Source organism: Sinohyriopsis cumingii, chromosome 8 (genome assembly GCF_028554795.1).
Source record: "Sinohyriopsis cumingii isolate HCF-2022 chromosome 8, ASM2855479v2, whole genome shotgun sequence".
NCBI lineage: Eukaryota > Metazoa > Mollusca > Bivalvia > Unionida > Unionidae > Sinohyriopsis > Sinohyriopsis cumingii.
Window position 1 is genome coordinate 12,334,735 of NC_142968.1, and position 144,179 is coordinate 12,478,913.

The 144,179-nt window shown below is 36.5% G+C and overlaps 2 protein-coding genes and 1 non-coding gene across 3 annotated transcripts; all 3 read left to right on the forward strand.

Moving 5' to 3' along the window:
* Window positions 1–9,710: 9,710 nt before the first annotated feature.
* LOC149792988 (protein-L-histidine N-pros-methyltransferase CARNMT1-like) lies at window positions 9,711–57,275 on the forward strand. The gene is made up of 8 exons (XM_089966854.1): window positions 9,711–9,808; window positions 16,195–16,396; window positions 18,066–18,232; window positions 26,494–26,634; window positions 28,825–29,003; window positions 34,351–34,464; window positions 36,661–36,764; window positions 52,507–57,275. The coding sequence occupies exons 1-8, from the start codon at window positions 9,738–9,740 to the stop codon at window positions 52,606–52,608; spliced, it is 1,080 nt and encodes a 359-aa protein (XP_089822980.1). The 5' UTR covers window positions 9,711–9,737; the 3' UTR covers window positions 52,609–57,275.
* Window positions 57,276–83,538: 26,263 nt separating this feature from the next.
* LOC149792989 (uncharacterized) lies at window positions 83,539–84,528 on the forward strand. The gene has a single exon (XM_089968933.1). It carries the CDS (start codon window positions 83,539–83,541, stop codon window positions 84,526–84,528), a length of 990 nt encoding a protein of 329 aa, XP_089825059.1.
* A 36,933-nt stretch (window positions 84,529–121,461) lies between these two features.
* LOC149792990 (U6 spliceosomal RNA) lies at window positions 121,462–121,565 on the forward strand. The gene has a single exon (XR_016423071.1). It is a non-coding gene; the product is annotated as a U6 spliceosomal RNA (small nuclear RNA).
* The last annotated feature ends 22,614 nt before the right edge of the window (window positions 121,566–144,179 follow it).

Consider the following 144,179-nt stretch of genomic DNA (forward strand, 5'->3'; position numbering starts at 1 on the left):
TGGATACCCCCTCATTCAACTGGTAGAAGTCGCTGCTTACATTGCCGCCCATCATGGCTACGCATTTCCTGATATCAAGAATCATGAGACTAGGAGTGCGGGAAAGATCATGAGGGCGAAAGAGAGACCTGGTACCTTCTAGCAGAAAAAAAAACAGCCTTTTCTAGGGCTCCAAAAGATTGCCTTTTATTAAATAGGGAACCATATTTGGCTTGGTATCCCTCCTTGACTAAACTATTCTCGAAACAAACTTGACCCATTGGAACACCGCGACAAACTTAACTTGTTTAACCTAACAGTGACCAAATTGGTATATGTCGCTTAGACATATTACTTTAAATAAGATCAGTATGGCTATTTTTATGTACACTAAGTACCAATATTAGATAGATATGTTAGAAAGTAGGAAATTTAACAAACTCGTTAGATTTTAACTAATTGCACAGGTGGCTAACACATTATTGGTACTTTTGATTGTCCATTAGCAAAAACTGGACTTGATTTGAAATAAGTACGGGCTGGCGTTTTGGGGAGTACTTAACATCCATGGCTGTCTTGCTGAGCACCTTTTTTCCTCCTTTACCACGCTCGGACAGACAAATGAGTGTGTGGTGAGACTATTCCCACTCATGTTTAAAGCCTTTCCGTCAGGTAGTTAAAGACTAGTTAGTCCTTCACCTGAGTGGCTAAATTGAAAAGTAGTTTGTGAGTACATAAAAGCTTGGGGGATGAGGCTCTCTTTCCTTCCCCCAGGAGTAATTAAAAATCACGCGGTGCGTGATTAAACCAGTGATACATGCTCCATTGGAGCGAAAATCACTTTAATTCAAGTAAACAAGCAAGCAACTTCGGTTACCGTCTCTAGCACTCTTGATGACACCAACTGTCTGGGTTATTTTCTTTCTTGCAAGCCCCTATGTTCCACTTCTGTTTGTGATAATAACTTGTGATACTTCACATTTTCTAAAGTGGAAATCTTTACAAGCCGTACAAAATACAAAACTTATATGACTTTGGCTTTTGACACTTGCACAGACTCTTCACTTTATAAGTGTCACGAGAAAATTGTATATCCAATTTTTACCCTTTTCCAAAACACGCACACACTTGCAGCTTGACCAGAAATATGTACATCTTGTTTTGTGGATAAGTCACAGACAAGTCCAAGCATATATAGGTGATTATGAACTTTAGGAATATCCCCTCAATTTTTCAGAAATATCAAAGCTTTTATGCGCATTTTCCCTTTTACACTCTATATTAGTGCTTAGATTTGTTCCAAAAAAGAAAAAAGAAACCAAACAATTTAAAACAAAAAAATTTAATTTTGATTTCAGATTTCTCTCTGTTTATAATTTTTTCAAGTTGATGGTGCATGACAGATTACATTCGCCTACCTTTCCAAAGTGAGAGACATTTCTTCACATGTCATTGCCTTTGTTAAATTCGGTTTCATTGGTTAGTTATCGTTAATCTTTAATTTTTTGATGCATTTCTTTTCGATAGAAGATTTAAGGCTTTCTGGTGTTGTAACGGTATTTATGTTGTTTAGTCTGTTGATGAAATTATCTATAGCAAAGTGCTTAAGATTTTTCAGTTGTTTTTTATATTTCAAGCCCTACAAAAGGAGACCAAGTTTGTCTTGAAAGAGGATTGAAACTCTAAATTACACGGGCGTGAAGGAAAACATCGTTGTGTTCATTCTAATCATGCTTGCCGTATCTCTTTGTGTTTTAGAGGTCATATTTCTTCCTAAGTAAATACACGCATCAATAGACAGACAGATTGGGTCATCATCCTTGAGGTTCACTGTACTTTCGGTTCTTTACTTCATACAAACCCCAAATTTATTAGTTTGAAGAAAGAAAAAAAGATAACATGCCCCTCAATACTGTAACACGTCTGTTCTGACTCTACCGATGTGAGTGTGAGTGTTTATCTTAAAATGTTTAAGTAAGATATAAAAAAATGGTCAGCTTGAAAACGCGAACCAATACTGTGACGCTCAGTATTTTGATGTGGTAAGAAGAAATGGTACAATACACAAAGAGGGCTTGTAAGTTCACATTCCAGTCTGTCTGCACTGTAATGGTAACAACGCAAGAGCGTAGGGATTATTATGCCACACAGTCCTAGAACAAAACAATGCATCACCCGTTGTAAGCCATTTCATTGGCTATACTTATTTTCTTACCGCGTTCACTTCGAATTGACTTGAGTAGCTATTCACACAGTGACGAGAATGGCCATGCTTTACTGCGTCTATCCTATAGGTGATTTATATAAAATAATATTTAAAAAAATTAAACTAATGCACGAACAATGGTACCATGGGCGATCCCATGGAAATTGTGTCCGTCTTCTTGAAAAATACATCAACATTTAATTTAACCGTGCAGATCGCTAGAACAAACCTCTAATAATACACATTTTGAAAAGTGTTGTGTGACACGTATCGCCATTGTCGCTTGGTGTCTGCTTTCTTCTTCGAAAAGAGATCGTTTCGTCTTGACTATAAAAAATTTAATTTGACTAAGTTTTACGCACTACTTGAACTCATACATTTCACGTTGTAGGTGTAAGCCGTCGTTCTCAGTTTTCTGGAAGTTCGTTTTTGCGTTTCTCAGATGTGATACTATTTTTTATAGACCGAACGAAATTTCTTTTGGCGTGAATCAGGACTCGTGGTTTTGTGGCATAATTGGAGAGCATTGATTAAAGCTCAGTTATGTCGTCTTCGAAATCGCTGACACGGATTTGAGCTAACACTTCAGGTCTTGTGTGAGGCGACGCGGCACGTCATTGCCTTTTACTTTCTCAATGAAATCGTTTCATCTTATTGCAAAATTACATTTGACTAGGTTTCATACGCAGCAGGTCCCTGTATATATGGAGAGTGTCTTAGCGTCAGAGTATTCATTCCACTCTCAAACGATCAAGAAGATGGAAGAGTCAGCACAGATCGACCTGCTGGTCAAATATATGCTAAAAGCCATACGAAAGCATAATTCACAGGCGAAAGTGGCAACAAAACTTACTCTTTTGGTCGTTGATTTGATGAAAGTCATACGAAAGTGTGTAAGTGCTGATGAAGTTTGCTATATCTGCAAAGGTAAATGGGTATTTGTCTCCAGAATACCTGATTCGTCTAAGAAAGAGAGACAAAAGTCAAGATACCTAATATCGTTGTCAGGAGAAAGGACACTGGGATTCAGAGTGCCCTAAGAGAAAAGAGAAGAAACAGAAACAAGACGAAAAAGAGAAGAGGGATTCAGAAGAAGAAGAAATTGAAGATGAGGAAGAACTTGAAGACATGGAAATGGAAAAATTGACAATGTGAGCCGATGCGTTGGCCCTGATGTGAAACTTCATACTACCTTCTAAAAGAGAATAGACCAGAAAGAAAACGTAAGTGTCTCTTGGTCTTAACATTGTATAATAAGGATGGCGTGTTTTGTTTTTACTCACACTTATGAAATTGTGCTCTTTCACCTCTCTCTATCCCTCTGGATCATGTTTTAGTTAGAATTGAAATGGAAGGATGGTTTCCTTCACGCACGCTCTTTAGGCATGCAAGTCGGTAAACAATAGTCAGTCTATTCATCCATCATTTTGTGTCTTGATGTTTCCTAAATCAGACACTGATGCCGTAAAATAACGGGTTAAATGGGTTTTGTAGTGTTGGGGTGGGGGTGGGGTGTAGGTGTTTGGCAGAGTTGGTCATTGCAGGTGAGGGCTTAGGTGCTTTCAAAAAACGTTTTCTTCTTCACTCTGTGTTGATGGAATATAATGGGTTATTTTCTTCACTCTCTGTTGATAGTATATATAAAGGGTTATTTCTTCACTCCGTGTGGATAGTGTATAATGGTTTTCTTCTTCCCTCTGTGTGGTTAGTATATTATGGCTTTTTCCTCTTCCCTCTTCGAGGATAGTGTATATTGGGTTATTTATTTCTTCTTCCCTCTGCGTGGATTGTAGATATGGGGTTTATTTTTTTACATCTCACCTCCGTGTGGATAGTAGGTATGGGATTTGTATTCTTCCTCTTCCATGTGTAGATAGTATATTTGGGGTTTGTATTATCTCCCTTCTATGTTGATAGTATATTTGGGGTTTGTTTTTTCCTCTTCCCTGTGTGTGTGTGTGTGTTCGCGTACGTTGTGTAGATCGTATATTTGGTTGTTTTTTTCTTCTTCCTCCCGAGTGTGGATAGTATATTTGGGGTTTGTATGATTTAACCACGTCGTGTGTATAGTATATTTGGGGTTTGTATGCGTTAGCGACGTTGTGTGGATAGTATATTTGGGGTTTTTATGCGTTAGCGACATTGTGTGGATAGTATATTTGGGGTTTGTACGCGTTCGCGTACGTTTGTATGGATAGTATATTTTGGAGTTTGTATGCGTTTGCGTACGTTTGTATGGATAGTATATTTGGGGTTTGTATGCGTTCGCCTACGTTTGTATATTTTGGGGTTTGTATGCGTTTGCGTACGTTTGTATGGATATTATATTTGGGGTTGGTATGCGTTCGCCTACGTTTGTATGGATAGTATATTTGGGGTTTGTATGCGTTCGCGTCCGTTTGTGTGGATAGTATATTTGGGGTTTGTATGCGTTCGCGTACGTTTGTATGGATAGTATATTTTGGGGTTTGTATGCGTTTGCGTCCGTTTGTGTCGATAATATATTTGGGGTTTGTATGCGTTCGCGTACGTTTGTGTGGATAGTTTATTTGGGGTTTGTATTATCTCACTTCTGTGTTGATAGTATATTTGGGGTTTGTTTTTTCCTCTTCCCTCTGTGTATGTGTGTGTGTGTGCGTATGTCTGCGCGCGTACGTTGTGTGTGTGTGTGTGTGTATTGGTCTCTGTTTGTCCCTATAAAACTCACTTTATCCCTATCAGATACACTCTACCTACCTACCTGCAGTAGCGTGTATTCAGGTCAGCCACTTGCAACACTGTTGACATTTATCCCCTAGTGTTCAGTACAGTGACGTCACTAACGCTGGAAATTTGGAGACTATAAATATGGACTTGGGGATTTCCACAGGTTGTAGCTATACATATTTACTAGAGTTCATAAACAGGAACATCACTCAAGCTGAGGCTATAAAAAGATAGTGGGGTTTTCCAAAGGAATAACCCACAAGTTGTAGTATAAATAGATAGTGGGATTTCATAGGAATTTTAGCTGATTATAGCTATAAATAGATATATGGGTGTTTATCCACGATCGTCACACAAGTTGATATTGTAAGTAGTTACTAATTTTATCCATTTTAGTCTAAACCATTGTAACTTAATTTTCGGGGATATGTTTATTTTCCTTTAAATTCTGGGACAATTTCGTCATTTTAGCGTTACTTTTAGTCAGATCCATTTTGTCGTTGAGTATTTCCTTGATTATAGCCATTTATAGCATCATTACAATTATGCAAATTTTTGAACACCCCAGCAAGATTTCAGGTCTTGGTAATGCTTTATATATAAATCTCACGCTTGTACTAGTGTATGTATGTCTCTGTCTCTGTTGTGTTTGACCCTCTACCATCATTGTCCCTAGACAGTCCCACCATGTTCAATTCCCCTTGACGCTATACAGACCCACCATGTTCAATTTCCATATGTTAAATTCCCCTTGACGCTAGACAGTCCCACGATTTATTCCCATGTTAAATTCCCCTTGTCCCTAGACAGACCCAAACTCTATTCCCCATGTTCAATTCCCCTTGTCCCTAGACAGACCCAAACTCTATTCCCCATGTTCAATTCACCTTGTCCCTAAACAGTCCCACGAACTATTCCCTAATGTTAATTCCCCTTGTCCCTATACAGTCCCAGGGGTTTTCTCCATGTTAAATTTACATAGTCCCTATATCGTCCCAGGGGTGTCTGTAATGCTAATTCCCATTGTCCCTGAATCGTCCCACTTTTCTCCCATGTTAAATTTCCCTTGTCCCTAGACTGACTCAAAATAGATTCCCATGTTAATTCCCCTTGTCCCTAGAGTGTCCCAGCAATTTCTCCCATGTTAAATTTCCATTGTCCCCAGAGTGTCCCAAGGTGTTTTTTTAATGGTAAGTCCCATTGTTCCTAGGGTGTCCCCATATACTACTCACGTGGCCTCATTTTTTTCGTGACTTATTAAGGTCAGTCTAATATATGTCTTGATTGTAATTTAATTAAATTACCATTCTTCATACAAACGATATTAACGTATTTTAAAATTGCACATGCTTATTGGAACACTTCTCTTATCAAATCTGAGATTTGTCCGTTGTTAAGTTCATCGATTTCGAAGGTAAGTAAATCTTGCATGTGGTCCTTGATCCCATAACGCCCAAATAGATGTGATCAGTTTTGAAAAACATATGAACTATGAAGTTTGTATAAATGGCACAGTGACCCAAGCGGATTTATCGACATTACATTTCAGCTGGATAGACGCTTTGGTTCAGCTTTGTACCTGCAAAATTGTAAAGACATTTTTCGCATCTCAAAACTTTAAAAAAATAAATATTCTGCAACCATTCACGACACAATTACATTGTAGGCTTAAAATGATAAAGTGTAAGACATCATAATTTCATTTAACGTCGGATATTATGACCAGTAACATTGATCATTAGCAGATATCGATCCGACAAACAATCAATTAAAAGCATGTACGTTAAGAGCAACTGGGCTATCTCATACTTTAAGATGATGCATATAACACGCATACATCATAGAGACAAACGTGCAAATCACGCACAAAGAGTCCAAACTTGCGTGTATAAAACACAAATAAGCATAGAAGCATGCGTGCATATTACACACATAGCATAGACACATGTGTGCATATCACTCTTAGCGTAGAAACACGCATGAATATCACAAAAAACATGCATGCATATCACACACGCAAAACACAGAGACATTGACATAAACTGATGAATAACATGCACATTTAAAGCACCAATTAATTAGAGACTACTGCGTAATTTTAAAACTCATACAATGTTAACATACATACAGAATGAATACATACATACATACATACATACATACGAACGCCAGCAACATACATATTTAAATACATACTTGTTCTTTTTATAGGGATGAAAATTATGGTAAAAATAATTAAAGAAACATGTAAAAGTATGCCATGGAGAAAGGATGGCCAGTGAACAGCTAAGAACCTAATAAGACAAAATAATCCTCAAAGCAAAGACTATATGATGGACTAGAATCTAGTTTAAGCACAAACAAAATCTAATAAAACTGAAACCTTAGTTAAGCACTAGCACGCAGGCATAGTTTACAATTAATTCAAATCACTGCAAAACGCTCCCAGAACCCGACAAAACCTAAAACATTCAAACTAAACTGTTTTTCGTTTTCTAAGCACAAATTAAAAGCTGTCCGAAAAAGTAATCGCATTGCAGAGTTCCATCTCTGCAACAACATGTGAAAAGTACCATACTAGTTCTGTCACCGAATCTTCATTGTCCAGCTATTCCAGATATGAGGAGTATCAAACCTGCATGAAACCTAGACACGCCTTTTTGTTCTCACCCTAATTAACTCCAAAATAGTATCGTACCTGAAATACTATCTTTGAGTAAGGATTGAGAGATATCTAGGTACCATTGCATATGCTTTTTCCTAAACATGTAATGCCATCTTTCCAAGTCGTTTTAAATGAAGCGTTGGTACTTCTGCCTTCGTAAGCAACTCATCGTAGAAGCTAATATCATCATGATAGATAAAACGTATGACTCGAAGTCTTGCTTTTTCTAACTTACGAATATTCTCTTTGTTGCAAACAAGTCTTGCTAAAGGACAAAAGGTTAATTACAAGTCTTGCTAAAGGACAAAAGGTTAATTACAAGTCTTGCTAAAGAACAAAAGGTTAATTACAAGTCTTGCTAAAGGACAAAAGGTTAATTTCTAAACAATTAAAGAGTGATATGCAGCAGATATTCCATTTAAAATCTGATGCTGATCAGTTTGCTTATTTATATCAACACCAAACAGTCATGATGTGTATCTTGAAGTCTTTCTAACACCCCCACCCCTCCCATGGAGAGAAATGAGCAGCCCTCATGCATTGTTTAGCCAATGAAAATGACCTGGAACTTGTCCAGGTCGGTCTTTTTTCATTCTGGGCTAATCGGTCGACCCAGCCTTCACCCTCTAGCTGCTGCACATCCTTAACATCTGCAATTTCTGCATTATATAAGACAAAATGTTATTATATGCATAACTGTACAGATATGCCTGTTTGACAAAGTAAAACATATGATTTATGAAGATATTAAATAGTGATGACCAAAAGAACGTGTCTTTGAAGAACTATTAAATAGTGATGACCAAAAGAACGTGTCCTTGAAGAACTATTAAATAGTGATGACCATAAAAAACGTGTCCATGAAGAACTATTAAATAGTGATGACCATAAAAAACGTGTCCTTGAAGAGCTATTAAATAGTGATGACCAAAAGAACGTGTCCTTGAAGAACTATTAAATAGTGATGACCATAAAGAACGTGTCCTTAAAGAGCTATTAAATAGTGATGACCATAAAGAACGTGTCCTTGAAGAGCTATTAAATAACGATGACCATAAAAACGTGTATTTGAAGAACTCCCTTTAAAATGTCTAGCCAGTAAATCTTTAACGTACCGAACTTTCTTTGTTGTTTTCTGTGTGAAAGGTAAGCTTAAAATTAAATCAAAGGCTTTATCAACTATACTATAAATGTTCATTTTTTGAATTGAAAGCTCATGGGTCAGGCATTTTACAGACCCAAAAGAAATGAACCTTCATTTTGTTTTTACTAAGAGCACGATGACAATCTTCAAGAAGTCGAAGTAAAGTAGCAGTATACCAGGTTTCTGTATTCTCATCCAATTTAGTTCTTTACACTGGTCTATATACTGGTCAAAAAACCACATAAATATGGATGGAAGATTTTTTTCTTCTTCAAAACGCACGCTCAGCTGAGACGCATTTTTCTATGATATGTCAGGTAGAATAAATACAGGTTTATATATTCCGGTGGTCCAGGAGTATATATGACTCGGCAGTCGGATCCGATCCTAGGTGGCAATAATATATAAACGCAATCTGGACAAGGGATCAAATTACTTGAATGAATCAAATCCTGTTAAATTATCTGATTCTTTAACAGATTAATTTAACACGTCAAGATTCTTATTTGCTAGAACGAAGAAAAAAAGAATGTTTCTTTTTAAAATTATTGAGCATTATTAATCACTGCCCTTCATAGATCCCATTTTTATTGCTATCCACTGTGGTAACGCACGAACATTACTCGAGATATTCATATAAAGATAATAAACCAACACGTATATCTCATCCTTTTTCTTCAGGCGTTACTGATAAAGGCGGAGATCTACTTGTTGGTCAAATAAAGCTACGATGACACGCAGTCCTATAATTTTATTTTGTCAAAAGTTCTATACCTATTACTTAGCATCTGTTCTAAATGTACATTTTGTTTGACAGGATATATTCTCTGCCCACTCCCTATGTATTATTGGTTTACTCCCCCCCCCCCAAAAAAAACCCCCCACGAGTAGGCCATAAATGTAATTCCAGATCATCACCCGCCATGTCAAATCAACAGAACACGGAACAGTGGTTCTCGAAAAATGTGGAGATCCATTATGGAATAAAACAAAATTATACAGTTGCCTCCCTTTCAGCTTCGTGCTAATCGGCTGACATGGAGAAAGACGAAGAAACTTTGGAAAAAGAACACTTTTTCAGGATATTAAATGCATTTAAATATTATCGGTATAACTATTAGGGATTTAAATTTTACTTTTTAAAATCTGCGAATGTATTATAACCACTCTGATGTTATATACGACCCTACATCTCGTTTCGAGTGGTATTGGTACATTTGAAGCCTGTTTTCGATATACCATATACATCGATATATTTTATTTAGAGGTCGTTTGTATTGATATAACAGGAAGCATTAACTCATTAGAGCTATCATACCGATTATAAACGAAAAATAAATACTAACTTAAACATACATGCGTATGACAGGCATCGTCCCGCCCCGTGTTGACGCTACCCTTTTTTGACAATGGTAAACTCCCAGTTCTTTTTTTTTTTAATCTCCCAATGAACTTATAAGCACAGAATTTGTATATACTGATCTACACCGAGTTATACAGATAAAAAAATTCGTCCAAAATCAAATAATTATCAATTGTGATGTAAACTAGAAGTAATACCACGAAGACCCCCCCCCACTACATTTCACTAATTCTCTTTGTTTTGATCGCTCCGGTGGTCTAGTGGTTGGAGCGTCCGCTTCGGAGGCGGAGGTCGTGGGTTCGAACCCTGGCCGAGTCATGCCATAGACTTACAAAAATGGCACTAACAGCTGCCTCACATGGTACTCAGCATTAAGAGGTTAGTGATAGGACTGGTCTGCCTGGTGTCAGGATAATGTGACTGGGTGGGACATCATGCCTCTTGTCTGCGGCATGATGCCCCAGTGCTAGACATTACTATAAACTGCCACACTGCAGACATTGTAGCGATATGACTGAAAAATTGTTAAAAGCTACGTTAAAAATCCTAATTACACACACACACACACACACACACACACACACACACATACTCTTTGTTTTCAGTCAGTAAATCCATATAAAATCTTTTCTGAATATTTTGATGGAGAAGATAAATTTTAATATAACAGACAGCCAGTCATCTACTGAACATATGATGGCAACATGACTCACAGTGGATAACTGCATCAGTAACACTGTTTAGAATATAGTACTAATATTAGTACCCTAATGAATGGACCGGGTACTAGAATGAGCTTGAATGTACAGTACAGCTCACATGATTTTTCAGAACCCCACAGCTTAGCTTCCTCCATTTTTTACTCCAGGACAGCAGTAAAAACCTACAAAACATTACTTGGCAGGCACTCCAACAGCAACTCCACCACTGGGGTGGTCAATATTACTGATTCACATTTGAATAGTCAGTGAGTGAAGACCACTCATGGAAAGGCTGAGATGTCAAGAGTGATTTATAATCAGATACCATTTCAAGAATCAGTGATATATATTTTGAGTTATATATTTGGAGAATAGAAAAATAATTTCAGTAGTTTTGTATATTTAGTACATTTAGAAATGGTTGATCGACTTATTTTACAATAAGTTTATGCATTTACTTTATTCAAAGATATTGGAACAAGCTTACTGACTTGATGAGAGTCACGATTGTTTGAGCTTCTCTTGAACAATTTATATTTATGCTATTGTTTAAACATGAACAGTAATTCTCTGAGGTATGGACAGTTAGATCCCAGATGACAACCACATCTGTGTGACGTGAATGCAAACCTCATAATGGTTCAGTTATGAGGCTGAATATACATGTACCCAGCTATGAACTAGTTAAATTCTTAGTACATATTAAGTACTGTAAGGGCCAGTTAATTCATGGTGCTAGATTGTTCTTTCTGACCAGAATATTTTTCTTTCTTTCATCAAGATAAATTTATTTTAAGTTTTAAAAAAAACAATGGCATAGTGTCCTTTTTATACCACAAATTAGGTCAAGACAATTGTTTTCAAGCATCCCCCCCCTTTTAGAAAATTAAATGGTCTCGCTCAGATAAAGACTTTACTTAGCAGGTGTCAAAGCAGTGACCATTATCAACACTGTCACAATATATTTGCATCAGCATGTGTTCTGCAGATGTCAAAGCAGTGACCATTGTCAACACTGGCACAAAATATTAGATCAGAAGATATAAATTTCTGCTTGAAAAATGTGTTTCTATAACACGAATCCATCTGACTTGGCATTTTATATTGGACAGCTGCAATTATAGTCCTGTCAATAACAATGGAAGTTTGATAATTGTTCCTAATTAATATGACCCCAATGTTGAAATGATTAATAATATATAAAGTTTTCAAATATTTAATGTTGAGACTTTAATTTCCAGCAAATTTAGAATATTCTGCATGGAGATCTCCATGAGTATCTTATTATTTGCTCATTTTTAAAAGATGAAAATCAAAAAACAAAAGTTTTATAATAAAAAAAGAAATATGGATATGATGTGTCAATACCCTAACCATAACATGGATCTAATTATATTTTGATACAGATATTAAAGCATACATTGCCCTGTTTCTGACTGTTGGAGTGTTTCACTATTTCTTTAGGTGGTATACTGCTTTGCTGCTAGTTACTGTGGTTGAGTGGCTAAAGTATGTCTCACACACAAATATTTGAACAGATATCTTGCAAGTTTGCACCCACTGGCAGGAATATTCATTCTTTCTTTTTCCCCCATGTCAAGTACAGTATTAATTTTCTTACCCATTTCAGTTTTTGAACATATAGGTTTATAATTGGTCAAATTGTAACATTTTCATTCTGAAGATTGCCAAAAAGCTTACAAAAAAGTAAAATTAGGTTAGCATTAATCAGCATTTTATATTTGAAATTGATATTGGTGAAAAAGTTTCAAAACAGAATCATGAAAAACTTTCACAGCAAAAACATCTTTTTGGTTTGATATGAATAATGAAAGCTTGGCAAAACATGTAAAAAATAGTTTCTGATGTTAATTACAATTGATCACAAATTAACCTGTTCAGTAGAGATTTGGATTCCATACCTTTTGTGATCGATCGAGCAATTGGTCGAGAGAGTTGTCATCTGCAGTAAAAATTGAGCAAACTGGATGAAGTGGAAGACAAAGGATTGCTTCATCATCTGTCTTTCTCACTCTTTTCTGTTTACAAAAACATATGGCTGCCATTTATTCCTCCTTTCTTCCCTCTCTCTGTGGATAAAATGATGAACGTTAAATTTGCATGTCTCTAACATGATGTAATGACTTTATGCAAATAAAAGTACTCTCAACAGCAGTAATACCATTATCTTGATAATTTCCTTTAACCATGAAGCAGTAAAGTTCTATATTTTGCAAGTGTTTTAATCGCTGTCATATACTGTACAGTACAGTAATGAATCATTCAGATGAGGAACAATTTTATGGATATCATTTACCATGCTTTGTGGTTAGCATTATAAACTACTTGATAAAAAGAAGTTTGATCTCTGCATTTATCTCAGATTGGTTCATTGGTTTCTGCTGCATAGTCCTCTACTTAAAGGGAAATAAAAACTAGAGAAACTGCTAGTAGGTCTATTTTGAGTGGAGAGGAAAAATATAACACTAGTTTTTAAGAAAGAAAACATGACACAATCAAAGATTAATCATCAAGCTAAACAGGGTATTGTTATATTTTATAGACAAAATCTAACTGCTAGCAGAATTTATCAAATTCTTGACCAATGAATTCTTGAGGCAATGGATTTTTGGTATCACATGGACATTTGTCAAATACCACATCAAGCAGCACCAGATAGAAAATTTCGATATTGACACACTGTTACCACCTTATAAACATGTATGATTCAATATACTGCTTAGGACAATCAAGTCATTAAGATACATTGAGTAGTGATGATAACAGTTTTAGTACAGATGTCAGAAGGGTTCTGATTGTATTTGGCATTTATCTATACAGTGCCACTGTGAAAGAAGTCATATGTGATGTGGGATTGTCAATGCACAACCAAGATACTGCCAACTAATTAGAGATGTAATTAAGTTGACACATATTACTGGTAACTTCTTGCAATAAATGAAGAACTAGATGATATTTTGATACCAGCTGTTTTGATTAGTTCACGTGTTATTGTTTCTATCACTGATTTTAATTTTACAAGAATCAATCAGTGGAGCTGCGTTTGGGTAAATTTCAAGCAATGAGCATGATTCAGCAAAATGCAGTAAAAAATCCATGCTGTTAACCTAATCCCAAGTGTATTGTTTTTAGGTTATCAGTTCACACATGAAATTAACCTGTCAGAGGGCAAAGGAACAAACCATGTAGGTGGCTTCTGTGGTGCTAGGTCCTTAGTTTGCAAATGATCATCTATCTTCAAAAGGTACATGTGAACCTACATGTATCTAGGATGACTTGTGACCATTTTTGAAAGAAAACTGATAATAAATACAAAATTACACAGTTTAAATTAAAGTAAGGATGCAAAATCTTAGTAATTCTCTTTTTCTCTCTCACACACATGTGCACACACATTGATTCACACATGTACACTGTATTCAGAAGGTTGGTATCATGGATGCACATCACTGGTTTCAATGAATAACGGGGGAAAAAATGAAAGAGGTCAGTCAGTTTTAACCTGTGAAACAATTAAATTCTTTTCCATTGTTTTTCTTGGTTCTTTGAGGGAGATTGTACCTCTTGGAATGGAAATGGTATGTTTTCCAGGTTAATTTTGAGAGAGAGATTGAACCTCTTGGAATGGAAATGGTCTGTTTTCCAGGTTAATTTTGAGAGAGGGATTGTACTTCTTGGAATGGAAATGGTCTGGTTTCCAGGTTAATTTTGAGAGAGAGATTGTACCTCTTGGAATGGAAATGGTCTGTTTTCCAGGTTAATTTTGAGAGAGAGATTGTGCCTCGGGCTGCTTTTTTTCAGGTTCATCATGTCTAGCCACATATTCATCTGTATTCTCAAAAATAAATAAATGCACAAGACAAAATTTACAAATATTTAAAAAGACATTATTGACAGACTCAGGTTTGTGATTGGGACATGCAAATATGGCAGTGTACTCCAGAGAAATGAGAATGAAGAGTGCTTGTCTTGAAATTGTCTTAATAGTCATGTAATATAATAATATTGAACAGAATTGACCAATAGTTGATGTTAAGAGTCATGAAGTTGATTTTTACGAACAGTAAAGAAATCATTCGAGTGCATAATTTTTTTAATTTTTTTACTTTTCTTATTCTGCTGTCTTGCAATAATAGGAAGCTTTAAAACAGAAGTAAAATTAAACCCTAAAAGTATGTATTTAAGATACTTTACTGAAGGGAATAATACAAATGAGTTTTTGGAGTAGGGTTTAGGTACATTGCTGGATTTGGATAGGATAATTTTTATCGACATCATTTCATGAAACCATCAGACTTTGTAATTATTCATCAATATGACCAGTGGTCAAGGATGGATCAATGCATGATAGATGTTTTGTGGACTGCCACATACCAGCTGCAGGATCCAAATCCGAATGACATGAGACATATCATGCGTTTGCAAGCTTGATTACACATTTTGAAATTGTACAGTAATTTCAACTATATTCCAAGTGCAATTACATCCTCCTTACTGCGCTCAAAATAAAATAAACATATTCCATAGAGCCTTTTAGATAATTGCAATTGAAAGACTTCATATTTTTCCCACATTATGATTTCAAACATTCAATGACACAACAGAAAAACACTTGCAGATGTCAACACGCTGCTCCCTCACAGCTGAAATCTGATGTACTCCATGTAGAATTGGCACAGATAAATCCAGTCCATAATCACGAAATTTCATAGAATTGACAAAAATACCAAAATCTATTCATTCCAGATCAAATGGAAAAGTTGTTGCAATGAGCATTCATTCACAATATGACTCCAAATTTCAATTTTAAGTAGACCAAAACACCATTTTCTTTAGAAAGTTATGTCTAGCACATGACTAAGTTTAAATTTATCTGGGCAGAGTTATGTACGCATTAATAATTTGGTGTAATGAGGAATTTGTTGTTTACAACAACTGATTATACCTTAGAAAAAGAGACCCAGATCTGCCATCACAGATCTGGGTCTGTGCAGGTTACAGTTGTTTCAGACTGTAAGAGAGTACATGCAGTAAGTATAAAGGAGTACAGAACAGAATTACAAGTTATATAAAAAAGCAGACTTTAAATAGTTTTAATCAGTTGCTTTTCTTCCATACATAATTAGCTAAACTAATCTTTAACCATAGTCATATCAAGTACAGGTCACTTAGTTGACAGCTTAAAAATTTCATAAGGATAACTTTGCAACATGGAGGAGGGCTAATCATGATTGTAAAAGACGAGGACTCGCTGTAGCAAAATACCAGAGAGTTGGTTGTACATTTTTATTCAGCTATTGTTTCTGAAAGTGTGAAATATTCTTTTGTCATTTGTACTCGACATTCAGCCTTTCGCTCTAAATAATAGTAGCAGCACTGATTACATGTATTGTCTCTCTTTCTTGGCAGGACGTATTCCCTACGCCGAGTAGAAAATGCAGAGAAGAACTATAGACAGCTACCTCAGGAACATCAGAAGATGATATCCCATTTTGTGAACCACCTCAACACCATTCGAGCTTGTATCGACCATAATTATGAGATCATCAAACTCATCATCAAGGATACCGAGAATATTTTTGAAAACAAGAATCATACAGAAATGCAGAATGTGAGGCCATTTGATTTACTGTCAATACTTGGAATATATTTTATACAGTTTGTATCAGTAGGTAATAACTTTTCTGTTTCACTAAGTGTCTGCATATGGAGATTTTTTGATCTCCTGATTGGCAACAATTAATTTGTTTTACTGAAAAGTCTGCTGGAATCAAAGATTAAAAGACAGTTAACAATATGTTGGATTCTCTTGTAGGAGAGCTTTGTTTCTTCTCTGATGAAGTCAGGAGGATTTCATCAAATTTGAAAAATGTATGCTCTCTTTTGGAAGGTTGAAGAGAACCAGTACTGTACAGTTTTAAAACTATAAAGACATTTTTCATTCTGTACACATGTACTGTCTCTGCCTCTGCAAACTTACCAATATTGTTGGAAACAGCAGAAGCAAAATAATTTTGTTGTCCAGTTTTTTAAGCAAAATGTTTGAGAAGTTTAGTGGAACAGGAGCCAGGTGCTAGATAAGTTAAACATAAATCCACAAGTACATACTACTGTCAGTTGCGGCATCACTGGCCCTTGTTTAGTCAGAATAATCCTTTTAAATGGCTGATTGATTGGGTTTTTTTTAATTAATTGGTTGGTTTTTTGATTGATTGGTTACAAGCTTTTGAAGCAGTGGTAGTTCAATACAAGAATATCAATGTTGATATTTGTGTACGGAAATTTTGAAGCTCGGAACATCATTCATCCATGTGGACATGAAATCCCGTCATACCGTTGTTCAGAAGTTTGCAGCGTACTTTTTCTACCTATAACTTCCTCTGCCAAGTGGTCTAAAGCGCTCACCATTATGGATCACTGCCATCTCACCTCTGTCTGTGTGGGTTCGAGTCTTGGGCTAGGCCAGTGTGGGTACACAAGAAAGCTTGCAAGTTATTTCTTGTGGGTCAGTGGTTCTTTCTGGGCTTTTAACAGGTTCTTCCTCCGCTGTTTATACTGGCTGCCATGTATAGCCTATCTAATGCTGAAAAATGATGTTAAATCCTATAACAACAACAACTAACACTCAATCGATAGTTGAACAATCTGTGGTTTAATAATAGAGGTAGAGTTGAACAACTCAGTAGAGGTAACAAAAGATGTAGAGTGGAATACTTCAGCCAGTAGAGCTAATACAAGAGGTAGAGTGGAATAACTCAGTAGAGGTAACAAAAGATGTAGAGTGGAATACTTCAGTCACTTGAACTAATAAAAAAGGTAGAGTGGAATAACTCAGTCACTAGGGCTAATAAAGGAGGTAGAGTGGAATAATTCAGTCAGTAGAGCTAATAAAAAAGGTAGAGTGGAATAACTTAGTCACTAGGGGTAATAAAAGACGTAGAGTGGAATAATTCAGTCAGTAGAGGTAATAAAAGAGGTAGAGTGGAATAATTCAGCCAGTAGAGCTAATACAAGAGGTAGAGTGGAATAACTCCGTAGAGCATGTCACTCACAGCTGTTCAGTGCTAGCCTCAGTTCTGGTTGCTGCTTCTGCTACTCTTTAAAAATCATCATTGCATCACCTCGTCTTACTGGATCTGTATTCTTTTTGTGGTCAAAATATCTTATAGCAGCTAATGTTACTTGTTGAATATGAAAATCTGCATTTAATACAGATTTTAAGAAAATGTAAGCAAATGTTTCTACACATGATGTGATACTGTTAACAATTTTATTTGAAGGGAGAACCCATTAAACCAATACCTCCTACTGGCTTTGACATGGATAAGGTCAAAACTACACTGAAACAGTTTGTACGGGACTGGAGCGATTTGGGGAAAGAGGAACGCAAGTGTTGCTACGAACCAGTTATTAATGAAATCTTAAAAAGGTTTCCACCTCACTTGTGGTGAGTTAATTGCTGGTATCTAAGGATGCATAATTCTTTATCATTATTTACCATGTTTTTCTTTCTGTAATGTGCACTGTTGGCATGTAGTGAAGTTAATCGGGTGAGAGCACGTTATTTCTTGACAATTATTGTAGTTTTATTTTTCTTCTGTATTAATTCAATATTATTGGAACTGCTACAGTTGATAACACATGCAGGCATTGGAAATTGGGCATCTATTGTGAAAGATAAATACAGAGTAACCCCACAATAATACTATGATTGGGTTCTACAGTGCTATTGTGGTATGAACCTTATCCAGTATTAAACAAAGTCACTTAACTGAGGAAAATAAATCCTCTTTAATAGCTTTTCAAGTGGGAAGCAAAGCTGTTAACTTCATTGTTGCTTATTAATTGAGAAATACCTAAAATAGTTGTTACTTACTTTGTATTTATTTTTTGGGCAGAGAACCATTAATTGGTACATATACATGTATGACAAAATTGGTGACTGAAGTGTAAATATTTGAGGTGTACTCACCAACTATCTCATATTAATAGTTATTCCATTGAAAATGTCAGCTCCAGTGGCCCAAGCGGTTATAGTGAACCCCTTGGATGTAGGAGGTTGTCGATTCGATGCATACTGATTCATACCAAAGACTTGCTAAAAGGCTACTAGCAGTTGCCTCCCTTGGCACTCAGCAAGAAGTTGGTGTTGGGACTGGTCAGCCTGGTGTCAGGATAATGTGTGTGGCATGATGCCTCAGTGCTAGACATTACTATAAGCTGAAACAATGCAGACATTGTAGTGATATGATTCAAATTGTTAAAGCTATGTTAAAAATCCAAAAATGCATACACACCATTGAAAATGTGCACAAAGAAGCATACATTTTTGCACTAAGTACAGTTTGAATCCATATAGCACTGCAGGTTCCAAAACATTTATATTTGTTGGACATGCCTAAACTGTCTGTCAGACATTGAGAGTTTTTAAAAGAAAATTGTATTTAAGCTTGAAAGATACTTCAACTGAAATTCATGCAGGAGGTTAAGGTATTGACTTCATAAAGTACTTGAGATCAACAATTTATTAGGTATGCCGAAACCCAGTTTAGGGGTAAACCATTCAGTTTCATGGGTGAATAGTGATCACTGTAAAAACATTTAAGTCGTTCTGTAAAAGACCGGATAAAATTCAAAAAAATAAAACTATGTTAATTGAAACCTTTGTTATAACAGTGACTTTGCACCACTGCAGAACAGAAACAGGGAGTAGTATGATTTTGATTCTACAGAAAAACCTGTCTTGAAAAGCCACTGCTATAAGAGACAGCTTCTATTGAGAGATCAGATTCATAAAACCTCTGTTTGTTGGTTGTATTGAGTTATGACATGTTACGAGAGACCAGCTGTCATGAGGGACCATAATTATTTGGCAGAAGTTGTGGTCTTTCAAGATAGGTTCTAATGTAAAATTAAATCTCTCCACCCCTACCACTTCAGTGGTTATGTTCCAGTTCAATGTTATCATTTCAGTGGCAAGAGGCCTATATAGTAAATTGATGACGCTGTCTGCATTACGGACTAGAAAATAAAAAGATTCAAATGAAGGAAGGGTGATACATTTATGTAGCATGAACCAAAATTGCTCTTGAAAATTCAGGCAATACACCAGTGTCAGCTGGTATGTATGAGGGTTGATTCAGGAGGCATTGTTGTATCTTATTTTCCATTTAAAAGGTTGATAAGTTGATTTATAAAATCAAGTGAGAAACTTCTTTAGACAACCCCATTGTTTAGTGCTTGGTTGAGTATGCCAGATGATTGAGCAATGGGGTTGGCAATTGGGTACTCAGGATTTGGCATCTGCATTGAAGGCAAAAGCAAAGAAGACTTAATGACTTTATTGTTGACGGTTCAGTTATAATTAGATTAATGGTTATCAGTTTTAATTAAATTAATGATTATCAGTTTCAGGGATGGTGCTGGCATTAATAAAGTTGTCGCCAAAAAATCACCAACCTCAATATTTTGTCACCAATTTTCAAAAAATGTCGCCGTTTTCGTAGTGCAGTACTACCATTTATCTCGATATCCCTGTTACCAAAGTAATATTGTTGACTTAAGTTAATGTTGAGATAAGTAGGGGAGTGCTACAATAATCAAATTTTGTACACAAGTGAAATTTGTAAGAGGTCACTTGACGTCAGTGAGTAGGATTTACACTGAGAGAAAATAAACAATTGGAATTTTCTTAATTGGAGACAAAACTAATCTGAACTAATGTGTGTATTGATGACTCACACTTGTGTATTGCAATCCATAATGCATGAAGTATTGTACATGTAAATGAAAAATCCATAAATTTGAGTATTGATCACATGTTACAAAATTTATGTATACAGTTGTATCATTCACATGATGTTAGAAAGTACAAATGACTCATGTGTAAAAAAGAATGTTAGTCCTCATTTAATCTATCACACTGTCAACAAACACATGTCACTAAACAACTGAATGAAATATTCATGGATGCCAATAGCACATAGCTTTATAGTTGTTTACATGCCACATATACATGGCCTAGATTTTGGTCAGCTGGAGATGGCCAACATGTTACTGAGGTTACCAAGTGGATGAGGCTGTTAATAGTGAAAAGAAAACGCGTGAACAAAATAAATAAAAAGTTTAACAAATATTTTTGCAACCAAAATATATATGGGTGCAAAATATTCAAAATTTAATTTGCATTTTATGCTGCCAGTTGTAGCAAGTGTAAGGCTAGACGTTTTTCCTGCAAAGTAGAAACTTTCACGGCACAATAAAAAGTGTTCAAATCACTTTGGAAAGTGCAACTATCAATCAGCTTCCATTGCTTTTATTTAAGTTTGGTGCTGACTTCCTTTGATGAAAGGTGCTTTGTTTTTATTGAAGATTGTAGTCTGCTTGCTTTGACGAAGGTTATTATTGAAGTCACCACTACATGCAAACTTTAGAGGACCAAACAAATGCCGCTTTGCAGCGGTCACATCAAATAATTGTAGTAGAGCATTGATTGAGACCAATCTTTTTTTTGTTTCATTTGCTTATTATTTATATGGAACAATCAGCACTTCAAAGGTAATCAGTTTTCTTTGAAGTTTCAGCAAAAATATTCTTTGGGTACATTACCCCCCAGCCCTGTCACTTGGTCGATTGCAGTCATCCCTGTTCTTGTCTTCGGAGGTTAATCGATTGTAGCTAATTCAGTTGCATGACTGAGTGTATCAGAGCTTACAGTACCCATGCCAGGTGTCTGCATAATTGGATTGTGATGTAAAAATGCTCTATTAAGACGTGTTTGTCAGTATGAACAAATGATTTGTTTATGTAATAATAGATATTCTCAGTGCATTTTATATCCAAGTTTGCAGTTTCCTTTCATGGTGCCTTTCAATTTCTCCACCCCAAACCCAAGATTGTATAATATATACAAGTTTAAACAACCTAAAAATGTCACACAAAAAATCATCAGATGGTATATTTTGTCGCCGATAAGTAAAACAAATCGCAATTTGCAACATTGGCGAAGCCCACTGCTATCCCTCAGTTTTAATTAGATTAATAATTATCAGTTAAAATTAGATTAATGATTATCAGTTACAAGTAGAATTATGATTATCAATCATTATTAGATTAATGATTATCAGTTATAATGAGATTAGTGATTATCAGTTATAATTAAATTAATGATTATCAGTCATTATTAGATTAATGATTATCAGTTACAATTAAATTAATGGTTATCAGTTATAATTAGATTAATGATTATCAGTTATAACTAGAATTATGATTATCAATCATTATTAGAATAATGGTTATCATTTACAATTAAATTAATGGTTACTAGTTATAATTAGATTAATAATTATCAGTTATAATTAGAATTATGATTATCAATCATTATTAGAATAATGATTATCAGTTACAATTAAATTAATGGTTATTAGTTATAATTAGATTAATGATTATCAGTTATAACTAGAATTATGATTATCAATCATTATTAGAATAATGATTATCAGTTATAATTAGATTAATGATTATCAGTTATAATTAGATTAATGATTATCAATCTTTATTTGATTAATGATTATTAGTTACAATTAGAATTATGATTATCAATCATTATTAGATTAATGATTATCAGTTTAAGGAGCTAACCTTTTTATTAAAGAGAAAAAAAGTAGTAACAATATCTTTTCATTAAAAGCACATCTTGCCAAATTAATAAATCAAAATTAAAAACAACACAACTGGTCATATTATTAAATTAATCTCATGTTTACTTTGTCACAAATGTTTTATAGTACTCGTGGCTCTGAATAAAAGCCTGTAAACTGCCCAATAAATCATCCTTTATGGAATATTTTTTGACAAAGCATGGTCCTGACTAAGACCCTTTAGGTGCCCCATTAAAAACCCAATACAAAGTCTGCTTTGCCAAGGCATGGTTTGGCTGTTGTCATCGTATAAATGAAGTCATGCAATGCTTGAATTTTGCAAGTACATGTACATTAAATCAGGATGTATATATTGTTACATGATGATATTAAATGAAATTGTCATTGAAAGGTCCTTTTTCTTTTTACCTTATTATAGGTCTGTTCAGTAGTCATGATCCTTGTCTGGTTGTATTAGACCCTTGACATTACCTTGGGGAAAGTCTCTGCAACAAGGCATTGACCAAGATAACTGTCTTATACCTATAACAAGGCCATTAGGAAAACATACAAGATAATAGTATAATATATTTGTCCAGATTAAGTGTAATGGCTGTCTCAAGCCTTTCATTGTATTAAATGGCTTCTTTAACATCAAGTAACTGAGTCTACAGGCTGAAGTTAGTAGCCATGCATAGCTAGGTTAGTTGGAGTGATATGCTGGAAGCAAGTTCAGCTGGTGTGATTCATCTGGAGTAGCCATGTATAGATAGATCAAATGGAGTATCAATTTACTAGTAGCCACACATAACTAGGTCAGCTGGAATATCAGTGTACTAGTAGCCACAAATAACTAGGTCAGCTCCAGAATTAATGTACTAGTAGCCACAAATAACTAGGTTTGCTGGAGTATCAGTATAATAGTAGCCACACATAACTAGATCTGCTGGAGTATCAGTATGCTAGTAGCCACACATAACTAGGTCAGCTGGAGAATCAGTGTACTAGTAGTCATACACAGCTAGGTCAGCTGGAATATCAATGTACTAGTAGCCACACATAACTAGGTCAGCTGGAGAATCAGTGTACTAGTAGTCATACACAGCTAGGTCAGCTGGAATATCAATGTACTAGTAGCCACACATAACTAGGTCAGCTGGAGTATCAATATACTAGTAGCCACACATAACTAGGTCAGCTGGAGTATCAATATACTAGTAGCCACACATAACTAGGTCAGCTGGAGTATCAATATGCTAGTAGCCACACATAACTAGGTCAGCTAGAGTAGTCAGTATATTAGTAGCTATGCATAGATAGGTTAACTAAGTAATCATTACTAGGGCTGTCAACGGATACTCGGGTGCCCAGGTACCCGACCGTATTGAAAAACCCGGGTATTGAAACGTAAACGCGGGTACCCGTAAAAAAAAATCGCCACACTCGCCAACCACTTCAAACAGGTGTGACAGCTATGGCTTTAATTAGAAACCAGATCCCTGCTTAATATAAATAAACAATACATCAGAGAGTCTGTTTGGATTAATAAAATTCATTGGCATTGTGCAACAGGACAAACCGTTATCCCCGAGGCATTATATACCAAGGTTAAAACATAGCATTGTTCTACAGGTAATAAACCTCTTTGTAGACGATAACTATTGATTGTGGGACAGAAACTGGAAAATGTCGCAGAAAATAATATATTTGATGATCTCGCTTCTCTGTGTACCGCAGATGACAACGCTTCATCAGTAGACAAATTGTCAACATATCTGTCGGAGACGCCACTTAATGTTAATGGTGACATTCTTCAGTATTGGAGAGACAATACACCACGTTATCCCAGGCTGGCTGCCCTTGCACGAAAGTATCTCTGTATTCCTGCGACGTCGGTTCCATCAGAAACTGCATTTTCGACAGCTGGACACGTTATAAACAAGAAATGTGCATCGCTGTCACCATGTACGGTCGATATGTTAGTTTTTTTGAACAGAAACTGGAAAATGTGTTGTGAACAATGATCATGTACTTGTTGACTATGACAGACTGGCATTATTGAGATTTGCTAAATTCTTTCTGAGTTTTTTTCATAAAAATAAAAACATTTACAAACATTATATTATCTAGTTTGAATTATTATTATTGTGTAGTGAATACAGTTTGTGATCTTCTCTCTCTCTCTCACTCACACACACACACACACACACACAAAGATGGTTTTAACGCATTACTCTTGACATGTGGTAAAGCTGCTTTACACGCATGCGTGGGTAATTCAAATCTGCGGTCAAAAGCCGATGAATAAACGTGGTCTGTTCTAACAAGGACTTATACTTTAAAAAAAGGTAAGTGTTCTAAAGGATTTAACGCGGCTGATCACAGTGATCATTAAAAGTTGGATTATACCTACCATCTGTGTACAAAGGTCATTCTAAATAAATTTATTAATTAATAACATGAGGTCAGATCATTCGCAGCTGCATCGGTGCGGACGCATCAGACCGAGTAGTGCATTACACGGTTAGCCTCTATTGCCTCGCCATACAAAATATTAAAGAAATGGGGATAACAATTAGTTGGTCTACATGTCATTCATGTGCTAATGGGTACCCGTTAAATTTTGCAATGGGTACCCGGGTTGGTTTTTCATGATTTTTGACAGCCCTAATCATTACACAACTTGCCACACAGCTAGGTCAGCTGGAGTATCAGCATACTAGTAGTCACTCATAGGTTAACAGGAGTAATCAATATACTAGCCACACAGCTAGGTAAACTGGAGTATTGATATACTAGTAACCATGCATAGGTATGTCAGCTGGAGCAATCAATATAAAGTGTCCTACATAATTGGTTCACCTGAATGATTCAAGTTCTGACTTAAACAAAATGGTATCATTCAGCATAATACTGATTGTGTTTCTGGATTTAATTTTTAGTCAAAATGGGATTACAGTTTTATTATATGTACACACTTGAGTTTTTATAATTTGTTACATACTTATTATTTGTTATTTTTCAGGTCTGCTGATAATTATTGATAAAATGGGGGGATAATATTTTACTTTCAGCTTATTCCTAAGTACAGATAAACTGCATATCTTAATAAAACAAAATAGATGCATGTAAATGTAAAGAACAAAATAGCTATGATTTAATTTTTGGACTGATTGGTTATGAAAATGTAAAGGGTACAAAATGTTGAATTATTTTTGCACACAATTCAGATGATAGTAACTGTTCACTTGTAAACTCTTTGATTTCTTCTTTAAATATGTCACTTAATCATAATACCTTAAGAGAGCTACTACTACCTTGCAAAATGAGCCCTCCCAGAGCTTACTTTTAGCTTAAGGGCGCTAAGTGACTCTGACAGTCATGCAAAGAGATCTCCCCTTAGGTATAAGAAATGGTGGCAAAGAACCTCCCAGATGATATTTCTATTCATGCCAAGAAGCGCACACTCATTACGAGAGGCTTTGCAAAAGCCAGAATCTGCATGGAAGATACACCATTACAAGTTGGAGGAGTCAGTGCTTTATAGCTAGATCAGAACGACCTGATGAGAAAACTTACCCAGTCATAATACACATACACCCTCCCTACAATTACATCCCTAGAGAGTGTGCCTTCCACTCCAGAAGTAATTGAGAGATTCTTAGACTTTTCCGCCAATTCTTATACCTAAGGGGAGATCACTTTACTCAACAGCCACAAAGGTCGTCAGACAACTTACAGCTCCCTTTATCTAAAGGTAGTATCTTGGAGGGCTGGATTAGTAGTAGTTCTTCTATGATTAGGTAAGTATTCTCGAAGAAACTTACTTTACTAAAAAAAAAATTGGTTTAGAATTTTGCATAATCTCAATTTTAGTATGCATTTGGACATGACTCACCAACTGCATCACTTTGATTTTAGGTAGCAAGAGTTCAGTGAAACAATATTGGTAAGAATAATGAACTTTTTGTTGAGAATTGTTTTAAAATCTTAAAAGATAATCACATTTTCACAGTCAGGTAAATATTGCAAGGTTTTATTCTGACATTATTTCTCTTTCTTTTACAAGTAATCCAGGTGATGTAACAGTGTTGGTTCCAGGAGCTGGTCTGGGACGGCTTGCATTCGAGCTGGCAAAATTAGGTTACAGTTGCCAAGGCAATGAATGGAGCCTCTTCATGTTGTTTGCTTCCAACTTTGTCCTGAATAAGTAAGTGATCTTAATCAGATGTTGGTAATCTAACTGCCGTTAATCCCATTACTTTAATAGCATGAACAGAGTGATTGTGGCTCTTTCAGACTTTTCTCAGTGAATGAATCAGTTTAAATCTAATGGGTATACCCTTCCAATTTCATGAAAAATATTTAAACAATTTAAAACTGATAAATAGAAACTTTGAAAATAGATGTGCTGAGCAATTTTGAGCAGGTACCTGAATGAATTTCAAATTCAGTTAGAAGTATAATTTATAGCAGTAGAAATTCCTGTGCAGATTGGTCTTTTTTTGCAAGTTGTTATGGGCAATGTTCTGCAAGATAGTGTGGGCATCACTTGTATTAGATTTTGTTCTTGAAAGAATTTTATTTTTATGGGGGTGAACAGGTAAAAGTATTACATTGTACCACTTTTACCCACAATGCTTTGCAGAAAATTACTCACAGTGACTTGTAGAAATGGCCAATTTGAACAGGACTTTTTGTATCAACTGTTGTCCACAGTACTTCTTTAAGTGATGCAGATGATAATAGTCATGCATGCTTCATAGCCCACAGCAAATAAGACTACTTGTAAATAAAGGTCAAGTTTAATGGTTCCCATTTATCTGCAAATCAATACATTTTACTTCATGTAAAGATCAACTTTTCATAATTACTTTTTTAGCAAATACCTTGAGTTGTTGTTATGTAGCAGGACCTTTGATTGGTTGTTATGTAGCAGATACCCTGATTGGTTGTTATGTAGCTGGCCCTTTGATTGGTTGTTATGTAGCAGATACTTTGAGTGGTTGTTATGTAGCAGGTCATTTGATTGGTTGTTATGTAGCAGATACCCTGAGTGGTTGTTATATAGCAGGTCCTTTGATTAGTTGTTATGTAGCAGGTCCTTTGGTTGTTATATAGCAGATACCCTGAGTGGTTGTTATGTAGCAGGTCCTTTGATTGGTTGTTATATAGCAGATACCCTGAGTGGTTGTTATGTAGCAGGTCCTTTGATTGGTTGTTAAATAGCAGATACCCTGAGTGGTTGTTATGTAGCAGGTCCTTTGATTGGTTGTTATGTAACAGCTCCTTTGATTGGTTGTTATGTAGCAGGTCCTTAGATTGGTTGTTATATAGTAGATACCCTTAGTGGTTGGTATATAAATGGTTTACAATACACATAAGCATTGTACAATTCCTTGATGAATGTAACAAAAGTGTTCATCTTATAATTGACTTGAAGCAAGCATTGTTGCCATGGAAACCATAAGTAATAATAGGATGATTCTTTAAATGAAACAAATAAATATGATGACCCCTTGTTATTTAGGGGCTTGTTTATCTCCCCATTGCAAATGTAGAAGATAATACCAACCAATAAATAATATTACCCCTAGCTATTTAGTGTCCTGTTTATGTCCCTATTATGAAAGTAATACCAATAAATATATTTACGTCTATTATTTAGTGTCCTGTTTATGTCCCCATTACAAATTTACCAATAAATATGATTACCTGTTGTTTTTTAGGGTCCTGTTAATGTTCCTATTACAAATATAAAAGAGTATACCAATAAATATGATTACCTCTATTATTTAGGGTGCTGTTAATGTCTCCATTACATACGTAGAAGATAATACCAATAAATATAATTACCTGTTGTTATTTAGGGTCCATTTTATCTCTCAATTACAGATGTAGATATATTATCCTTTTTTATCTTTTATCTGTCTGTCTATACTTGTACTTGTCATCTTGTTTTAGTTTTGCACTTAAGTAAAAATTCTTGTGCGCTTTTGCAAGCAGTGTCATACATTTTGTTGGGGGGGAAGGGGAGAGCCTCTTATTGAGTAGAAAATACTTTTCCAAAAGTTAGTTAAGTGTGAGCTTTTTTCTTGCTTCATTGACTTGACTGAGTTTTCCATTTTGGTCAGTCTTTCTTGTATTTCTGGCTTTAGGACATACAAACTTTTATATGGAATCCACATGGTAAGCGCATCACATTTTAACTAAAAGTAGGTCAGTGTGACCTACTTTTCATGATTTATTTAACTAGGTTGAAATTTTCAAATTAGGGAAGGCAGTACTGGGAAATTTATGAGCACAATTCTAATTTTGGTGTAGATGTGCAAAATAACAATATAAAGATCTAGGTCAATTTGTGCAATTTAAAAATTTGAAGTAATTTTCCTTGTACCAGATGTAAAGAAAGGAACTGCTTCCGGTTGTACCCCTGGGTTCATCAGTGGACAAATAATGAATCCAATTCAGACCAAGTTGAGGCTGTTACATTTCCAGATATTAATCCCTCAGAACTTCCCGAGAACTCAAACTTTTCCATGGCTGCAGGAGACTTCCTAGAGGTGTACAAAGATCCAGGTGAGTAGTACAAATTCACATAATAGGACATTAGTCACGATTAAGGTAATTGAAATTTATCAAAAAATGGACTGATAAATGAAACCAGCCACACGTTTGATAATGAATTTTTATAATCATGGTAAAAAACAGTTGTTTTCATTTTCTGTTCACTATATGAAGTTTTGCAACAGATGCATATGTATTTACAAATATAAAAATTGTGTGTGTGTGTGTACAGGCTATTGTTTCCTCATATTTAACAGACTCTATTCAGGTTTCTCTGCAGTCCATATCTGCTTGCTACAATTTGTTGATCATGATACAAGGTCTTGTTGACTGTGTTTTCAGATAGTGCTGTGAAATCCATATTTTTTTTAATGGGATATTAATTTGTGTAGTTTCTTTGGTGAAGCCATGAATAGTGACAAGGAATAAAGAGCCTTTTGTAGAATCACAAAAGGCATTTTTCCCTCTCCAAAATTTTAAGTAAGGACAAAAATGTTTTTTTCACTAAAGCCATGAAAATAAATTATCACTGTACCCCTTTACCTTTATTAAACTTAAGATGAAAAAAAAAATTATTTACCAAAACAAACCGAAACACACCAGATATGAAACACGTTATTATATGAAAAGTCCAGAGATCACATCAACAGATTTCATTGCATAATGGATAGCCATAAAGATTGATTAAAATAGCAAAGCCAGATGTCTGCTCTTTCGCCACTATTTCAGACCTACCAGCTGATAAAACATAACTAAACTTACTGAATTGACCCTTAAATTGTTGACCTGATGAATAATATGAAAATAAAATAAATTATAGCCAAATGTGGATATTGGCTTGTTTAGGTTTGGTCTGGATCCAAATTGTTATTCTAGATTCAGCGATGTTGGTCAGGAACCATGCTAACTTAAGGAGCATCTTGGACACTTTGATCTGCCCATGTTTTTCATACAAAATGACTGCATGATTACACTTTTATTTTTTACATATTAATGATATCTAGAAATGTTGGCTAACAAACAAAAGCATGCGAATGTTAATGTGACAATCAGCCTTTTGAGAAAGTTCCAACATTTAGCGTTGAAATATGAAATGGAATAATCAGATATTTGCCCATGCTAAAAAAATGCAGGAAAGGTAAGTTATATTTATTGCACATCATGTGTTGATATGAATATCGCTTTTGGCAGGATAGATGATTGCTGCCACTACCAGAAATTAGAAAAAGATAAAGATTACATCAAAGTTGTGAGCTGTAGCAAGAAGTCATTGGCCTCCATGTGGTTTGGAAGCTGTAGCAAGAACCCATTAGCCTCCATGTGGTTTGGAAGCTGTAGCAAGAACCCATTGGCCTCCATGTGGTTTGGAAGCTGTAGCAAGAACCCATTAGCCTCCATATGGTTGGAAGCTGCAGTTTCTGAACCTGAAGTGGAGGTCATTAAAGTCTTAAGTGTGCTTTATGAACTTTTTAGTTGTACATAATATTGCATTTGCTGCATTAGATTATATTTCTGAATTTTTTAAACATGTGATTTGTTAGTTAACGGTAGTTAACAGTAACAATACATAGTACATTTTGTTACACAGTAGCAGTACATTTCATCTCAATTGCAGAAAATAGTGGCTGCCTTACTGGAGTCTTTTTAATGATAGAAGGTCTGATAATTTAGTGAAATTCTTTGAAAATGTATGAAACTTGTGTGTTTCTGTTAATATTCACAAAAGGAATTGTTGTTTTTCTTGTTGTAGGGTTTAACACCATTTTTCAGCACAAGATAGGCTGTACATGGCAGCCAGTATAAATGGTGGAGGAAGAACCGGGAAAACCCCAGGAAAAACCACCAACCCACAAGAAGCTACTGGCAAGCTTCTCACATACCCACACTGGCTGAGCCCGAGACTCAAACCCGTGGAGACAGAGGTGACATGGCAGTGATCTATAATGGTGAGCACTTTAGACCACTCGACCAGTAGGGGTCCCACTCAAAGAATTAAAAAAGAATTATGGATAAATGGATAATGACTTGGTTCTGAAGTCACAAGTTCTTGATAACTCTGTGAAATGCATGTGCTACCAGTGATTGTTTTTTTGAAAATATTGTAACACTCAATTATATATCCAGCTTGTTGTTGTGATGAACTGACATTGATTTTTGAAAATTGTAATTGCTTCCCAATACTATTAATCTTCCTTAAGAAATAAATCTGGTAAAAACAAGATGGGAGCTTGTGTCAGACTGTAATAAAAAGGGAGCTTATGTCCGACGATAATAAGACAGGTGAGTTTGTGTCAGGCAGTGAACAAGACAAGGGCACTTTTGTCAGACAAAGATCAAGACTGGAGAACTTGTGCTTGCATTAAAAAATGCAATTGTTGGATAAGCAAATATTACCTTAGGACAATGACCTGTACAAGTTCATTACGTAGACAGCTAATTAGGTGTAATTAGTAATGAGACAACTAAGACACCTTGATTGTTGTACTGGATGAATACTGAGCTGTAATTTATGTGATAGCACTGTTTAGCAACAACTTAATGAGCCATGACAGAAGTACAGTCTAAGATCAGATCAACCAATGCAGTCCTTCCAGTGGCCCAAGTTTTTTCCTACTTTTACTACATTTTCCCACTTTACTGTGAGACTCTGTTTTTCCCTACTATTTCCAAAATGGCCCTATTATTCCTACCTTTTTCAAGCTTATGTTAAAAATCAGTTGCACACTGCATGAATGGCCATAGTAAAGTGAATTCAGATCTAGTCTGTGTGGTGAAGAGCTGGGTGTTTAAGAAGATAGAAACAACCAGGACTAAAGAGAACGTATGTTAATAAGAGCATGCTGCTGTTGAAGGTTCTGATAGTAAGTCAAGTAATGGTGTTACTATTTTTTTCAGAATATTATGTCTATTCTATGCGATTTTTCTTCAGAAATACCCCTACTTTCCCTTACGTTTTCTGTAATATTTGCCAAAAGTGGCCCTACTTTCACCTACGTTTTCTGTAATATTTGCCAAAAGTGTCCCTACTTTATTCTTACATTTTCTGTAATATTTGCCAAAAGTGGCCCTACTTTGTTCCTACATTTTCTGTAATATTTGCCAAAAGTGGCCCTACTTTATTCCTACATTTTCTGTAATATTTGCCAAAAGTGGCCCTACTTTCACCTACGTTTTCTGTAATATTTGCCAAAATTGGCCCTACTTTATTCCTACATTTTCTGTAATATTTGCCAAAAGTGGCCCTACTTTATTCCTACATTTTCTGTAATATTTGCCAAAAGTGGCCCTACTTTCCCCTACATTTTTTGTAATCTTTGCCAAAAGTGGCCCTACTTTCCCCTACGTTTTTTGTAATATTTGCCAAAAGTGGCCCTACTTTATTCCTATGTTTAACAAAGAGTTGCTGGAGAATGTGTAATTTATTTCAAGTATTTGGTATGTTATACATCCTGATGCATGCCCTTATATGCCCTGATACATAACCTTATGTGGCCTGATACTTATCCTTATATGCCCTGATACATATCCTTATGTACCCTGATACATATCCTTATGTACCCTGATACATATCCTTATGTACCCTGATAACATATCCTTGGTGCCCTTGTACATAGTATGTGTCCTGATACACATCCTTATGCAGGGATCGTCCTGGGCTTCGCCAATGTCGCAAATTGCGATTTTTTTTCCTTATTGGCGACAAAAATATCCCATCTGGCGATTTTTTTGGTGACATACTTTTTGGTTATTTAATTTGTACATACAATCGTGGATTTGGACTGGATAAATTAAAAGGCAGAACGAAAGGAAGCCACAAACTTGACTAAGCAATGCATTGGTATCAATCTGTTACACAAACAATCCTTTGTTCTTATTGACAACCCCATCTTTACAGTGCATTGTTACATCATAATCTGCTTATGCTGACATCTGGGCTGAGTACTGTATGCTGCGATACAGTCAATCATGCTACCGCACTATACCTACAACTGACCGACTTCTGAAGACGCGAATAGAACAGATACAATTAATTGTATGGCTAATCCTTCTGTTTTTTTTATACATATACCAATACAATAGTTTTGCTGAACCTTCATAGAAAACTGATAAGCTTTGAAGTATAAATACAAAGCAAATGGAAACAGTCTAAATCACAATTACATCTGTCGCCAGTGCAGCATTTTACTCATTGATCTTTTCCTTTTGCCATCAGTCCTGTGTTACGGCTGCAGAGACTTAAACTCCGCAACCAGAAATAGCAAAAAAAAAAAAAAAAAAAACAGTTTTGCATAATTAATAATAATTATTTATTTCTCAAAATACAGGAGTGAAAGAATCCCTAAGTTGGGTGTGAATTTATGCTTATATATACGGTCCAATATTGCCAGGTGTTGACTCGTGTAAGTTTCATTCGTGGGAATGGAGATCCTATTTTTCTTGTCGAGAAAATTTATACAGCATTCAGTGATCATTCTTGGGATTTAGGAAGCAATTCGCTACAAGCTTTGTGAAGCTAGCCATAAGGGGGGGGGGGGCTGCTGAGAGACTACTGGTGTCACCTGTCAGCACTGTACACTGTGAACGTGGATTCAGTAAGATGAACTTCATAAAAACTGACATCAGAAATAAGCTCTGCATCTCATCTCTCGAGAATTTAATGAGAATCAGCATGTACAGATGTGAAAAATTAGACTTTGAAACTGCATTCAACAAGTGGGCAGCCCTAAAATCGCGACGGATCTTCATGTAACACTTTGTAACATTTTGTTAATGCTTCTTGTAATTAAAGTATTAACTAATCCATCTTTTGTCATTTTCATTGCCTGTTACATTAATAGACTAAATTAACACTTGGAAAAATGTACACTACTTTTTTTGGCGACACTTTTTGAAAATTGGCGACAAAATACTGAGGTTGGCGATTTTTTGGGCGACAGCTTTTTAAAAGCCAGGACCATCTCTGCTTATGTATGACGATATGTATCCTTATGTACCCTGATACATTTCCTTATGTTTGATGATACATATCCATTATGTACCATGATATATATCCTTATGTATCCTGATGCATAACCCTATCTATCCTGATATCCTTATATACCCTGATACATATCTTTATGCATCCAGATGAATATCCTTACGTATCCTGATGAACATCCTTTTTTATTTTCATGCATATCCTTATATACTCTGATGCATATCCTTATGCATCCAGATGAATATCATTATTTACCCTGATGCATATCCTTATATACTCTGATGCATATCCTTATTTACCCTGATGCATATCTTTATTTACCCTGATGCATATCCTTATATATTCTGATGCATTTTAATGTGAGTCCTACTTTCTTTCCAGAATCCTGGGACTGTATATCTACCGTGTTTTTCATTGACACAGCACACAATATTATACAGTACATTGAGACAATCTGGACAATACTCAAGCCCGGTGGCATTTGGGTTAATTTAGGTTTGTATACATTTGAAGTGCCAATAAGTACTTACTGTAGGTAACAGTTTTAATGAATTTAGTAAGGAAACTGAACAAAATACATTCAGGGTATATAGACTGTGATGCAGGATGCTTCTCACTTAAATGATCATGTACTCAGAAGTGTCTGATGTGGCATATGTTTCACATTTCCTGAATTTACAAAAATTTAACAGGTAATGTATACGGAATATATATACAGTGTGACCCTGCTATAACACAGTAGTTGGGAGCCATAGAACCTGACCGTGTTATAGACCGAACAGTGTTATAAGCAACCAGGTCAGTTAGCTGAAGAAAATGATGCAAGTACCCCAAAAAATTGCTTTGGGGGGGTAATAAATACGGGTGGTAAAACACGTGCTTCATCGGCACATTTACCATCTGAAATCAATGCATATTAAATGAGAAATACACCTGTAGTGAAAACAGAGAAGGCATATATAATAGTTTACTTTATTTAGAGAACCACAAAATGGTACATATACGTGAATAATGTTTATATATATATGTCTAATTATAACATGAATAGAGTATTAACACCGTGTAATCACCCGTGAATCTCATCATATACAATTAATCCTCAATACAAGTGATTCCATCGAAAATATGCACACACACATATAAAATATTCAGTAATTTTGTCACAGGTCATATTGGTCTGAATTCAGTGGAAAAACATAACACAGTCATGTAACGAATGACGAAACACATTTACTTTTCAGTATGTCCCAAGTTGGTAAAAGTTTGTGTTTTAAGCCGCTGTTGGTAGCATTCGTAAGCATAAACTTTTTCCCTGCAAAAAGGAAACTTTCATGACACAGTTAATGTGTGGCAGCCACATTGGAAAATGCAAAAATTCATCCAATTCCATTAGTTTTATTTAAGTTTGGTACTGACTTCCTTTGAAGAAAAGTTCTTTGTTTTTATTGAAGATTGTAGTTGGCTTTCTTTAATGAAGGGTGCATGTGTTATTGAAGTCACCGCTAAAGGCCAGCTTTGGAGAACCAAACAAATGCCCATTTCTTATTGTGGCGGCAACATCAAATAATTGTATTGCATGATTGAGACTGATTTTTTTTCCATTTGCTGAGCACATTTTCATAACAATCAGTGCTTCAGAGGTAATCTGTTTCCTTTGAAATTTCAGCAAACTGTTTTATCTGGGTACATTTTTAAAAAGGAATTGGCCATTGTTTGGACTAGTCTAGTTACTGTTCCTCCCTGCCTGTTGAATAAACTAATAAGTAAGATGTGGTTTTTATTTTTTATTTTTTGCATTTGTGGTAGCAGTGTGATGCTGCCTTCTATGCATGCGTTAGAAATTTAACAAAGGGTCAAAGGATGACACATGCATTCTGGTCTGAAAATGAACTATATTTTTCTTTCAGAGTTAATGGAAAGTCGCTATTGTGAATTGTTTTTCTTAAATACTCTGTACCAAATGGAAGACTTTTGAACACATTGTACACACATTTGATACTATCCAATATATATATATATATATATATATATATATATATATATATATATATATATATATATATATATATATATATATATATATATATATGATACAATTCAAAATATATACACATTTGATAGTATCCAATGTATACACATTTGATACAATCCAAAATATATACACATTTGATACTACCCAATATATACAGCATTGTGGCTGTTCATAGTGATGTCTAGCTCTGGGGCCTGATGCCACAAACATGTAGTGTGATGTCCCACCCAGAAATTATCTTGATACCAGGCAGACCAGTCCTAACACTAACCTCTTAATGCTGAGCGCCAATGGAGGCAGCTGCTAGACTACCATTTTTATAAGTCTTTGATATGATTCAGCTAATGTTTGAAACCTTGACTGCCTGCATCCATGGCGTATGCTCTAACCAATTAGGCCACCAGAGTGGTCCCTGACGGAATTATTATCATGCATTGAAAAAGATGATTATGCATATCTGTAAAATTGGTTGTTTGGATACACTTTGCACTCCCTGATTTATCACATACATTTTGAAGTTGTGTTCTATATTTTCAAAACACAGATGTGGAAATATTAAAAGAGAAGTGTTACAAGTTATCAGGATTTTTTCTAAGAAGTAACTTCCTTTTCCGATAAATTTGTTCAGAGGCTCTAATCATTGTTGTCTTATTTTGCAGGGCCACTGTTGTATCATTATGCCGATATTCCCAATGAAATGTCCATAGAACTGAGCTATGAAGATGTGAAGAACATCATCAAACAGACAGGCTTTGTCTACGAGGTGAATGTTATAGTGTAATTTTTCCATCATTCAGACAAAATCCCAACCCACCCCACCTTTCATCTCTACTTCTCATGAGCCAGGAATATCTATAATTTACTGTAATACTAACTTAAGACATTGATGTTTTTTTTCTTCCTCCTTCCTGTATGTGACTGATAATGGGACACTGCTTTATAATAGGAGGCCATAACATATAAAATGCTAAAGGTTGCCGACTACATGAGCAAGAATAGTTTCGTTATAAAAAAATCCAACACAATTATTACCTGACACTTGTTGTTGTTGTAGAGTTTAATGCCATTTTTCAGCACACGCTAGGCTATACATGGCGGCCAGTATTAATGGTGGAGGAAGAACCTGGGAAAACCCCAGAAAGAACCACCGACCCTCAAGAAGCTACTGGCAAGCTTTCTCACATACCAACATTGGCCGAATCCGAGACTCGAACCTACACAGACAGAGGTGAGATGGCAGTGATCTGTAACGGAGAGCGCTTTAGACCACTCAGCCACTCGGGGTCCCTACATGACACTAATAACATTCTTATTATATGGTTATAATAATATTGTTAAATAATAAACTATAGGTATAGATATCCATTTAGTATAATGAGTAGGTACCCATTTGGTATAATGAATAGATATCCATTTAATATACCTATAGTATAAAGCTGCTTTGTGTAAGAAGGCATGTAGTAAATTGAATAGATATCAATTTAGTATAATGAGTAGGTACCCATTTGGTATAATGAATAGATACCCATTTGGTATAATGAATAGATACCCATTTGGTATAATGAATAGATATCCATTTAGTATAATGAATAGATACCCATTTGGTATAATGAATAGGTACCCATTTGGTATAATGAATAGATATCAATTTAGTATAATGAGTAGGTACCCATTTGGTATAATGAATAGATACCCATTTGGTATAATGAATAGATACCCATTTGGTATAATGAATAGATACCCATTTGGTATAATGAATAGATACCCATTTGGTATAATGAATAGATACCCATTTGGTATAATGAATAGATACCCATTTGGTATAATGAATAGGTACCCATTTGGTATAATGAATAGATATCAATTTAGTATAATGAGTAGGTACCCATTTGGTATAATGAATAGATACCCATTTGGTATAATGAATAGATACCCATTTGGTATAATGAATAGATACCCATTTGGTATAATGAATAGATACCCATTTGGTATAATGAATAGGTACCCATTTGGTATAATGAATAGATATCAATTTAGTATAATGAGTAGGTACCCATTTGGTATAATGAATAGATACCCATTTGGTATAATGAATAGATACCCATTTGGTATAATGAATAGATACCCATTTGGTATAATGAATAGATATCAATTTAGTATAATGAGTAGGTACCCATTTGGTATAATGAATAGATACCCATTTAATATATTGAATACATACCCATTTAATATATTGAATACATACCCATTTAATATATTGAATACATACCCATTTAATATATTGAATACATACCCATTTAATATATTGAATACATACCCATTTAATATATTGAATACATACCCATTTAGTATAACGAATAGGTACCCATTTAGGATGATGAACAGATACCTTTTTAGTATAATGAATAGATACCATTTAGTATAATGATTTGGTACCCATTTAGGATGATGAACAGACACCTTTTTAGTATAATGAATAAGTATCCAGTTAGGATAATGAATAGATACCATTTAGTATAATGAATAGATACCATTTAGTATATTGAATTGGTACCCATTTAGGATAATGATTAGATACCATTTAGTATATTGAATTGGTACCCATTTAGGATGATGAATAGATGCCATTTAGTATATTGAATTGGTACCCATTTAGTATAATGAATAGATACCATTTAGTATATTGAATTGGTACCCATTTAGGATGATGAATAGATACCATTTAGTATATTGAATTGGTACCCATTTAGTATATTGAATTGGTACCCATTTAGTATAATGAATTGGTACTCATTTAGTATAATGAATTGGTACTCATTTAGTATATTGAATTGGTACCCATTTAGTATAATGAATAGATACCATTTAGTATAATGAATTGGTATTCATTTAGTATAATGAATAAGAACCTATTTTAACTGTAAATGTAATTTTTTTTCTGCTGTATTTTCCAAAAGTGTGCATATTTAGTAGTTCAACTATCATATTGGCTTCCATCATGTTGTTGGAAGTGGGGAGTATGACATTTTTAATCATCTTAAGGAAAATACAGTTTTTAGTAAAATTAATTTAGAAAACAATGGTTTTGGTTTGAATTAAAATCTCGGACCAGGCACATTGATCAGTATGAATGGGTAAACCTGTGTCTTGATTTGAGCCTCTTCATGTGAAAATTCTGTTACAGATGACCAGTAGATTCCATTAGCAGTAGAGAATAGATCACCTTGGGCAGTAGAATCATTTCTAAGACATTTAAGTATGTGCAAGCAAATACAAGTTCATTTGTAAACCTTGAATTGCCATCAGTGATTCTTTGTGGAACTGTAAAATGCTTGTGTACATGGTCTTTGGCGATATTAAGACATACATTGAAAATCAGCATGAATGATTTGAATATTATTATTTGCCAGAAAATACTCATGATCCTCCATCCTGAAAAATTAAACTTGTTTTCATAATATGCCCCACCTTCATCAGGACCATCTGATTTGGTCCTGTCAGTCCATCCTGAGAAGCAAGAGTGTTCATAAATCACAATTCAACATAGAGAAACAAAATTTGGCCGGAATATTCTACATTTGTATCTTGATGCTTGATGACCTAATTAGATTTCTTCTTCAGGTACAGGGGCCGCGAGTGGCCGAGTGGTCTAAAGCGCTTTTCGTTACGGATCACTGCCATCTCACCTCTGTCTGCGGCGGTTCGAGTCTAAGATTCAGCCAATGTGGGCATGTGAGAAAGCTTGCCAGTAGCTTCTCGTGGGTCGGTGGTTCTTTCCGGGGTTTTCCGGGTTCTTCCTCCACCATTAATACTGGCCGCCATGTATAGCCTATCGTGCTGAAAAATGGCGTTAAACCCCACAACAAAAAATCTTCAGGTACATTACCTAGTCGTAATATGTTACAAGTGTGATCACTATCGTGTAAATCCGGCCCTCATAAGCTTATTCTTAGCAATAAGAATGTAATTTTCTGACTACTTAGGTGAACCAGACAAGAGTAGTCTCCCTTAGAGGATTATTTTCAATCCCATCCATGTGTTTCTCCTTCCAACATTTTTCCCAATCATGTTAACCTTAGGGGAAATAAATGCTACCTCACAAATCCAGCCTTATTGAAAGATGAACATCATCTTTTCCTGTCTATCTCATATAGATAGAGGGCAATAACCCGGGTCCGTAGGGGACCTTGAAAACCTTGAAAAGCCTTGAAAAATTAATTGTTCCCTCAAGGCCTTGAAATCACATTGAAAATTCAAAAAATTGTCTGGGTACCTTGAAAAGCCTTGATTTTCATGAAACCAAAAGGAATTAATAAATAGTTTTCGGTTTACAGAATTAAATAAAAAGAAAAGGGGAAAAAAAACACAAAAAATAATCTCTCGCTAAGTTTATGCTGTAACAGAAATTTTTCCACAACTGGCCACTGCACAGTTGTACATTTTGAACTTCCGATTGTACGAAGTCAGGATGTAGCAGTGGTTTAAATTTGAATCATTAGCTTTGACATGGCTGGCTGCCAATTCCAACTTTGGTGGCTAGATGAAGAAAAATATAAGGTTTGGATTATGAGATCTTTCTTAGAGAGCTTTGCAAAATGCAAATTATGCCAGAAGGATATTGATTTGCATGCAATGGAGAGTGCTCCATGGTCACATGCAGCTGGGGGAAAAAAAACAAGCTCTTGTAATGGCACTTAATACAGGCAAAACAAGAAGCCTTCAACATGAAATCATTTTTAACGAAAGAGCTATGTCTGTGAACAGAGAGATTCAAGTTTTAACATAGAAACTGTATATAGTCTTAAGTTAGGATTGAGTGGAAATAGGACAGACGATAATTGCAATGAACACAATGAATAAAAAAAATATACAATACAACTAAGCTGAGAGAAATATTAATATATCTAATATGAAATAGTTTAAAATATACATAGGCTGTTTTTAAATAAGCAATAATATAAAACACAAATATCTACTTTTTTTTGTTTATGGAGATGGGTGAAGAAGAAAGGGATTTACTGAAAAGACATTGAGACAATGACATTGCTGCTGATGTCTATGCATTGAAAGCAAAGATCCATAGGAAAATTTTCTTTATAATGACATCAAAATAATTTGAGGAAAAGTGAAAATGACAAAATCGCTGAACTTGGATGAAAAACAGCTTGATGACTAGCTACAAGAACTGAAAAATTCACTTTGGACTTTGTAAATAGTGTAGACAGTAAAGTGAGCTTTGTTCAGTGACTACATTAGTCTAATGCCCAGATGTAGAATGTTAATATTAATGGGAAAGATATCAATGATCATACTATAGTTTTGTTTTTTTTATTTTAAAAAAAAATAAGTTTGCAAGAAATGTTCCTCGTATAAAGTAATAGGAAGTATTAACTTGTGTTTCATTTATGTATCCTTTAAAATTAAAGTAATAATGCACCTTAAAAAACTTGATTTTTAACCTTGAAAAAATCGTGAAAAACTTGATTTTGAATCTTGAAAAAATCGTGAAAATTTTGAAATAAATATCCTACTAACCCTGAATAACTCTTGCACATTACCTCCCCTTGCCACCCCCAGGTGTCACTAGTTTTTAAGCTTTGCTGTTGTACTGATAACATATACACTATACCTCAAATAATCCAGGCTATCTGAGTGTTAAGATTGGACCATCCAGCTTTAAATTTGGATTTATTGTGTTGGTCAGGCTGTCTGAGTGTTAAAATGGACCATCCAGCTTTAAATTTGGATTTATTGTGTTGGATAATAATTCTTCTGCTGGTTGTATACATGTTTTTTTACATGTCTTTCCAAATTTGAGTGACTGTCATTGGATCTTGTCAATTTAAGACCACGTTACATTATGGTATCATTGAACTTATGTTGTAATTTTCCAAGCCATCTTAGTTTCAAATTGGACTTTTCAGTGTTAGATTTGGAATTATTGTGACCTTTATGGACTTTGTCTAGGTAAGACCACATTATTAGCGAGTTAGTAACATGCTGAATAGCTCATTTATGCTTTGTTTTCTCTTCTTGTGTTGTTTCAGTAGAAAAGTCCACTAAGTGCATGAAATGCATATAGTTCAAAACAAAAGAAGACAACCATGACTCTTGTATCGTATGTACTAAGTGTACCTTATCTTTACAATGCGACATGTGTAATACATGGACAGAGGAAGTCTGGGCTACAGTAGTCCAGAAGGCATCAAAAGAGAAGGAAGGACAGAATAAGCGAAGGAAAGATAACGATGGTACCATCAGTATACATCCAAAGTCAACCTTTATTTCGAGTCTGGTGGGGCATGCTGGTACAGTCAGCCGCAATAATATAAATGGCAGTGGAGGAGAATAATGTTGAGATGGTACAGCCATCCACCTTAGAACAGATGCATCATCGGGTCCAGTAAACGACAACGCAGTTGTTGACATCAGGCCAGATATTAGCTTATTACTTTTATTCCCATTGTTTGCTTCCACGCCTTTTTCCAACTCATTTGGGGGGGGGGGAAGTCCCCACAATTTTAGGCTGCCCAGTGGGCATAAGTCTCCATGCATGTCTGAACATGGCCATCGGCCTCTAAGTTAGAATGTATGAGGTTTGTACTGGACCTATTTGATTCATTTCATAATACAGCCTCGACATTACTGGCCATCCAACCATCACTGGCTGTCCAGCCATTCTAATAAGGGGCCTTTTTATGTAAAATTGACTTGCCAACTAGGATTTATGGGGATCTGTCCATTTAGCTGGTTCCTTTGGTGACAGACCTTTACCATGATGGAAATATCAGTGAGTGACCATTACCAGTGATAGCCAGACCATCTTCTAAACTATCAGCATGCAGGCTGGCCATATTTCAGGCAAGCCAGCCAGCTAGCCATTCCATCAATGCCAGACTTCTATACTATCAGCATGCAGGCTGGCCATATTTCAGGCAAGCCAGCCAGCTAGCCATTCCATCAATGCCAGACTTCTATACTATCAGCATGCAGGCTGGCCATACTTCAGGCAACCCAACCAGTTATTCCAGCAGTGCCATACTTCTATACTATCAGCATGCAGGCTGGCCATATTTTAGGCAACCAGCCAGCTAGCCATTCCATCAATGCCAGACTTCTATACTATCAGCATGCAGGCTGGCCATACTTCAGACAAGCCAGTAAGACATTCCAGCAATGCCAGACTTCTATACTATCAGCATGCAGGCTGGCCATATTTCAGGCAAGCCAACCAGCCAACCATTCCATCAATGCCAGAGTTCTATACTGTCGGCGTGCAGGCTGGCCATACTTCAGGCAAGCCAGCCAGCCATTCCAGCAATGCCAGACTTCCATATGTTCACTGCGTATCCACATGGAAGAGTTAGTGGCATTTTCAAAGCGGATGGAATTGAGTTGTCATCCATTGCTGCAAGAGGAATCAAACCAGGACTCAACACACCGTGAGTGTGATGAAGCTCCTCCAAATGAGCCATACTCAGATCTGACCATGGAACAGAATGAATTTAGCTTAAAGGCTGCAGTCGATGAAATTTATAGAATGTTGGCAACTTCAAAATTCCCTCCACCTCCTACCACTACTCAAGACTATAAAATTAAAGCATTGGTAGATTTTGATAAGGAGGAATATAGATAGGCCAGTTGGCTCCTTCCCCTACTGGCAGATATTAAGTAGATCAATGACTGGCTGTCCATTATAATTGGTGACCTGGGAAGTTCTAAGGCTTTCTTTGCAGAAAGCCAAGTACTAGAGATGTTCTCATCTCACTGGTACAAAACTCACTCAGACCATTTCATTACTGATCTCACCATCCTTGAAAAGATCAAGCAGCAGGGTCATGTCTGTTTTATAAAGTGGCATAAATGTTTTCCATGCCACATCAAAGCTAGTCAGGAACATATAGTCACTACATCTTCAGTGTTAGATTTGGCCTTACTGGTAATTTTCTGACTCTTGGAGAAATATGTCAATGGCTAAACTTGGGAAGTAATGGGCAGGATTGCTAGAGTTGACCATTCCATGGCTAATGTGTTGACTTCATCGGCCAACTTAGACATCATACAGTGTGATGTCCACATTGCTAAGGCCTCATCCTACTTGGGCTTTACAAATGACCCTGTTTGGGTCACCATTACTCATTGGTGAAAATATTGAAGAAGGTCAGAGGCAAGCATCTCAGGAACTGTCCCTGCAACTCACTGCTCAACCCACACAGGCGATCAGCAAGTTGAGGTCATTCATTGGTTGGAGTCACTTAAACCAATACATTTTGCCACCAATATTCAAGATGGAGATGGTGAGATCAATCTGTTTCTCCATACAACGGGACGAGTATGATGTCAGTCTTGATCTAACTGACACATATTTTCACATCCTATCCACCCTGCATCACAGAACTTTCTCTGTTTGCTTACTGCAACAGTTTATACATTCAAAGTCCTACCCTTTGGCCTCAACATTAGTCCATGGGTTTTTACCAAGGTTATAGATTATGTCTTCACCCTGCTCCATCAATTTGATTGACAATGATGGCAGTTGACCAACATTCTCCAGAAACATATGCAAAGGTCTATTCTACTCCAAGGCAGAAAGGATCTCTCACTTTTAGATCATCTAGGCTTTCTAGTGAACTGGTTAAAGACTGATCTCCATCCGTTACAGCTTTTTGTCAATCTGAGTATGGAGTTCATCATCAACCTGAATCTGGTATGGCTTCCATGTGTTCGTGTAATCAGGATCGTTGAACTTTCAAGTCTGTTTCCAGCAGGACTTGGATTTCAGTGTGAGTTCTTTCAATTCCTCGATTATTCAGTGTGGCAGTGGACTTGATCCCACTCGGCTAGTTGTTCATGCATCCCTTAGAAATGACAGTTGCTAGCACAATGATGTGCCTTTTTAAGTCTCCTAGATCAAACAGTCAAGATCGTACCTGAGATACGATCATTCCTGCATCATTGGTACAACCTAGGTTGGCTGATCATGGGGATCCTGCTGGAGAAGCCGCAAGTGGAAACAACAGGATGTACTGAAGCCATTATGTACGGTTGGAGTGCCCATATGTAACCAGACTTAAATACCATCAGCAGCACATGGGAGCCACAGGAGAGGCCTCTCCACAGCACTGTTTTAGAAATGAAGGCTGTCATCTTCACCTTTCTGTTCTCAAATGATCGACTCAAAGGCAAAATGGTCCTGATTATGTCTGACAGCTATGTGGTGGTGACCTACTTCCTCAAACTGAGGGGCACCCAATCACCTGGCCTGTTAGTTCTGATTTGGCAGTTTCTGCGTTGGTGTGACAACCTCCATATCAGTGTACAAATCAGACATATACCCAGCTGACTCAGTGTCTTGACTAATACAGTATTCAGGAAAGGCCAAGTCATTTACATAGAATGGTCTTTATTAGGCTCTGTACTCTTTGAGGGTGTCTGATGGTTGATCTCTTTGTGACAAGGTGGAATCACAAGTTGGGTCCTGTCCATTTAGTATGTACACATGGATGGCGAGGGCGGTTTACCCAAATGCATACGCTTGCGTATGGGGGGTCTACTGATAATGTATGTACGCACAGGAAACAGAGTGGGGTGGAGTGAAACCTCAATAATAATTTGTCTACATTGGCCTTCAAATGAGCCACAGCTACTGGGAGAAGTGGGTGAGGTGTCACTTGTATGCCACCATACCCCTGATTGCTGGCTATCATGCAGCTCAGCAGCGAGTCTGACACAGTCTGGTGGCCTGCCCCATGGATTACACATCCTTTAGTCTGGCCTCACTGCAACCTGCCGCTGGCTCAAGATTTTAGTTGCTGCAGTGCTCAAGCGTGCGTACACAGGTGGGACAGGTGTAAAAATGTATGCATGTGTACAGGGAGGGGTGAGGGGTCAAGCTTTGCTAGATTTTTTTGTACGTATATTTTCCCCTTTCCCACCTTTGTCTCTCCAGTTCTAGATCCAGAAGCTTGGGCCATGGACACTCTTTCAGTTATATGGGGGGGTTGTGGGCATTTGGCCTACACTCCCATGGTTTTGGTACTAAAAATAATCCAGAAGTTATGGGGTCAAAAATGCAAGAAGATCCTGATAGCCCCTTTCAGATTGGACAACTCCTGAGTTACTGATCTACTCTATCTAGTAATAGATCTGCCCAGGAAGAGTGTGTGTGTGTGTGTGTGTGATATGGATTTTTAATGTAGCTTTAACATTTTTTTCAGTCATATTGCTACGATGTCTGCTATGTGACAGTTTATGGTAATGTCTAACACTGGGGTATCATGCCGCAGAAATGTAGCATCATGTCTCACCCAGCCACATTATCCTGACACCAGGACAGCCAGTCCTAACACTGACCTCTTAATACTGAGTGTCAAGCAAGGCAGCTGATAGTACCATTTTTATAAGTCTGTGATATGACTATGCCATGGTTCGAAAACCCGCATCCTCCTGTATCCAAGTGGCTGCTCTGACCACTAGGCCACCAGGGTGTTCTGCCCAGGATGATTCCTGCCAACCCAAATCTTCCTGACCTATGACAGTCATGGATGTTCCATTCTTCACTATTTGCTCTTGTCTAGACAGCCTTGGGATACAACAAATTTTAACCTTAAATTGTGGAGAGAAACTCAAGAGCCAGAAGACCCTACACTCAGAAGGTTAATAAGGGAAAGTAGCATGTTTCATGGACTGGTGCCATATCAATAATATCTTCCCTTTGGATGCCTCACTTCCTCAAGTGGCAGAATTGTTTCTCTGGCTCTTAGAGGAGAAACAGTTTGTCCCAATTACTATCAATGGCTACTGCGCCATGATACCAGACACATTCCGGCTTAATGGTAGACATGATCTCAATCAGCTAAAATCCTTCACTTTTTTTCCAAAATGGAATCTGTCCTTAATTTTAACATTGCTCAGTTAAAATAAATTCAGACCTTTAACCCACACTTCACTCAAGCTACTATCATTTATACATGTTTCCTGGTAGCTTTAACTTTAGCATGCAGGGTGAGAGAGTTATGTGCTCTTTCCACCAGCCTGAACTATCTTCAGATCGGATGGTTCGGTGATTCTCATGACACAACCAAGCTTTGTAGATAAAAATAGGTTACCATATGTCAGCAATCAAAGAGGCATCATTAGCTTCCTCTCTTCCATAGACAGGTCAAGAGCAGCGGCCATGCAAGATCCATTACCTGAAATGCACAGAGACAAGTTGTGGCACCTGCAAGCACCTGAGAAACTAGATATCACACCTCAAGTCTTCGCTTCATGGCTGAGAGGGTTAGCGTACTCAGAAATCTCACAAGATCCACGTCGCCTCATGAAGATTAGAGGTGCGCAGATCACCTGCCCTTGTTGTGAGAAGTCAGGATTATCAGGAATATATAGTCACTAAATATAACAACCATTGTACAATCATTTGCTTTGACTATTGGACTATACATCAATCTCCTGATAATGAAACCATAGAGACTGCATTTCATTCATGTTGGGAGATGCTGCCTGGAGAGGGTATTCCCATTCTATCCAACAACTCCTCTACAGTAAATTACATTGGGTGACAAGTAGAGAACAAATCCAGCGAATGCTGCCTTCTGCTTATGAGTTTTCTCAGGTGATGTTATCCATTTTCGGGTCTGACACATTATGGACATGGTTGCCAAATTCCTTCTTTGGCTTTTTGAAGGAAAGAAGTTACTTTCCATAAAAGGCTAACATTCCACAGTTTCTGTTTTGTCATAATGAAAGGGAGCATATAGGCCAGAACAAAGAGGTCTCCTCAACAAGTTTTGTCATCCTGGAATGGTAGATATAGACCAGAACAAAGGTTTCTATCCTTCTGGCAAATTCATTTTGACAAAAGGCTTTGGCCTTTTTGTAGTAAATAGAATTTAAATTGGCTTCTAACACGGTTGGATAAAACACCTTTAAAACTAATATATATTGCCTCACAAATTCCTTATCATTGTCCAACTTCCTGGTCATTATAACTGCAGTCAGTAGGACTAGTGAGATATCTCTCTTATTAGTCAGTCCAGACTTGACATTTCTGTAATGATGGTTTGATTTCACTCTTGCTTTCATTGCAATGAACAGGCTCCCATTCGTAGGGAATCAGACTTTTCTTGTAAAACCTGTTTCTTCTTTTGGCCCATTGCTCATATGAATGTTGGCAGACCCTGTTATGGCTTTGAATATTAGTAATGTGATTCAAGCCATTTGTGAAGTGGGAAATTAAAATTATTATAAAAAAAATACTTCAGTAGAGGTTCTGTCCACAGGAATGTGAGGAGTTATTCACTCAGCATATAAAGAACTATCTAAGAGACCAAATGTGCTTTTATGGCGCACAGTGACTCGTGAGATTAGACCAGTGCTGTCCAACCTGTGGGTTGATTTTTGAATGGCTCGCCAGAGCTCGAGCAGCTATATAGTCATTGCTTTTCAGTTTCCTGCTCCGCTTCAAGAAAAACATTTTTCAATGGCCCATGGCATCAAAAAGGTTGGACAGCACTGGATTAGACTAATAGTGGCAAGCATGGCATTTGGCAAGGAACAGTGATCAGAGAGAACATTCTTTTAAGTTTTAACTCAGATACTTTTCATCCCCAAGGACTCAGTTTCAAGTGTTGGGACCAATAGCAGTAGCACAACAGGTCTCCTTACTGAGTTGTCCATTAAGCAACTTCATAAGGAAATGACCTATCAGCTTTGTTAGATTTGTGGGACTGGTGGATGGGTGGGTAGGTAGGGGTGAATTTTTTTTTTACTTTCTTCATCCAGGAATATCTTTGACTACTGTAACCAGTATGTCTCACAAGATCTGAAACAGCCTTTTGTCCTTTGGGGGATTGGAGATTTGCCTTTTTCTGGTGTCCAAGGAATGTAAGGAATGTAAATTCCTCCACATTTTACCTGTTCTTCGAATGTTTTATGATTGGGCAGTATATTTGAAGAAAAAACTAATTTTGAAAGTAAAACAGTTTCTTTCATAGTACATATACAGTTGCTTATCTGCTTCAATAGTTTGCTGAAGTTGGATGGGTTTTATCACTACACCTTCTAAGGGGAGATTACTCTTGTCTCACTCCCAGTTAGGTTGTCACCTGAATTTTTAGTACTTTATTTGCTAAAAGTTAACTTGGGAGGTCTGGATTTGCATGGTCTTAATCCCTGTGTATTACGAGCAGGTAAGTATTGTTGAAGAAATATATTGCACTTAATTAAATTAGTTTTCTAGCAATTAATTTCTTTCTTCAATTTTTGACATATTTGTATTTGACTTGTTTGTATAAAAACTTTGTTAACATGATTACACAAACACCACTTGATGTAGACAAAGGAACTTTGGTAGTCATATTTCTATTTAAGTGATCTGGTTTCAGGTCATTACAGCAAGTTTTCAAATTTGCATGCATTTTTATTCACCCTTCTTCACCTGCCCAACCGTTTGACTAGCTGATAAGTTTGTAAAAGTTGTCAAAATTTGCCCAAGTTATTTATCATGACTTGATGTTGTGTTGTACATGAGGGACTTGGCCTGCCTCAAGGTTATGGCAAATGTAATTGTAATTATGTGACTTGTATCCTTGTCCAGAGTATATTTGTTTAACCTACGAGGACATTTTAACAAAACTGTAACCCACTGTATTATGTATAGATGGTATGTCACACATCATAGCCTTGTCCTTTGCCTCAGTGCCATGGTTACATCAGGGGAAAAAGTAATTCTGTGAATTTTGTCTTTGTCTAAAGAATAATGTTTGAACCACTGAAGAATATTTTAATGACATTTTTGACAGTTATATATGAGGTATGTTTGGGTATACGCAGTGTGTCATATACCATACACACACAACCTCATTTCCTCAAGGTCAAAGCAAGATGAAATGGTTTAATTTTTGAATCTTTGTCCTGAGTATAACTTTTGAATCACTGAAGATATTTTAGTGAAACTATAACCGTTTATAAATGTCACATACCACAACCGATCACCCTGCCTGAAGATCACAGCAAATGTAAATGTAATCATTGGAGTTCAGTGTATGAACCACTAAAGATATTTATTCCAGTAGGCTGCTTCATTAACCAGGCTTTCAGGTTTTAATCCCTGCAAATATTTGGATGAAATTTTTCACAGGTTCACATCTTAACATACAACTGAGAAATCTCTAGCTCAGAGGTCAGTGTCTTTAGAAAAAGGTCACAAACTGTTATTTTGTTGTACCTTTATGGTACAATTTAGGTACACAAAAGTTTGAACTGTGTAGGCTTTCTTGCTTTCATGTATAGATGAATGATTAGATATTTAAGGTACACAACAGTTTAAAATGTGTTGGCTTTCTTGCATTCATGTATAGATGATTGGTTAGATATTTACGGTACACAACAGAAAATGTATAGGCTTTCTTGCATTCATGTATAGATGAATGATTAGATATTTAAGGTACACAACAGAAAATGTGTAGGCTTTCTCGCATTCATGTATAGATGATTGGTTAGATATTTACGGTACACAACAGAAAATGTGTAGGCTTTCTTGCATTCATGTATAGATGAATGATTAGATATTTAAGGTACACAACAGAAAATGTGTAGGCTTTCTTGCATTCATGTATAGATGATTGGTTAGATATTTACAGTACACAACAGAAAATGTGTAGGCTTTCTTGCATTCATGAATAGATGAATGATTAGATATTTAAAGTACACAACAGAAAATGTGTAGGCTTTCTTGCATTCATGTATAGATGATTGGTTAGATATTTACGGTACACAACAGAAAATGTGTAGGCTTTCTTGCATTCATATATAGATGAATGATTAGATATTTAAGATACACAACAGAAAATGTGTAGGCTTTCTTGCATTCATGTATAGATGATTGGTTAGATATTTACGGTACACAACAGAAAATGTGTAGGCTTTCTTGCATTCATGTATAGATGAATGATTAGATATTTAAGGTACACAACAGAAAATGTGTAGGCTTTCTTGCATTCATGTATAGATGATTGGTTAGATATTTACAGTACACAACAGAAAATGTGTAGGCTTTCTTGCATTCATGTATAGATGAGTGATTAGATATTTAAGGTACACAACAGAAAATGTGTAGGCTTTCTTGCATTCATGTATAGATGAATGATTAGATATTTAAGGTACACAACAGTTTAAAATGTGTTGGCTTTCTTGCATTCATGTATAGATGATTGGTTAGATATTTAAGGTACACAACAGAAAATGTGTAGGCTTTCTTGCATTCATGTATAGATGAATGATTAGATATTTAAGGTACACAACAGAAAATGTGTTGGCTTTCTTGCATTCATGTATAGTTGAGTGATTAGATATTTAAGGTACACAACAGAAAATGTGTAGGCTTTCTTGCATTCATGTATAGATGAATGATTAGATATTTAAGGTACACAACAGTTTAAAATGTGTTGGCTTTCTTGCATTAATGTATAGATGATTGGTTAGATATTTACGGTACACAACAGAAAATGTGTAGGCTTTCTTGCATTCATGTATAGATGAATGATTAGATATTTAAGGTACACAACAGAAAATGTGTTGGCTTTCTTGCATTCATGTATAGTTGAGTGATTAGATATTTAAGGTGCACAACAGAAAATGTGTAGGCTTTCTTGCATTTATGTATAGTTGCATGATTAGATATTTAAGGTACACAACAGTTTGAACTGTGTATGCTTTCTTGCATTCATGTATAGATGAATGATTAGATATTTAAGGTACACAACAGAAAATGTGTTTGCTTTCTTGCATTCATGTATAGATGAATGATTAGATATTTAAGGTACACAACAGAAAATGTGTAGGCTTTCTTGCATTCATGTATAGATGATTAGTTAGATATTTAAGGTACACAACAGAAAATGTGTAGGCTTTCTTGCATTCATATATAGATGATGGTTAGATATTTATGGTACACAACAGAAAATGTGTAGGCTTTCTTGCATTCATGTATAGATGAATGATTAGATATTTAAGGTACACAACAGTTTAAAATGTGTTGGCTTTCTTGCATTCATGTATAGATGATTGATTAGATATTCAAGCCATGACAGCTTTTTTTCACTTGTATACATATTTTATTAATTTTTATGATGAAAACTTATGTTGCACAGTTAGGCAAAACTCAACTGATATAAACAAATGTCAGTGACCAAGTTAATATAACGATTTTGCAAATTTAAAAATTGAATATTTTAACTTAGAATGACTTACAAGTTTTGGTCTGATGAGGGGGGCATGTGTATTTTACAAACATAAATCTAGTCATCATTACAAAATCAACACACTATATAATTACATAAAAATGTATCCTAAGTAAAGAAACTTTATTGCAGTTTGGAATATGGAATATTTAGTTATGAGATCCGGACGTTCAAGCAGTATTTCAGTTTTTGCTTCTAAATACTTCTTTGCTCAGACCCTTGTATCTAATGTTATTAATGTTTTGTGTTTTCTTTTCTTTGCAGAAAGAAGAAACCAAAATAAAAACGACATACACGCAGAATCCCAAATCTATGTTGAACTATGAGTACAGCAGTTTATTTTTTGTCGTCAGAAAACCTGCCTGAGCAGCAGGATCACAGATACTTCGAATATGCAGGAAAGTTGGCATCAGAACATTATATCAAGGACTTGAGGTGGAAATATTAAATACTATATACATGTGTTTGTTTGTGAAAAGTTCAAAAATTCAAAATTCCCTTATAGGGATTGGATGTTTTCACTGCAGGAAAGAGACAGCAACAAGTAAAGCTTTCTCTGTATCATTACATTAGTAATTGTATTGCTGACACTGTAGCTGATTAGTGAAATATTAATGTTTTTGTCAGTATTATCAGCTTAGAACCCCAGTGGGTGTTTTTATAATTAGCCTCCCTTTTTTGTCATTCTTAATAATTGAAATCTTTGGTCTGAGATTTGGATATTTCTAGGTGATGTTTAATCATTAGGGAGGCTTTTAGTATCACTTATGTAGTTTTAGCCTAAATGTTGAAAATCTTGTGGTTTTTAGTGTTTTTAATAAGTGGAATTGGTGTTTCTGATGATGCTAGCAACGAAATGCATTGGTTAGAATATATTGTGATGGCATTCATTGCTAAGTATAGAACATATCTTGAAATGAAAGTTTGAAAATTTATGAATTTACAAGGTTCATCGAATTTCAAAGCAGGATTGTAGCCCAGGCAACTTACATCAAGTAGCCCAGGACTACATTGGAATATAAAATAGCTAGCATTTGGACTTCCCCTTTTTTTTCCTTCAACTCTTGTTGGTGGGGAGTGATACATATTAGTGTCATTTCTGACAGCTGTGACTGCAGCAGTCATGTAATTGTTCTCGTCATTCATGATTATGGTTAAATTTTTTTTTAATTTTCAAATATTTCCTACACACCTTGATAGATTCTTCTCATATTGGCATGAATCATTTTAAAACTATGTTATTTTAAGACATTCTCACTCACCATACTGTCCTTGGGGTCAAGGCCAGTCATAGAAAGTGGGTATTAGGTTTGATTAAAGTTGTTTGTATTTCTTAATGACTTGATGAGCTGCTTTCATACTCATGATGAATGATATAAAGCTAAGACAGTTTATTCTGCAGCAAGTGTCCTTGACCCCTTCACCCTTGGTGTCAAGGTCATAGTCATAGAAAAATGTAAACGAAGGCTTTTTTTCACTTGCTTATGTTGCTTAAAGCCCTTGGTGTATTTCGTTCATACATTAAATGTATCATCATGAAGCTAAGATAATTTATTCTGTGACAGACTCACTTAACCTTATGAACTTGGAGTAAGGATAACACATTTTACAGCAATCCTTTGATCGTGAACCTGACATTCTAGCCCTGACCTTGTCTTTTTTGTGATATAATTTGTATAGTCAGTTTTGAAACCATGTACAAAATTCAGGATATCAGACAGACATCCACTGACCTCACTGGATTTAAATGTCCTAGTCCTGACCTAGTTTTTTGGGCTGCTGGCACAAGATTTCTGTAGAATCTGTTTGATGCATCCTCCTGCATGTTGTGAGAAGTCACTAATGGAGGCAGGCTTTTGACCTGGGATACATGAAGTGATGATGGTCTTGTTGCAAGAGCCTTGGACTTGGATGCAGGCTTTTGACCAGTGAAGTATGATGTAAGGAAGGTCATATTGAGAGAACCTTGGACTTGTAGAGTTATATTTCTGTCATATGTTTGACCATGTATTTTGAAGGATTGATATTTTACATTTTATCTTTGTCTTGTGTGCCTTGTTTGGAATGCTTTTCATTACACTGTATGGCCAGAATTGAGCAGGTAAATGCCATATATGTATACATGTATGCACACACACACACACACACACACACACACACACACACACACTTTGAACACTTAGAAATGTAAATTATACAAACAACACTTGGTCCTTCCCCTTCTTTGCATAGATAATAAATAGATTGATTTATGCATAATTATTTAGAATTTTATCGATTGAATTGTTGCTACATGTTGCTATGACACCAAGAAGTTTCCTGTTTTGGTTTTTGAACCAAATTAGGATCATCAGAAGAAAAAAAAATAGTTTGATTAATTTTAAACTGATTGGATTTTTGAATTATAATTTCCTGATCTATATGTACAGATCTAGGTATAAATACCAAATTATGAATATATTTACTATTGTGTATGTATATCATTTATTTCATACTTAAGCAGATGTAACACTTTTTGAGTTTGTTAAACAAATTGCTAGAATTCTTGTTACCAAGAAGGGTGCTTAATTTTGATGGTTATCCTGAAAAGTGCTTGAAATTTTGAGGGTTACCCTGAGAAGTACTTGAATTTTTATGGTTTCCCTGAAACGTGCTTGAATTTTGAGGGCTACCTTGAAAAGTGCTTGAATTTTGGGTTCTTTGAAATGTGCTTGAATTTTAGATACCTTGAAAAGTACATGAACTTAAATTTTGGATACCCTGAAAAGTGTGTGAATTTTGGATTCCTTGAGAGGTAATTGAATTTTTGGATACCTTGAAAAGTGTTTGAATTCTGGATACTTTAAAAAGTGCTTGAATGTGAGGTAGCTGATACTAATTCCACGTTATTCTACAGTAATCTGGTATAGTTCTTGGTGATAATGACTTGATTCATACATTTCATTGTGTTGGAACCCAGTATAGTTCTTGGTGATAATGACTTGATTCATACATTTCATTGTGTTGGAACCCATTATAGTTCTTGGTGATAATGACTTGTTGCATCCATTTCATTGTGTTGGAACCCAGTATAGTTCTTGGTGATAATGACTTGTTGCATCCATTTCATTGTGTTGGAACCCAGTATAGTTCTTGGTGATAATGACTTGATTCACACATTTCATTGTGTTGGAACCCAGTATAGTTCTTGGTGATAATGACTTGTTGCATCTATTTCATTTTACAGTAACCAAGTATACTTCTTGATAATAATGACTTGTTGCATCCATTTCATTGTGTTGGAACCCAGTATAGTTCTTGGTGATAATGACTTGATTCATACATTTCATTGTGTTGGAACCCAGTATAGTTCTTGATGATAATGACTTGTTGCATCCATTTCATTGTACTGTAACCAAGTATACTTCTTGATAATAATGACTTGTTGCATCCATTTCATTGTGTTGGAACCCAGTATGGTTCTTGATAATACGACTTGTTGCATCCATTTCACTGTGTTGGAACCCAGTATACTTCTTGATGATATTGACTTGATGCATCCATTTCATTGTGTTGGAACCCAGTATGGTTCTTGGTGATAATGACTTGATGCATCCATTTCATTGTGTTGGAACCCAGTATGGTTCTTGATGATAATGACTTGTTGCATCCATTTCATTGTGTTGGAACCCAGTATGGTTCTTGATGATAATGACTTGTTGCATCCATTTCATTGTGTTGGATTCCACCAATTATACTGGCCGCCATGTATAGCCTATCTTGTGCTGAAAAATGGCGTTAAACCCTACAACAACAACAACATCATTGTGTTGGAACCCAGTATGGTTCTTGGTGATAATGACTTGATGCATCCATTTCATTGTGTTGGAACCCAGTATAGTTCTTGATGATAATGACTTGATTCATACATTTCATTGTAGAGGAACCCAGCATAGTTCTTGGTGATAATGACTTGATTCATACATTTCATTGTGTTGGAACCCAGTATAGTTCTTGATGATAATGACTTGATTCATACATTTCATTGTACATTAACCAAGTATACTTCTTGATGATAATGACTTGATTTCATTCTACAGGAACCCAGTATAGTTCTTGATGATAATGACTTGATTCATACATTACATTGTACTGGAACCAAATATACTTCTTGGTGATAATAACTTGCTTCCTCCATACAAATGCTGGATGAATCTGTTTTTTTGGAGAGATGAACACTACATAGTCACTTAGGTACTTGTGTGAAGCTGTTTTCAAACAGTATAAAGCAACTCATTCCTGCATGACGAAACTGAATTTGCAGTCCATTACTGATCCATGATCAATAAGTGTCAAAGTCATCAGGATTTAGATAACATGGAAATAATACTAAATATTATATAACTTTGAGTTACCGTAGTCTTGTCATTTCGATATGGCCAGTTAGTTTTGAAAAGTTTAAAATACTTTAAAGAATTGTACCATGTTTATCCGATTTTTAGCAATATTTATTTAGTATGATCAAGGAAGGGGTACAAACTGCAAAGGATCCCGTCAGAAGTATAGTCCTTATTTTTAACATGTCTTTCAAAAAGGTTGCTTGATGAAAAGTTCATATATTGTGCTCGTACAATAAAAATTGTGCTGTAATCTGATGCGTTTTTCACAAATAGGTAAGTTTTGTATTATTGAATATAGAGAGTGGTCTCATTGACTGTAGGCTGAATTGTAATAAGAAAATTTCCGAAAATATTTGATGTAGTAAGTTACCTTACACTTTATGTAACACATTGCATGAAAATGTTGCTTTTATAGACATTTAAGCAAATCAGTTTCAAGGGACTTACATATTTTATGTTCTCTAAATTAGCAATAATAAATTTTCCTGTTCATTGCATTTATTGTGCAAGATTGATTTAATTTGCGATTTATTTTCATAGTTTCCATACATGGCTGTAAATATTTATCTCAGTTTTGAAAGAAAAGTTTTCTTCCAACTGTTGTTCCTCACATGTGATTGTAACATATTAATGAAATACATGTATTTTAACTTATTTTTAGTTTGTTATCTCATCCTTTTCTTAAAAAGTGGAAGATGCAGTACATTCAAGCTTTTGCTGTTTCCTTTGTTCATTTGTTCTTTATTCCATTCATCACACTTTCCTTTCTTCTCTGACCTCTCCAGTAGCCTAGTGGTTAGAGTGTCCACCTTGGATGCAGGATTTCACGGGTTCGAACCCCAGCCAAGTCATACCAAATGCTTGTAAAGATGTTACTAACAGCTGTCTCGCTTGGCGCTCAGCATCAAGAGGTTAATGTTAGGACTGGTCGGGTTGGTGTCAGGATAATGTGACTGGGTGGGACATCATGCTACATGTTTGTGGCATGATGCCCCAGTGCTAGACATCACTATAAACTGCATCGCTGTAGAGATTGTAGTGATATGACTGAATTTTTTAAAAGCTATGTTAAAAATCCAAGTCTTACACTCCTTTCTCCTCAGTACCATTACATAAATGTATATGAGACCATTTGGGACATGATCTTTTCTCAAAATGAAATAAATTGATAAAACTTGGTATACTAAAGGGTGTGACCCATTCCACATTTTTCAAAATTTAGGTTAGTTTTCAGATGTTTAGCTCTAGTGGTAATAGACCAGGAAAGCTCACATGATGGCCTGTTAGCACAAGTTTGCTATAGCTTCTCCCCCTGAGCTACTTGGAGGATTGCCATAAAACTTGACATATATATTCATCCCATTGTCTTGTTGATCCTGAGTCAAAATGGTACTGCTTAAACATTCAGTGTGGCCACTACAGTGACCATCTTGAAAATCTTGTTATTGCTACTTGTCCTGAACAGAAAGTCATACCGACATGAGTTTTCACCCGAAGAGTTATGATGTCTAGTTGGTCCTAAATGAAAATGTTGCTGATCTCATGTCAAATATAGCCATTAGAGCAGCCATCTTGAAAATCTTATTATTGCTATTCCTCCTTAATGAAAAGGCATGTTGACATGGGGTTTTCACCAGAAAACGTTTTAGGATGTTTAGTTGGTCCTAAATGAAACCGATGCAGATCTGGTGATCTTTTGTTACAAGGCCAGCATTTTGTTTTTCACTTTCATGAAATGTGTTTGGGACAACAGTGTTAAGATGTAAGGCATATAGGGAGCATGACAAAGAAATCGTGTAATTATTGGACACTTATCATTTTAATGATAAGTATGCAGATATAACTAAGGGATATTGAAGGTACCACAACTTGCCTGTATTTTTCCTAAGAATATTGAAAGTTTGCCAAATAAATATGCGATACAGCCTTGAATAGACCTTTGTTTAGAACAGAAGAAGTGTAATTGTAAATGCAAAAAAATGTATAAATATTGGTTTCTTGGTATCCTTTGTCTCACAACACAGAATGAGAGCTTTGACTATTCAGATTTATATCTTGTCTCCAAGCACAGAATGAAAACTCTAGAATATTAATTTATATTTTGTCTCACAACACAGAATGAGAGCTTTGGACTATTCAGTTTTATATTTTGTCTCATAACACAGAATGAGAGCTTTGGATTATTCAGTTTTATATTTTGTCTCACAACACAGAATGAGAGGTTTGGACTATTCAGTGTTATATTTTGTCTCCAAACACAAAATCAGAGCTTGGGCTATTGTTTTATATTTTGTCTCATAACACAGAATGAGAGCTTTGGATTATTCAGTTTCATATTTCATATCCAAACACAGAATGAGAACTTTGGACTATTCAGTTTTATATTTTGTCTCCAAACAATATCAGCTTTAGACTATTCAGTTTTATATTTTGTCTCAAAACCCAAAATCAAAGCTTTTCACTATTCAGTTTTATATCTTGTCTCCAAACACAGAAATGATAGCTTTGGAATATTCAGTTTTATATTTTGTCTCCAAATACAAAATCTGAGCTTTGGATTATTCAGTTTTATATTTTGTCTCACTACACAGAATGAGAACTTTGGACTATTCAGCTTTATATTTTGTCTCCCAACACAGAATGAGAGCTTTGGACCATTCATTTTTATATTTTGTCTCATAACAGAAAATTAGAGCTTGGACTATTCAGTTTTATATTTTGTATCCAAGCACAGAATGAGAACTATTCATTTTTAAATTTTGTCTCCAAATACAAAATCAGAGCTTTAGATGATTCAGTTTTATTATATTTTGTCTCAAAACAAAATCAGAGCTCGGACTGTTCAGTTTTATATTTTGTCTCCAAACACAAAATCAGCTTTGGACTGATCAGTTTTATATTTTGCCTCACAACACAAAATCAGAGCTTTGGACTATTCAGTTTTATATTTTTCTCCAAACACAGAATGAGAACTTTGGACTATTTAGTTTTATATTTCGTCTCAAAACACAAAATCAGAGCTTTGGACTATTCAGTTTTATATTTTTCTCCAAACACAGAATGAGAACTTTGGACTATTTAGTTTTATATTTTGTCTCAAAACGCAAAATCAAGAGGTTGGACTATTCAGTTTTGCTATAAGTACTGCAAAGTTAAATTTAGCAAACTATAGGATTTAGATTGGCCAAGGTTACCTTGTGGTTTAATACCTAATAGTGGTTATTTTTCATTGACGGAATTATGGGTATTTGTACTCATTGTGGTATTTGATTAAAATATTGACTACGCATGACAAAGTCTTTTTGAAGAATGGTTGTGGTGGTCATACATTTCATCGTATAGACTCACAGTGCACCCTGTCCCTTCTGTAATGCAGGAATGGTCATGAATCCCATTGGTTGAATCTTTCCTTTCCCATTGGTTGAATCTTTCTTTTCCCATTGGTTGAATCTTTCCTTTCCCATTGGTTGAATCTTTCTTTTCCCATTGGTTGAATCTTTCCTTTCCCATGGGTAGAATCTTTCCTTTATCACTGTGGCTTTTAGTATTCCCCTACATTCTTGACAGTTTGTAAGCCCCTAGCAATTTTGAACAAAAAACAAGAATATAAAAAATGCACAAAGATTAGTCATTTCATTCATTGGTTTATTTCTAACATGATTGTTGCTAGATTGCCCTTATCATTGTCATGTTCGTGTTTCAGACTAAATGACAAGTGTCCAGACAGATTGCTCATTGTCCATTTCTGGTTCTCAGAACATTTGATTTTGAGTAAAAACTATAAAACCAATATTTGAAGTGTAAAATTTTAATATTTCTAAATGAAATGAAGTAAAATAAAATGGTGTAACTCTCACATGCATGTGTTGAAAGGTATGTAGCTCCCAAAGGTACAGAAATTTACTGAATTTTTCAGAGCTTGTCAAAGACAGTGGACAGCTTCACATCTTTTGTCTGACACATGCAGATATGGTGACACTGTTTATAAGGAAACTCCCATTTGGTTTGAAATATGAACAAAATGACAGTGTTAGAGATGATCATGTTAGAAATTATAAATTCATGAATGAAGTGACTAAATTTTGTTCAGTTTTTATATTCTTGATGCTTTTATATTTTTTTAAAAATTTGGAATGAGAGTACAAAGTTCTTGGGAGTGATAGGTGAATCCTATAGCTTGTTTCATTTACTTTAGCTCAAGGCCAATATGAATAAATTATAAGGTGTTACACAGATTTTTTTCTTCTGTTTTTATATGCTAGTATGATAGTCTTGTTTGAACATCCCTGTTTTTATGTTCTAGTATGATGGTCTTGTTTGAACATCCCTGTTTTTATGTTCTAGTATGACGGCCTTATTTGAACATCCCAGTTTTTTTGTTCTAGTATGACGGTCTTGTTTTAACATCCCTGTATTTATGTTCTAGTATGTCGGTCTTGTTTGAACATCCCGTATTTATGTACTAGTATGACATTCTTGTTTGAACATCTCTATTTATATGCTAGTATGACAGTCTTGTTTGAACATCCCTGTTTTTATGTTCTAGTATGATGGTCTTGTTTGAACATCCCTGTATTTATGTTCTAGTATGATGATCTTGTTTGAACATCTCTGTATTTATGTTCTAGTTTGATGGTCTTGTTTGAACATCCCAGTTTTTATGTTCTAGTATGACTGTCTTGTTTGAACATCCCAGTTTTTATGTTCTAGTATGACTGTCTTGTTTGAACATCCCTGTATTTATGTTCTAGTATGATGGTCTTGTTTGAACATCCCAGTTTTTATGTTCTAATATGCTGTCTTGTTTGAACATCCCAGTTTTTATGATCTAGTATGACTGTCTTGTTTGAACATCCCTGTTTTATATACTAGTATGATGGTCTTGTTTGAACATCCCAGTTTTTATGTTCTTGTATGACGGTCTTATTTGAACATCCCTATTTTTATGTTCTAGTATGACTGTCTTGTTTGAACATCCCTGTATTTATGTTCTAGTATGATGGTCTTGTTTGAACATCCCAGTTTTTATGTTCTAGTATGACTGTCTTGTTTGAACATCCCTGTATTTATGTTCTAGTATGATGGTCTTGTTTGAACATCCCAGTTTTTATGTTCTAATATGCTGTCTTGTTTGAACATCCCAGTTTTTATGATCTAGTATGACTGTCTTGTTTGAACATCCCTGTTTTATATACTAGTATGATGGTCTTGTTTGAACATCCCAGTTTTTATGTTCTGGTATGACTGTCTTGTTCGAACATATCTGTATTTATAAACTAGTATGACAGTCTTGTTTGAAATTCCGTTTTTATGTTCTTGTATGACGGTCTTATTTGAACATCCCTATTTTTATGTTCTAGTATGACTGTCTTGATTGAACATCCCTGTTTTTATGTTCTAGTATGACGGTCTTATTTGAACATCCCTGTTTTTTGTTCTAGTATGACGGTCTTGTTTTAACATCCCTGTATTTATGTTCTAGTATGTCGGTCTTGTTTGAACATCCCGTATTTATGTACTAGTATGACATTCTTGTTTGAACATCTCTGTATTTATATGCTAGTATGACAGTCTTGTTTGAACATCCCTGTTTTTATGTTCTAGTATGATGGTCTTGTTTGAACATCCCTGTATTTATGTTCTAGTATGATGATCTTGTTTGAACATCTCTGTATTTATGTTCTAGTTTGATGGTCTTGTTTGAACATCCCAGTTTTTATGTTCTAGTATGACTGTCTTGTTTGAACATCCCAGTTTTTATGTTCTAGTATGACTGTCTTGTTTGAACATCCCTGTATTTATGTTCTAGTATGATGGTCTTGTTTGAACATCCCAGTTTTTATGTTCTAATATGCTGTCTTGTTTGAACATCCCAGTTTTTATGATCTAGTATGACTGTCTTGTTTGAACATCCCTGTTTTATATACTAGTATGATGGTCTTGTTTGAACATCCCAGTTTTTATGTTCTGGTATGACTGTCTTGTTTGAACATATCTGTATTTATAAACTAGTATGACAGTCTTGTTTGAAATTCCGTTTTTATGTTCTTGTATGACGGTCTTATTTGAACATCCCTATTTTTATGTTCTAGTATGACTGTCTTGTTTGAACATCCCTGCATTTATGTTCTAGTATGATGGTCTTGTTTGAACATCCCAGTTTTTATGTACTAGTATGACTGTCTTGTTTGAACATCCTGGTATTTATATACTAGTATGACGGTCTTGTTTGAACGTCCCTGTTTTTATGTCATAGTATAATGGGCTTGTTTGAACATCTCTATTTTTATTTACTGGTATGACAAGTCTTGTAAAAAAAATGACCATCACTTTAAATTTTCTGTCTATTTTATTCCTATAGATGATCTGTTTCCTGTAATAAGCATTTGTGCAAAATCCTGGTAACTAATTTTTATTCATGGAAGATTTGCATAAGTTGGATGATATCCTAGAGGTGCTTCAGAACCCCAGAAAGATGATATTGGATGATGGGGAACTTCAAAGAAGCAAAGGACTGCCATGTGGCAAAGAGTATATACTCGTATGACATTCTTGTTTGAACATCCCTGAGAATCAACTGGGCATGAGACCACTGTCACATAACTGGTTTCTACGTTCAACAAAACATGTAACCCTAAGTTACACACCTACACAGAAGAAATGAATGTGCAACTTGTGATTCAGAATCTGCACAGTTATGATAGCCCACTTTATTATGGAGGCCATTGGATCAGCCTTGACAGAACATCAGTGCCATCCCAAATAACATTTAAAAGTACAGGACATTTTCACTGGGGCATTTTCGTTTTATTAACAGCCTCCAGTTTATGAACAGCAAGCTCAATAAGTTGGTCACTAACATTCTTAAGGACAGCATTTCATGTTGCAGCAGAGTTCACTCACAATGTTGACCTTCTTATCTGTACTAATATATGAGTAGATAATAGTGGTTTAAAGAAATGAGCAGCTGAAAGCGGCTTGAAGAAACCCAATTTCCAACAATGGAGGCCTTCTATAACCATCTCACCAGAGTAGGAATCAAAGCAAAAGACAATGAGCACGTGGAGAATGTGTCGAATGCGTTTAAATGTCAGAACTCCAGAACAACAATGACCTCGTTCTGAAGACAAATGTACTTCTTCTGGTTGATGTGTTTGATGCATTATGGGATACTTCCCTCATAAAATTCGGCCTCGACTTGGGCCATTACTACAGTTCTCAAGGAATGACATCGACATCTACATGTACCTGTTTGCTGAGAAGGACATCTGTAACGACACTTCGATCCATGTCAGCATTTTGAAAGTGAGTCAGCATCACGTGAAAGCAAATAGCCTGATGTGCCCGACTACGATTGCGAAAAGTCAACCAGCTGGATAGCCTTCATTAACGCCATCAACTTCTATGATTGGGCCATGTTGCAGAGTCGGCCAACTGGTAGTTTTAAATTGGTCGACCCGCCAGATCTCGAAACAATTGTTACTTCATGAAAACAATACATGATATGCACAAATACCACACGCATTCTCCAGGGGCACCGTGCATCTCAGAGACATGGTTGAGCGACTATCAGCGTGGTTTTATGAATTAACTGGGTGGAAAGTTCACTGTGTAAAGTTAGTTTTCTGGCTTTGAAAATGGGACTGCTTTTAGTCCACTACTATAACTGTAGGTTCTACGTACGTCTTGGGATGCACATCACCATAATCTGGAGTCCTCCTGGTGCATGAGGATAGAGACATGCAACTAGCTCAACACTGATATCAGAACCAAGGCAAAGACTGACTTTGAAAAGAACTTCAAGCTGATAAATAACTCTGGGAAAAGCTAAGAAAGCAGGTCAGAGTGAACCTGCTTAGCCCAGAAGGCGAGGAAGAAAAGCTGCGCCACCTGACTATTAACCCAGCTTTTAAGACGTAAAAATATTCAGCGCAAACATGGTGTTGTCCATTCAGCAAAGACAAATCTCAAACTCACAATACACAGGGATGTCGATACTAGACCTGAGTAAGTTTCTGCTAAATGATTTCTAGTAGCATGTCGTCAAAACCAGAAATAGCGACTGAATGAGCCTCCTTAAACAGTCACTGACAGCCTGCTACTGACCATCAAAACGGGAGATTTATACCTGGACAATCGATAGGACGCCACCCTGTACTACACCACTGACTACCCTGCCAGCCATCCGGTGTCCAGCAGTGTTAGCAAGGGTCGACTTGGTTTGTATTGGTACTTTACGGCACAGCAACAACCAATATACAAACGTCGTCGGAAAGGTTAATGACGAATACAAAGGGATGCCTATCACAGAATATATCTGGCTCTGATCGAATATGCACAGCATTTAGATCACCAGCTGAAATCAATGAGCACCAATATGGTGTTTTAATTGTATCAAAGGGCGATTGAAAATCACACCCAAGAAATTATTGGAGGAGAAAAAGTAGATATCGAAGGATATTCAAAAGGCCAGGTGCTTCAAATGCTGTCATGAAACACGCGCTATGGCAAGAACATTGCCGAGATAACCTTACAAATCGGAAGGTCTTTCATCAGAAAACGGCCCTTACGAACGGACCACGACATAATGGGTGTGTAACTCATAAACAAGACGAGCCCGAGACCGATGGACATCAAAATGTCTATCCCACAGAACTCACACACAGGCATACTGCCAATACCCAATTATGGCCTTGGTCAAGGGCAATGATATGAGTAGCTAACCATTAACGAGCTCTCAAGCTTGGGATGAACAATGCACTGAGATGGTAGCTTAACTGATATATTCAAAAAGGTAGAGGAGATTATAATCATCGTTGCGCGTATGTTGAGGAATCATATGGACCTGGTATTGATGCTAGACGCCAAGAACCCCGTTGGAAAATTTCTTGACACTCTTCGGGTTTAGCCGCCTTCTCTTGGAAGCGTCTGTTAGCAATGTTGCCAAAGTTTTCCAACAACCCTTTCACTTTATCGGTAGAAACGACAGAGACAATGTTATGCAACACACTCCACGATTCAGTTTCTTTTGTGAGCTAGCTGGCTATACCAGGTTTACCATAACTATTTTGTGGCGCAATCGATGTGTTTGAACGGGCGAGTTTCGCCAAGTACTACCCTGCTGACGCTGTCTTTTTTTTCGCTTCTTCCAGAGAAGATGAGTATCTCAATGGGCTTTTCGGGCTGGGCCAAGAATGCTCTTAAATTGTAGCCTAATACATTCAGGGACAATCTGTACTTCTTCATGAATGAATTTCATACACGGATAACCATTTCCAGAAAGATGCTATATGGATGGATAGGCAGGGATGTCAAACCTATCGGCGGGGTGGGGTAACCCAATAGGGGACCACACTGGGTCAGTAGCACGACATTATCCTCCTTCCACCTCTCGAGGTGCATATAGGTACCGCACCAAGGTTTATGAGGGCAGGGTGGTACTATTTCAGGCCAACTGATCGATTCACAGACCGCATAGACGTAGCATGAATGGCACAAATAGGATATGTTTTACCAGCCAGACGTGTTACCTAGCAATTTAAAATAGACATAACTGCACGCAGCCGCCGAACCCACTCAGTGATACGCCTTGCAGTATCCTTCTTAGTAATCGACATCTCATGGACATACTGGTGTTCAAACAACCTATCCGCTAAACAACTGGAACCTATCCACAATGCTCTGCGTACAGTGGATGCCAGCCTTACCTTACTTACGGGTAGCTGCTAATCCGTCGCAACCAGTTTATCATTAATCGGTAGCTTATCAGCCAAGTTACCGCGAGGATACAACACTTGGCGAGAAGCTGCGAAACATCTTTCGTAAACAGGACATAACTATCACCATGATTATCACGGTGCTGCTTGGCGTTTATCATAAGAATGATAGTACTCACAAACACAGGAGGACGGCACAACTCCATCTTCAGCCCCGAAACCCAAATCATGTTCCATCCGTTTAAAGAAATGGATAAGTATATGTAGCTGCTGGCTGGAAACACTAGAAGAAAAACTCTGCTAGGAATTATCTGGTCTATCGTGTCGTTTCTGCTTGCGACCTCTGGCAGTGACATCGGCTTGCTGGTCGGAATGCTTGTGGTACCAATGGCAACAGATGATCACAAACGCTAAACCCGCAACCGTTGATGGCGTCCCATACGAGTAATTTTGCTTGAATTTACCTGCGCCTCATTTCTTCAGCTCTAGGGGTTATAAACTTCGTTGTTCTTGAAGTGTGGCAGCCAGTTCTTTTTTAATACGTCGAGACATGTATCGTTCCCGAATGAATCAAACTAGTGCAAACCACAGGAAGAAGTTCAAATTGAAGTCAGGATCAACAACTTGTTTCAAGTTCAGCTTCTTCCCGCGGACAGTCGAGACTTGGAACAAATTAAGTTCAATAATTGCATACGCTCCTGACTTGGTAACTCACCTGCGGCAGCTTTCCAAAATCATATTCTAAAGAATTATTCAGCTACAAGTTAGACCTAGCGATTCTCAGGTCTATGCCGGTTGAGGTTTATCTGTCTCATCGCCGCTATAGTAGCCAGATTGGTCTGAGCATTAAGGGACGAAAACGCAGACTGAAGCTTTCTTACTTCTGCTTTTCCTATCATTACTCTTCTATATGTCCTATCGCTACCTTCCTTACTTTATTCTTTACTACGCACCACCCGTTGTTTAATAGTCAAGTGTGACTGTGTCAACGTTAAGGAAGAAAAAATATAGATAGGTAGGTAGGTAGATAGATAGCTAGATAGATATAATAGATAGCTATATAAATATATAAATAAAAAGATAGATTCTGCCTCGATAGCTATACCATGTATTTTATGCATTTTGGGTCTTTTCCCACCCAATTCTAGTTTGTTGATGTTGGTATTGCTTAGTTGGGTAATGCTTACTCACATTGTTAGATTTCGATCTGAGTACAGGAGTAAAAGTCTGCATATTTTTAAATAGGTGCGCTGTGCGAGGGTCTTTCAGGTTAATCAGGTGAGAGTGGAAAGTAGGTGGTAGCTGACAGCAGATGCAAGTTCATCATTAGTGCACAATTCGATCACCACTAACAGTTGTAAGTTAGATTTTGTTTTACAAATTTAAATTCTAAGAGAACTTTTCCTCACAAGCCAATAAAAAGGTGGCAAGAAATCATATTTAGTACTCGATCTCTGATGGGAATTCATCGGTAATATTACAGAGTACCTCTCGGGACAGGTAAGCTGGAGTATTTGAGGCACGTATGTTGTTTCATCCATGGATATTCTCTGCAGATGCAGTATTTGAAAGTGCAGCATTAGCGGTATTCCAGATGTTAGATATTCGTGTAAAGGGATGACTATTGGGTGCCGGCATTGTACTAAATCTTGACTAGATATATTGCCGAGTTAAGTGTTTCCTGATTGAATGTATATCTTCATTATTTAATTTGGACGAATGATGTGGTTTAATAACTTTCTGTCAGTTGGAAGACCAACATATGTCGACATAACATAGGTGAGTTTGTTTCCTCCTATGAGGTTGACAATAAACCTCACTTATCTTGAGCGGTGGGTGGGTACAAGATCCATATCACGTGGTAGCAGCAACAGCTGCATGTTCTAGTTTTAGTTTGTCATTCGAAGAATTCTACGCATGATAAATTGCCCATATTCTGATATACGTAATGGCTACCGACTGGAAAGACTTCTGCGGAATGCCGACATATTGTTTATAGTAATAGCATAAAAGATAATGGTTCCAGAAAGCTGGGCAAGGAAATTTCACACGGTCGCAGTAAGTCAATATTTTGAGCTACTTTTGGACCAATCAAATTCACATTAGAGATATGTTAAGATGTTGAGATAACAAAATTATTAAAGGGCAAGCACTATATTTCACGTATATATTGTTTACTACAGCAGCGCCCCTTTTATTAAGTTTACCATCGTAACAAACGCAAATCGATCTCGTTATATGTTCTGGCTAGAATTTTTAACCGCCTTAGATTTTTTTCTTTAGCCATTACAGCATCATGAGTAGATTGTGTGATATGTATCACAGGTTTGTGTTAAAATGTCCAAGTTATTAAAATAGAAAAAAATGAAAGAAACTTTCTGACATGATACAATATCTCTTTTGTAAAATTTAAACTGTGTGATATTTTGCTGGAACTCTACGCCTCATGCCAGGTTGCAGTTAAAGGGGTAAAGATCAAAACAAGGAAAACTTATGTGACCTGCTTCCTAGTGGACTTCCTTCTAATTAGTTCGAACCTGTTGAATTACATGATAAAACATTACGCTAATATATATAATAACCCACAGTTACCACTAAACAGTAAGATAAATCTGAGGTACATAACTATCATCACTGCATGGTGTTAAAACGTCTCCACTGACATAAGAAAAGAGAACAGTTGTCGTGCAAGGGAAGTTACTGCAACATAAAATGTTTTAGTGTTATATTGATTTGTCTCCCTTACAACGCTATAGTTGTCATGAGAAAGCCAAGTTTCTTCTTTGTGACTACTTTTAAATGTTGCATATCTTATACGAATAAAGCTGAGTTAGATTTAATGTTTGCTTTGGCTCTGGGAAGCTTTTTGTTGTTATTTTGGGTCATTGTCTCAATTTATGTCGTCTTGCATTTTAATATAATGATTGATCATCCGTAGCAGGGACTTGATGCATACCCAAGTGTATACATTTAGAAAAACTCAGACATGAGATACATTCAATCTAGGTCTGAAATAGCGTTGCCTTAACAAAAAGAAAAATAATGACACTGTAAGTGTGATAATTAAAATATGCTCGTAAACATATCTTTAGTTTTGGGAATGTAAGTCAATAAGAACCAAGGCATGCTGCTATTGGTGCTATTGTTCACCATGAAATTATTTAATAAAGCTTTATTTATGTATTTACTTATTTACTATTATTAATATTAATTATTATTATTATTATTATTATTATTTTTATTATTATTATTATTATTATTATTATTATTATTATTATTATTAACCTGTATATGTTATGGAACCCATGGCTGCTGGACGAAGAGCTATTTATTTTATGCAACAAACATTTACACTGTTTAAGGAAGGAATTTTGTACCTTGATTGTAGCTGAATACCAACGAACATTCCCAACACTTTTATTATCCATTGTCCTCATCCCTGTTCCAACTAAATGCATACTTGTCATTGTCGACTGACAGTAAAGCATATTGTTTGTCAGTGTTTTGATTTGCACCGACAGTAAAACACATTACTTTTTCAGTGTTTTGACTTAGACTGACAGTAACAAAACATTGTTTTTTGGTGCTTTGACTTTCACTGACAGTAGCACATTTTTTCTTCAGTGCTTCGACTTCCGCCACTGAGGCAGACGTTTTTTCTTTTCAATGTTTTGATCTCTACACCATTTGAGACTGTTGTTGTTATTTTCAGTGTTTCGACTTCCTCCTTGTGATATTGACCTTTTTATGTAAACTTTAACTAATACAATTTATGTTGCTGTATCATCAAATAAAATTTAAAAAAACGTTTTGAGGGACTGTGATTTATATATCACATTTTGACCTTAAATTCCTTTTGAGATTCTTTATATTTAGGTTTTCAGAACCCACACCTTTAATCGGTGTGTGTGTGTGTGTTTGTGTGTGGGTGTTATTTTGATTTTTAACGTAGCTTTAACAATATTTCAATCATATCGCAATAATGTCTGCGGCGTGGCAGCTTATAGTTATGTCTAGCAAGCCAATAAGTGCTTGCATTGTCTAGCACTGACATCATGCCGCAGACATTTAGCAAGATGTCCCACCCAGTAACATTATCCTGACACCAGGCAAACTAGTTCTAAGACTAACCTCTTAATGCTGAGCGCGAGGCGAGGCAGCTGCTACTACCATCTTTAGTATGACTCGGTCCCATCCGAGACTACATTAATCGGCATAATATAAGCAGTGCTCTGCTGGCCTGCCATTAAATATACATACATACATACATACATACATACATACATACATACATACATACATACATTTCAGTATAAAAAAGACATGAGGCAAAGAATGTGTATCAGTGTTTCTGTATTCCTGAACACCCAAAGATGTCACCCCACCCCACCCAGAAGCCATCCCTTCTATAACCACAAAGGAACTAAAAGGAAAGGACTGCCTCCTCGTTTAGTCAAACAATTGGACATGTTGTCCGTCCTGTCCAAAGCATCTCCACCCATGCGAAAAAACTCATTCAAACAGCCTCCAAAGGCGTCATAGATACCGCGTGCGAATGTTGTTTGAATGTCTTGAAAGGCACGATACCTTCGTCTAAACACCAGAAAAAATGCTTAGCCAAACATCGTCACGTTCATCGCCAAATGGTTCAGTAGATAATATCCATTCGTCAAAAGAAAAATATGTTGGTACAACGCGTAGGTATTATTCCCATATTGTTAGGACCCTTTATGAAAGGAGTATTGGAAACAATGTTGGGATGACTCATGGGATCTAGACAAAAAGGACCAAGAATATAAAAGGGACCTTTTGGGTCCAAAAATGTCAGACGTGACCATTGAAATCTGATGGGAGGACGAAAACTGGCTTTAGCGCCTTACAAACGATGGATAGAATACCATCGTTGGCAAAAACAAACGACCCCGCATTTGCATCCCAATCCTCGTTTGACCGAGATATCCCAGTTACAACATGAATTGCAATTGTTAATGGATCGTAACGATTTCTCTGAAACAGAAAAATTGCAAAAGTACGATCAACTGTTGCAAGGACTGCAACTCTTTCACCAGAAAGCTTTAGACGAAACAGCTCTGCCAAGTCTAAAAGATTTTAAGGCCCTGATGAAAAGTCCATCACCACTACTAACTTCAGCGGTCATGACAGAAGCAGCGCAACGAATGCTTGAGGAAGAAAAGGTACAAGAAGTCTTTCAAACACCGTAAGCAGCTCCCATTCCTAGTAAGATTGCAGCGTCCTTGTTGACGCCTTCCCCCACTTCTCAACGAAAAGAACTTAAAGCTTGGATTTAAAAAAATGATACCTACTCCTCCTTCTAAAGAAGTTGAAAAGAAAGAAGGGAAGCCAGAAGTGAGAAAAAGAAGACCAAAGCCAGCCCATTACAACCTCCACTACATCAACTACCCTCGACCTCAACTCCCGTGGCACATCTGACACGTAAAACCGTTTCCAAAGCACCATTTCGTCCCATCCAAAGTAGCATCAGCGAAGAGTGGGTGACTTATTAAAAAAGGAGAAGGTGTTAGCCAGCATTTACTACGATCCATCCCATCCTGTAGGTTACAAAGGAGTTCAGAAATTGTATCGTGCTGCCAAAACCCGTCTGAAAAATCTCAGTTTACCTCAAGAGAAACGATGGCTACAAGAACAAACCACGTACACTTTAAACAAACCTATTCGACGAAAATTTGCCAGACGTCACACCGAGTGGAGGGCATCGATCATCAATGGTAAGCCTATTTAGCCGATGTCTCACATTTGGACATCTACAATCGTGGCTACAAATATTTGTTTTGTGTCATCGGCGTCTTTTCCACTTTTGCCTGGGTCGTGCCATTGACTTCCAAATCGAGCAGTGAGTTAGTGCAATCCATCAAACTGGTGTTGAAACAAAGCGGTCGTCACCCTCTTCGATGGCAAACCGACAAAGGCACCAACTTTCTGAGCCAAGCTTTACTTACCCAACTGGACCACCGAATTGTTATGTGGCACTGGAAGAGTGCGAGGCCATCATCCTGCCGTCTATAAATTGGAAGACATGAACGGGGAAGTGTTAAAAGGAACGTTTCACTTGCCCGAGTTACAACGCGTGACCAAGATGGAAGACGACATCGAAATCATTCTCGAACGAAGAACCCTTAAAGTGGGAAAGCGACGTGTCAAGGAAGTCAAAGTGCGTTGACATGATATCCTCCCAGTTTTGATTCTTTGATCAACGTTTCTCAAGTCATTTACTAGAAACTTAAAATAAAGTGACCATCATGCCATTCCACACAGCCTCAGCTACTGCATTGACCACTCCTTCACCGAGTTCTTCTCTGCAACATCTACAAAAACAACCCTTGTGGGTGTGGTATGGAGAACGTGTGCCTAAAACGCAAATCGTTTTTTTCTGCCAAATCTTTGTGGTGAATTATGTCATCAATGCCGCCATTACAAATGTGAGTTTGCTACAAGGAGTGAAATATTTGTGGACCATTTTACTCAGCAGTTGCATTGGTTAGCTTCTTCCCAATCCTTGCCTGAAATACTCATCGAATCGGAATAACGCGAGCCTTCCGTCCAACGTCAGTCACTCTTTCAACAGTCCCCGCTCCAACAACATTCCGCTTTTAAACACTCTTCTGACTTCGAGCGACCCCTCGGACAGCAGAACTCTGGAATTATGAACAATAACAACCAGTTGTACTTAACGTTACCCAGGGACAATTCCATGGAGGTGTTTCCCCAGCAACACTTTATGTTGTTTCACGGCCAAATTACCGGAGTCCATCCAGTTGAATCACGAAGCCCATTGGGAAGTGTCTATGGCGGAAATGATTCACCCGACACAAATACATAACATCACTAAAAATCAAAACACTTTTCACTTCGTAATCCTGAACGATCAAGTGCAACAAAAGTTGATTGCCGAAGGTAAGAAAATTTAAGAAGACAAAAAACCATCACTAGCCAAAGCTAACTTAAGTATCTATAAAAATGGAACTTGAGTTAGGCTATTATTTTTAGCGGTCAACATTTGGTGGACACGAATGCCCGTATTTTCAACGCTCAGTTTTCAAAGACCTGACCAAACTGAACAAACTGTCACGATTGAGTACCATAAATTAGCTCGTCGCCTGCTGATTAAATTTGAGGATCCTAAAACGCTGTCCATTACATTTTGTCATGAACTGTTTGATATTGTGGGTGGAGACCTCATATGGGCCCCAAATTCCATAGACAGTAACAACAATGATTGATTGCATAAGTATTTTAAATCCCCTGTATATATGAACCAAGGACTCAATGTTATCTTTGTATACTTCGATGTGGTGGAGTACTACGTGGTGGGACACACTTCCGCACCGTTACTGCGTGTCATTCCTCTCAAAGTGGATTCTGTCACGACCATTGTCTAGGAAGGTGGAAACAGCTATCACGTTCACCATGAATGTGTACATCCTCACTATTTGTCCGTCAGTACGTTCTATTTTGACACTGTCATTATTACAATAAAAGGAAATCTGGGACAAAAAATTCCATTCTCCAAAGGGAAAGTTATGGTGAAACTCCATTTTCTAAAACGATTCTCTAACGACTCGTAAGGCATATATCTAGTGTACCGAGGCTTCGCTTGACAGCGAGGACATAGTTTAGGAGATATGCTGAAATCGGCTCCCGTTTTGAAACTGATGGTGAAACGAGGATTGCACGCTTTAAATGATGCCCCTTTGACGCAAAGCAAAGAATTTCTCCAAAATGTCATCATCTGCAAACAAAACCCAAAAGAAGCTTTCTTGAGATCAGGCAAAATGGTCTTGGATAGGGTATTTGAATGAGACGTAGGTTTGGAGCGTGAAAGAATAACTGTATTTGTTAAAGATATATATTATTTTTATTAATTCATAAATTTTCATCTTTCATTAGATTGTGTTGTGTTGTCATTCGATCCAGGCATACATTCAGGTCTGTCTTGTTACAATGTGGGATTTATATAACGACGAAACAAATTCATAGGACCCAACAAAAGTTTAGAACTGATGGATCGTTTGCATTTAGACATATGGTTGCAGGAGAAGTATTTGCTGAACGGTGTGGATGTCCGCTTGAGACTGAATTGCAACAGTGCCACTTCCATTTGATAGATGCAACTGATGCTACTAACAAAACTGTTATCAAGGAAGCCAAACTCTTCGTACGACGTGTGGAAGTGTTATCTAAAGTGGGAAACGACATTAGTCACACTTTGAGCAGAAAGAACGCCAAGTATCCGATACGACGCGTGGAAGTGAAACCATTCATCATTCCCATGAATCCTCATTCCATAATCGAAGATCATCTGTTCCAAGAACAGTTACCAAAACGTTTAATCATTGGCATGGTGAGCAATGCAGCCTTCAATAGAGTCAAGAATGAACATTCTTTCCTGTTTCAGCTGTAAAACGTGTCCAATATCGATGTGAGTCGCGATGGCAAAACCATGTGTACCATACCCTTCGAACCTGATTTTGAGAAGACGAATTACTTGAGATCATACTTGTCCCAGTACGAAGCCACCTAACAGTTATGGACTAACACCAGTCATGGAATTACGGACGATGATTTTATGAAGAAGGGCCATTGATTTCACTCCAGACCAAGGCAGCGACGAGAAACATTTCCACCTTATAAAATCCGGCCAAATTCGTGTGGAACTTCAGTTTGCACACCAATCTCCAGACAACACGGTGAACGTGATCTTGTATGCCGAATTCGACAATAACATATAAATCAACAGTTTGAGAGAAGTCATTCGAGACTATTAGAAGCTCTGGAAGACTGTAATCACTCTTTGGATGGTGAGAATCTATGGAAATGGAATGGGAGGATACCTTGGAAGTAGAACCCAAAGACAAAGAGGAAGAGAACTTAGGGATGAAGTCCACATGGCCATATCGAGAATAACATTCAATCTCCTATGTTGCCAAACACCTGGCAGAACAAATTTCGGAATTGATCAAGAAAGATTGCTCTTAATGTCAAAACGATCATCCCAGTAAAAGTCAACATAATAACTGTCTGATGCTGAGTCAAGAAGAAAAATTGGACAAGTATCTGAAAGAAGCTCGGAGTCTCATCTCAGATGAAGCCGTATTGCATCAGTGGTATAAAGACTTGCGTGATCATTCCTTTTCTCCATTGATAGCTCTAGAGATCCATCACATCGAAGCTCTCTTGGCTCAGAGTGCGGAAACGAAACGAAGAAACGGTTATTTGTCAGAGATTTTCAAGCACACAGTCTGGATCGAATTGATGCCTTATCATTACCTGTGATATAAACCAGAAAAACAAAACAACACAAAAAATGGATACCTGGGAACTTGATTACCTTTTGAACTACAGTTCGTACACTGCTTCTTTGAATCATGTCGTGTGTGCTCAAGATGAATTGCCTCATCGCAAGCCTCAAGACTATCAAACATATGTCATCAACACGGACGACCGTCATCTCCCAGGAACCCACTGTGTAGCCGTCTACTTTCCACGCGATGAATGTGTGGAGTATTTTGATTCGTATGGATTGCCACCTTTGGAAGACGATATCATCGACTTTATGATAAGAAATCCCCATTCGACACGATTCAATAATGTGAAATTACAAGGCACGGATTCCATGATGTGTGGACAATATTGTGTGTATTTTATATATCAACGCAGTCATGGATATTTTTTAGAACAGTTTGTGACTTACTTTGGTCGTCACTCTTCTTGAAACGATGACAAAGTAGATCGATGATTTTGTGACCATTATGGTTATCTTTTATCTTTAGCTAGGAAACGTAGTGTACATCAATGGCCCAATGACTTCCATCAGTGGAAGTCTAGCTTAACTTCACAACGTTTTCAACATTGTCAAAATTAGTTTGTTATTTGAAAAGTTGTTAGTTTGTTTGATTGTTTGAAAAAAAATTGTTTTGTGGTTAATTGTTGGTTATTTGTTGTTTGAGTAAAAAGTGTTGTGTTTTGAAAGAATAGTGTATGTCGTTTGTTTTCATTTATTATCATGATACATGCTCTTTGACTTCTCTCTATCCCTCACCCTGAAATCGACTATCGTAGCGTTCCAACTCAATACATTTCAGGTTTGTTTTCTATCGCTTGAACCATATAAAGTGGGATAGTCTCTCGTCTGACCATCCATTTTTGACTCATCCTCCTATGAATATGTATTCAAGACTAGTCAAGCTGAACGAAGCTTACTTGAATTTACACCATGTCAGACAAAGCCTGATACCGAAGCCCGAATAAATAGAGATTATCAGAATGTTGAAATAGACTGAAGACCTGATAGAAGAGGAGCTCTTCAGAGAGGAAATCAAGAAGGAGGAAGAAGAATGGACGGAGAAATATAGACTTCAGAAGCAAAGAGAGCAGAGAGAACAGCAGCAACAACAGCAACAGCAGGAACCAGACAGAGGATGTGTCGAGTGTAGCGTAGACACGAAAAAGTTATCCTCTCTTTCCGAAGAAGCAGACCTTATCCTGTGGGAAAGCCTGCTGCCAGACGGGGAGGCAATCTTAGATGATTAAAGATTACCATAACTCCCGTCCACAAACACAGTTCTCTTCAGGGTTACCCCAATGCTGTAGAAAAGAGATCCTAATTCGATTGCAAATTGTATGTTAGAAAGTTAAAAAAAAATAGGAGTATGTATATAAAAACTTCATTTCTTTGTTTTATGTCAAAATATAAATAGAAGTGCGTCTATAAGCAATTCGTTTCCATATCTGTCAAAAAATAGTGTGTAATTTTAATTGTAGTTAGTTTTTGTAAGTAAAAAGTGAGTGAGTATTTATTTTAGGTCCGCACGTTCCATTTTTTGTCGATAATATGGATCTTGTACATTTTGGTGACGGGATGTTTTCCTTCATGTCCGCGATTCACACATATAAAGCGAAAGCGTTCGTCAGTCTGGCCACGAACTCGGCGGTACAAGGAATTCCGGACGGCTGAGATATTGCGTGATGAAGAGTCCAGCCGACATACCGTTAAAAAACCGGCTGAAAAATAATGGCCCTATTAAGGGCTACCAAAATTGCCTCTTATCAAGTTAACCATTTTGGCTTGATATCCCAATTCGATAAAACCATTATTTACTCCAACTATATCCTTTTATCCACTGCCTCAAAATTCAAACCTTTTTTTTTAACCTAACAGTGGCTAAACTTTAATATGTCGCTTAGACATATTAGCGTCCAGAAATTAGATGGGCTTTTATTATGTACCCTTTATACTATAATTATTAGATTGTTAGGAGGTAGGAAAGTTTCTTATAACTTGTTTGATTTGAAGTAATTGCACAGGTGTCTGTTACAACATTGGCATTCTTTGTTTTCCATTTAAATAACTGGACTAAAATTTGGTTAAGTACGGGCTGGCGTTTAAGGGCTCTGAGCGTTTGCGATTACTGCTGGGTAGCTTTCCTTCATTGCCTCTCCCGGCCCTCCTTTATTTTGACGGATATGTAGAACCATTTCCACCCGTAAATCCAGATGTCACAATGTGACGTCATCGTAGCGACCAATCGCAAGGGCGTCACATACTGCTTGGGTCGACACCTAAGAGAGTCGATAGCTGACTGAATCCAACTCTTTTTACCATGATTGGGTCCATTCCCACTCATGAAAGCCATTCATTCAGGTCGTTAGGGACATTTTGTCCCACGACCTGATATCTGAATTAACAGTGCTCTTTGAGCACATTAACGCCTCTGGGATGAGGCTCTAATTTCTTCACATAAGAACACTTATCAATCCGCCGTGCAGACATCAACCAGTGGCACACGTACATCAGTACGAAAGCCACTATTATCCACGTAAACAAACAAAAATAATCAGTCTGGCTACCCATCGTTGACTAGTCAACATTCAAAAGGAGCAGACTCACAAAACTCTTGGAACTTCATATGCACCTGGATAACTCCTGGCGCTTGCTGGATGAGCTGGCCGTGGAGGAGAAGCTAAGTTTGAAGACGAAGAGGAGGAAAGGGAGAAGGAAGATGAGAAGGAATGAAAAGAACGATCCTGCTCACCTCATGCTTGGACTTCTGCGTGAGGTCAAGCCTGAGGTGAGAAAACCTCCACAGGCAACTCCACAACCACAACGATAGCAACACGCAGTAAGATAGTAATATAGTAATATAATTTAAACCTGCGGGCAAATGCATTCTCTTTGCAGTTTTGAAGTATTTAAACTCATTACTGTTAACACAACCCTTATCCAGCCCTAAAATGTCACAACTCCAGTCAGCATTTAGACTTAGACGAGGTAAAATTAGGCGACAAAACACCCTCTCAATACAATTAGCAAGCTGTAGCCCACAAACTCAAAAATGCACACAGGGCATAGCTAGCCCCCACCCCCAACTACCATTGGTAGGATCACAAATTTTAAACCACAAACATTGGTAGGATCACAAATTTTAAACCACAAACCCAAAGCAAGTAATTAAAACAACACTCAAATGTAAAATCAGGACCACCTCCACCCCTCTCCCAAACAATACAAGCAATATCTACGATTGCCATGAAACTGAAATCTTTTTCAAAGACCCAAACAATCGCTACAAATCTGAAACATTAGATGACACAATACCAATGTCACCCAAATATGATACACCACCAACAAGCTCTCCCATACCTGAACATAACCTAAATAAGGGAAAGACTCTACGAACACTAACAAGCCCGATAGTGAATAGGCTCCAGGTAGACACGCACAAGGACAAAACTCAGTACGAAAAGACAACACCAACCTCAGCCCCTCCCCCACCTAGAGAAACATTAAACCAAGGACAAACCCCACTCCAAAATAAAAACCAGATTAAAAAAAGTGAACAAAAACCACCAAACAACGAACTACACCAAAAATTAGGAAAGAAACCTTACATTGTAGGCAACAACCCGGCCCCTCTGGAATTAATGAAAACAACCCAATAACTGACTCACAAAACCCAATACATATAAACAATGAGTCAATCATAACAAACTTAAAAACCAAACCACATAACAACCCAGATACGCCTACCTACCTCGGCAAAGGAAAATGACCTATGAAAACTAAATCACCCCCACCCCCACCACAAACATCCATAAAACAGTATCAATCAAGTAATGTAGGACCAAACAAAAAACCAACAAGTACCATTCAATTGACCACACAATATATCTGAGCAGTAAAAATAAACAAATACTCAACCTTAGTACATCTACCATCATGTCAACTCTCACCAGAACACACCAGGGTCAATGTAGAATAATTAGACCCAAAACAAACTGCATAGTAATCCAGTGTAGCACTCTGGCACAAACACAAAAATATCTCGAAATTAAAAACATGGGACCACTCAAGGTCAAAATGGACAGACATTATCGAACCCAAAACAGGAACAAAAACTCAACCCCACCAAAGGTAGAAACAATAAAAACACAAGCACAATTAGGCACAAATGCAGGACAACCAATAACAAACTCAACTACAACATACAAAAGAGTTTTAACACTCAAGGGACATAATAAAGACATCTCAAATGTAACCTTATTCCAAAATATCCAGGCAAACGGCACCCAAATCACCAAAACGTATAGAATTATAACTATAAAGGACAGGAAACAACCAAAGCTGTTATTGAATCAACGGAGTCACTGTCCACTTTAATCAAACTTGGCCGATCAAGAGCTAGACATCGTTTAGAACCCTTCAGAAACAAACCTCGTTTCTGCACGAAATGCCAACACTGGGGACACTTCGCCCTCAGATGTAGATTTGACCATAGATGTGGTGGTAAACATCAGGGCAAGTGCCACGCACATAAAAAAATGCCGAAATTGCAGGGAAGAACACCACCCAAGATCACCAGAATGCAGATATACCATCAAAGAAAAACTAGCCATTGAGATCATGGCCACAAAACACATACCCTACCGAGACGCAAAAACAAGTGCAAATAAAACAAATCAACCACCCAAACAATCTAATGCAAATGTATCCAAAAAGACCAAACAAACGACAAAATCAACCAACCGAAACCCACTAACCCTATTAAAATAAACACCTCAGTTAATAAATCAATAGCCATACAAACAGAAGTCACACAAAGAAATATCATAAACTCTAAACCACCCGAGGGGGAAGAAAAATCAAAGCATACAACTCAAGTAAATACCCAATTATTAAATAACCCTTTAGAAGGGAACAACAGGTACATGACATATACACTAAATGACATCATTAGGTCACTCAAGGACAGTCTAACCCACTTAGAACAATGGGCAACTACTTTCTCTGAAAAGTTTAACAACAACCATGGATAATACAACTAAACACAAACTAACCATCTGACAATAGAATAGTAGAGGATTATACAAAAACCTCCCCGGATTACAACAAAAAATCAACCAGGCAACCACTAAACCAGATATAATATGTATCCAGGAAACACACCTTACCAACAAACAAAACAAATTACCCAAAATAATAGGATACTCACCTGGAATTTTTAAACACTGACAGAATGGACAAAAGGGAGGAGGTCTAGCAATCTTTACTATCGACACAACAACATATGTCGAAACATTACCAACTCCAATTACCACAAACAATATAAACAGCAATGAACATCAAACAATAATGGTTAGCACAGGTAACACTGATATCCAAATTATTAATCTATATGACCCAGGGGGCAATAATCCTACAATTAGCCCAAACATCTACCATCATATTACCAAATCCAAAACCAACAACTTATTCATCTGTGGGGACTTTAATGCCCATAATGAACTATGGGGAGAGAATAAGAATGATATAAGGGGGACAAACATCGAAGAGTGGATAACCAATCACAATCTAGTCATCCTCATCGACGGATCCAAAACTAGACTAAATTCTGAGAATGGGTCCCTCTCGGCCATAGATCTTATTATAAGCACCCCCAAGTTAGCGCAAATCACTGACTGGAGTGTAGATCAAGAAGATTCAATAGAAACCGATCACTTCCCGATCATTATCACTATTCAAACTAAAACCCAACACGTACCCATTGAAACCCCACCCAGATGGAAGTATAGTCAAGCTAACTGGAATCAATTCCAAATCCTGCTAGAGCAAATAGATATTGACAACCTAGAACATCCAAATATTGACAACCATCATGACAATATAATAACTACCATTTTATAAGCAGCTAATCAGAGTATCCAAAAAGTAACAATCAACAACCACCAAAAGCCAAAAGTACCATGGTGGGATGAACTATGCACAACAGCGCATAAGGCCAAAAAGAAAGCTCTAAATAAGTTCCAAAAAGCTAAAACCACATTAGACTACCTTAACTATAAAGAAAAAGAAAAGTTCCTAAAGAATACAATCAAAACAGCACAAATAACACATGGCAAGCCTTCTGATCTAAACTCAACCTAAATACTAATTCAAAGCAAGTCTGGGACAAAATTAAAGCAATTAGAGGACAACAACATATACAACCCCCAAACTTAAAGGCTCTAATAGCAATAAAGACAAGGCAAACATACTAGCAAATCATTTCACAGATATGAGTAGCAATATCAACTATTCCAAAAATTTCCAAGACCATAGGCAAGAGATAGAGCTAACACATACTCATATTTTCCAAGACCTAGGAAATCCCAGTTCGGACTTAAACTGTGAGATTACACTGAGTGAATGGAACAAGGCACTTGCTTCCAAAAAAGAAACATCCCCAGGCAAGGTACAAATAGGTTATATAATATACAAAATTTTACCCAATAACATTACCAATGCAATCCTCAAATTACTAAATACAATCTGGGACACAAGATAACTACCACAAAGTTGGAAGCAAGCCATAGTAATACCCATCCCCAAACCAGGCAAAGACCCCAATGATAAAAACTCATACAGACCAATTTCCCTCACAAACAATGTATGTAAACTAATGGAAAACAAAATATCAAACAGACTAAAACACCTCCTCGAAAGCAACTCCTTACTATCTGAAAACCAATGTGCTTTCGAAACAAACGCTACACCATTGACCAATTATTCCGACTAGAAGCGGATATAAAAATAGCATTCAACTCAACAAGGAAAACAGACAGAAACCTTATAGCAATTTTTCCCGACTTTGAAAGAGCCTTCGACATGATCTCGACCAAAGGTCTGATTGCTAAACTTAACCGATTCGGAATAACGGGGCGACTTTTTAACTGGATAAATAACTTCCTAACAGGTCGCAAAATTATAGCAAGAATAGGAAACACCCTCTCAGAAGAATTTGCCTTAGAAAACGGTATCCCTCAAGGGAGTGTACTCAGCCCATTGCTCTTCAACTCAATGATAAACGACCTAAACCATAACCTGGGCTCCAACAAAGTCAATCTATTTCAATTTGCCGACGATAGCGGCATCTGGAGAGCCGGAAACCCCGCTAGTAAACCAGTTATAAAAGAATTACAACTTTGCCTAGACAACATAGGAAAATGGGCTGACAATTGGGGGTTCAAAATCTCGCAGGAAAAAACAGTAGCAATAATATTCTCACCAAAACGCAACTATAAACTAGTATACCCAAACTTATATATCCAGGGAAAATTAATTAAATATGTTAAAGTGGCCAAATTCCTAGGCATGTATTTTGATAATCACCTAACTTGGAAACAACACATAGAATACATAATTAAAAACTGAAATAATGATCTAAATGTATTACGAAACCTAAAAGGAACATCTTGGGGAACAAACCATGGCACTCTACTCAAGATATATAAGTCATTAATTAGATCAAAACTGGACTATGGCTGCCAAGTCTATAACTCTGCTAAACTAACATGGTTAAAAAATGCTAGTCGCAATACAACGTAAAGCACTACTTGTGTGCACCGGAGTACTCCCGTCAACTTCCCTTGACGAGCTCCAGATCCTAACCGGGGAATTACCATTATACATGAGAAGGCAAGAATTGACAGTCAGGTACACCATTAGGCTAAATAACCACCCCAACACTCATATTACCAAAATAACAATTAATAAATGTAACATCACATTTAAAAGCAAACTAGTACCAAATATCCCAGGCGGAAAACTCGCCCTGAAGCTCAGGGAGAAATTACCTATCCTTGAGCAACAAGAAGAATACGTAAAACCACCCAGCCTAACCACCTGAATGCAAACTACCACGAGGGTTAAAACCAAGGCCACGGAATACGGGAACAAATACGAACAAGAAAACAAGCTTAAAACAATAATAGCAAATGACATCCGACAGTCATATGAAGGATTCACTAAAGTCTATACAGACGGATCCAAAACAGCTGAACCACCAAGAACGGCGGCTGCAATAGTTATCCCAGAATACAACATTCAAATGGGATCCCGATTGCCAGATTATTGCTCAAGCTTCACCACTGAATTCTGGGCAATCACTGAAACGCTCAAATGGATAAAAGATAGTAACATACCAAATACGGTCATAATAAGCGATTCTTTTAGTGTAATCACATCAGTCAGAAATCGCCACACTAGGACCAGAGAGCATTTCCTTGACAGGGCATTCTGTATGCTCAAAGAACTATCCATAAGAAACCAGATAGTTGACTTCATGTGGATACCATCGCTTATAGGAATCCCTGGAAACGAACAAGCCGACAAAATCGCAAAAACCAAATTAGGAGACCCCAACCTTATCCCATTAGAATATAGCACAACCGAAGCACAGAGCTTCGCTGCAAACTATATAAACCAAAAATGGCAGGAGCATTGGAATACCTCCACCAAACGTAGGAAACTATACACTCTTCTACCAGAAGTTGACCAATCCATCAGACCACCTAAGGGCTCCAGTGTAGACCAAAAATTCATTAACAGAATTATGACAGGAAAAACTAGGTTAGCAGGAAGCTTTGGCAGATTTATCGGACCCAAACCAGCTAACATAAACTGTTATATCTGTCACACTGTAGAAAACCTAAACCATATATTCAATGATTGCATAAAATACAGGAAAGCAAGAAACAACTTCCAGAAAGCTCAAAAAGAAATCAGATCACCCTATAAATACCCAGACTTCCTATATACATATAATCCAAATAAGCACTTAACTACTCAAAATATATTAAGATTTATAGGAATGACGAGACTCAAAAATAAGATATAATCAATAATCAACAGCTTAATTAAATAATCATTCAAACTCCATATCAAACTCAGGTAAATAATTGTGACGGCCGACTAGGTCTCGTGGGTTCACAGACCGACACAGTCGTTCACATCACACGGACACTGCTCTTCACATGGGTTCACTGAAGTGCACTCCACTTCACATGGGTTCATTGAAATCGCCCACTCAAAACAATCTAGTAAAAAAAAAAAAAAAAAAAAAAAAAAAATTTAGAAAGAAGAAAATAAATAAATAAATAAATAAATAAATAAAATAATAATAAATAAAAAATTAAAAAAATTATAAAAAAATAATAAAAAAATTCTCTATTTCACACTCTCTTAACCCGATTATATATCTCCCCTAATTATTAATATAAAAAAGCACAGGATATTATCCTTTCCATCTCTGGCAACAATAATTATCTAAATTCAAAATTCGACGCAATCATCAACCTGGATCCAGTGGACACCGCCAAGGACAGCAAATGATAGCCTCCCTGCGCTTTTCCTCCCTTGCCCCGTCCGGACACCAAAAATTAATTTCCCATATATTAACATAAAACTGAGTGAGTGCAGGTAAATTCCCACTCAACCAAACAAGTAAGCAGATATATTTTAGTAGTATCATGAGTGCGTGGGTCCATTCCCTCTCATGAATCAGCCCTCCAGTCAGACCGCAATGGGTCAAAGAAAAGGTCCCACGGCTGAAGGCTAAAATTATCAGTGCACCGTGTACACATAAACGCCTCGGGGATGAGGCTCTCATTCCTTCTCCCAGGAACAATTATCAGGTCGACGCGGAAGAACGCAGCAGCAGAGGGAGCGTAATGCATATATATGCAGACCCAGCTAGCTAGTACCCAACCCACTAAACTCACTAAAGTGAATAAACTACAGCAGTCGGATAGACCACCACTACCAGCAACTACCAGCAACAAGGGATTGTTCTAAATCTAAAGCTGCCCAGGAGAAGACGGACCACGTTCCAGCCCAGCAAAAAATAAATAAAAATAAAATGAAATGAAAAGAGACATTTGCCAACATTGTCTCTAAACCTCCACCACCACAACCACAATCACCTCCGCCAGTGAAGAGCAGGACCACTCCTAGAACAAGCACTCCAATTGCAGTTTCTAGAATGCAACATGTGCTACAAGAACAAATTCTAGCTGATATCAGAGAAATCCTGCTATCACCACAGGTCACATTAGACCCACCACCGGACAAAACCTTCAAAGTCACTGTACAGGAAGCAGAGGTAGCAACAACACAGGATGAAAGCGACCCAAACATAAAGCGACTAAATGCACTGGGACTTCAAATGTCTCCAGCTGACATCAGGTTAGCGCACGATTTTATGAAAGCAACTATATTTAAAGGCCGGAGGTCAATTAAGGACAGAAAACACACGTCGCAGCAATGGCACACAGGACGTCACATCCTCAAGAAAAGGTTCAACGTTGCCTACACTCAACATCCCGTGAATACACTGATAAAAGCAGCCGAAGTTTTAATGGATTCGAAGGTTTTCCAGCCAGAAAGCGAAGGGAAACCCGCGGCTGAAGGCTATAATTACCAGTGTACCTTGTACACACAAACGCCTGGGGGATGAGGCTCTTTTTCCTTCCCCCAGGATCAATTATCAGGTCGCTGTGCGACCATTAACAGTGGTACATGCACAACGTGCACACACCACTATAATCCAACTACTCAATCAACCACCACAACAACAACGTCTACAACAACCACAGCCACTACTACCATTTCCAGTACCAAGAGCATCTGTCCCCCAGACAGAAAACTGGGAGGAGGAGCTGCAGAGACAGCGGGATACACGATAAGGACAGCTACCCCAGATGTGGTATAGAAGAAGGAGACAGAGGGAAGAAATCTTCAGAATCCCTGAAACTGAAGATTGGGGTTCTGAAGCCACTCAGTCGGCCTCTGCGCTCCCAACCACAGCTGTGAAATGGGACAAAGAGTGGAGTCGGTGTTGTGTCTGTGGTGCCCGGCCTGGGATGTCTCATCACTGACATGTACATCTTAAGTTCGAGAAACAGCTCTTTTCATGGCTAACCAAATCTCTAGAAAAGAGACTATTCAAGTTACCAATTGGTGTGTGTGTGGAGTAGTGTCATTATAAACACTCACTCCTTTACTGATGTGATTATGTTTGTGTGTGTGTGTGTGTGTGTGTGTGTGTGTGTGTGTGTTTGTGTGAGCTCGCGTACGTTTGTGTGGATAGTAGAGTGTGTTTTTGCATGAGTGAAATTAGATATTGTTGTTTGTTTTTCCTCTTCCCGTGTGTGGATAGTAGATTTTGGGTTTGTGGATAGTATATAATAGTTTTTCTTCTTTCCGTGTTTAAATAGTAGATTGTAAGGGTTTTGATAATATATTTTGGGTTTATGGACAGCATATAATAGTTTTTTCTTCTTCCCGTGAGTCAGTAGTATATTTTGGGTTTGTGAATTGTATATTTTGGGTTTGTAAGCGTTCGCGTACGTATGTGTGGATAGTAGATGTTGTGTTTTTTCTTCTTCCCGTGTGTGAAGAGTAGACCTTGGGGTTTTTGATAGTATATTTTGGGTTTGTCGATAGTATATAATAGTTTGTTCTTCTTCCCGTGTGTGGATAATATATTTTGGGGTTTGTTGTGGTTGTGATTTGGATTTTTTAACGTAGCTTTAACAATGCTTCAGTCATATCGCTACCATGTCTGCAACGTCGCAGTTTATTGGGATGTCTAGCACTGGGGCATCATGCCGCAGACATGTAGCATGATGTCCCACCCAGGCACATTATCCTGACACAAGGCCGACCAGTCCTAACACTAACCTCTTAAGGCTGAGCCCCAAGCGAGGCAGCTGTTAGTACCATTTCTATAAGTCTTTGGCAAGACTCGGCCGGTGATCGAACCCACGACCTCCCGCATCCGAGGCATTTTTGGGTTTGAATGAGTTGGCGTACGTATGTGTGGATAATATATAATATGTGAAGTGAATGTACAAGATATTTTCCTTCACGTCCGTGCTTGACAAATATAAAGTCAAACGCCCGTCATTAGCGCCATTCTCCACAGAATAGTCAAAAAAGATGGCTTCAAACCAAATAGACGCCATGAAATTATTGCAAGAGACAATCGATGATCTGGGAGTAGTCGAGGATTTTATGATGTGGTTGAGGTATGGTGTTTATTCCATCCACATTGCAAAGATGGTGACAAACACTGTAAAGTAAACGAAAGAAAAATTGAGAGAACTGATGAAAAAAGTGAAGGAGGACAAGGAGGAAGAAGAAGACGGAATAAAGATGAGAAAGTGGAATGAGAAAATAGAAAAGGAGGAAGAAAACGAAAAAAAGGAACAAAAGAGAGGATTAGAAACAGGAGAAGGAGAAAGAGGAAAAGAAAAAGAAGAATATAGGACAGAAAATAAGAAGCTCTTGGAGGAAAGGAAGAAATTAGAAAACCAAAGGCCCTTTATAGGGCTACTCATATGCCTCGAAAAGATTTACTATTTTTCCTAATTTTTTTTAGTCGGTTGTATGTGTGTTTGTGTGATAGATTAATGTTCAATCGGTATGTTGAATGATGTGTGTGTTATATATTCTACGTCTCTGTCTATAAAGAAGTCATATGTCCCGCCGGTCCAGTCCCCGCCAATCGTTGTTTTATTGGTATAGTTTATGAACTAGCTGTACTTACCCGCGACCTGTTACCCGCTGAACTAGCTGCACTTACTCAGTGAATTCAACCATGTTATGGTTATAGCGCATCGCTGCTTCAGAACAACGTCGCTGATGTCCATTATGAATGTTTTACATTTTCCAGTTTGATCCTGAACAAGCGAAAGATAATTTCCATCAACGCCTACAATAACCAAGTTGTTTAACTGAACTGAATCCGCTCTGGAAGCAAACCTTGTTAGATCTACATCTGCACCATGTTGTGTCTCAGCGCTCACTTTCTTTAAATGTTAGCAAGCATTTCGTACATGTTTCAAGTACAAGACAAGTTCTAAATGACAATACAAAGCCAATAAGTGCTTGCATTGTCGGGTTGCTTCCCGTGAGTGCATGCGGTACTTTGATGACAATATGTCTACATATTGGACCGTTTTTCCGCGTTCGCAACGGCAGAGTCGAACAAAACAATGGTAGGCGAATCTGTCCTCGAGTGGCAAACCCACGATGTAAATAATCAATAGCTTGATATTGTGGTGCAATTCAGTATGAGTCAAATGCAAAAGATGTCGAGGTGTTACTACGTAGGAAACCGAATGCGTCCCGGGTACTGTTGTCGAAACTACGCTAACAACTTCTGCTTCCCACTTAGGGAGGATCTTCGAAATGACCATCATACTCACGTAGGCCATGAAGCCGGTATTTTGTTTTGCTAGGGTTACTTGGCAGGTGTTGGTTGCATGCGTTTTGGGCAACTCCTTTGTGCGCTAAAGATGTGACAGTGTTTCAGTTTAATCGTTGGAGTCTCAACGCTTCATCACAAGTCGAACAGTGAGCTCACGCATGTCATCACTGGCCATGATCATGTCTGTGCACGAAGATAGATGACAAATCCATTTCGCTGTAATTTCGAGCGATTTAATAAACACTTCAACAAAAAGCGTACCCCAGTGCAACATGCAAGGTCTACATGGAACTTTCCTCCTCCCTTACTTACTTTACGGGTACATCGTTCGGGGCAAATCTTTTATTGAAACGTAGTGGAACCGCGTATCTGGACCATGCAACAACAAAAGATCAACGCTAGCCAGAACGCGTGCATGGTTGAAGGCTACTGTTCCATTTAAACACATTAAAAGTTATCATGGTTGAGCCGTTCAAAATTACTGATATCAGTAATCCGCACAGGAAATTCTAATTTGGTGAATTCAAGTTCCCCAATATACTGGTATTTCCGAGGATAATCTGTATTATCGCGTGCTGGATACAACGCGAATAAGATCATCCACACGGAACATCAAATGTCGTTGTTCTGTATTTGACCTGTATCACTGCTCGCCGTGAGATGCACGCTTGCGATGGAATACAGCACGACTCCCTGGAAGGCTTATATGGGGAAACATGAACATGAACTAACGATTATGAAAGAAAGAGAACTTTCTCGGTATATTCTAAATCCTTTTGAATATCGATGGAAAATCTTTGTCGATCGATCTCGTTATTGATGGTTTCGAAATCTCCACACTTTAAAAGAACAAAGATAATACTGCAAAAATGCGCGCGGAAGGTTTTCACCCCTTCTTTGAGACCATCCGACAACGAGAACAATGTAAACCTTTAATCCAGACGGCAGCGTTGTTGTTTCCGCGTCCTTCATTGTTGATTTGATTTCCGGACGCATGATTGAAAGAAGCTTCGCAGGGTCTTTGCTTTTAATGTATACCTTAAGAATATTTCCCGATAATCTTCGAAACCATCCTAGCTTGAACTCTGGGACTTGAACTCGTTATCGAGCTTACGCGGCAGCTAGAAGGGCTATACTAGCTGAGATACGACGACCGTCTTGTTAATGAGTGCCCAATCGTTTAATTCGGGATTGCCTGGCCCATGGACGAATCTTGAAAGTAACTGCACTCATGTTCCGCAAAGTTGCTTTGCACTCAGACGAATTTTTAAGAAAAAAGCAGTGCAGTAATATTTTACACCCTTGGGACATACGGAAATTACATTACGCCTTAAGGATTGTATTAAGAGTCACTCTGGGGACATAAGAAAAGGCTGTGTTAAAATTGCCCAAATGTTTATATGGGTGGGTTTCTTAGGGGGAAACGCCGAAAGTTTAACTTAGAATTTATTTAATCCCAGACTGATTTAGAATTTAGAGTAAGATGGAAACGTTTGGGGACAAAGGGAAATTAACACAGGATTATCTTATCCCCAGGCTGCACTAGAAATTTAAGTCACATTGGACAGTAATTGGAACCAGTTTTCATATTCTTGAAATTTTCATTTCATTTTAATTTCCAATTTACCCTTTGGATTACCTATGGAAATTTTAATGACTTGTTTTGACCTCAAGTACTCAAAAAACGAGAATAAAATACAAAGGTATTTTTTATGAACATACTGTTGTGGCTTTATGGTGTCTTGACCACATAAAAGTGGTTTGTATTTATAGCGAAATGACATTTTATTATCTCATTGAAATCTAGTCTGACTCACGATGTCTTTCATCGCGTCTTCTCCTCCACTGAGTTTTTGTGAGTACGTGTGAAATCCTGTGTGTAGGTCACGCAAAACAGCTTAGTTTCATTTTTAAGCGTATTTTTCTCAATTTGTAACAACTATACATATTGAAATTTTAACCTTTTTTATTGTGATAAAAAAACAACACAAACGCCGAAAATTCTGTGCAACTAGTTTCGCATTTAATGTATGCTTCTTCAGGCACGAAATGTTTTTTCTCTACGCGATAACACTAACTGCATATCAACTGATGTAATTTATTTAATAACCTGTAAAAAATGTAGCATGCAATATGTTGGACAAACACTACAATAAGTTTCTAAGAGAATGAATAATCGTCGCTTTCATATAAAAAATTATAGAGATCCTCAGTTTTCCTCTAATGTTTCAACACACTTTAACACCAATAATCACTCTCTACTTGATTTTTCTTTCATGCCAATAGATATTGTGCATGGTGACATGAATAGACTCATAAAAGAAACTTACTGGATTGGATTGGATTAATAAGTTAGATACTCTGTATCCTAATGGACTTAATGCTAATGCACTATATAAAATTGTATAATTTAAATTGATATATTGTATATCCTTTATAACAATATAATTACATGTATGACTGTTTGTCTCTAGCTTATTTTAATATTTTACTAAACTTGTTTTACAATCTCTAAACTTGTTTATTTTGTATTTTTTTCCGGATATTTTTCATGCCTCACTAAATTTAGTATACTTTGTTCATTCCTTAAGTTGTAAAATAAAGAGTTCTATATTTTTCACTTTTATACTAACTTTTTACAGTTTATAAAAATTCTTTGTATAATTTTTACATTTAGAGGGAATTTCAGTTTTAATCTTCGATAAATTCTGTATCATTTTGGAAGATTCAGAATTATTTTAAGTTTGGACCTTTTTAAAATATTTTCAGATTTTTTTTCTACCTTTTGCTAAAGATAAGAAGCTGCTGGTTCGATAGGGTGGATACTTTCATGTATGCGTAAAATGATTAAGTTGATATATGTTTATTCAATTTTTGCGACCCCATAAAGTCCCCATATTATGATAAATACTCTTAGACTGTTAGCAGTTGTATCCGAAATTTACCCCTTCTAATAACAAACTTTACCCAAAGCATTAAATAGAAGAGGCATAATGGCTCCTTTTGCTGTCATCGTTTCTTTTTCTTTAAGTTGCTGTCACTCTTGGCATTTCCTAATAGCAGTGGCGTGGGTGGGTCGTAACTGACAGTTTCTTTATTTAGGTTTTATGATACTGTTATGTCTATAATTAATCTTCATTAAACCATTCCCATACGGTTTCCCTTTCAGCTCATATTCGTGGATAAACACAGGACGATTTTATTATCAGGATAATTCCTGAATAAAACATGGATTTATTCTTTTATGTTTCTTACTGTCCACGTTATAAATAAACTGTCTTGTTTCATTACACCGACAAAACTCCCTCGTGGAATAATTAGCCATCTTTCAATAACGGGAGCTGTTCATATAATTGGATCATGAATTAGTTGTGCTCCTGTTGAAGCAGATTTTATGCAAGACTGATTGGTCTTAAATATCCACGAAGAAGACATGGTTGTGGTTTCAAGAATGAAGTTTATAGAGCAGAATAATATAGAGAAAGATGTGATGAAGGAGAAAGTACAAAACGGTCAGTAATATGACTATTTCTGAAGTTGGTAGGATGAACATGGGGCACGTTTCTAATGGATAATTTCGTGTAAAACTATTGGTCGATGTTTGAACTTTATGAGAAACCAAATGTTCTCATTCTGCACCAACTGTTAATAAAAGAAAGAGTTCTTGAGTTATTCTGTTTTTCGGTAGCATTTATAAGCATGACGAGCTGATTTGCCTAGAGGGCCTTAATTAATGAATTATGGAGATCAGCACAACATGCATTATTGTCATTTTTGTCAAAGTAATTTGTAACATGCCCCTACATTCCCGGAAAACAGTTTGAATTATGGATCACTTTTGGACTCTTCCATGTAAAGGACTGAAGAGTGGCCTGCCTTTAGAATATGTGGCACAATTAGAAGACCAGCGATCAATGCTAGACAGTTTCAAGGCCAACGAAGAACACTAGGCAGTTACAAGATCAATGTTCAACACATGACAATTACAAGACAAACGATCAACACTTGAGAATTACAAAACCAGCCATCAACACCTGACAATTACAAAAACGATCAACACTTGACAATTACAGGACCAGCCATCAACACATAACAATTACAAGAAAAACGATCAAAACTTGACAATTACAAGAACAGCCATCAACACATAACAATTACAAGAACAACGATCAACACCCGACAATTACAAGAACAGCAATCAAGACTAAACACTTACAAGACTAGCTCTCAGCACTTGACAATTACAAGAACAACGATCAGCACTAGACATTTACAAAACGATTGATCAGCATCAGACAATTACAAGACCAACGATTAACACAAGAAAATTACAAGATCAAAGATCAAAACTTGATAATTACAAGACCAGACATCAAACTTGACAATTACATGACCAACGATTAAAACTAGACAAGAAATTTCTCTTTTTTTGTATGTCATCAGCATTAGCTTTCTGATTGAAATATTCCATGAGTAAGTAGAAGAAGGACTTCTAAAAACGTAGTTTTGCTGTGCCAATAGTTAGATTTAAAATATCTGTTTTTCATGTCAATTATACTTTACACAAAACAAATTCGTATCACACTATTAGTGTTATATATATATATATATATATATATATTTGGATCATAATAAAAGGCTCAAAATAAAACATATATACGAACGGCACAAATTTTTACATTTGATTAATTGGGAATTGATATGAATTTCATAGGAAACCTGACATATGAGGCACATAATACAACATTCGTTTTATATGCGTCCTGTACATAACGCAAATACGAACATTACAAATATATGAGACATATGTGAAATATGAATTTTCATATATCATGACTATGAAATATTAATTACAGAATTTTTAATTCATACTTTACCGAGTGTTTAGTCGTGAACAAATATGGGATCTTGTGTGCAGGCACGGCGATGAGTGCCGTTTCCCCGCGGACCTGGGTTCGAATCTCAGTAGAGCACGAATTAAACATTCTCTAACCTGTTTGATAGTATTATTTGCATTAATATATATATATATATATATATATATATATATATATATATATATATATATATATATATATATATGAGAGAGAGAGGGAGGGGTGGGAGTCGGCCTTTGAACATTTTCATATTTAATTAACAATAATAATAATAATCGATTTTTAGAACACTATAATAGATTTAAGAAACAATAACAACAACAAAACATCTTTTTATCGTTATTTTCATACGTCACATGTGATTGATGAGCGGACAGTATTGTTATATCAAATCGCTTTATACCAACACTTTAAAAACCATGTTATTTTTAATGTGGGTGGTATATATATATATATATATATATATATATATATATATATATATATATATATATATATATATATATATATATGGGTGGATGGATGGATAGATAGATAGATAAATACAAGATATCCACGTTAGCAGAGCAGAGAGCGATGAGATGGCAATGATATGGAATGGTGAGCGCTTTAGACCAATCGCGGCCACGTAAAAAATGTAAATGTAAATGTATATGTTAAATAATGTAAATGTTTATGCTAAATGATGTAAGTATATAATGTATATGTTAAATATTATACATATGTCGGTTAAATAATGTAAATGTATAATGTATATATTAAATTATGTAAATGTACTTGTTAAATAATGTAAATATATATGTGAAATAACGTAAATTAGGCCTCTTAGGGCACCGCAGCGGTCATATTTTTTTAAATAATGTAAATGAATATTCTAAAAAATGTAAATACATATTTTAAATTATGTAAATACGTACTTTAAATAATGTAAAAGTACATATTTTAAATAATGTAAATGTATTTAGTATCCTCTTTTAATCAGCTCCAGAGTCGGTGAAAAAGCCTGTTTGTATCAAAACTTAATTTTAATAAAATATAGTGGGTTTATAGAATAGCTGGTCAGTAGATATGACTATTGTTTAGCGACGTGGGACGGGTTCAGTGTATTTTCTCAACAGTTGCTTCACTGTTAACCTCTGCTTAGCGTTTAGTGTGATGATCCAGAATGATCGTTCTGACCATTTGTGAACCAGACGCTGTCGTATTACGTTATTCTGTTTGCCGGTAGCATTATAAAGTATAGTGAGTCATGATCCGTTACACATTTCAAATAAGAAGATGTAGGGCCATTAGTTTTCTATCTGAATACTAAAGAAGTTGTCGTTCCTCAAAATCTTGTAAATCAAAAGAGCATTATGAAACTATGGATTTGCACTTGTAATTCATGTACTCATTCAGTGATCAGGGTCGTCTTGGATATTTCGGTAAAGGTACCCATCAAAATCATTGATTTATTAATATTTCTTGGATATTTTGGTAAAAAATACACATCAAAATCATTGATTTAATAATAATAATAATAATAATAATAATAATAATAATAATGACTTTGTATAGCGCCTAATCTTTAGAAGCTCTAAGCGCTTTACAACATTAGACAACACCTATAACATAAAAAACATATATAATGATGTGATTACAAAAACAAACATCATGAAATTAGAAAACATAAAAAAACATGCTGAAACTATTTAAGGTAGGAAACATTATTAGATCTTTAAGTTCAGTGGGCAATTCATTCCACGTTGCTGGGCCCTGGTATGCAAAAGAACGCTGTCCATATGACTTTGTTTTCATAGTGGGAATAATGAGTATACGATTGTCAGAAGAAGAGCGTAAGTATCTTGCTGGTGTATACACATGGGTGTGGTCGGAAAGGTCTGTTGGACTGGAGTCCGTCAGTAAAACGTAACACAGAAAACAAATTTTGTGTTTGATTCTGGATCGAATGGATAACCAGTGTAGGGTACAGAGCAGCGGGGAGGTGTGCTCTTATTGGTACTCTAAGTATGATCCGAGCAGCTGTGTTTTGAACTTTTTGAAGTTTCTGGCTCAGATATTGAGATGAACCAGACAGAAATGAGTTACAGTAGTCCAGTCTTGAAAGTACTAATGAACTTACAAGTGTTTTAGTGGCGTCAACTGAAAGATATTCGCAAATGGTGCTGATGTGTCTCAGCTCAAGATATGCAGCTTTGCATATGTTCATGACATGTTGGTGCAATGTGAGAGTACTGTCCAGAGTAACACCTAGGTTTCGTACTGATTGTGTGAATTTAATGTTGGTGTTGCTGATATTTATTGTTTCAGGCAAAGGATGTGAATGAGAAAGTCTTTGTGTTGTGATCAGAATGGCCTCAGTTTTATCATCATTCATCTGCAGCTTGTTACATGTCATCCATGATTTCACATCAGAAATGCATCTCTCTACACCTTGGATTGTAGCATCAACTTAGTTGTGTGGCTAGATTTGTATATTTGGGTATTTCGGTAAACGTACTCATCAAAATCATTGACTTATTGCATTTCTTGGATATTTCGTTAAACGTACCCATCAAAATCATTGATTTGTTAATATTACATGGATATTTCGTTAAATGTACCTATCAAAATCATTGATTTATTAATATTTCTTTAATATTTCGTTAAACGTACCCATCAAAATCATTTATGTTTTAATATTTCTTGGATATTTCATTAAATGTACCTATCAAAATCATTGATTTATTATTACTTCTTGTGTGTTGGTGTGATTAGGATTTTTAACGTAGCTTTAACAATTGTTCAGTCATATCGCTATGTTGTCTGCAGTATGACAGTTTTTAGTGATGTCTAGCCCTGGTGCATCATGCCGTAGACATGTAGCATGTTGTCCCACCCAGTCACATCATCCTGACACCAGGCCGACCAGTCCTAACACTAACCTCTTAATGCTGAGTGCCAAACGAGGCAGCTGTAAGTACCATTTTGTAAGTCTTCGGTATGACTTGGCCGGGGATCGAACCCACGACCTCCCGCATCCGAGGCGAACGCTCTAACCAGTAGGCCACCGGAGCGTTCATTAATAATTCTTGGATATTTCGTTAAACGTACACGTCAAAATCATCGATTTATTATTATTTCTTGGATATTTCGTTAAATGTACCCATCAAAATCATCGATTTATTAATATTTCTTAATATGTGCATTTAAACTCTAAGATATTGTTTTCTTTGTCAAATTACATTCGCCTGTCACTTTCATGTGTTGTGGCATTAACATAGTCTCTAGTATAAGTACGTATGTAGATGAAATTATTTCCTAATATTTAAGTCCCCCAGTCCCCAGTCTTTAAGTCCCCAGTCCTCCAGTCCCCAGTCTCACCTAAAAACGCAGTCGATTTTATTGACTCAAGCTTACATTTCATTAGACAGACTGTAGTGCATGCTTACTTTATATTTCACAACCTTAGGTTTCGGCTTACATTTCGTTGGTCAAACTTAAGTTCAAGCCTATATTTTATTGGTGAAACTTAGGTTTCGGATGCATTGTGCTGGTCAAAGTTGGGTTCCGGTTTACATTTATTGATCAGACTGAAGCTTGGGGCGTAGATTGCATTGGACAAACTTAGTTCAGGCTTACATTGTACTGAACATACTCAAGTTCAGGATTACATTGTATTGGACAAACTTAAGTTCAGGCTTACACTGTAATGGACAAACTTAAGTTCAAGATTACACTGTATTGGACAAACTTAGGTTCAGGCTTACATTGTATTGGACAAACTCAGATTCAGGCTTACACTGTACCGGACAAACTCAGATTCAGGCTTACATTGTATTGGACAAACTTAGGTTCAGGCTTACATTGTATTGGACAAACTCAGATTCAGGCTTACATTGTATTGGACAAACTCAGATTAAGGCTTACATTGTATTGGACAAACTCAGATTCATGCTTACATTGTACCGGACAAACTCAGATTCAGGATTACATTGTATTGGACAAACTCAGATTCAGGTTAACATTGTATTGGACAAACTTAAGTTCAGGCTTACATTGTATTGGACAAACTAAGATTCAGGCTTACATTGTATTGGACAAACTCAGGTTCAGGCTTACATTTTGTCTAACAAGATAGCTGATTTTGGACAGAAGCTTAAACTTATGGTGTTCGGATGAAATTCATGCCAGGATATCGAATCATGACGACATAAACTCTTGGAAGAGAGAAAATAAGTATTAGAAATAGAGAAAAAGGAAAGAGGGAATATGAAGAATGGTATGGACATATTCATTGGCACGAGTGGTGTACAGAATTACATGTCCACTCACTACGACATATCCGTTATAATGTAAACTTTTATGCCTCTAAAAAAAGACTGTATTGGAGCGATGGTTACGCATTTAGTCACATAATACAGCAATCTATCTATAGGTTCTTTAAGATACATGATGAAATATAGATAGTGCAATTAGCTATTTCCAGTCTCATAAACACATCCTATATAAACGCACACTCATTCATGTACATAAAGATATACTATATACACGCACACCCATTCGTGTACATAAGTACATACTATATACACGCACGCCCATTCGTGTACACCATACATACTGTATACACGCACATCCCTTCATGTACATAAATACATACTATATACACCCACTCATGTACATAAATACATACTATACACGTGATCACCCATTCATGAACACAAATAAGTAATATATATATATATATATATATATATATATATATATATATATATATATATATATATATATATATATGTATATGTATGTATGTATATATATACCCATTTATGTACACGAACATATTTTATACACGCATACCCATTTATGTATGTACACGAACATATTTTATACACGCATACCCGTTTATGTATGTACACCAATATATTTTATACACGCATACCCATTTATGTACACACTATATACATGCACATCCATTTATGTCACACATGTTACAGACGGAGACCGGTTGACATTCACTGTACTATTGTACACAAACGAACGGACTAAAGTACTATAAATGTACACAAGCCATGTGGTTGAAGATTCTGAGATTTTTAAAAAAATGTTGTTTCATATTATGAGAGTACTGATAACTGTGCTTTTGTAAATCTAAGGTTTATGGTTGTCACTGACTTAAGGCTTGGAGTGTTTCTGTATTCTCTGCCTGAACGTTATTACAGTAATAAACCATGGCAGACGTAAGAGAACTTCCTACTGTCTGGTAGTTCTAATGCTATCGGTTGAGACGCTAATTCCTAATGTCTGGTATATCTAATGCTATCGATTGAGACTCTAATTCCTACTGTCTGATATATCTAATGATATCGGTTGAGACTATAATTTCTACTCTCTGATATATCTAATGCTATCGGTTGAGACTCTAATTCCTATACGATATATTTCGTAAAGTGGACTGCCAGCTTCCCGACAAGACTAATCGGCATTGAGGTGAAATGAAGAGAGTTAACATTATAAGTACTATGCTCGCTATCAAAGCCATGGATGTCCAGATAACTAGGGACAATACCCACGCCCCCCCCCCCCCGGCGCCGGCACGTTTTTGTACAGCAGCTAGCCAATAGAAGTAAGTATTTCTAAATCGGTGAGGCCAAAAACAATACCCACCCCACCGATGGGTCGCTTTTCGCGGCAATGAAATTAACCTATATTTTTGTCCATTGATAATATTAAATTATTTTGTGCACAAAATTTCATGACAAGAATTCCAATGTCTTGCTAAGCTGCATATAGCAGATAGACACATTTATGTCCAATACCTCAAAAAGACCTACCTGGCATCTAAAATTAGCATGACTATGCATGTGTCCAGGGACACTATCTTCATGTCGCTTCTATTACTGTCACTCTAATTCCTGTTTATACCTTAATTCGTTATTGTTTCCCAAATATCTTCATGAATGGACACAATTCTATCAAAATAATTTTTCAATATAAAGAAGTTAATCCAGGAGAAGAATTGTGATGCTGATGTTAGCGATGAGAAGTAGGGTGCACGAGTGGATGCAACAGATAAGAACGAAAAACCAATGAGACAGAAGAAAAATCCTTTACAGGAAACGGGAATATATACTTTCTGATTACACTGGACAACAAATTTTTACAAAAGTCATGTTACTGAAATAAAATTAGTCAATTCTTATCAATTTTTATGTGCTGAACACGAATATGACAGTCAAATTGCAAAATTGGCTCTAGTTTTTTTGTAATCTGCAAGAAATTAATGTTTACATAACGAAATGCATTCCAATAGTAAAAGGTCAACTGTAATAGCCTACCTATAAAAAATCAAGTCATTGACTACATCTTAGATTTCTTCGCCTGTCTCTTGTACAGCTGTTCGGGAGCATCTCTGAGGAGTGTCCAGCAGTAGTCAGCCAGCATTGTAGTGGACCATTTTCCCTGGTATCTTTGTTCCATTGTTGCGATATCTTGATGAAAACGTTCGCCGTGTTCATCACTAACAATACCACAGTTGCTAGGAAAGAAATCCAAATGGGAATGAAGGAAGTGAATCTTTAGAGACATATTGCAGCCAAGTTTCTTATACTTCATCAACATGTCTTCTACTAGTTCCTTATAGTTTTCTGCCCTAACATTTCCGAGGAAGTTTGTAGAAACTAGGCGAAAAGCATTCCATGCTTGTTTCGCGTCACCTTCCAGCAAGTTGTTGAACCGGTCATCTTTGAAAAGCTCTCGAATCTGAGGACCCACAAAAACTCCCTCTTTAATCTTTGCTTCGCTGAGTCGAGGGAATTTTTCATGCAGGTATCGGAATGCTGGCAAAGTCCGGTCAATGGCTTTCACGAAGTTCTTCATCAAACCTAGTTTGATGTGAAGGGGTGGTAGCAAGATTTTCTGAGCCTCAACCAGAGCTGGGTGTTGGATATTCTTCTCTCCAATGGCTACATTCTGCCTGTGAGTCCATTCCTTCCTCATGTAGTGCATTTCCCTTGCTCAGCTATCCCACTCGCATAAGAAACACATGTATTTTGTATATCCTTGCTGCAGTCCCATTAAAAGGGCAACTACCTTCAAATCACCACAGAGGTGCCAGCTGTACTTGTTATACTCAATGGAATTCAGTAGCTGCCTTAAGTTATCGTATGTCTCTTTCATGTGGACAGCATACGCTACTGGAATAGATGGAAGAATGTTTCCATTGTGCAAAAGCACAGCCTTGAGACTCAGTTTCGAAGAGTCCACAAATAGTCTCCATTCTTGTGGGTCATGAGTGATTTTTAAAGCATTCATGAGGCCCTCAATATCGGAACAGAATATCAGATTACTTTCCTTTCTGAAGAAAGGCTCCAATCGCTGGTGGCGCTTTCGATATGCAGTAATTGTGACATCTTCTTCTAGAAGATTCCATTGTTGGAGTCTTGATCCTAGCAATTCTGCCTTGTTCTTTGATAAGTCCAAATCACGAATCAGGTCATTTAGTTCTTCCTGTGTTATTCTGTGTGGGGTTGATGATGCACCACAGTGAAAATCTGGATCACTGCATGCTGATGGACCAGGAGAAGAACAGGTCGACTCACCTTTGTCTTCGTCAGATGAATCAAGAGAATATTCTGCTGGAGGTTCTGGAATAGGAAGTCCCTCACCATGTGGAACTGGTCTCAATGCAGACGGAATGTTTGGGTAGACTATTCTCGACTTCTTTCGCTTCGTTATTCCGCCGGAAAGAGGAGGAACCAAGCAGAAGTAACAGTCATTTAGGTGGTTGCTTGGCTCTCTCCACACCATTGGGACTGCAAACGGCATTGATGACCTTTTGCAATTCAACCACTGTGAAAGCTGTGTTGTACATGTAGCACAGCATATATGCGGAGCCCAAGGCTTGTCTTGGTCACCAACCTTGCATCCGAAGTAAAGATGATATGCCTTCTTCACTTGAGAATTGATACTTTTCTTCTGGTTGGCAAATGTCACTTCCCCACAAATATAGCAAAAATTGTCCGCGGTATTAACACACTTTCGAGGCATTACTGTTCTTTATTGTACGTAAATGGATAAAATAATAAGTTTTATGTAACAGTAGCTTGAACTGTCTCGCACAACGTCTAAAATATTTTAAATGCTGAACCTATCTGATTGGGCTTTATATAGTACACTGCTTACGTCAGCTTCAGCAGCCGCCTGGCATTAGTATAATAGGCCTACACATGTATAGTACACTGCTGACGTCAACTTACTTCAGCAGCCGCATGGCATTAGTATTGCATTGCATCAGAAAATGATGCAATCAACTGTGGATGATGTGAGCATGATGGTATTATGCAATGTTACATCATTATTCCGGATGTTGCTGCAGTCCTACTGGAGAAATTTACACAGTGAAACATAGAAAATGAGGTATATGAATATCTTCAAAACGAGAGCCAATACAAATTTTTCACGGTTATATTCGTGTTCGGCACACCAAAATACTACAGATTAGGGCCTTTTCAAGTCAGTAATGATTTCACTGTTGACCAGTGTTAGTGAAGTCTTGAAGGTTTTAAATACTCAGTTATATTTAAAACGGACGAGCATGGTAAACACATAGCCTCAGTTCCTGCTTTGTTCAATGCCGGGAGCGACAATCTTGGATTCAGTTTGAAAACAGCTTTTGAAAAATCACTATTAATCTTATGCTGGAAGTCTGTCAAAATGTTGATCATTTTTCCATGTTGTATCGAGAATAAAGGTTAGCAATTATCTTACACAATTTCCAGGTTAATTTAATGAAGGTGAATTGTTTGTAATTCATCTGTAAATATATGTGAAAGAAACAATAAAACAAGAAAAGAAATATAGATACATAGAAGCTGAAGGAGAAAACGATGGGAAAATTAACAGTTTTGGGAGTTGTTATTCTTTAATATGCAAACCGAGTGACGATTTTTAATTGCATTTTGATTCTAAATTGCGCCAGGTGCAGTGTTCCAAAGGGACAATGTAGTTTTTTACAAACACTTGTTTCACTGTTTGTGAATTGAAATAAAGAGAAATGGAACGATGGGACAAGTTTTGCGGATGAAGAAGAGTAAAACGCTCTAGCATGGACATTGTAGGGCAAACTTAAAAGTGAGAGACCAAGTAGGGTATTGACAAGAATAATTGAGTAGGCAATGCAAACGATGGAGAAAGTGTGTGTGTGTGTGTGTGTGTGTGTGTAGGGAATGTTGAAATTTTTGTGACAACCGATGACACAAATTTGCAAAAAAGAACTCGGTGAGGAAGAAATAACTTGACTGCTGATTGCGACCCCAGTAACGTATATACGATTAATATTCCACTTCAAGAACACCTTAATTACCAAATAATCGATCATGACTAATACCCCACTTCACTAACACCTGAGTTACTAAATAATAGACCACGACTTATATCCCACTTCACTAACACCTGAGTTACTAAATAATAGACCACGACTAACATCCCACTTCACGAACACCAGAGTTACTAAATAATAGACCACGACTTATATCCCACTTCACTAACGCCTGAGTTACCAAATAATAGACCACGGCTTGTATCCCACTTCACTAACACCTGAGTTACCAAATAATAAGACCACGACTTATATCCCACTCCCACTAACACCCGAGTTACCAAATAATAGACCATGGCTTGTATCCCACTTCACTAACACCTGAGTTACCAAATAATTAATATCCCACTTCACGAACTCCCGAGTTACCAAACAACAGCTAGCTAACTTTCTTTCTTCAAGTGTATATCGTTCTTTATCTCCATTTATTATTAGTCAGTGATTCGTGTCATGTATTGGCCTTCTGTTGAAAGTTATAAAGAAAGTTTGGCAGCATACATCATTCTAAAGCTAAGACTATGATCAATTAAGAAAGCAATTTTGCCATTTTCGAAAGAAAGTCAAGAAGATAGGTCAGCATCAAAGCTCAAGTTTCACTCTGAAAGATATGAACTCTGTTTCAGCGCCTATTGAATGGCCTATGATACTGCTTCTATTTTCTTGTGCATGGCGTCACTTGGCCCTTTTGGAGTACGTTACGTCTTTACTTAATTATTCAAGTACATTCACTGAATTTTAGAAGTAGGTTGGTTTAAAGAAATTAAGAAGCGCAATAATTTCGAGGTCAAATTCGTGAAATGTCAAAGTCATTATGATGATCACGAAAATTTAAAGAAATTTATCGTTTTCAAGTTCCACGAAGCACGACGGAGAAACACTCTCCATATAATATATCGAGTCCCACGCGCTAAAAGAGATAACCAGTTTCCTGTGATGTACAAAACATATGAAAGGCCAGCAGAAGAAAAAGAAATATAACACAATTCCATTGCTTTACACATACACGTTTTTGTATCAGCGTACATTTTATGAAGTGTTTTCTACGTAATTGCCAGCAGACCAATCGTATTTCAGACAAGAAGGTGACATTTCAATATATCTGCAATCTGAAGAAATCTCCAATGCTTTCTTAGGTTTAGTCTTCCTATTTTTAAAGTTTCACGGCATTATATTGTAAATATATGGCATCATCCCAGTGCCGCCGATCTATGTAATATTTAGAAGTATTTTTCTAAACTTTTGCAATACACCCATAGCACGTGCCATGTAATGGATGGATTAAGTTTCATTTTCGGCCTTTTCTTTGTCAAACGTTTGAAAAAACAGCATATCTCTATCACCGCATTTTACTTCAAGTGTCTTGGTACAGTATAAAAGGATGGTATGTTATATAAATTATGGTTAAATGGTTCAATGTCATTGTTTTAACGTTCGTTGACCTCTCAAAATAACAACTGTCGACACTTCTAAACATATCCCTATCTGTAGGAGCAGGGTTGTCAGCTCATGATTTTATAGAATACGCATATAATATCCATTATTGCATAAAGGTTTTGAAGCAAAGGCTTTTTTTGATGTATTTTTTCACTCTCTTCTAATCATCAAAAAGGGTTCAAACAAAGACAAATGGGGTTAAAAGGGCCTAGAATATTTCGATGAACAACTTCATCATCCCACCACATATTAGTTGCATGTTTACCTGAAATGTTTTCTCGAATCCTTAAAGGGGCAAGATGATCCTTGCTCAGTTTGCTTTTAACTGAACATCCTAATATTAAGCGAAGGTGAAGGAGGCTGATTTATAACAGGTAACGTGAACTTCGTCGTTGCTTCGTGATAGCTTTAAGGATGTTCTGTGTGCATAAAGTTTCTCAGGTGTCTTTTGCACTTGACATAAAACAACTTTTACAACGTTAATTGTCCCGTATCTCGTCAAGCATCCTGTTATTTATAACCGGGAATGGCTATACATTCTGTAAATGCTGCTATCTTGGGGTCCTTGTATACAATTATGGACTATAGCGAAGTTGAGATCCTAACACGTTAGTCACAGAGACAATAAATTAGTTTGGCAATCAGTGTTATTTAGTGCAAAAAGGCAATTATACAAATTTTATGGCTAACTAATGGCCCTGACGGTTTTCTGATGGAGTAGATTTGCCTGATTTTTGCATATTCTCGTTTTTTTTTATCTTAAGCTTTGAAGATTCAAAAGGTTGGGCTTAACGTTTTCTCTGATCGAAATTACTGCCGTATACTTGGAGTAAGCAAACCGACTGAGCAGTATCAGGTCAAAGTTAGAAAGGTCAGTTCACTGGTCAGCAAGTGCAAAATAAACATTACTGTGAAATATTTCTCTTTGTGGTAGAATTAGTCCCCACAATGGCATTGTATTATCTTCACTTGTCTTCATTACTTGCCATGCTATTCATGGAGTTCATACCTAATGGCATACGTTTTGCAACATTTGTATTTATACAGCAACCTGGTCTGTTATTGTGAATATCTTTACTTTGATTTGTATCACTGTAAATGTGCTTGTGGGTCTATTAATGCGTTGACAGGTAGTTGGGAAAACTCTGAAATGCGTTCGGATATGCAGAGTCCATTTATGTTGAATATGCAACGTGATGTTCATTTCTCATAGAGTACGAAGCTTAACCTTTTAAAATAATGTTGTCTACACATTCTTGGATAATTTACAGATCGGACTTTTCAAGACTCTACATTTCTATGATATAAAAGTATGTCCATGCTTGAGTTGTAAAGTCTATAATTAGCAAATCAGTAACCACACATTTTGAAGATTTGCAATATGAACATCGATTAAACCATCTCTGGTGGCTCAACAAATGATTAATGCTTTTCACGTGCACTCTGGAGCCAACGAAATAATAATAATTATTTGACTTATTAAAGAGCAACTTATTTACAAGACATTTCAAGCCTTTAGGCGAGCATATACAATCCATTCAATATGGAACACGTCGTTCTCGGCGAGGTTGAGCACTGTAGGGCTCTTAATATGGAGAATCCATTTCATTGCCGTCGATATCGCCCGTCATCGGGTCACCACAATGTTTAGGTCTACATTTCAGCTGATACTATGCAATGTGGCAGATTCGATTCTCCAGTTAGTAGTTGAGTACCACAAAAGTCGCACACTGTTACTATGTATAATCTGTGAACATCCATTTCGTCTATAACTCACCTTGTATGTGACTTCACTAATTTCTTTGGAACCGCTCCGGTGGTCTAGTGGTTAGAGAGTCCGCCTCTGACGCGGAATGTAGTGGGTTCGATCCCCGGCCGAGTCATATCAAAGACTAAAAAAATGGTACTTGACGCTCAGCATTAAGAGGTTAGTGTTAGGACTGGTCGGCCTGGTGTCAGGATAATGTGACTGGGTGGGACATCATGCTGCATGTCTGTGGTATGATGCCCCAGTGCTATACATCACTGAAAACTGCCACACTGCAGACATCGTATTGATATGGCTGAAATTTTTTAAAGCTACGTGAAAAATCCAAATCACACACACACACATTCACTTTTTCTACGACCTGGAACGTATCTCGCCAGTGGCTAGAAAGCTTGGAATACAAACCAATCGTTTTGTTTAGATAAGAACATATACACTTTATCTCCTGTTTTGAATCCGATGACAAATGGCTGTCATGATATCGCTTTTGCCGCTACATGGCACCTTTAACGTCTTCCTTGCTAGAGAGTGAGCATCGTCCAGTGGCTCTTTAGACTGTCATACTCCGGTGATGAACGATTCGTGCAACTTTGGATTTTATAAATGATGTCTAGTGGGGTGGAAACGTGTCGTCTCAGCATCATTACGTTTTGAGTAAAGCCGGTTGTCATGCTGAACAAAACGGTATGCCATCAGCACGTACGGTATGTACTTAAGCAATCTCAATGGTGTGTGCTTACATAACTGCTAAGCATTATTGCTTTAGTTTTATTGAATCTCTAGGCTGTTTATTCTGATTGGAGATTAAAACGGAGTAGTTCTGGGTTTTTTAAACATAAATATCAAGCTGTTTGCAGACCGGTAAACAGACGGCTTTCAAATTGTCGCTCTTGGTCTGAGCGAATTAACAATGACACGCCTCTTCTGCTATGAATCTAGCTATTGTCTCGGCAGGCATATTCTACATAGAAACTGCATCTGACCTCTTCGAAAAGCAATATGAAATTACAATAATGTACTTATTTCCATCCTCTGTTTCTGGAAGAGTTTCTGTTATATCTACAGCTATGCACTCCATGGGTAAACCTGAAGAAAAGTACTTGCATCGGGATTCTTGTACCCTTAGGGGGTTGCTTTCGACGTGCGTGAGTCTTCCAACCTTCTATATACTGCCTTACGTCACTCTATAGTCCAGGCCAGTAACAGGTCCGCTGAGCCTTGCTTAAAGATTTTCGAACACCTGAATGACCAGCAAATTAGTAGTGGCAGGGAATAAGAATATTCCTTCTCTTTATGTGTGGGATCACCGCCTGTAGCTTACAGGCCTTGGTGTCCAGAACTTTCTATCTTCTACAGATAACTCAATTTTTGATGACAAGTCTGACCCATTGTGCCCATGGCGACTTGAAAACGTATCCGAACTCGTGAAGCTGGGCTTTCTCCCTTTCCCACCAACTTCTGATCAAGATGATGCTTTTATCCTTGTTTTGGGGATTCTTGTATGGTCTGATTAACTTCGTCGCTGTCTTCATTTTCTTACCGATCATCTTGTCTAATATCACTGATTGCGTCTTTGGCAATGATCAAACTAGACTCAAAAATCGACAGCGCCTGCGCAAAGCATCGGTATTCTTAAGCCGTTTCCCTGACCGATGTTTAACGTCAAATTCGTAGGAGGTGTCATCTGGCCACTTGATCTTCATATTCCTTGGTGTTAAGAAGCCAACGTACGGAGATGTGGTCAGTCCTATAAAAACTCGTGACCATAACTCTTTTGTATGAAATATTTTACAAAATACACCAAAGCTAGCAAATCTTTTCTTATCATGCATTAACGTTTTCCTGCATAATAAGTGAGAAGCTGCAGAGCAAAGAACTTTCTCCTGTTCCTCATGGATTTGCGACAAAACAATACCGATTGCCAGACCATTTGCATCCGCGTCAGCTATGTAATACTTTGAAAAATCCAGGTGAGATAGTACAGGTGTGCAATCTAGAGTATACCAAAACCTCTCGAAAGAGTCCTGGCACTCAGACGTCCAGGAAAGTTCTTCTCTTTCTTTCTAGGTCAGTTTGTTTAAAGCCTTTACCAAATCCGGAAAATTTTATATAAAAAATGCATGTAGTACCTGCATAAACCCATGAAGGATCAAACATCACTGAGGTTCGCTGAAATTCGTCATTCTTTTACGGTGCTAACCTTCAATGGATCATTCGATACACTGTTTGCGGGAACGGGATGAACACGCAAATTCGACTTACTTGGAGAATAAACAACACTCTTGAGGCTTGAGTTTCATCCTTGCCTCTTGCATTCTTTTTAACACTTCATCTAAATCGGCGAGCTAATCTTCACAACTCTCTCAAATAACCAAAATGTCATCGAAATGTCAAATATTTCCACTGCAAACCTGCTAAAACCGTTTCTATAAGCGTTTTCAATGCCACTGTTGCACTGGACACGTCAAATAGGCAACGTCGAGTAGAGAGCGCAATCTTCTGGCAATCTGCTTCATAAAACCTTAATGTGCTCAATAACCTCAGCAGAGGTCTAGAGTTAAAAACCATTCGGCGCCTGCTCAGGTGATGGTTCAGATGTTGCTGATCGTAAAGCTCGCTCAGACAGGCTGTTAGTCTCTCTCTCTCTCTCTCTCTCTCTCTCTCTCTCTCTCTCTCTCTCTCTGCCGATTGCTTTCTGCAATTGGACAGGAGACAATCCAAGCTGGGTAAAATTGACGAGTGGAGGAGGTTTTCGATAGGAATTTACCAATAGAATGTCTCATACACCAGCATGAGGGTCGCTCCAGTATCAATCAAAAGTTTGGTACTAAGGCCTTGAATGCTGGCTATTACATGCATTCCTGTCTCGGTAGCTACAGGTTGGACTCCAACCGAGCGCGGTCGGTTGTTTTCTTTTCCCCAGTGTCGGTTTTGATGAATGTCGAGACGCCAGCCCTGGCCTCTGCGCAATCACAGAGCAGATCCGGTTGTAGCTTGGCCTTGGGTTATCTTTTGTTACCATCATTTCTAGGTGGGTTTAATTCTGGACAAGCCCCTCTCTGGCTACATTTGAAACATTTGACGGGAGTCAGGGATTTAGAGTTATACATTCTATAATGATTATGCTGTGACGTTGGTAATTTAGACTTTATTGCGTTCAGCATATTTATTTCCTCATGGATCTCTCCGATCATATGTTCAGCGGAACCAACATGTTCTCCACTACCACTGATACTGGTAGTTCCTTCCATTCTTTTTCATCGGCTCCTAACTGACGATAATAGCTACTATCACCCGTAATCTGTTTTCCGAGGAATCAAAGGCTTCCAATTCCACGTCTTGGGGTATAGAATCATTTAAACTTTTTGGTCATACTTGTTTAATGGGAAGTCGTATATTGGAATCAAACAGTGCGTCAATAAAATGTTCTTTGGCCAGAACGTCAAATAAATCTTCTGGTGCTGTCGGATAGACTAAGTGAACAAGTCTCCAATACTTTCTCCAGGCTCCGGAAAGTGTTTAGCCAGTTTTTTTTTTTGTCTCTTTCGGCTGCGTTCTATACAATTCTGTTTGATTGGGCGGTGAAAATCGTCCCTCAAGCGCTCTTGAAAGATACTCATAATTTTCACTTTTCAGGCTTTCGATGACTTTTGCGCTTGTCCGCGAAACAGCCAGATACCTTTTTGGTCTGTACTCCACAATAGCCCCTGAATAAAAGAAGAATCTACACAAACAAAGCGTCATTTTGTTTAATAACAAAAAGTCATATGTACTCGTATAACGTTCCATTTTTCAGGAAATTTGGATATAATAATAATAATAATAATAATAATGAGGACTTTGTATAGCGCCTAATCTTTAGAAGCTCTAAGCGTTTTACAACATTAGACAACACCTATAAGATAAAAAACATATATAATGATATGATTACAAAAACAAACACCATGAAATTAGAAAACATAAAAAGCATGCTGAGAATATTTAAGGTAGGAAACATTATTAAGTCTTAACGTTTGTTCTTGCAGTCGAAATAAGTGAGTTTTGAGAGCACTCTTGAATGATATCACCGTGTCTTTATGTCTAAGTTCACTGGGCAATTCATTCCAGGTTCCACGTTGGTATGCAAAAGGACGCTGTCCATATGACTTTGTTTTCATAGTGTGAAGAATGAGTATACGATTGTCAGAAGAGGAGCGTACGTATCTTGCTTGTGTGTACACATGGGTGAGGTCGGATAGGTATGATGGACTAGAGTCCGTCAGTGAAACGTAGCACAGAAAACAAATTTTGTGTTTGATTCTGGATCGAATAGATAACCAGTGTATGGTACAGAGCAGCGGGGATGTGTGCTCTGATCGTGGTATTCTAAGTATGATCCAAGCAGCTGTGTTTTGAACTTTTCGAACTTTCTGGAGTAGAGATTGAGATGAACCAGACAGAACTGAGTTACAATATTCCAGTCTTGAAAGTACTAATGAACACACAAAGGTTTTAGTGGCATCAACTGAAAGATATTTGCGAATGGAGCTGATGCGTCTCAGCTCAAGATATGCAGCCTTTCATATGTTCATGACATGTTGGTGCAATGTGAGAGTACTGTCCGGAGTAACACCTAGGTTTCGTACTGATTGTGTGAATTTAATGTTGGTGTTGCTGATATTTATTGTTTGAGGTAAAGGATGTGACTGAGAATGTCTTTGTGTTGTGATCAGAATGGCCTCAGTTTTATCATCATTCATCTGCAGCTTGTTACATGTCATCCATGATTTCACATCAGAAATGCATCTCTCTACACCTTGGATTGTAGCATCAACTTAGTTGGGTGGCTAGGTTTGTATATTTGGGTGTCATCAGCGTACAATTGGTGAAACACTGGATGATGATCTATGATACTTGAGAGTGGCTGAGTGTATAGAATGATGAAAACAGGTCCAAGAACAGACCCCTATGGAACACCACAACATAGATCAACTGGGCTGGAGTGTATTCCATCTGCAGACACGATTTGTGTCCTGTTGACCAAGTAGGACTTGAACGACAGTAAGGCTGTATTATGAATGCCAAATACATGCTGGTGACGGTGAAGTAATATATCATGGTCTATTGTGTCCAATGCTGCAGACAAATCAAGGAGGGTAAGGACTGTAATCTTTACGCTATCCAAAGCAGAGAGAATGTCATTAACTACTTTTAGAAGAGTAGTTTCAGTACTGTGGCAAGGGCAATACGCAGATTGTACATTGCTAAAAAGACTGTTTGAATTCAGATGAGATACAAGCTGGAATAGAACAACCTTTTCTAAGACTTTTGATTTGAATGGAAGGTTAGAATCTGGGCGGCAGTTCTTTAAATTGTTATGTTCTGGTTTTGGTTTCTTCAGCAGAGGCTTTACAACTGCAGTTTTGAAAAATGATGGGAATTTCCCAGATGAGAGAGAGGTATTAATAACATCAGTTAGTGAAGGCAATACTGGATCTAAGCACTCAAGCAGCAGTGATGTTGGAATTGGATCAAGTTCACATGACTTTGGTGCACTCTTCATCAGGATTGTATGTACGAAGTCCATAGAGACAGGTTCAAATGCTGCTAATGGTTGCCGCTCAAATTCTGTATCCCAAATGTATGGTGATGAGAGTCGATTGAAATTGTGGTGTCAAGCTTATCTCTAATGGTTTGTACTTTGTCATGGAAGAAATTTGCAAACATGTCCGGAAGGTCTACTGGAGAGAAGGTAGTTGGAAGTGGTGTAGATTTGTTCCTTGACATTAGCTTGTTAGTATATATATGTGGTAATCGTGACTTCCGGTAAAGTGTAATTGCGTGCGCTAGGACAGTGGGCACATGCATGATTCGAAGGAGCAACTACCATCATATCAATGTACCTTACTGTTTGAAATTCTCTGTGACAACAATACTTACTCTTTCTCCATTATTCATCTATCATTCTCTTGTATAATGATTAATTTCAATCGATAAGAAAAGGTTAACAATCGACGAGTTAGAGATTTTAGAATTGCCGATGACTGACAATTATATTAATAAAAAACGGTATTTCACTTGAACAATATATCCCTTCGCTTTGAAAAACTGTTTGTAATCGACATGGGATGGGAGTGCGGGAACTATTGGCGTATGTATTCATTAAAAGTTTTCAACTTTTCTGAGATCACATTATAAATTTGGATCAGGTCAAAGTCTATGGTTTGCTGGGGTCAAGCATGGCCGTCAAGGCATTCCTTAAATGTCACACATGGGTAAATTACTTCGACAAAAGTAAACACTGCTTTTCAATATGCGATGTTTATATATATTTTGAATATGTCATGCCTATATATTTCAATATACTATGTCTAAATATTTCAATATGCCATGTATGTAAATTTCCATATATCATGTCTATGTATTTCAAATTGCCATGTCTATATATTGCAATATGCCATGTCTATATATTTCAATAAAACATGTCTATGTTATTCAATATGACATACCTTTATACTTCCATGCCATGTCTATATATTTAAATATGCCATATTGATATATTGCAATATGCCATGTCTATATATTTAAATATGCCATATTGATATATTGCAATATGCCATATCTATATATTTAAATATGCCATATTGATATATTGCAATATGCCATGTCTATATATTTCAATATGACATGGCTATAAATTTGAATGTCATATTTATATATCGCAATATGCCATGTCTATATATTGCAATATGCCATGTCTATATGTTACAATATGCCATGTCTATATACTGGATCAAACAAAAATACTTGCAAAAGTTTTGGTCTTTTTTATTATTCAACATTTAAACCAGTTTAATACAGAATTATTGTAAAAGTCATACAGATCATACATCTGCATTTACTCATCGGAAATATAACTTGTTTTTTTTTTTTCTCAATAAAATTTAATACAGATTCTGTTTATTTTAATTCTATCCAATCCTGATGATTGTATATTCTGAACCTTAACTGTTAACCACAACAACAACAAAATTTCAGACGAAAATTATCGATCGCCACGGGCTTTTACAATGGTAGCCAGGTACTAAACCGGGTCAGGAAAAGATTATGTAGTACAAATTCGTTTATCAACATATATAATTATACGATTATTATATGATTATACGACTCGGCGAAGAAGCCAAATATAACGACGACGACGATGACCACGCTCTGTCTTGCCCACTCGCGATGAGAGAAATCTTAGCACATGTTCACGGTTGCGACTTTGACAATTAAATCATCGGTCCCTATGCATCATCATCATTGTCACCAGCATCATCATTTCCGCTACCGCTATCGCTACAACCGAAATAGTAAAGAGTAGAAGTTGCACTCTTACCCACGAAGATTCATATTTAACGTGCCAGAAATTCGACTTCCAGAAGCTTTCAAACGAAAGCATACAATTACAGTGACAAATTCGACTTCCAGAAGCTTTCAAATAAAAGTATACAATTACACTGACAGATTCGACAGATTCGACTTCCTGAAACTTTCAAACGAAATCATGCAGTTAAACTGACAGATTTAAATACCTTATGTCAGAGCTCACCAAAGAGATCACCAAGGTTTTTGAATATATATTGGATTGGTTCAACGACAGTGTCAAACATAAGCTCGAGATTGCTTGTACCTTGTTATCTTTACAAGTGACATGTTGTCTGGACTTATCATATTATTGCTATGCTTCTTGTTTGTTCATTTCAGCTAAAGGCATTGCTGATGGCTTGGGTGGCATAGTGTAGATGTCAGTTACATTTAGGAAGAGTTTAGATTCAAAATGATGTTACTTATGTTTGATTTAATTTATACTTGATTTAATTGAATTGTTTGTACGTTTTAAATTCTTTTCATTTTTAATTCATTACATGTACAATTAATGTAGTTTTGTTTACCAGGAACTCGATATATTTTCAGAAAATAGTTTGACCTTAACTCTTCAGTTGTAAATACCTAACGCTGACCTAGTTCCCGACCTTGATTTAGAATTCATTGAGAGAAGTAGACAACATTTTTTTAATTCTGGGAGTAAAATGATTGGTTTTTATCGAGGTCATACTGTGGCTACGTGATTTTTTTTTATATGTAAACAGCCTTCATTTCGCAATTCGAAAATTGCGCGTTAGTTTTAATAGTGATGCTTATTAGCGATATTTCAGTTGGGTTTTTACACTGGAAAGAGTTTGTTTGTAACTAGTTTGGAGTCATATGTTAATTTTTATTCAAATTATTTGGATTATAAATGATTAATTCTTTTTCATGGAAATATCTGATTGCTCATACAAAATTCTTGAACAAAGACATTTATTTAAATTTTGTTTGGAATTCAAACACCGAAATATTGTTTCCTGTAGTTCACAAAGGACTGTACACATCAGCTCTATACTGACTACAGCTTTCCATTTTGGACTTTTCCTCGGGACTCGAACTTGGATTCATTATAACATTTCATTATTAGGATATTAGGACTTCTAAAGTTTAATTCGTGGATTATTCTTGGATTATTTTTGAATTTGATTCTTAAAACCGTAAGTTCTTATTTTTTTTTCAATTTTTTACGGTGTTTTTCCAGGAAAATAAATTATTTGTTAATTTTTTTCAAAAGTTGTTGTCTTCACTCTTTCTTTTGTTACTGTTTATTAGTGCCTAAACACGTAACATAAGAATGCCTTTGATATCTTAAATTTGTAATTCCTCTTCTATCAAATAAATCTGTTAATATTTTACTCGTGCAACTATGTCAACCACTGAAATAAGAAGGAGAATAACTAGCGAATAAAAAATAAGCCGTGTGTTTTCCTTTACACGAGTGAATAATGGATATTTTTAATCAAGTGGACGAAAAACTCATTTGTCCACCAACGTGATGAACGTTAAAAAGCAAGAAAATTTTATTTTTATTCTATGCTCAAAAGCGCATTAGCTAGCATTATGTATATAAAAAGAAGTAGCAGATTTCGTACTGTGTATCAGCTGTTACAATTTATGTTCTGCTGTGTTTTGTGGATAACGGACATAAATGTCAGTTGTCGATAACGGACATAAATGTCAGCAGTAACACGCCTCTTCTTCTCAATTAAAGGTAAAAAAGCACGTAATTAAAATATTAAGACAAAAATACAAGGGCACATTGTGCGATTTGAACTTAGTTCGTCTGTATGCGAGACGGCCATACAGACCACAAGATCGTTCAATCTTGCATCTAAAAATTACCCCTCAAATTTCTTTGTCAGAATGTTATAGATGCCTTTTGACGGGACAGTGAAAAAATATTCCTTGTGTTCGACTCCAGTGACTTATCAAAATTATTTTTCTTGAAAATTGCAGCAATTCACGGTGTAGCATAAAAATCAGAAAATGTACTGAGTGTAAATTAATTTGTTTATCTTCAGACACAGACGCCAGCAGGAAAACGATATTATACATATGTATGCACTTTTTTATTTTATTATTGACATCAGGCACATCAAGGGAAAAAATTAATGGCAGTTACACGTGCACAGAAATGTATTATTTCATGAATAATTGGTGTCATTCAAAACATTTCATCTTATGTTATTTTTACCACTTGTGTCTTTGACTAATTGTAAAAAGAAAGCTTTATTGCGTAAATCTTTCTTTTCCTTTATGAGGGGAAGTGTTATGTATATTTGATTTAGTTGTTTGTTTGTTAGTTTTAATCGACAAATTCATTACATGTTATTTAATGTAACATTGTTTGCTGAACTTGACCTTGTCCAAACTGAGTTCAGATCTGTTCGACCTGATTGACTTTTTTTATTTCATTTATGTAAACAACAAAAAATAGCTTCATTATACTTTATGTGTTTGAGCGTATTAACCAAATTATTATTCAGGTCAACAAGAAGTAGTAAATATGTTGACAGGGTCAGTTTTTCGGAGATTTCCACGTGAATTTTATAGGTTATTGTGTTGTAAGTAAACAGGCTCATTAGACCATTCTAGAAGGTTATGTTCCATTATGTACAGTGTTTAGAAAATGCTAATGTGACCTGACGTCAAGCAGAGAACTATATTTTCTTGTGAAGATTTTACTATTAGTGCTTGAACATCGAGTACTTTAAGGTGCATTATGTTGTGACCAGTTTAGGATGAATTTTATTTTCTTCAAATTATTGAATTCAAGTGATTATTTTCTCTAGAAATACAAAAGTGCTCTGACAAAATTCTTGGAATAACACATTCGTTGGAATTTATAATGAATTCAAACTTGAAATAATATTTATGTGTTCAACAAGAGACTGTTGACAAATCATCACTTCGCTGACCATAACAGACACGTCATCGCCTTCAATTAAGGATCTCATTGGGACTTGAACTCCGTTTCATTCAGGACTTTTGATTTTTAGGACTTGTGGTTTTAGTTCTTAGATTACAATTTGGATTTAATTCGCAATACCGTAAGTTCATTTTGCTCATTTTTCACTTTGTATTCTAAGGAAATAAATTATTTGTTAAATTTTATCAAGCTTGTTGTCTTCACTCTTTTTTGTTACTTTTTTAAGAGCATAGACTCGTAATAAAGGAAATTGTACACCTTCTAATTTGTTACAAATATTTTTAAAGCGTATTTAAAATTTAAATGCACGCCATTTCTCTGGCCACGTCTCTAACATTTATGCGTTTAAGCGATTTCAGATTAAAATTAAAATAAACAAATTAGTTCGTATTGCCTGTCAGGTTTATGCAAAATATATAACATTGCAGAATCCTTTGTCCATGATTTGCACATTCCTTTTCATAGTTTGTGAACTACATCATTTACTGAAGCCGTGCAAGGCATTACGCAAAATAATTACTGGAATCTAGGTCAAGTTTAAAAAATATATGTGAGATAAGATCCCTGTTCTACTTTTATAAGAATTAGCATTATATCCATACCGCTCTGGTAGTCTAAGTGGTTAGAGCGTCCGCCTTGGATGCGGGAAGATGCTGGTTTCAAACCCCGGTCGTACCGAAGACTTATAAAAATGGTACTAATACTTGTCTCGCTAGACGCTCAGCATTAAGTGGTTAGTGTTAGGACTGGTCGACCTGGAGTCAGGATGATGTGACTGGGTAGGACATGATGCCACTTATTTGTGGCATGATGCCCCAGTGCTATATATCAATGTTAACTGCCACACTACAGACATCGTAGCGATATGACTGCAAAATTGTTAAAGCTACGTTAAAAATCAATTTATTTTCTCTCTTTCTCTCTTTCTCTCTCTCTCTCACACACACACACACACACGCACGCACGCACACACACACACACACACACACACACACACACATCTTTACGTCTTGAAGCAAGGTTTCATCAGTTTCTTCTAACATATTGTTATGTGCATTTGTGTCGTCGGAGCACATTTACCGTTTACATTATCCTTTTGTTTCCATCTCCGTCGTGAAAATAAAAGCATTAAGAAAATAAAGGCATTAAGAAATATCATACTAATCATTAGTTTTGACCATTGTCACTTCAGTGTTGATATGACGAGTATCGTACTTCGTACTAGTTAGGTTTCATTCTATCAAATTACATTCACTAGCTACCAACCAACTTTACTATCCATGCAACCATTCACTAAACATTCCATACTATAAGAGTCTAAAATAACACTACCATAACCGTGTAGCCCTGCACAAGCTTACTGTCCAAAACAATCTTAACCAGAAGCCTAATAATAAAAGGTAATTGTTTGGATATGTCTTTTTTCATTATTAAAAAATCAAAATAACCACATGTTTTTATTTTTCTTTGCGTACAGTTCAAATATTGACATGTTTGCATATTTGGTACCGCCAGAGATGGTGCAAATTTACACGATACAAATTAGCTCACTTGACAAAATCTAATCACGTGTGTAAATAATCAAACGTATGTAAATTATATCAAATTGAAACAAATGAGATCGGATGTGAAGGCGATAAATTAGCCGTTTTATTTTAGCAATCATTATGTTTCCAACCCACACGTGTCTAAAAAAATTGGTGGTTGTAGTCGGTAAATTGGTAATTGTAGTCTGTAAATTGGTGATTTCAGTCCGTAAATTGGTGATTTTGATAGTCGATAAATCAAAGCAGATAATAATGCACAAACACGACACAAACACACATCCGATTTAGGTACAGGAAACAAGGAGCAGGCAAACCGTCATAGAGTGACATGTTGCTTTAATCCCTCTCATATCAGGCATAACATGTCGGATGATAACTTACGGATATCTATCTATCTATCTATCTATCTATCTATCTATCTATCTGTCTGTCTGTCTGTCTGTCTATATATCTTTCTATATAACTGTCTGTCTTTCTATCTGTTTAATAAATTATTTACTTATTTATTTATTTATTTATTTATTTATTTATTTATTTATTTATTTATTTATTTATTTTGTTTTGTGAACGCTTTTTATCCTTTAAAGTATTATTCATTCTACATGGTGTCTTCACAATATATCGAATAAAAATTAATGTACATGTAATCACCTTGAGTAATTTGGACACGGTGTCAATGTGAAATTATTCGTACGATACACTTTACGAAACTTACATACCTATTCAACTTTTAAGTACTTTGTCATGTTGACGGAATCATGGAGATACAATCCGTCCTTCAAGGACATATGCCCATCGAATATATACATGCATTCATGCATACATACATAGTTACATGCATGCACACATGCACGCACGCAGGCACGCACTCACACATACATACATACATACATACATACATACATACACACACACACACACACACCAACATACATACACACACACACACATACATACATACATACATACATACATACATACATACATACATACATACATACATACATGCATGCATGTATGCATGCATGCATAAATACATACATACAGTTACATGCATGCACACATGCACGCACGCAGGCACGCAGTCACACATACATACATACATACATACATACATACATACATACATGCATACATACATACACACATACATACATAGTTACATGCATGCACACATGCACGCACGCAGGCACGCACTCACACATACATACATACATACACACACACACACCAACATACATACACGCACACATACATACATACATACATACATACATACATACATACATACATACATTCATGCATGCATACATACATACATACATACATTCATACGTACGTACGTACATACATACATACATATTTACATGCATGCATGCACACATGCACACATGCACGCACGTACACAGACATACATACATACGTACATACACACATACATACATACATACATACATACATACATACATACATACATACATGCATGCATGCATGCATACATACATACATACATAACGTACATACATGCATACATACATACATACATACATACATACATATATACATACATACATACATACATACATACATACATACATACATACGTACGTACATACATACATACATATTTACATGCATGCATGCACACATGCACACATGCACGCACGTACACAGACATACATACATACATACATACATGCATACATACATACACACATACATACATAGTTACATGCATGCACACATGCACGCACGCAGGCACGCACTCACACATACATACATACATACATACACACACACCAACATACATACACACACACACACATACATACATACATACATACATACATACATACATACATGCATGCATGCATACATACATACATACATACATAACGTACATACATACATACATACGTACATTCATACGTACGTACGTACATACATACATACATACATACATACATACATACATACATACATACATACATACATACTTACATGCATACATACATACATGCATACATACATACATACATGCATACATACATACATTCGTACGTACGTACGTACATGCATGCATGCATACATACATACATACATACTTACATACTTACTTAGATACTTACTTACTTACATACTTACTTACATACGTACAGGGGCCCCGAGTGGCTGAGTGGTCTAAAGCGCTCTCCGATACGGATCACTGCCATTTCACCTCTGCCTGCGCCGGTCCGAGTTTCGGATTCAGCCAATGTGAGAAAGCTTGCCAGTATCTTCTCGTGGGTCGGTTGTTCTTTCCGGGATTTTCCCTCCACCATTAATACTGGCCGCCATGTATAGCCTATCGTGTGCTGAAAAATGGCGTTAAACCCAACAACATACATACATACATACATACATACATACATACATACATACATACATACATACATATTTTCGTATTTTCATTTTGCACATTTGGGCTTGCTAAATGAAAAGCAAGGAGAAAAGAGCAATGAATGCGTGTACTTTTTGCGACATAAGTATATCTTCACAAGTTTTTGCTCCGACTGTTTATGACGATTGATTTCGAACAGCCTAAGGGTACAATTGTTGCTTGCTTCTCTTAGTTTGAGTACAGAGTAATTTACTTTCATCGCCTGCGGCTGAGAGATATCTCTAGTTTCTCACCTTTTCAAGAGTGATCGTAGCGGACTGATATATAAGGAGAGATTGGAATGTTTACTTATTATTATCATGTTTCCAAAACTTTTCATCTGTTGCGAGAAGTGATAAATCAAGAATTTGTATAAAGAAAAGAAAGATAAAGCAAAGTTCTTTAAGTAAAGTACATGCGATTTCATTTTCAATTGTTACTATAAAAGACGGAAAGATAGAGTACTTACTCATAATGAAATTAAGGTGACCTTCGTCTGCTGAAATGATGTACTGATGTAAATATGTTCGAAGTTAAAAGCAAGTAATTGAGCAGGTGGTTAGATTAATAATAACTTTCCGTTTAAAGGTATGCACTAATGAATGAACGGGTGAAAATTGTAAATAAGTAGTGATACAGACCCTGGGGTGGTGGAGCTTCTTCTGTACATGCAAATTATTGGGCGGGGTTTATAAGCCTGGTGGTTTATCGGTAGGTGTTATTTCAAGGCACACGACCGGGTCTCCAAGCATACGATTGGGTTCCCAGGCACACGATTCTTTGTGGGGCCATGGTCCTTAATTACGTATATTGAGTTTGTTAGTTTGAAGTTGATATACTTGCTTCGGCATTGCATATACTAAAATTGGAACGATACAGAGAAGATTAGCATGGCCCCCTGCGCAAGGATGACACGCAATATTTTTTTGAAAAATTTTTCTTGGGGGGGGGGGGGTGGCATCTGTCTTGTGCCCACCCCAAGAGAAGTTGATATCAGTCTCCAGTTAATCCGTAAGGCGCAAGATTAAAAGTCTTTCACATCTGCTACATCAGTGATATAGTTAAAATAACAATTAACAATATGTAGTCATCCTAAGTTAATTATCTCAGTGTTTAGTTTTCTGACTATTGCATAGAGAAACCAAACCAGTTATGATACGGTCATGATAGAACTTGAAAGTAAAAGTTATTGGGGGTGGGTGGGTGTCTTGTTATTTTTATTACTATTACAGGAATAGGTAAATTAATGTAAATATTGTGGCATATGATTGAGTATACAGTACATTGCAGGTCGGAAGATGGATGATGAGTCGGTAAAGAGATTTAGCGCGCATGATTACGAAGTTAGTTGACAGGAAAAACCCTATGAAAATCTTGTCATTCATTACGAAATAGTTAAAGTTTAATTTGAATTCAAACAATAGTCATTTCATGTACTTATATCTACGTTTAGGCTCAACGACTGCCGGAAGTTCCAAAATTCATAAACCAAACACAGAAACATTCAAGAGCAGTTATTATTTTGCATTCCACAAGAAATTAAACATGCCGTCTGCATTGCTGCATTTCAAAATAAAGTTATTACATCTAGGAGAAAAATAATGTAAATATGAAGTTAATCCTGAGAGAGAGAGAGAGAGAGAGAGAGAGACAGACAGACAGACAGACAGACAGACAGAGATAAAGAGAGAGTATAATTTAATTCTATTTGAATGATAATAGTTTGTAAAAAATTTTAACTAGTAGAGGTCCTCAACTGAAGTCAAGTAGATCAAGTTTCCCTGTTCAAAAGGGCATTAATTTGATTAGAAATACTAATAGTAGTAGCAGTATTATTATTATTATTATTATTATTAGTAGTAGTAGTAGTAGTAGTATTTGTGCACTTCATGACCCATATAAAACCACTTGCTAAATAGCACCTTATTTTTTGTGTCTTTTTCTTCATCTGTTGCGAACATAAGCCTGTACCTTTACAAAACACTAACATGCATACACACACGAAAACTATACACTGTGTATCATATATTACATATATATTATACTTACATAAATTTACATAAAATAACAGATGTCGTTATGACTCATCGATTTATTGGCCAAAAAAAATATTTTCCAGCATCCGCAAAAGGCTGAAATAAACTAGTGGAAAAAAATTTAATGGTTTAAATTCGTGTTGAAATAGTCATGTAAAGTTTTGCAAACACAACAGTTTTTCTGTTTTATTTGTTTGTCTTGTCTATGTTTTGTATTTGCCTTTGAAAAAGACTCATTAACCGTCGAAAGCGCTCAGGCTAGTAATATAATTTGTTTTGCATTGTTCCTTGTCAGTTTATTGCATTTACCTTAATCAATCCCTGACACATGTGATCCCTTGCTGTAACAAGTGCACTTGAAAGGACTGTTATTCGCCAACTTGCTTGTATTCTTTATTTATATATGTTTAGACAGAATCAAGTTATTTTTGTAGGAGAAAAAACCCGGGTGGTTTTGCTAGCTCGTGCGATAGGGTATATATATATATATATATATATATATATATATATATATATATATATATATATATATATATATATATATATATATATATATATATATCCCAAGCAATAGTACGTGTGCAATTCCTTTAAATCCTTAGTAAATAAATATAACACCCTTGCAGGGCAAGTTTTGGGTGTTTGAAAAAAATGTATAGTGTTAACGGCCACGACTAGGTTGTGGTAGATCGCGAGTTTTGGTGTGTGTGAAACTAACAAAAATCGCAATTATTTTATGATTTTTCTGTATAATTTCCAGGTGTTTGTGTTATGGAGATTACATCAAGTGCAATTTTAGAACGCCTCGCTAATACTAGATGAATTTTGTAACCATTATCGCATCAGGAAAAGTAACACTGTCGGTAGCGTTATGTAACAACCTAAAGTCTTGTAAAAGCAACACTGCCCAAAATATTAAAGTAAAGTCTTGCAAGCACAAAAGGAAAACTGCTAGCCTTTGACCTGTGGTGTGACATACAAACCAATTACGAAAACAAGACAAGATCAAAACACAGAATCAATGCCATGACCTGTTACCGTGAATATTTACAAATACAATCATATGGGGGCGGACAGGGGAGGGTCAATTGCGCTAACTGTGACGATGTCGCCTACATATAAGCACTAGCTGGCGTAATGTATTTCGTTAGAAAAAACGAGTCTCAGTCATACCGTAAGTTAGTAGGTCAGTCAATAAAGATATAGGCCATCTATATGGCTATAGAAAAAACAAAACAAGTCTAATTAATGACGTAAATTAGTAGGTCTGTAATGAAAGATATAGGTCATCTCTATGGCTGTAAAAAAAAACACTACTCAAATCAATGACGTAAGTTAGTAGGTCAGTAAAAATGAAATATAGCGGGGGGGGGGGGCGAACAGCGAACAGACCATTTTGTAGGAACGTCCAAATATTGAAAATAAGCCTTCCTACGAACAATCGAAATATAAAAAAGCGTCGACAGATTTAAAAAAGCGTTGATACTTTACTGAGAAAATCTCTATGGAATTTCCAATTAATATTACTCCATTGTCGTTGGTAATTTTTTCTAGTTTATTATGCACGCGCTTTACACAATTACGTCTTCGCGAGGTCCCACCCTCCCTGCTGCTATATTAATTAAATCATTATGTTATAATAAAATGGTACATCCGGAATCTTATACTGTAAGAATAGCACGAGAACGTTTAGAAGCAATCAAAAAATTTCTTCCTGTTAGAGATTCATTTAGAGAAAACCTACAAGCGCAGCAACAATCACAAGTTGAGTACGAGGAAGACACTAAAAGGTTATTTAAACCCGTCACTGCAGCTACTGAAAAAAACTGTATGGGGAGATATTGAGGATGATGAGAAGAGAAAAAAGGGTATTTTTCCAGTATTAGAACAAACTGCAGCGCAGACTGAAAAAATAGCAAGAAGAACTAAACAGACAAAGAAGATTTTACGAGATCTTCCAACTGATATAGCTGCGGCTCGGCCTCCACCCGATGAAGAAATACTTGAAGATATTGGAAAACTTCGTACTGAAGTCGCCGACGTGAGAAAAGAACTTGCATCTGAACCCAAACCAGTAGAACAAAACGTAGAATTAATTGCAAGATTTAGGAAAGGGTTTGTCGAGGATATTAGAAATACTAAAAGAGAAAAATTACCCGAAACAATATTATTTGGCATATTTAATAAATCTGATATTTTAAAACCCCGTCATGAAAAAGCAAGTGATGATAATCTTATTAAATGGATATATCGCGTATATAGAAATAAAAAACAAGCTACAGGTCCAGAATACAAAAATCTTGATAAAGAACTAAAAAGACTTTATAAAGAGAGACTGAAGCAACTAGAACAAGAACAACTTTCCCAACAGGAACCTTCATATCAACTTCCTCCACCTCTGTAACAGATAGAACAACAACAATCTTCTTCACCGCAGAAAGAGATGATGTTGAAACCATCTAGAGAGAAAAGGAAACAGATGGCAAAAGAAATGGAGCAAAAAGTAGAAGAAAAATGGAAACAAGGAGAAGAAATATTCAGAGATATAGAAACTAAACAACGGGAGAAATTATGTTCACTGGGTAAAGAAAGAGATCCTGGCGATGATTCTTCTGACGCTACTGGAAGTGGTCTTTCTTCCCTGAATACAGTGGGAAATAATTTTGTTTGTCCTAATAATATCCTCAATGATGTGTCACGGTAAGACGTTCTTATAGGAGGAAAACGTGCCGGAAATAACTCACCAGAAATAACCAATGAAGCAGCTGATATTTGTCGGCGATTATTTCAGGGTGGTATCATGGATATCGGTGTTTACCGAGAACTTATCGATGAACTTGTTGATGATTACAGTGACTAGTTGTTAGATAAATGATAAATAAGATAACATGATCGTATACAATAATCATCGTAGACCTGTACAGGTCAGAGCGGTAAACTCACGATTACCAATCTATGGAGCAATTTACGGAGATGGACTTGGTGATGTTATTCAGGGATTATTTACAAGGTTAGCCCCAAAAGCAGCGCCTATTGCAAAACAATTATCGATGAAAGCTATTGATATTGTTCGTGAAAAAGCTTCTGGTGCAATTGTCAATGTTGCTGGTAAGGCGTTCAAAGATAGACTAGCACGATTAATAAGACGAAAACGACAACCAGTAAAATTACCAAGTACTGAAATTATGCCCGCAGATGTCAGTAAAATAATTAATCAAGCTGCAAATCAAAAACTAGTAATCAACGTGTTAGACGAAAATAATTACAATAAAATGTTCAAGGGCATGTCCGACACAGCATTTGACATGAAAGCACTTGTCATTAAATATGAATCGGTACGTGATTATCAGTTTTATTCTTATGACGCACGAATACCAGATCAACGTGGAAGAACTGAACTACAAGTTCAAGACACAAGTAGATATTTTCTACCCGCTGAGGCTTTTATTGAGGTAGAAGGTACAATTGTAAAAACGGATAATACTAATTACTTAGATACAGTAAAAGTTGATTTTGTCAACAACGGGATCATGGCATTATTTGATAGCGCCACATATATGATCGATGGAAAAAAAATATTGAATCAGTTCAGAAAGATGTCGACGTTGCTACAACAATAATTGGTCTAGCAAGATACTCTGATGATTATACAAGATCAGCAGGTCCCATAATGATGTTTGTAAAAGATAATTCTAATTACCCCAATGATAATCCGTATAATACAAGACGACCAAGAAATTTTGCCAATAACGCTGATGCTGATGTGTGGGTGGTTGTTCATAGTGCTAACTCAGATTTCAACTTGGGATTTACAACGCGTAAAAATATGTTGCTAGAAGACAATAGAAGTTTTTCATGTACAATTCCACTATCGCATATTTTTGGATTTTGTAGAAATATTAGAAAGGTTATTTTTGGAGCTAGACACACGGTTGTTCTTGTAAGAAAGGGTGATGATAACGATGCTCTGTGGAGACCTGCTGGTGATGCTGGTAAAGTAATATTATCGAAAATTTCACTGTGGATGCCGGTAATGACTCCAACGATCGCAGAAGAACAGCGATTACTTTCTTTCATGGACACAGGTGGTAAATCCTTGTTGTCATGGTTAACAACAAGCACAGATAGTATGCAAACTAACGTTAACGGTCAGTTTACATGCCATATAGCATCACAACAGGGTGTTTCTGCACCACGGCATATTTTTATTGCGTTTCAGGAAACTAATCGATTAGGCTCACAAGTTCACTCTCATATGATATTTGACAAACTAGGTATCACAGATATGTCTTTACGGATAAACGGACAACAAGAACCAACAGAGAATATACAACTAAATTATGAACAGAATCATATAGGACGTGTATATCATCGATTGATGTCATTCATGGGACGTGATCAAAATGTTGATACTGGGTTGCAAATATCACAGCATGATTTCAGAACTTTGTATCCGATTTATTATTTTTCACTGGAGCATCTTGATCTATCAAAACAATCTGTCGTTGATATACATCTTAAAGCAATGTTAAATACAGGTGGTGTTGATTATAGAGCAATCACGGTTATACTTAGCGATAAAGCAATGTTACTTGAAGGTGGCAGTGGTCGAATGAGAGTCGTTGATGCACCAGTGGTGAATCTTTAATCATTATTTGGAGCGTGGTAAGTATTTATCATAAAATGTCATACAGTCATGTTAATGTTGTTCTGACTGCCGGTCAGGTAAAAAAATTACAATCAAAAAACAGCAGCAAATGCGGAACAAAAATATCACTAAAGCGACATCAAATTTCTAGTGGCAGTCCAAACAAATTATCGTTGACAAATAACCAGATTAAACATCTTAATAAAGCCCTAGAATCAAAAACCGGGGTTCAATTTCATCTTTCTCCGAGCGCCATCAAGGACATGGTTAAAACAGGTGGTATTTTTCCACTTCTCGCGGCTATTCCAGCGTTAATAGCTGCTGCCGCTCCAGCCGTAGCAAAAGCAGCCGCGTTAGGTGCTGTTGGAACAGCTGCTGGAATGGCTCTAAAGAAAGCAACAGGAAAGGGATACAAAAAAAAGGGCGCGGCCTAAGATTGCCGGGATCTCGTTGAGGAAGAGGTCTGAGGCTTCCAGGAACACGTTAGACGTTCCAGCATCAAATTTTGATTTACTTAATGCTGCTAAACGACTAAAAATAAAAAACCTCAGAGGTGTTTTTATGCGAGATCAATGACCGAAACAACCGAACAGACTCGAAACAGGTATTATTAATCTTGACTCAAATTCAGGACCCGGTACTCATTGGGTATCATACGCGGTTGATCCACGTGGAATCGTTTATTTTGATTCATACGGGTTAGCTCCACCCATTGAATTTATCAAGTATGTCGAGCCACTTCACGCGCAAGTTTGGTATTCAACGCTACCCACACAAACAATGACAGATCAGCCAATATGCGGCAGTGAGGTAATTAATGTACTTAACGCTATATCAAAATCATCCAAACCACCACATAAAGTCGTGCATGATTATACAAGCAACCGCTTCGTTGCGCGTAAAGCGTTTTAAACAGATCTTAGATCTTATATAATGGTTGATATTTACGGAAGAAGATCTTCCCGCGTTAAGAAAAAGTCCGGCGACATTGATCTGTCGAAGTACGCGACCAAAGATGAACTCGCTGATATTATGAACCTGGCTGGAGTTGACCCAGATGAGGTTGTTATTTTTCAGGATCGACATGGTAAACTAAAAACCAGCAATATCAAATGGAATGACATAATTCGACGAGTACTTGGCGAAGTTACGGATAATATCCCTGTGTTTACTGACAGCGGAAAAATCAGGGATTCGAGTATATCGTTTACAACCATCAGAGATCAAATTACAGCAAGTGTTGCTAATCGCATGAAAAATACTGGTGACACAATGATGGGAGAACTCAACATGAACGGGAATAAGATAGTAGTTTTAGCGGATCCAACATCCGATGAAGACGCAGCAACAAAAAAGTACGTTGACGTCAACTACAACACCGCAGATGGTAAATTATCCACGTTGCGGGCCGAGTATGACGTTCACGTACACGCGTTCACAAGATTTCGAATGGCAGGCATCGTTAAAAGATCGAGTCGAACAATATACGGTAAAAGTAAAGAAATATCGACGACGACTAGTTATCGTCGACGTGATCGTTTATTCAGTATCCGCTGTTGTTGCTGGAACCGGTGTGATATTATCAGCGGTGACAATGATGGCACCAGTAGCCGTAATTATTTGTATTTCAGCAGCAACAACTATTGCAGGTGTGCTCAATATCATTGCAAAAAAAATATGTACTTGCACGAATGAAAAATTATCCGATTACATGATAAAATTACACGCAGCGACGGTCGCATACTCGAAGTTATCTTCGTTGTTATCAGCAAGTCTCAGTGATGGAATTATATCTGATTTTGAGTTTTCAGAGATGATTAAAATATATAACTGCGCTGGTATTAAAGGTACGAGTATTAATAATGACGGAATTACTCCAGCAGATCGTGACAAACACAACCCCGCACAAGATCACGATGAACTCGGTAAGCTCGACTAATCCCGAATTTAGTGTTAATTTTCTAACTGCGATTCGCGCGAATGAAATCGTGTTAGCACAATTACGAGTATATTACAGCTGGCCAAACATCAGATCGAAATCATTTGATGGTACACCAGCAAATAATTCACTTGTATTTGCTACTAAAAACAAACCAGATGGAACACCTGACTGGAACGTTGTTGGAATACCAACTGGCAGTTATGAGATCGAACAAATCAATGAAGAATTTGCTCGTAGAATAAAATCAATAACAGGAAAAGAATCAAAAATATCAATTAATGTTCATGAGCCGACGCTATCTTCTGCGGTTGAAATAAACTCGCCTGATTATGCCGTTGATATTTATCAGTCCACGATAAGATCCGTACTAGGTTGGCCTGATATTGCTCCAGTGCATGAGGGACCACCAGAACCAAAATTAATTGATTTTATCACTGACGATGCCAAGTTTATAGTAACTCCAGAATACCGAAATTTGTATCCATGGACTGGTAGGGATACTCATTTTATTCATCGTGATGGTAAAAGATATCCTATGGTACCGTTTTCTATCATTGATTTTGATATAAAAACTTCACCTAATATTGTTTATGAAAGAGATTTCAGATCAAAGGCTAACGAAATTAAAACCGAATACACAACTACTTTAACGACATTAGCACGTTTATTTAAAAACTATATCCTGGAGCATCCCAATATCAGTCTAAAACATCAGATCATTGCAACGATACAACATTTAAATCAAATTGTATTATATCTTAAATACGCTAATCAGGCTATTATTGAAGTAAATTGAAGTAATAAATGCTAATAATTATATAGATACAGAAAGAAAAAGTATCAGACAAGCATATATTGATCATTATAAAATAACTGAAACGGATTTAATAAATTTTACACTACCAGGATTTGAAACCGGCGAATTAATAAGATCATTCAACGATCTTGTCGCGAAACACTTTTCTGAAATATTAGCTGTGTGGAGAAAAATAGCCCCCCCCCCAGCAACCGTTTTTAAATATAATAATGATCCATATGGAAGCGGCAGGCATGTATCCCCCGGAATCGTTAATATAACATTGACATTCGCGGTTAATCTTGTTTGTGACGTAATCGATGGCAGCTATCAAATAGATCTCAGAAAATCAAATCAGGCTCAACAAGGATACATCTTTTACAAATTCACACAACAAGTTCCCCCTGGCGATTTGATTGTGCAAGTACCAACCAATCCTGTTTATCTACGTACACATAATCAGTATTTGTCACGAATAAATTTCAAACTCACAGACCACATAGGACGATTACTTGACCTGCGTAATGAGGATTTGATTGTCAATCTACATGTAAGATCTTAAATACTTTTATCGTAAGATTTCTGTCTTAAATACTTTTATCGTAAGATTTCTGTCTTAAAGACTTTTATCGTAATGATTTTTGATCATAGATCTTTGATCAGAAACATTTTATTTTATCAGAAACATTTTTATATTATCATATAGATCTTTGATCTTAATATTTATTTTATCAGAAATATTTTTATTTTTTCTAAAATATTTTTATTTTTTCTGAAATATTTTATTTTTTCTAAAAATTTGATCACTTTACATAGTTCTGAGTACCAACTAGCCCATCAAAATTACGAAATTTATTGGTTTGCATGATTCTGAGTACCAACTAACCCATCAAAATGACGAAATTGATTGGTTTGCATGATTCTGAGTACCAACTAGCCCATCAAAATTACGAAATTGATCATTTGACATAGTTCTGAGTACCAACTAACCCATCAAAATTACGAAATTGATTGGTTTGCATGATTCTGAGTACCAACTAGCCCATCAAAATTACGAAAAAATAAAATAAAGATCAAAGATCTAAGATAAAATAAAAAATATTTCAGAAAAAATAAAATATTAAGATCAAAGATCTCTGATAAAATAAAGATCAAAGATCTAAATATTTCTGAAAATTTGATCATTTTACATAGTTCTGAGTACCAACTAGCCCATCAAAATTACGAAATTGATTGGTTTGCATGATTCTGAGTACCAACTAACCCATCAAAATTACGAAATTGATCATTTTACATGATTCTGAGTACCAACTAGCCCATCAATTTCAGAAAAAATAAAATATTTCAGAATAAATATATAATATTTCAGAAAAAATAAAATATTTCAAAATAAATATATAATATTTCAGAAAAAATAAAATATTTCAGAATAAATATATAATATTTCAGAAAAAATAAAATATTTCAGAATAAATATAATTTCAGAATAAATAAAATATTAAGATCAAAGATCTACACGTGGTCAGCGTTGACAAGGACCCCAGTTACCGAAACTTTCATTTTCACCAGAATTATTTTGTACTACTTCACCAACAAAGTTACTAGCTAACATAATTTGTCTTAATTGTTTTATACGAGTACCAATTATTTTTTTGCCACGTATTCGTGGGATAACTCCAATCTAATTTTTTCTACTGCGGTAGAGAGATGGGCGAGTTCCTTCACTTGATCTTCTTCTATGGCAGCTAGCGACTGAAACATCGCCGCTTGAATCTGTTTCATAAATTTGTATTCAGAGGATAGTGTGTGTATTCGCTGGTTTCTGCGTTCTTGTAAAATTTCAAAATCAGAAACTATTTTTTCAGGATTTAGTTCATTATATATATTAATTCCACCTTTTTCCAATTTTTTAATAGCAACAATTACATCATTAATATTTTCGTAGTTCAATATTTAGTATATATTTATTTAAATAAAAAAATATATCCTCGTGTTAGCCCCAAATCGAGTATTAGCGAGCTCACGAGGATGTTTCAAGGACGGCACAAACATATATGATGAATGATTGAACTTCTATTCGAGTGTTTTAGCAAGTTCAGTAAGTATACAATGAATTAAGGACGGCACAACCCAGAACTTGTAGCTTGCCACCGCATTCTACCAAGTTCAACGGGCACACGAAATACTACCCCCTATGAGAGCCCCTAACCGTCAAACAACGGTCTAGAGGCCCATGAGGGAGGACAGCACAAACGTATATAAATGAATGAATGAACCTCTATTCGAGTGTTTTAGCAGGTTCAGTAAGTATGCAATGAATAAATGAAATGAAATATATATAATGAATGAAGGACGGCACAAACATAAATGATGCCATTTTCTACGCATAACAGAACACCCCACAATAATCAGCCCGTGGGTGATACAAAACATATATCAACAACCAGTGACGTGTGGTTGGAGGGGTTCTGTTATGCGTAGAGGGGCTGGCGGTGCCCGAATCAATTATAAAAATCGCTAATATGCGTAACCAACTACGGTTGTCAGTCGTGGGATTCGATCCTGATACCGTGAGTATAACGGCCAGATACGTTATCGACTGAGCTATCTAATCTTCTTAACAATATACATTTCAGAGGTTATTATATTGCTACAGATCGGTTTCAGAATAGATTGTAAATACTTGTGCATTAAAACGGCGGTTTCTGAATAGAATGTAAATACATGTGCATTAAAACAGCGGTTTTTTAATAGATTGTAAATTTCTGTATTAAAACAGCGGTTTGTAAATATGTAAATGAGAGCAGCGTGTTCTGCCAAGATTTCTCGTAATAGATTGTAAATATCTCCTTCAGAAACAGATGATTGGATTATCCGTGACAAATATGATCCTGTCCACGGTGATAAAAAAACTGTCATACTAAGTAGAGATTCCAAACCACGTCTCGTGACCGGTATTGACAAACCGTATTATGAACGAGCATATCCTGTGACCGCGGTTATTTATCGAATCTATGTGATAAATGAAAAACCTAACGTTGATAAACTGGCACCGATGAAATTTTCAAAAATAAATTGTGCGGCTGAACGAGTAATAGAACATTTTACAAACGCGGCCCGTGGAAACGGTCTAACGGATAAAAGACGTAAAATAATAAACACGTGGGGAGAAACGGTTAAAGATACCGGGGCGTCTATCAAAGATGTCGCTGAGTTAGGAAAAAGATTAAAATTTCCAATAACCGTAGCGACGATAACAGGAGAGATTTTGTATGAATCGAAATATAAATCAAAAGGAGCTTCGATCGAAATTATTGATCATAACGCACACGCGTGGACCTACGCAGTAACAGTGTTTCCACGAGATCGAACCGTTAAATGTTATTCCCCAGACAATTCTGATGGAGGTATGTTTGATTTTATTAACGAAATAAGTAAAATCGATCCTGTGTCAGTATGGTTATTTCAGAGTTTTAGCGACGAATCATGCATAGAGGAAAATAATAAATTTGATCAGTTTGTAAGACCAAATGGTGTTATTTATCGAACAGATCTTCTCCACGAAAAGATGAAAAATCTTGCACTGCAATATACTGATGACACTGACGAACTACTGAGCAACTGTTTTACTGTTCCGTCAGTTGCGGCTCATTTTGCTAGAAAGAAAAATTCGTGGAAGCCAACTCGGTCTGATTTTCTCAATGACATAATATCTACTTGTGACGAATACGGACACGGCGGACTATGGAATACTAAATACGATCATAAAGATGTTATTTCAGTTGATATGGTTGCATGTTATCCGGGAAGTTTTCTTGGATACGGAGATTGTTCTGTGTACTTTGAGCGATTGGTCATCCGACGCACGAGATGACACGAGTATCTATAAATGGACCATTACCGGATTTTGACCTAACTGGATTTGCTTGTATCGAGTCATTTGAAATGTCTAAAGAGCTCCATGCGATTTGTTATACCTGGTTTGGAAAACATTTTTCAGAAAAAATGTGGGCACCAATAGTACTGTTACGGTATATGCTCGATTGTGCGATGTTAACACGGTTGATTGTAAGTGAAGCAATTATATCATACCGGAAACAAACCGAAGTTTGGTTACCACATTCGGATGAAACCGATTACGAGAATAAAATTACAAAAGTTCTTGATAGAAAAATAATTGGCAAGTTTACCCAAGGAGGAGCATATGATCACAGACGACATTGTACAAGACTGATCATGGACGATTTTTATAATCGCTGATACAACGACCAGAAATATGTTTATAAGTCGAGAAATAGCTTTCTTGTCAAATGGAACTAAATTAGGTACAATTGTAAGTTACATGGACGGTGAGTCACCGCAGTATACTCATTTAAGATCATCGATGCTCGCGTACGTTTCGATAAACCTATTATCGATGATAAATAAAGTTTCTGCACTCGCTGTCAGAGTTGCTACTGATTCGTTTTATATAAGTAAAAATTATTCAATACTGTTAGAAAGATTAAGCATAGGCACTTGTGCATCGTGGGGTTCGTGGAGATTAAAAAAGGAATATATACTCGATTATTCCGAATCTGCTGATGTTGCGGTTAAAGATATTTACCTGATAAAATCAGGCAGAAATAATCAGATATCTTCTGCACCATCGGTATACGATCCAATAACTAGACACAAAACGGTTTATCTAAACGGACCTGGCAGTTCTGGTAAAACCACTCGAGCGATCGAACTATTTCAGAACTCGGATATGATCGTGCTGACACCTACACACAGACTCGCGCGAGAGATGAAACAACGAGGAGTACAATCGTGTACTTATCATAGCTTCTTCCGATGGAAGAGTGATGCATGGACATCTTTAAGGATGGGCGAGAAATACATTCCAAGGATTATAATATGGGATGAAATATGCACGGTGCCGTTAGAAACATTGAAAACGTTTCTAGATTGGTTGTTAACGAGAAATACTGCTGTGATAATGTGCGGCGATCACGGTCAACCACCACCGTTTGTTGGACCATCTCCACTGATTACTATGAAGAAATAACTGATGATCATAGAGCACTTGATGCAACGTTGAAGGAGTTTAAAAAATTAATCAGACTACAACCGAATAAAATTCAGTGTGAAGTAATGCGTGGAATAATTCCAGAAACACCCATGAACGACTTTCTACAAACGTGGCGACCAAATGATCTGATAGTTGCAAGTAGAAAGATAGTTCGTGATACACTTCAACGAGAGTTATTTCAGTTACAACGAGAAAAATTTCCGACGCTGCCAGTGCCGTTGTGTTATCGACCAGCAGATACGCGACGGCAAAATATTGACGTTGATATACTAGGACAGACCTAGAAACAGAATTTAGTATTAAATGATATTATCACAGTTGATGTTGATGTTGTTGAAGATGCATTATCGTTGAACAAATCTCCGTGGACACTAGGATATGCAATGACAATACATTCATCTCAGGCATTAACTATTACCGATACAGTTGTTTGCATTATAGATGATCGTACCGAGTGGTCAAACTTAGTTTATCTCGCAGTGTCTAGAATCAGAAAAATATCTCAGTTGAGACGAATTGTCCTGGACGAGTCAGTGACTAGTGATGATGTTGACGGTGACATAATAAGAAAAAAATTAGTTGGTTATAAACAATGCGATAAAATAAATAATCGAGAATTTGATCTAGACACTGACGTTGTCATTGCGCTGAAAAAAACAACAGAATAATAATTGTGAAACTTGTAATTGTGTGATGCTATGGAGATATTCGAGTAATAATCCAAGACAATTTACCGTAGATAGAAAAGATAACAGTGGCGGTCATACACGCGAAAATATCATGTTAACCTGTCTTGAATGTAATCGACGTAGAGGAGCTAGTTAAGTGATCGAGGCGGTAATTGTGTGTCGTCAGGAATTACTTGTAATTGTTCGCGTACAAATCCAAGTTGAGGAGCAGTTGAATCTAATCTGTAGATTGCGGGTCTACCTGAGGATCTTGTTATGTTAGATATCTTATGTGTGGTAACACTCCAAATAGGATCAGTCGCTCTTTTTTACCACCTTCGAGTTCAACGGGCTCGTATAAATACCTGACAGTGATATTACCTAATACTGGTTGCGCTGAAAAATCACGTCGTTGTGTAGTTATACTTTTTTTTGTGACTGCGTTAATAGGTTTCATATTGGTTGTTCGAGTGATCTCATTATTTAATGCAGTTATCACACTTGGTAATCTTGTAACCCATTCACGAGATCTCGTATCCTGAATAAATTCCTTCGCATATTGATATCCAAATAACCGCTCAGCAAGTGTTCGATTAAATCGTTCAAAAATTGCCTGATCACGATGAATCGCAGTATGTCCTCGTCGTATTTTGGTATTATGTTGTTTCATCAGCGATGATACTGGACCAAGAAATTCCTTGCCAGGATCAACCTGTAGCAGCTGTGGCCATCGTAAACCACCTCGTTGATAAATTCGTTTATAAGCATCGGCTACCTAAGATGCTGTTTTCGTTGATAGCGGTTCTGCATCTTTGTATCTACTTGCAACGTCAATGACAGTTAACGCGTATTTGTATCTTTTTCTACGTACAGTATCATGTGGTAAAAACAGAATATCAGCTTGATGAACTTCATTAGGAACACTAACATCGAAATACGTGTACTGAATTTGTTTCGGTGTTGGTAGGTAAATTTGCCATATTGCCTGTTTGGATAACCACGCTTTAGCAGTAGAATGTTTAACCGCTGCTGCATCAGCAAGTTTACTAATTGCTGCTTTACCTTTCCAATATCCAACTGGTGAATAATAAATCGATTCCATTTTATATATTACCAGCCCCTAGCGCTACTTTACCTTTCATCGCGAATCTTACTAACCAATTAGCTAATTTTTCTTTGATATTTTTATTTTTTATGGAATTTAGCGCATGAATTAATTTCACATCTGCAATATGCCTATGTTGTAGATCATTGCTTTTATACGCAACATAATGAGCATGACATGCTTTATCAATAGCATTTATTGGTTCCTCGCGTGGGTTTGGTTGATCCTGATTATCAAGCCTGATATCGAGTCGAGTACCAGGACCGCAATAATTATATTCTGGTAGATGTTTTTCTCCTGGGTATTTAGCCCACGGAGTTCCCGGTAATTTTGTTAATTTTGCTGCAATATCACCTCCGCGTTGCTTTTTTTTTTACTTGACTTTGGCTTTGACTTTGACTTTGGTTTTGACTTTGGCTTTGGTTTTGACTTTGGTTTTGGCTTTTCACCTGACTGCACTGACTTGTCAGTAGAGATAAATTTAAATTTCTTTGTACCACACCGCGTACACTTACCTGTAACCGCTGATCTGCACTTCACACTATATAAATCCATAGATATTTTATACAGCATGGATATAATTGATTTCTCAGCGACAAGAAAACGAGAACCTTTCAAGCACCATCCTGCGTTACCAAATTCAATTAGAATGATAATAATAGGACCATCTGGAAGTGGAAAGACGCAGTTGTTACTCAATCTTATAATGAGATGGTTAAAGTGGGATAAATTGTATTTGGTAGCCCCGTCAGGTGATGATCAACGATGTTATGATGTACATAAGGATTTTAATGAAAACGCGCAAATAGATAAAGATAACGATGTTATCGAGTTTATAACCGATATTGATGAAGCACCATCAGTTGATTCCATAGACCGATTTATTAATAATTTAGTTGTATACGATGATGTGATGCTGGACAAGCAATCAAATCCAGCTAGGATTTTTTCCCGTGGTAGACATAAAAACACCGATGTTATTTATGTTACTCAACGATACACACAAATACCAAAAGTGATCAGAGATAACTGTAATATTTTAGTTGTGTTTAATGGAGTTGATACGCACACGTTGCGAAACATTCATCAAATTTGGTTTAGCGGTGACATGGATATAATTAAATTTAAAAACTTCTTTTCACAAGTTCAAGCTACTCCGCATGGATTTTTAACAATAAATTTACACGATCCTAGAACAAGATATCATATTGGACTTGATAAAATATTTGGATAAATTAATATAGCAGCTGGGAGGGTGGGACATCGCGAAGACGTAATTGCGTAAAGCGCGTGCATAATAAACTAGAAAAAATCACCAACGACAATGGAGTAATATTAATTGGAAATTCCATAGAGATTTTCTCAGTAAAGTATCAACGCTTTTTTTAAATCTGTCGACGCTTTTTTATATTTCGATTATTCGTAGGGAGGATTATTTTCAATATTTGGACGTTCCTACAAAATGGTCTGTCCGCCCCCCCCCCCCCCGCTGCTAATATATAGGTCATCTCTATGTCTGTAGAAAACTGTCCAAATAAAGATATAAAGAACTGAGAAGCAAGCCTTCCTCCCCACCCACCACCAACGAAAAAAACAACACAATACGAACTATCAAAGTTTAAAATATAATAAAGTAAAAGAAAATCACGCTGTACCTTTTTGACTGTTCACGTTTGTATTATTGTGCACACTATCAGTAGTACACAATGTTTCTTACAATTATCATTGCAGTTTAACCCGCCTCTCTTTATAAGCTAAATTTTTGTTTAAACACCGCTGAAAGTTTACATTGACAGTTCATTGTAAACCTAACCTTTTACGTCCTATCTTAGGGTACCGCTCCGGTGTTGGTTAGAGCGTCCGCCTCGGATGCAGGAGGTCGTGGGTTCGATCCCCGGCCGAGTCATACCAGAGACTTACAGAAATGGTACTAACAGCTGCCTCGCTTGGAGCTCAGCATCAAGAAGTAAGTGTAAGGACTTGTCGGCCTGGTGTCAGGATAATGTGACTGGGTGGGACATCATGCTACGTGTCTGTGGCATGGTGCCCCATACTCGACATCACTATAAACCGTCACACTGCAGACATCGTAGCGATATGACTGAAAAATTGTTAAAGCTACGTTAAAAATCCAAACACATCTTAGCGTAAGAAAATTTCCAATGGGTGATATGCCACTTGAAAGCTACAGATGTATTCACAGTTTTATCTTTGCTTCTATTCTCATTTTTCGTTCAGAAATGTGAGATAAAGAATTCATCGAAGCGTTTCGGTGTAAAAAAAAATAAAAAATATCTCCACCCTCATGATCAAAATTGTGCATCTCACACTTGGCATATTCTGAGGTGTTGGTGGGTAAATGTCTATGGTCAAACATGATGTATATTCTTACTGTAATTACGTTTCTGTGTTTTGTTTTTGTCATGTTTTGAGTTATGGTCCTACTTAGCTGTGTGGCATTGGGAAAAGAATTAGCAGATTCCAAAAAACGCTTGGGCTGTTATTGCACCAGTTTTGCGCTGTTGTTTGTCAATCTAAGTCACGTACATTCAATTCCACCTGACGAACTCGGTCTTTGTCATCCCATGAAAATTGGAAATGATGTAATTTGTCATATACCACTGTCAGGGACATGTGTACTTAAAATGAGTACATCTTTCCCCTTCAGATAGATTCTGCTATAGTATTTTACACAAACATGCAACAACAACAAAAAAAAATCATTGAGCAAATCTGCATGCATTCAAGTACGACATTATATTAGCAGTTGCTGTTTTTATGGGCTTTGTTTTGTGGTTTTCCGTTCTTCAGGCGCTTCTTTTGTGTTCTGATCGGATCGGAGTGGGTGACGCGTACTTTACATACACACACTTTTAGCTGGAGGACGTTAATCGAGACATTGGTTTAAACTGTTCGTCTTCTGAGATGTTCTGTCTAAACCAAGCTCAAGATGTACTCTTTGTAGAAATTCAATGACCTTTTAAAATCTTGAATGCGTCCGTTCATACATGCAATAAAAAGTACAATTGCAATTCCTTTAAATTCAGATTTGAGAAAGATTAAGAACTTTGCAACACGATTTTACAGGTTTCAAACATATGTACAACAATTTTTAAATTTCGCTACCCTGCCCCGCACATCCACCATCCCAGCCCATTAGTACTGGGCAAAGGAAATGAGTTGACGATAGTGGAACCGGTGTGTGTGTGTGTGTGTGTGAAATTTGAATATGTACTTGATGGTTTTGAGAGCATTTCCAGTAATAAAAAAAGGGTTCATTGTCCTAAAGTACGTGATCATTCTCTCTGTCTCTCTCTCTCTGCTGTTGCCGAGAAGGAAAATATTGTATCAACGGTAAGTAAATACGTTAATAATTTAGTGCTGTCTTACTAATGCTTCATATACAAGGTGATATAGTTTTAACCACTACATCTATACATATCATTACATCATTGCATGATATTATAGGCATGCATATTATTAAGGCATGCATATTATTAAGACATGTGTATTATCAAGGCAAGAATATCATTACAGGCATGCATATCATTATAGGCATGCATATCATTCAAGGCATGTATATTATTATAGGCATGCGTATTATTATAGGCATGTATATTATTATTGGTATGCGTATTATTAGAGGCATGCATATTATTATAGGTTTGCATATTATTAAGGCGAGAATATCATTACAGGCAGGCATATAATTAAGGCATGCATATCACTATAGGCATGCATATTATTATAGACATGCATATTATTATAGAAATGCATATTTTTATAAGCATTCATATTAAATATAGGCATGCATATTATTTAGCCATATATCATTACCTGCATGATTATTATTTAGGCATACATATATTATAAGCATACATATTATTATAGGCACAAACATCATTATAGATATGCATATCATTAAAGCATGCATATTAAAAGGCAAGCATATCAATACAGACATGCATATCATTACATACATGCCTATTTTATTATAGGCATGCATACTATTATAGGCATGCATATCATTAAGGCATGCATATTATGATAGGCATGCATATTATTATAGGCATGCATATTATTTTTGATATGCATATCATTATAGGCATGCAAATCATTATAAGGATTTATATTAATAAGGCATGCATATAATTAAGGCATGCATATAATTAAGGCATGCATATTATTAGTGATATGCATATCATTATAGGAATGCGTATTATTATAGGCATGCATATTATTAAGGCATGCATTTTATTATAGGCATGCATATCATCAAGGCATGCATATCATTAAGGCATGCCTATTATTATATGCATGCATATCTTTAAGGCATGCATATTATTATAGGCAAGAATATTAATAAAGCATGCATATTATTATAGGCTTGCATATTATTAAGGCATGCACATTAGTAAGGCATGTATATCATTAAGGCATGCGTATTATTAAGACATGCATATAATTAAGGCATGCATATAATTAAGGCATGCATATTATTATAGTCATGCATATTATTATCGATATGCATATCATTATAGGCATGCATATTATTATAGGCATGCATATTATTAAGGCATGCATAGTATTAAGGCATGCTTATAATTAAGGCATGCATATTAATAAGGCATGAGTATTACTAAGGCATGCATATTATTATAGGCATGAATATTACTAAGGCATGCATATTAATAATGCATGCATATTAATTTAGGCATGCATATTATTAAGACATGCATACCATTAAGGCATGCATATTATCATAGACATGCATATCATTAGGGCATGCATATCATTATAGGCATGCGTTTCATTATAGGCATGCATATTAGCAAGGCATGCATATTATTAAGGCATGCATATAATTAAAGCATGCATAAAATTGAGGCATGCATATTATTATAGGCATGAATATTATTATTGATATGCATGTCATTATAAGCATGTATATCATTATAGGCGTGCATATCATTAAGGCATGCATATCATTATAGACATGCATGTTATTAAGGCATGCATATCATTACAGGCATGCATATCATTCAAGAAATGCATATTATTAGACATGCATATTATTACAGGCATGCATCTCATTATAGGCATGCATATCATTAAGGCATGCATATTGTTAAGGCAAGCATATCATTACAGGCATGCATATCATTATAGGCATGCATATCAAGATAGGCATGCATATTAATGAGGCATGCATATAATTAAGGCATGCATACCATTATAGGCATAAATATTATTATTGATATGCTTATCATTACTGGCATGCATAACATTATAAGCATGCATATCATTATAGTCGTGCATATCATTATAGACATACATGTTATTAAGGCATGCATATCATTACAGGCATGCATATCATTCAAGAAATGCATATTATTAGACATGCATATTATTACAGGCATGCATATCATTATAGACATGCATGTTATGAAGGTATGTATATTATTAAGGCATGCATATCATTACAGGCATGCATATCATTATAAGCATGCATATCATTAGGGCGCGCATATCATTATAGACATGCATGTTATGAAAACCATATTATTAGACATGCATATTATTACAGGCATGCATATCATTATAGGCATTCATATTATTAAGGCATGCATATTGTTAAGGCAAACATATCATTACAGGCATGCCTATCATTATAGGACTGCATATCATTAAGGCATACATATCATTATAGACATGCATGTTATTAAGGCATGCATATTTTTAAGGCATGCATATCATTACAGGCATGCATATCATTATATGCATGCATATCATTAAGGCATGCGTATTATTAGACACGCATATTATTACAGGCATGTATATTATTATAGGCATGCGTATTATTATAGCATGCATATGATTATATGCATGCATATTAGTATAGATATACATATCGTTACATGCATGCATACTATTATAGGCATGCATATTATTAAGGCATGCATATTACTATTGATATGCATATCATTATAGGCATGCGTATTATTATAGACATGCATATTATTATAGGCATGCATATCATTATTTGCTTGCATATTATTAAGGCATACATATTATTACAGGCATGCATATCATTATAGGCATGCGTATTATTATTGGAATGCATATTATTATAGGCATGCATATTATTACAGGCATGAATACCATTATAGGCATGTATATTATTATAGGCATGTATATTATTATAGGCATGCGTATTATTATAGGCATTCGTATTATTATAGCATGCATATGATTATATGCATGCATATTGTAAGCGACCTCTAATTCCTGTCTGCTAGGGAGGGTTAATTGAAGAAATTCCACTCAACAGTAAAGTCAACCAAAAATGTTTAATGAAAGTAACATAGCTAAGAAACTGGAAAACTGTTACCAGTACACAATATTCATTCGGAATAAGACAAATATACTCCTGAAACACTCGTTGCTTGCACTCTTGTATTGTAACAATTTGATACTGACATTAATTTCCGATGTCTTGTTCCAGGATCTTTTCAATAAAATGTCTCAGCACATAATAGTCCGTTTCAATGTTAAATAAATTAAATAATAATTGGAAATCATAGAGTGACCCTAACAGACGAGAGTTGAAGATTTGCTTTGTATTCGTTTAACCCAGGTTACCAATGTGATGGGAGATAACTGCACGATAATTCTGAAGATTAATTTACTTACTCAACATTTCTACGTAATTTTCCAGAATGCTTGTCTCTGCCTATTGTTAAAAACATGGACGTTTAAATATTCCAGGTATTGCTTATTTTACTAGCTTTTTACCTAATTAATCTCCACGTAATTCAGAGTATTATTATTACTTTGTCAGTCCTATACTATTATTATTATTATTATTATTATTTAGCAATTTATATATGTCATTACCTAAAAGGAGTATTGGACTTCACAGATGTTATTATCGTTGTGAAGTTTACCGCGCTCTGCAGTTATCTGACAAGTACTGTCTTCCACTCCAATATATAACCTTCGGTTTTATACCACGTGACAGTACTGAACCAATCAGAAATGGCAGACCGAATCCGCCAACGAATCAGATGTGGCAAACTGGCAAACCTCAGCCTATCGCAAATCTTGCGATATCGATCACATATGAATAAGGTTCAATATATTCCAACATATAAAATATTCTCATATTATACTATTACTATTGATATGCATATCATTATAGGCATGCGTATTATTATAGACATGCATATTATTATAGGCATGCATATCATTATTTGATATTCTCATATTTTATATCTTATTCTG

Coding starts and splice junctions, on each gene's coding strand:
- LOC149792989 (XM_089968933.1), top strand. CDS start 83,539: ATGCAAACTACCACGAGGGTTAAAACCAAGGCCACGGAATACGGGAAC.
- LOC149792988 (XM_089966854.1), top strand. CDS start 9,738: ATGGAGAAAGACGAAGAAACTTTGGAAAAAGAACACTTTTTCAGGATA. Junction 9,809..16,194: donor AATGCATTTAAATATTATCG/GTATAACTATTA, acceptor CTTTCTTGGCAG/GACGTATTCCCTACGCCGAG. Junction 36,765..52,506: donor AGACAGGCTTTGTCTACGAG/GTGAATGTTATA, acceptor TTTTCTTTGCAG/AAAGAAGAAACCAAAATAAA.